This window comes from Phascolarctos cinereus, unplaced genomic scaffold, assembly GCF_003287225.1.
Source record: "Phascolarctos cinereus isolate Bilbo 61053 unplaced genomic scaffold, phaCin_HiC Scaffold_8;HRSCAF=390, whole genome shotgun sequence".
NCBI lineage: Eukaryota > Metazoa > Chordata > Mammalia > Diprotodontia > Phascolarctidae > Phascolarctos > Phascolarctos cinereus.
Window position 1 is genome coordinate 28381320 of NW_027556291.1, and position 144179 is coordinate 28525498.

General features: G+C 44.5%; 1 protein-coding gene across 1 annotated transcript; it reads left to right on the forward strand.

Annotated features, from left to right (window-relative positions):
- Nucleotides 1–6815: 6815 nt before the first annotated feature.
- GABRE (gamma-aminobutyric acid type A receptor subunit epsilon) lies at nt 6816–72439 on the forward strand. Its single transcript, XM_078147799.1, has 9 exons — nt 6816–6934; nt 12081–12229; nt 12844–12911; nt 53716–53936; nt 54503–54585; nt 56753–56890; nt 62065–62217; nt 67585–67790; nt 69120–72439. Exons 1-9 carry the CDS (start codon nt 6879–6881, stop codon nt 69813–69815), a joined length of 1770 nt encoding a protein of 589 aa, XP_078003925.1. The 5' UTR covers nt 6816–6878; the 3' UTR covers nt 69816–72439.
- The last annotated feature ends 71740 nt before the right edge of the window (nt 72440–144179 follow it).

The window sequence follows — 144179 nt, forward strand, 5'->3', positions numbered from 1 at the left end:
TTCTCCAGAAGCTCACATACTCAGTATATGCCAACAATGTACAAGATGAATACAAGCCAGAAAGGGTCCTTTGAGATCTTCTAGCTGCCAGGAGGCCTTTCTTTATTGCCCTAGCAGGGCCATCCCTCTCCAAGCTCCCTGGCACGTTCATGCTCATTGTTTATATTCTACATCTACTGAGGTTTGTATATGCTGTCTCCCCCATCCTAAACTCCATGATTGCTAACACAGGAGGCCAAAGGAAACCCTTTCTAGGAAACAACTTAGCCTATCAGAAAACAGCAGCCCTACCTCCAGGGAAGGCCATGATTTTCTCCTGAGAGTTCTTGAGCCAAGTATTAACTTCAGATCGTGAGGCTTCTGACATCCCTGAGGCCCAATCTCATCCCCCACACTGAGGCCGAGGCCTCCTTTTGGCCCTTGGTAAGAATGGAGTCTCGAGACACCGGAACTGAGGGCCATTGAGTCTAGAAGGCGTTAGTAGGGAATGAGAGGCTGGGCTCAAATAAAGATTCCCCCACCCCCAAATGCCTTCATGCTCTAGTAGTCTTTTCCCACCATCTGGCTGCCTTCCTTGCCCCATGCCTGGGTTCTGCGCTGCTGCTACTGCCTATATCCTTCCATGAAGAGTTTGGGCAAGGCACACAGAGAAGAGGCTGGTGAGAAACTCAACCAACTTCCCAGTTTAACTGAGGGGCAGTTTAACTGGCCCTGACTTCCCCCAACGTGTTTGCCTGAGGCTTGCTTGTGGATGGGCCAATGGGGATGTGGCAGCATTTCCAGCCGCCTTTGCCATGCTGAGGGTGGCTCTGGCCTAGAGTTTTTATGATTCATTCCATCACCTGCCATTTTGCATCAACTCCCAGGTAGCAGAGAATTATAAGGAGGGGATACTTAGGAAGAAGGTTTTCCCAGGCCAGGGATCTTCAGAATGTTCTTATCAAGCCCCAAACAACCATCTGATAACAACAATTGTCTTCCCTTCCATTCTGCAAACCTAAGCCCCTACTTTAGACCAAGTGCTCACTGTTTTAGATTCTGGAAATGCTAAGATAAAAATGAGCTAGCTCCTGCCCCAAGGAAGTTACCTTCTATTGAGGAGACATGATAAGGTAAGTAGGCACCAGATTATGGAGGCTCTTGAATGACACACTGAAGAATTTTAATTTTATCTGCTAGGAAGTCGGGAGACACTGACATTTTTGGAGCAGGGGAATGACATTGGTCCAACTTGTACCACAGGAAGATTATTTTGGCCACTATGTGGACCCTGGAGTAGACAGGCAAAAAGGCCAACCAGGAGGCTATCACAATAATGTGAGCCAAAATTGCTGAAGTTTTGAACTAAGGTGTTAGCCATGTGGGTGTAGAGAGAAAGGAATGGATGTGGAGGTAGAATGGACAAGATTTGACAACTGAATGAATATGGGGTATGAGGGAGGTGGGCAAGTCCAACACCAATGGCGGTATATGGCATGTGGAGGGAAGCCGGGCAGTAAGTGACAGAGGGACTGCAACTCAGGGCTTATGACTGCATTGCTGACACCCCACCCCACTATTTCCCACTGCTGCTCTTCTCAAAGGGGGTTCTTGGCCATTGTTTGCTTAATTATGGTCTAGCAGTGGTTCAAGTCAAGTTTTTGGTTCTGAATTGAAAGAACCGGATTTGAGAACTGGCCTATGATCTTCATTTCATACTTACATTTACACTTTAGGTGACCCTGGGCAAGTCACTCCACCCCTCTGAGCCTCAGTTTACTCATCTGTAAAATGTGGATAATAACAGCCAGCATTTATATAGTGCTTTAAAGTTGGCGATGTGCTTCACATTTATTACTCTATTTGATCCTCATAAAAACCCTGCAAAATAAATCCTATTATTATTATTCTCATTTTACAGTCTGAAGCAGACTGAGGTTAAGTGACTTGCTCAAGGTCACCCAGCTATTAAGTGTTCGGCAGAATTTGCACTCCAGTCTTCATGGCCCCAAAGCTAATACTGCATCCCCTGTGAGCACTTAGGTAGCAGGATAACACTGCCTATATCTACCTCATAGCACCCCTGTGAGGATTAAATATAGGTGAAGTGCTTTGTAAACCTCCAATTGCTATGACAGCAGCTACCAGCAGCAGCAGCAGCAGCAGCATTCCTTCCAATGATGAGGCATTGCAAGAGCGTGGCTGGTCAGAGCTCCCAGCCCCTCTAGCACCGAGGACACAGTGACCTTCAGCCAAAGAACCATTTTCCCCCTTGTCGGCTAAGCTGACATGGCAATGCAGCTTTCAACACTTATTGTGGCTGGCCTGCTCCCTGGGCAACGTAAGTACAGCTGGGGAGGACTCGGCCCAGCCCGATGGATCTTTGTACACATCCCTTGCCTACCTAACCTTCATACCTGGCCCCCGTGGTCACCATGCCCAGAGGGGAGGGCCATCTGAGGAAGACCTTAATGTAGGGATATACACACAGACAGGTACACACAGGCACACACACTTGTAGACATCCCCTGGAAACAGACACTTGCTGGACCAGGAGTCCTAATAGTCCCAGGTGAAATGCCAAATTTCATTCTTTAGTTACCAGAGAGAGGGGACACGAGCGCTTCTTTGCACACACATCCTCGTAAATACGTGTGCACACATGTATGATACATGGCATTCTGAGGGAGAAAATAAAGGGCCAAGTGTTCTCACAGCTGGCACCCATCTCTTATTTAAAACACTCTGCTGTATAAAAAAAAACCCTATGGTGGTTGATTGGGGTTCTGGGGGTTGGAGCCTCAGAGTTTACATGCATTACGTGCAAGGTCCTGACTCACTTAGAATCCTTCCTCCCTGGGAAGGGCCAGGGGGATGTCTGAAGCCAATGCAGGCAGCTCTAATAATCACTCTTCCAGGATAGGTGGAGAGAAGTGAAGAACTAAGCACCCTGGGAGGTCTCAGAGGATACGAGAAGTGGGGGTATGGAAGAGAGGAGGAAGGTGTCCTTGAGGGGTATCATTTGAGTGAGCTTTAAAGGATGGGCTGGAGTTCACCAGGGGAAGAAAGGGAAGAAGGGTGTTCAAGGCATAGGATGTATATGGGGGCTAAGAATTGTACAGGCTGATTGGGCTATACGGCACGTGGAGGGAAGCTGGGGTAAGAGAAACTAAACTTGGAAAGGATAGCTGGCATTAGGTTTCAAAGAACTGAACAGAGTTCGCTCATCACTCCTGTGCTCAGAAATCAGCAATGTGTCCCTATTGCCAAGCAAGGAAAGTTCATCAAACATTTATTATGAATGCCTAGGAAAGAGTAGTTTGACTATGGCGTGAAAGATGGACTGGGAGGGGGGAGAGTGGAATTATAAAAATCTACAGGGAAGTTATTGCAATAATCTAGGCAGGTATAAATGAAGGCCTTAACTAGAATGGGGACAGAAGGAAGAGAGAAGAGGGAATGGCTACAAGAGATGGGGGCGGGGGGCTGAAATGGATAAGACAGTACTGATTGACTGTTCAAGGGGAGAGAGGAAGAAGGCCAAAGTTCCAAGCACTGGAGGGTGAGCAGTAGGACCACACAGAAAGAGGAAAGGTGGAAGGGATGATCAGGCTGGAGGGGAAAAATAGATAGTGAGCTCAGCTTGGGATGTCTTGAGGGCATCAAGTTTCAGATGTCCTGCAGGAAGTGGTGCCTAGATGCATGCCTAGGCCTCTGATGCCCACCTGAGAATAGAACCACTGGGAAACCTTGGTGGGCCTGTCCCTGTTGTTAGTGGGTTGAATTCCCAGAATCCTCCCTTTAGTTCTCATCATCTGCACTTGTGTTTGCTAGACAAATATCTGCCTCGTTTGCTGCCTGCTTACAAACAGATCTAGGTTCTTTGCCAAGATGTTAACAAGTGTTTAGCACAGTCTTTAGACAAGATAATTATTAGGATAAGGTTAGGGGCTGGACCTGAGATTTCACTGGGATAGGGAACTCCCAGGAGAGAGGAAACTTCCTCTTCCAATGCAATTGGGCCCTTTCTCTGTAGTTTAGTCATACAGAGTTGACTAGAGCACTAAAAGATTAAGTGACTTGCCCAGGGTCTCACACACACACACACACACACACACACACACAGAGCCAGTGTAAACTGCCTGCCCACAGCAGGTCAGAAATAGGAGCTGGGCACAATAATCTCCTATTCTGCAGTGAAACCATTTTTTATGTCTAAGCTTCCAAACTCTGATTAAACTAATTTGCAGGCCAGGTTTAGGGATTTATAATAGAGACAGAAAGGTGATACAGTGGATGGGGCACTGGGCCTAGAGCCAGGAAGACCTGGGTTCAAATCTGGCCTTAGATACTTAATAGCTGTGTGACTCTGGGCAAGTCACCTAACCATGGGGGGGGGGGAGCACGCTATAAATGTGGATAATTACAGCACTTGTCGCTCAGAGATATTGGGAGGATCAAATGAGATATTTATAAATCACTCAGCACAGTGCCTTCCCCTTCCCTTATTCCAAAGGCCACAGGGAGCCATGAAAGATTTGTGAGTGAGGATGGGATTTCATAGTCAGATCAGTATCCCTACACCTGGTCACCTCTTTGCTTAGTGCTTACGATTGCTTTTTTTTTTTTATCAGTGTTAACATTAAATTTTGACATGCATTGGCCAGATGACTGTCACCATCCTTCAGTTTACATTGACCCATAATTCACATTTCTCAGTTCCAGGAAGCACGTCAAAGAGGGTCTTGGGACATAACTACCTCAACACAGGAGCCTTGGTACCGTGGGAAGTAGCGCTTTCTGCTGTGCAGACAGATCTTCCTCATGGGGCCATGAGCAAGGTGCCCCCACCCCTGTGAAACAAGGGTGTTGGATTCAGGAGTAGGGAATTTGTGGCCTTCTAGGTCCTTGGGTCCTGCCTTTTGATGGAGTCCAAGTTTGACAGAACAAATCCTTTTATGAAGAGGATTTGTTCTGGGAAGTTTGGATTCAGTCAAAGGGCCGCACTAGAGGACCTATAGGGCCTCAAGGACACAGGTTCCCCACCCCTGGATTAGATCAAGGATTCCTAAGCTATTGTGTACCCCTTTTTCGCTCTGTCCCTCTGGCAGTTTGCTGAAGCCTATGGACTCCTGCTCAAAATCCTGTTTTTAAATGAGGAAATTAAACGCATGAGATTACTAAGGGAAACAATTATATTGAAATCTAATTACCAAAATACGTATTTTTTAAAAACCCTAGTTTATGAAGCCCAGGTTAAGATCTCCTACCCTAGAGGATTTCACAGGTCTCTTCCAACTCCCAATCTCTGAACCTGTCTGATTTCAGGCGTAGGCGGCTATCAGTGTAGACACACGCTTGATGGCACGCGCACACACACACACACACACACACACACACACACACACACACACACACACAACACACACCCCAAGCCCCATCATGAGTGCAGGGAGAGATGTGAAACATAGTCACGCTAAGGAGGTGAGCCTGGTGTGGGCCCAGATGTTCTCAGCACCCAGTCCGAGCACAGGCACCAAGGCTGGTCCCTCCCAGCCCCCTGTTTCCTTGGGCTCTCTGACCCTGACGCAGCCTAAGGACGGTTCAGTTCACCCTGCAATGCCAAGCAGTATTACTGGGAGCAGGAGGGATGGAGCCCTTCACACGCGTTCAGAAATTTTCCCCGGCTTAGTGTGGACACGTATATCCTCTCGGTGGGAGAATGGGGGGTGGGTGTCGACACATCTCTGTCCATTAGTGGTGACTTTAACCCTTTAGCAAATGCCTCTGAGGGAAAAGGGGGGGACCCCGGGGCTATTTAACTCCTTTATCGTCTCAGAAATGCAAAGACTTCCAAAAAACTACTGGAAAAAAGGAGGGACTTAGGACCCTGGGAAGAAGCCTTGTAGCATCACTTTCTCCCTCTCCCGTGTGAGTGTGTGTGAGTGTATGCGCGCGCGCTCGCGTGCCAGTGTGTGTGTGTGTGTGTGTGTGTGTGTGTGTGTGTGTGTGTGTGTGTGTGTGTTACCCTGCTCCTTTTCTGCCAAGGAGTAGGTTAAGAAATGCCCAACTTTTGTTTTTGTCTCTAGATAGATGTCAAAGGGGGGCTGGCCAGGGCTCGGGAGGGAGGAGGGAGGACTTGCGAGTGTGGGGAGGAGCGCAGGCAGAAACAAGCGCTGAGGGGCAGGCAGAAGGGAGGAGGGACACGCGCCTGGACCGGGCACTGCCTCAGCAACCGGTGGGGCTGCTGGTGGGAGCAGCTCTGTCTGCCCGCACCTGTGTGCGTTGGGGGCCGCAGGGACCCAACTGCTGCTTGCCAGTGCGGAGAGCACACAGAGGGAGGATCAGACACCCGGGCCTCGGGCTGGGGGCTTTCCTGCCAGGAGAAACTTGGCCACTGGTGAGTGCTGCCACCCCGCGCCCCTCCCGACCCCGGCTCCAGCCCCGGCCCGGGGGTGGGGGGTGGGAGCAGCGCCTAGGGAAGAAGAGGGCTGCGGAACGGCGTGGGAGCCCTTGCCCAGCTCAGAGTCTCCCAGTGGCTATGTTCCCTTCTGAAGTTGGAGTCGCCTTTTGGGGGCTGCTGCCCTTTGGGGAAAAGGCCACTTCCTTAGGCTTTCTGCCTCCTCCTTCCCTTAACTCAGTGGGCTCCCTCCCTATCTCCAACCTGACTCCCACTCCCCCCCTCCCCCCAGCCGCAGCTCCCTTGGACGCTAGTGATTTCCATTGGGTGAAGGAGACGGGGGGAGGGAAGGAGGCGGGAAGGAGGAGGAGGAGGAGAGGGGAGGGGAGAGGAGGTGGGGGGAGAGTTGGGATCCTTTCAAAACCCAAACCTCACGCTGAGCCTCTCTCTCTCTGTGGACATTCTGCCTCAGAGACAGGGTCTGCCTCTGGTCTCTAAGATGTCTGGCAAACTTCTCCTGATATACCTGGCCATCTACCCGGCCCTCCAAATCAGGTGAGAGGATTGACTTTCACATTCAGACCCCAGCATCCCATCTCATCCCACCCCATCCTACCCCTTTCATCAAGGAGAGAAATTGATAAAAACTAATCATTCTCTCCTGTCACCCCCTCTACTCCCATCTCCCCTATTCTGACCCTGTTTGTCTGTCCCGAGTCCTTCTCCATTTCTCATAACACCCTAGTCCTGGGAGAGCCCTTAAAAATAATTTTACCTCTCATTTTTACCAGTGGGGAAACTGAGTCCAGCCTCCCAGTTGATGGCTTCCTTGTTTTCCTAATGAAGGGTCTGCCTGATGCCTTGGTGGGGGATTAAGGATGGGGGGCGAAAACGTCCTCTCAAGTCAGGGAGAGCAACGACAGGGAAGCCCTGTGAAGCCCAATCCGGCTGGCCCCAAGTGGCCTGCCCCTCTTGGCCTCCCCAGCTTAAGGCAGGGGATTCGGATAACGGGAGAGCTGGGGAAACAGGGGAGAGTTGTCCTGGGGCCAAGCGGGGGGGACTCCAGAGGTCCAGTCTCCCAGCTACCAAGAAGTCCGAAGCTGAGTTGGGGAGGGAATGAGAAAGGAGGAAGGGGAATAGCTTCCAAACAGTGCGGTAATGTCACTGGGCGACAGCTCCTTCTCTGTGGCCGCGTTGCTTTTTTTCCTGCCTGCGTGGCGGGGGGCCTCACCAGCCCGCCGCCCAGCCCCGTGCCCGGCCGTGCCTGCCCCCATACCCACCAGCGCGCCTATGCCCCAGGTTTCGCTCATCTCTCCCTCCCATCCCATCCCAACCCATCCTCATAGAGACTTTCTCCCAAGCCTCTGGCTGGGAGGGCAGGCGGGGAGGGGGCGGGAATGTGCATCCTTTCTGCTTCCTCCAGCCACAAACGGCGGCGCCTAGAATTCATTTCCACATTCTCCAAGTGGGTGCAGTGGCGGAGCTGCCTTCGGATTGTTAGTCTCCCCTCGGTTCTTCCCCTGGCCCTCTGAGTTTGCAGGGGGAGCACAGATTGACCCTGCCGGCCTTTGCCTTGCTCCCTCCCTTTAAAAAGGGAGGCTTTGGATGCATGTGCCCAGCCAAACTCCCCACCAGACGAGCCTTAGTCTTGTCTCCTCCTGTGTGCCCATTTAGTTGTTCAAAGCACCAATCTCTCTGGCTGGGACCCGCAAACTGCTTAGGTACAACCCGCACACCACCCCCCACACCCACAATGTTGGGTGAAGGACAGGCTGGGGGGATGTGGGTCACCAGGTCTCGGCACCTCCTCTGGTTCACCTGAGTGTCTCTGAGGGAGAGTGGACTAGGAGGTTTTGCCTGCCCTGGGCTCACCTGCCCTCCCACAGGGAGAGGCCTGTAGCTAGCTGGACCCCAAGTTCAGTAGTGGGGGAGTAAGACTTTACTAAGACGTCTATCATGGGACTTTAAGATCCTGAAAGGGAGGCTAGGGTGCTCCCTGCTCTGCCAGAGGTACCTGGCTGGCCATCGGCCTGTTGCTCTCTAGCCTCTCTCCCTCCCACTTCCCCAGTAGGGCCCCCTTGCCTCTCCCCCCTCCCCTTGACGTTCTTAGGGTGGGGTTGGCAGGTGCAGATGCCAGCTCTGTACTGAGGCCAGCCTTTGCTGTCAACAGCTCCTAGAGTCCAGAGCACACGGATTTTCAAGTTTTTTACTATTCCTAGCCCTGCTAGTGAGCTTAATGGCTGGATCGGGAAAGAACATGTTGTCAGCAGATCATTACCCTCAGGGCTCCAGGGAAGTGGGATTTTACTGGCTGGAGCTAATTGGCAGAATAAGGCAACTTAATGCCCATCAAATCCCATTACCAATGCAGGCAAAGACTGGGACAGGGACGGGACTGGGATAGGGATGGGAAGGCTAGGGGCTCCTCTGGGTGTGACTGTTGCACCAGGCTAGGCTGTGGCCTGGCATCCTGAGCTGGATGGGTCTGGAGCTCAAGAGGGCCCTCCAGAGGCTGGGCAGGTTGCTGTTCCAGGGCATAGGCTGCCCGCTAAGAATCTTCCTGAGCTCTGGGCTTGCAAACCCCCTCCCTCCCCTGTCCTTGTCCCACCCTCTGCAGTGCCTTTGCTCTGATTGATTTTTATCCTGTCTGGCCCTGGGCTAGGACTGTTTGCTCCTCTAAGGCCCTGATCACCATCATTTTAGACAGCTCTGGAATGGCAGGCTTCAAAACCCTGGGGAGACCCTTCCAGGTAGGGTGTGGAGAGTGGGAAGGACTTTACCTTCCTTATTGCCGGTGCCATCTCTAGTTTGACACTCTAGCAATGGTCCAGCCATCCGTTAGTCCACCAATGGAGCAGATCAAGCGTTGCCAAAGAGCTTCAGAGCTTTGCTGCCCAAGCTGTTGTGGATAACCCTGGCCCTGGGCACCCACCTGCTCCTGCACTCACCCTCTTCCTAGGAGGGAGACGTTTACACTTGGCCTTCCTGCTGGGGTATCTGAGTGGGTCCCCACATATATACTCACCCTTCTGGGCCAGTGATTTGAACTGGAAGGCTTCCTCTTGGCCATCCCATGAATTCTGGCTGATAGCCATTTGGTGAGGGAGTGAGACCCTATTTTCTCCTAGAACATGCTGTACCACCAGTGGTGCCCTCCAAGGTGGCAAAGGAGAAGCCCGGGGATAGAGCAAAGCCTGGTTTGAGATCTGGTTCTGCACACCTTAGGTATTCTCATACATCTGATCTCAAAACACCCTAGGCCAATTTAGATTGGCATCTCTACCCTACTTCCTTCCCCCTGCCAGGGATGAGGAAACAGGTACTTTGAGCTCCACTCAGTTTTCCATCCCTGAAATAGGTTCGGTTTGCACAGTGGTTACCCCCAGCAGCTGCTAATTTCCTCCTGCCAGTCTAGGCCCACAGTGCTGTTATCTGCCACCAAATGAGTAGACCTACACCAGTGACTGATAGCTCCAAGATAATGTACACGAGCTGGCTAATTACTGCTTTTTACTAATAAAAGAACAGGACGGCTGAGAGAGCAGATCCCTCCAAAGAGATGAGTGACATATACTTCAAAAGAGCCATAATTTATCAGTGAGGGCACCCTTCTAGCAATGTAGATCCAAAGTCTTGCAATGCCTTGGGAGATGGTGCTTGTGAGTGGCTCTGACCCCAACCCTTTATCCCCTGGTAACTGACCTGCTACTGAGCCACCCTCACATTTCACCAGGCTGCTGGGTAAGTTTTTCGAGGCCTTCATTGTGATGGATTAGCCTTCCTTTACCCAGGCTTACTTCCAAGCCATGATGACGTATTGGAGAAGGCCTTTAGTATCATAAAGGTGAAGATTTCAAATAAAAAACTGAAAATTTAAGAATTGTCTGCTCTTTCTATATGAGGTTCTCCACAGCAGCTGTTCCAACCCTCTTCATCTTCCATCAAGCCCCCTAGGCTCCCTCTCAACAAGGGGCCTCTTCTTCTTTGCTGATAGACTAGAGCAGTGGTCTCCAAAATAGGGCTATCCTACCAGGGGTTGTGGTATGACCCCAAGGCATATATAGTTAATCAATCATGGGATGGGAAGATGGGTCACAACCCCACTCTCCTGTGAAAGCCAACCACACCTACCCTCATCCCTGAACACTTCTCCCCTCCTCCCCCTCCTTTTGCTATTAAAGTTCCCACCCTGCCCGGCTCCTGAGCTGGACATTGGCCCCTCGGGATAGTTATAATCGAATCTTTACCCAGGTGCCCACTATACCAGCTGTGAAGGTACCATGAGAAAATCCTTCCCCCAGCATCCCCACCCTCTCTTCCCAGATCACATTGCTGCCACAGGCACCCCATGGGGGCTCTGGGTCATTGACCCACAGTGAGTAAGAGCCCCCTCTTTTCATTTTGGGTAGGACAGAGTGAGTTATACAATATGAGCAGGCATGTACAGGGTGTGATCTGCAAAGATTTCTCTATGTCCCCTGCCCCCATCCCTCTTCCAGACTCATCATCTCTATCCTGGACTATTGCTGCAGCCTCTTAATGAGACTCCCAATCTCTCTCACTCTCTTCTAATCCATCTCCACACAGCTGCTAAAATAATCTCCCTACAATCCAAGTCTGACCACTGTCACTCTCCTGCTAAAAGACCTTCTATAGCTCCCTCTTGCTTCTAGGATAATATATAATGTTCTTAGTTTGACAAACTGGTTTCAGTACTATATACGTTTCGTTTCCAGGTTTCTTTCCCATTATAGTCTATGCTCCAGGCAAACTGCTGCCTTGGGAACTTGCCATTCCGTACCTTGCCTTTGTTCCATTATGTATGGAGGGCTCTCCCTTCCCACCTCTGCCACTTAGAAACCCTGGCTGGTGACAAGGCTTTCTACAAGTGCCAGTTCCTGTGGGAAGATTGCTGTGGTTTACTTTATATGCTAAATTCCCCCTTGAGGGTAGGGAATAATATCTAGCCAGTTCCTTGAACGTAGTAGGCATCTACTGAATGCTTTTTGGATCTTATCAATTATCAACGAACTAAATTTTGTTTTACTCTGACTCTTCCTAGAGGCCTGAGAAGGTTGTGCTCACCTGGGGCTGCTGCCTGAATATCTGCCTTTGCCTTGTTCCTTTTTCTCCTGACTCCCTTTGCGGGCTTCCAAAGCCCTTAGAGGTGGTCCTTTAGCTAGCTTCCTAGTCTTGTCAGAGGGAGGCATGGCCTTGGCCTCCCAATGAGGCCCAGTGAATCTCCAAGGTGTCTGCTCTTTCAGCAGCTGGAGCAGAGTCAATAATGCCAAAGCCTAGCTGGTCTTGGTCCCTGGTCTGGTGTAGTGGAAAGTGTGAGAGAACCTCATGGTTCAAACTGTAGAAGACAGCCAAGAAAAGTAAGGTGCTGTATGTCTAGGATCACCTTCTGGTCATTTGGGTTTTTTTTTTAAATTTTGCAAAGTAGGCTAATGCTTGCTCTTGCTGCTATAGCAACGGCTACCAGTGAGGGCCCTAACTTTGAAAGCCACTTACTAGTGTGAAAGTTATTTTGCATACAATTGCTAGAAGATACCTTTGGAGAGCAGGGAGGGTGATCGTGGACTTAAACTGAGAGATTTGGGGATAAAGAAAGGCAGATCTTTATGGGGAAGAGGATTTGAGAGAGAGAGAGAAATCTTAGGGAGCAGCCCTTGTCTCACCCTGTGTTTCTTGACCCTAGCACTGACAGTGCGGAGGAATACGACTATGATTACCTTGGTGTCAACAAGACCTGGGTCTTGACTCCCAGGGCGCAAGAGACTGATGCCACCCAGATCTTGAATACTCTTCTGAGGGACTATGACAGCAAGCTGAGGCCTGACATTGGAAGTAAGTATCAGAGAAGAACCTGTCCTTTTTCCTTAGACCAGAGTGGAGGGAAGGAGTGGGGAGAGAAAGAGAAACTTCCCAAATGGCTGTGGGACTGGATTAGAGCAGCCCTGGAGAGTGAAAGATAGAACCGGGCCTGAGTGGTGGGGACTTAGCACTAGCAGGCAGAAGTCACCAAGCAGCAGACTGGGACCTAAGGTAGATCTTCTAGACCAAAAGGACAGGTTCAAATCCAGGCCAAGCACCACCTTCTACATGAAGCCCATCATGATTTCCATCCTCACCCCCACCTGCTGCCCCCAGCTGCTGGTGCCTACCCTTCCCAAATCCCTCCCCATTCATCTTGCATTTGCTGTATAGTCACAAATGGACTTTTCTATTACAATGCAAGTTGCTTGAGAGCAGAGAGGTTGCTTTGTTTTTTGCTTTTGTATTCACAGTGTCTTACACATAGTAGGTGCTTACATTCAAGCCAGTATGTTTTACAACTTGAATATTTGATGGACCAGTATGGTGATTGAAGCACACTTATGTGGTCTTCCTTCCCCACCATCTCCCTTTCTGACTGTGACATTGCTGGCCTTTTACCTTCTCTTGTCTTGCTTCCCCTGCAGTCAAACCTACCAACATCGATGTTGATATCTACGTGAACAGCATTGGGCCCGTTTCTGTCATCCAGATGGTGAGTACCAAAGGCGCCAGCTGGGGACTCCCTGGCCCGCTGAAGCCCTGTTTGTAGAGCTCCCAAGCTTGGGAACAAGCTTTGGGACTACTTTTGTTCTGCTCTTTGTATCTAGAACCATACCAGAAGTTTACTGGGGTGTGTGTGTGAATTTTAGCTGGCTTCCACCACATAACAATACCACAAAAAGCAAAGCTAGTGATTGTCAGTAGCCACCCCATAAATAAATTTAAGGGTCTTTTCCAAGAGTGTGCTGGTAAATGTTTAACAACCAGCAGTCCAAAACTCCCCAAAGTGTACTCTAAGAAACACTTTTATGTTTATTCTGAATTATTAACATTTTCTCCATCACTTTCTTAGTGGTCAGAAATCAAGAAAACAAATAAATCAAGTCTTAATTTGTAACATTTGCCGATTCTGAGGTGTTAATATTCACACTGAAAATTTAACAGTTGGCTCTTGGGAACCTATGGGAGCTGGTTCCAGAACACTACTACTCCATTTGTATTGCCCATCTCAAAAACCAGAGCAAAATCTATTTAGACCCTCCACTTAAAACAATTCAATTCAATTCAATTCAGCACCTAATTATACCAATTACAGGGTGAAGTACCTGAGATACAAAGAGAAGACCAGATGTAGCTCCCAATGAGTCTTCTTCTGAAATCAACCTGGAAATTATACCTCTGTTTACATGGAGAAATTCTCTTAGTTTCTTCGGATTTTTCTTTCTTATATTTTATTTTATTTTTATTGTTATTTTATGTTTTTGCATCACCAGCATTTCTGAATATATTCCTCTCCCTCTCCTACCCAGTGAGCCATCCCTTATAACAAAGAAAATGGGAAAAATCCGTTCAGTGAAACTAATCAACATAGTAGCAACACCTAACAGCATATGCAATGTTGGATATCCTCAGTCCTCTACCTGGGCAAAGAAAGGTGGGAGGGAGGTATATATTCTCTTTTCAATCTAAGGCCAAGCGTGGTCATTGTAATTACACAACATTCGATTCCTGGATTTTATTGTTTTTTTTCTGTTTTGTTTAGTTTACATTGTTGTAGTCATTGTGTATATTGTTTTCCTGGTTCTTACTTCACTTGCATTATTTCTTATGTCTTCCCATGCTTCTCTGAATTTTTCATTTTTCGTCGTTTCTTATGACATGATGATATTCCATTACATTCATGTACCACAACTGGCTTAGCTATTCCTATTTAATGGGTACTTATGTTCTTTCTAGTTCTTTGCTACCATAAAAAGGGCTGACATGAACATTTTGGTATATAGGGGATCTTTGTTTTGGTCTTTGACCTCCCTGGTGTATATACTCAGCAGTGGAATCTCTGGACCAAAGGGTACGGACATTTTTGTCACTTTCTAGGATGGTTGGACTAATTTGCAGCTCTCCCAATGTTGTATTGGTGTGCTTGTCTTTTCATAGTCCCTCTAAGATTGGTTAATCTTTTCTTTTGTCATCTTTGCCCATTTACTTGATGTTAGGTGAAACCTCTGAGTTGTTCTGATTTGCATTTTTATTGTAATTAGTGATTTGGAGCCATCTTTCATGTGATTGTTTAGAGTTAACAATTATTTTGAGAAATATTTGTTTGTATCCTTTGACCACTTTTGCATTGGGGAATGGTTTTTTGGCATATGTGTATTTACGCATTTGATTTTACATGTATATGATTATATATAAACTAGTATGTATATATAATTATATATCTGTTAAGTGGTTTTATATCCTGGCTACCAAACCTTTATCAGAAAATTCAATGCAAAGAATTGCTCCCCAGTCACCAACTTTCCTTCTTGTACTAGCTGCCGTGGTTTTATTTGTATTAGAACATTTCAATGTCAAATCATTAAAATTATCTATTTTATTTTGGCCATGACTTCTATCCTTTGTTTGGTTAAGAATGCTTTCTCTAGCCGTGGCTTTGAGATGTACTTGCTCTCTTCAATTTTTCTTTTTTTTAACGATGTCAAGTCAACAAGCATTTATTAAGCACTTATTTTGTTCCAGGCACTGTACTAGGCACTGGGGATACAAAGAAAGGCAATTAATATTCAGGTTGTACATTCATTTTGAGCTCATTGTGGCATAATTTGAGCTCATTGTGGTAAGATGCTGGTCTAAACCTAATTTTTGCCAAATTGCTTTCCAGTTTTCCCAGCAGGTTTTGTCAAATGGAGAGTGTTTTTTCAAGTAATTTATGTTTGGGGGGTTATTGAACAGTGAGTTATTGATTTTGATTGTTTCTAGTTCTTCCTTATGTAGTCCATTCTATTGATTTGCTTTTCTATTTTTAACTATAACAAAATAGTTTTGATTATTATTGCTTTATAGTATAATTTAAGGTCCCCTTTTATTCCTACTTTTTGCCATTATTTCTTGTGAGATTCTAGAATATATGTTCCTCCTGATGAATTTTGCTATTATTTTGTCTAGTTTCATAAAATATCCTCCTCTGCAGTTTGATTGGTATGACATTAAACCTATAAGTCAATTTATTACACTGGCACAGCCCAACCATGAGCAATTGTTATACTTTCAATTATTCAAGTTATTATTTAAATCATGTTGCCTAATTATATTTATACCCATCTTAAATGTATCTTGGTAGACTGACTTTTTGGTAGATTGATATTTTATGCTTTTTGTAACTATTTGAATGAGACTTCCCTTTTTATTATCCTTTCTTATATTTTAAGAATATATACTCACTCCTTGCACTGTAAGTCTTACAAAGTCCTTTCACCAAAAGCAAAGCCATTCTGACCTGATCAGTCATGAGGCTGTTAGTAAGGGGAGAAAAGAAGGGCCTTGGAAAGAGAGATCATGGAACATATTAGAGCTACAAAGGCCCTTAGAAGTTATCTAGTAACAGACACTTATCTGACAAGCAAAGAAAATGAGACCCAGAAAGGTTAGGGGATTTGCCTAGTGTCACTCAGGTAGTAAATGGCAGAGCCAGGATTTGAACCCAGATCCTCAGACTTCCAATCGCTCACTCTTTCCACAGGGGGCCAAGGCCAGCCAGGCTTTGGGGTTATTGACTATGCACAAGAATTTATTCTAGGAACTCCTTGAGATTAATAGTTCCTCTCAGCTAGATGGTTCAGTGGATAGAGTGTCAGGCCTAGAGTCAGCAAGACTTGAGTTCAAATCCACTCTCAGACACTTACTAGCTGTGTGACCTAGGGCAAGTCACTTAGCCTGTTGACCTCAGTTTCCTCATCTGTAAAATGGGGATCATAATAGCACCTACCTCCCAGAGTTGTTGTGAGGATCAAAATGACATTAATAATTGTAAGAGCAATTAGCACAGTTCCTGGTGCATGGTAAGCACTATATAAATGTTAGCTATTATTATTATTATTATTATTATTATTATTATTATTATTATTATTATTATTATTATTATTATTATTGGAAGGACCCTTAGAGATGATCAATCCAAACCTCTCATTTTAAGCAGAACAAAACAGAAACCCCGAGAAGGGAAAGGACTTGATTTAGGGCATTAGTAGTAGAACCAGGAACTACAATCCAAATCTCCTGGCTCCCAGGACTAGGCACCCTCCCTTAAGCTGGGGCCAGGGGGCAGGAGTGAATGTTAAAGAGAGAGGCACCTGGGCTACGCCAGAGCCACACAAGGCTGGAGTAAGGAGCAGGACAGGAACCTGGTATTCTGTAGGGCCTTCCATTGCCATTTTTCCATACTAATAATGTCATGTGCTGATAATTTTTCAGGGCCTAGTGCTCACGATACAGCGTCAGAGCTAGAAGGGACCTTAGAGACTGAATCCAGTCCCCCCCCCCATTTTACATGAGCTGTTGTTTGTCCACATTTCTTCTATCTTGTATCTTCTATCTTATTCTATCCTTCTATCTTACTCTATTCTTCTGTCTTCTATCCTATTCTATCCTTGTGTAACTGATGTTTTGAACCCAAGTGTAGAATTTTACATTTGTCCATATTACATTTCATCTTCTTAGATTAAGAGAAGAGGCTTGCCTGCAATCACACAGTGGGTTCATGGCCAAGCCAGTAGCAGGTCCCAGAGCTGCTGACTCAGAGTTCAGGGCTCTTTCCACCACCCAACAGGTATGGTGACTGCTGTACTCAGCCCAGTCAAAGGGAAGAAGTGCCTTCTGAGTTTCTAGGGGGACATTTTCCGATTCTGTACTTAAGAGGTCCATTTAACTCCTCTAATATCTTAAGACTTTTGAGATATGTCAAATGCAGTAAAAAGAATGATAGGCATGGAGTCAGAGGACCTGAGTTTGCAGAGGGGCTCACTAGCTGAGTGCACTTAGCGTGAATCACAGACTCTTTCCGGACCTCAGTTTCCTCATTTGTCAAATGAAGAGGTTCGACTAGATGTCTTCAAAGGTCTAATCTAGCTCTAAACCAATGATCCTATCAATCAATTAATAAACATTTATTTAATAATAATAAATAATATTATAAATAAATAAAATAATACTAAACATAATAATGTGCCAGGCACCTTGCTAAGCACTGGGGATACAAAAAGAGGCAAAAGACAATCCTTACCCTCAAAGAGCTTACTATCCAATGGGGGAGATAACATGCAAACATGTGTAAAGCAATCTATCCTATGACCCCTGCCACCAACCATTTTGTATGCTGCCCTGCTCTCTAGGCCCCCTGGGGAGAAGTAAATAGTTCTAGACATAGTACTTCTTTCTCTATCCCCTCTTAGGCTGAGATTCTGGCCCAACTTGGGGGATGGGTGTGAGAGGAAGCAAATGTTGAGGAGAGAGGGACCTGGGCTAGGCTAGGGCCACACAAGGCTAGGGTAAGGAGCATGGCAGGAACTTGGTATTCTATAGGCCCTCCCATTGCACTCCCTATCCAGTGAACATCAAGGCAGAGGGGACAATAAGGAAATAAGCATTTGTATAGCACCTACTATGTGTCAGGCACTTTGCTAAGTGTCTAGTAAGTGTCTGGAGCCAGATTTGAACTTGAGTCTTTCTGACTCTAGGCCCAGCACTCTATTCACTCTGCCTCCTAAGTGCCTCTTGGACAGGTAGGGGATATGGGGAGCAGGCATCATGGGGTGATGGGACTGCACGTCCTCTAAATCTTGGGGGACACACAAGATATATCCTTATGTGTATGTATGTGGAGAGGATGAGTCTTAAGAAACACTAAGAATCCGGAAGGGGAATGACTCAAAGGCCTATTTTCCTGCCCTCTCATGTTATTTGACAGTGGTTCTACTCATGTATCATATCTGGGGCTACCACAGTGCCTAGCACAGGGTGTTGCCTATAGCAAGCGTTTAGCAAATATTTGTTGGATGGGTAGATGTGTGGATGATTTATTAAAAGGCATGTTTTATGAACACAAAGAAGGAAAAGTGGTGATTACATAAAGTCAACATGGCGGCTTCGTCAAGAGGAGGTCCTGTCAGACTAACCTCATTTCTTTTTTTGATAAAGTGACTAGATTGGGATCAGGAGAATGGCATAGACGTAATACGCCTCAATTTCAGCATGGCATTTGATGAAGTCTCCTGTGATATCCTTGTAGACAAGAGGGAGAAAACATATGATAATATAGAATTTAAAGCTGGATGACCTTAATGAACATCTGGTCAAACTACTACTGTGTTTTACAGATGAGGCTCAGAGGTGAAATAATTTGCTGAAGGTTATACAGGTATTAAGTAGCAGAGTTAGAATTCAAGCTAAGGTCCTCTGATGTCAGATACAATGCTTTTTCTGCTATACTGCTATACTGGCTGATGGTGTAGTTAGGTGTTTGCAGAACCCACTGGACAGCTGGAACTAAAAAGCAGTGATCAGTCTTAACCTGGAGGGACATCTTCCTGTGGCCCTGTACTGCTAACCATTTTTAGTCAATGATTTGGATGAAGGCATAAGTGACACCCTTATCACATTCTCAGATGATGGGAAGCTGGGATGGATTGTTAATGCATTGAACAGCAAGACTGTACCCAAATAGATCTTGACTGGCTAGAACGATGGGCCAGGTCTAATAAGATGAAATTTGATAGGCATAAATGTAAAATCCTATATGGGCTCAAAGCATTAATTTCACAAGTGTAGGATGGAATAGATGTGAATAGATAGTAATTTATATTGAGAAGCAGAATGGCACAGTGGTAAAAAATATTGGATATGGATTTAGAAGACTTGGATTCAAATCACAGCTCTGCCACTTACCACCTTTGGGACCCTGGGCAATTTTCTTCAAGTCTCTGGACTTAGTTACCTTATCTGTAAAATGAGACGATTTGAACCGGATGACCTCTATGGTCCCTTCCAACACTAAGTCTGGGATCCTACCAAGATGCCCCCTTGCCACCCTCCCCCAGTCACATATATCCAGAAACAGGCCCACCTCAAGCTTCCATGTAGTTGCTGAATTAGCGTGTTCCATGGTGGCGGGGAGGGATGAGATGGGGATAGGTATTTTATAATACTAACTAACACTTATTACTATGTGCCTCCTGTGTGCTACACACCATATTCAACACTTTGCAATTATTATCTCATCTGATCCTCACAGCAACCCTGGGAGGTAGGTGCCACTGTAATTAATGCATATCCAAATGACCAGATGTTTTACAGATGGTAAGGATGAAAAGGCAGCCCCAAACCCAAATACAGATTTAGGCTGTAGCAAAAGATACAGTGTCAGAATGAGGATGGTTATAATCCCCTTGTCCTCTACCCTAAGCTGACCACATCTAGAGAATTATGTCTAGTTCTGGGAGCCATGCTTTAGGAAAGAAATGGACAAGTTGGAGCATGTCCAGATAAGAACGTCAGAATTACTCGGGCTGGAAACCATATCACAAGATGATAAGTTAAAGGAATTGGGGATGTTCAGCCTGGAAAAGATGAGATTGGGTGGTGGGGGGTGGGGAAACAGCAGGGAAGGACATGTTTGCTGTCTTCCAGGATTCTAGGGGCTATTGTCATGTGATGTTGGCAGAGTAGACGGAACCAGAATTGGATAGAAGCTTCAGGGAGGCAGATTTCAGCTTCACATAAGGAAGAACATCTTTAATTGAGCTCTATGAAAGCCAAATGAGCTGCCCTGGAAAGTAGTGAGTTCCCCATCACTGAAGGTCTTCAAGCAAAGGCTAGCTGACCATCTCTGAGGTTCTGTGGTAAGGATTGTTTTGCAGATATGGATTGGTCTAGATCAGAGGCGCCAAACTCACAGTCTGGGACGATACTTTGCCTACTAGGCCTGCAGAACTCCTGTGGCGGAAACCAGATTAAAATGTAATTGGGAAATGTTTAACAAAATAAATCAAAATGCAACACAACATAGATAATGCTCATTTATGGTTTTCCAAGTCAATATGCAATCCCCAGGGATATGTTTCTATTTGAGCATGATCCCACAGTTCTAGATGGCCTCGGAGGTCCCTCTGGTGTTCTCCAGTTCTGTGACTGAATGAATTGATGACCTTTTCATTCCCCATGCTCCTTGGAGATTAGGACATGCTAGTCTCCCCAGTATGTATTCACTATTATTGTCACCTGGCTGGAGAGAGTCTCCAAGCCTGGGTTAGTACAAAGGTAGAGTGGGGGAAAATTTTGTGTTCATCTATAGATTCCTGCCTCTGGCATTTTGATATGGTTGGCAATTATTTGATGACATCATAGACATTTAGAACTAGAAGGTTACTCAGAGATGATCTGGCCCAACTCTCTCCTTTTATAAAGGAGTGGCTTGAGGCCCAGAGAAAGGAAGGGGATTTAGACTCAAGATCATGCTGCTGGTTAGTGAGCGAGCTGGCTATCCTAACCCCATCCATAACAGGAGTGCTGAGGGCAGGGGAGTGCTTAAGTGAGGTGCTGGTCCCTTCAAACTGGAGAGGCTGTGGTCACTTGGTTATGCCAACCCTGCTATCTCTACCCCTCCTGACTTGGAAGAGCCCCACCAGCTTCCCAGCAAAGCATACTGGCTGGCGTGAACACCACCCAATCATAGGCTTTCAGATACAGGAATTAGGGCCAGAGAGCCATACAGACAGCTCTCCGGCTGGACCTTCAGGTGATAAATCATGCCAAGATGGGAAACTCATTTCGCTCCCTTTAAAAAATGAAAAGAAGATGTGATTTAAAATCTCCTTCTTAGGAGCTAGGAACTGGATCCCTATCATCCATCATCCAAATTGAACTATATTAGTTAAGAGCTGTTTGAAGGGAGGCGAGCTGCAAATGCGGGTTGTTACACAAAACCAGAACAATTGCTGCCTGAGTGGCTCATTTTTTCCATACTTGCCCTGTTAATTGTGTGTTGTCCTTTGGGTTGTTTTCCGGAGTAACGTAGAGCTCCTCCAGATACAACTCCAAAGTTGAGATCCCTCTCCAGAAACCATCTCTCTTGCCAGATTCATGGAGGCAAGCCAGTTGAGCTGAGGGAGCAAAATAACCCCCCCAAAATCCAGCCATTTCTGCCAGTAGACCTAATGGGCCTGTCAGCTTCTCTCTCATGTTGAGGCTTCCTGCAGGCGTCAGGTAGAAGCAGGGAGAACCCAGGCCTCTGAACCTTTATATTGTGGTTGCAAAGCGGAGTGTGTCAACAAGAGGGAGAACAAGAGAGCTGGGGGAGATTTCTGTAGAGTTTCTAGTTAGCTAGGGAATGCATGTGCATTCCTGTTCCTCTGTGTTATGTGCCTGTGCTGTGCTGTAAGTTGACTGAGGTCTTGGGCACCAGATTCACCAAAGGATTAGGCCATGAGATAAGACTGTATCATAGGCCCAGAGCTAGATTCATCCTTAGTAGTACCTTCTGAGTCCTTCCCTTGTGTTAAAGGTCTTGGCAGCCAGACAGCTCAAGTTAATGCTATCCCCCTTCCTTAGGCTAACTTCCATTTAGCAAGAAGTAACGTGATAACCACTTCAGCCCATCTCACCTACAGGAACCTCTTTCTCAAGGTCATGTCCAGTTGGCTTTAGAGGGACACTCAGATACTCTGCTCCTTTCAGCCCTGTTCATCCCACTAGTTTGATCATAGAATGCCGCTTTGGGATAGATGCCTATTCTCAATATCTTCTGGGACAGCAAATGTTAGGAATACATAAGAATGGCTCCTTTTCCCCCCCAGAAAGCCTTAAGGTTCAAAGGGACTTTAAGCTGTCATCTAGGGCCATCCTCTTGCCTCCAGGTAGGAATAATCCTTAACTACCCCCAGAAAAAAAAAGAAAGACAGTGACACCATGGGAAAGCAAAGTGGAAAAGGCATCAGAAAACCTCTGACACTTTTTATCCATGTAAATATGGTCAAGTCCATGTACTTCTCTGAGTCTCATTTCCTCATCTATGAAATGGGGCCAATGACACTTGTACTAACTACTTGACAGGGTTGTTAAGAGAAAAATACCTTGTAGTTCCTGACCTCGAGTCAGGAAGACCCGAATTCAAATTTGCCCTTAGACACTTCCAAGCTGTGTGACCCTGGGCAAGTCATTGAATCTTGTCTGCCTTAATCCTCTCATCTCTAAAATGAGGATGATAATAGCATCTATTTCCAATGGTTGTTGTGAAGATAATATGAGAGAATGTTTGTAATGTTCTTTGCAAACCTTAAAAAGTGCTATAGAAATACTAGATAATATTGTTGTTTCATTGCAGAGTGCCATAAGAATATGAGCTAGAATTAACTCTTCTCTTTATGAAGACTCCCAGAGAGGGAGATTCTATCTTCTCTATCAGTTCTCTTGGGACTAGGGAGGGGGGCAAGTATTTTGCTCTCCCATGGGTGTTTTTCTGTAATCTCTAAGATGCTCTGAAGTGACTACTCATCCTAAAGCTGCCATAGGTCATTGGGTCCCAGTGGCAGGATCCTCTTGGGCCCTTCTGCTCTAGAAAGGCAGTGAGGCTGCAGAATCCCCAAGTGAGGCAGCCTTAGGGAGGAATCTTTCCAGACAGTCTCATGTTCAGATGCCTTTCACTAGATTTCACTGGAAATGCCTCTGATATAGTTGCATCATGTTTAATCAAGGGCTTGTGTGCCATTTTAAATGAGGTACCTGCATCTGGGACTTATATCTCAGTGAGTCAGCAAGGTGATGCCAGAAGAGGAAGCTTTGAAATATGCAGACTTTTGTTCAGTTGGGCACAGGTAGAAACTGTCTTGGCACAGACCTCAGAAAGGGAGCTGCTACCCCAATGAAGGATGCAGAAGAGTTGAGCTGTGAGAACAGAAGACAGCAGCTGCTGCCAGTAGCCATAACTAGGGCACCAGTATCTTCCTTTTTCAGGCTGCCTAGAGGCTGCACAGCAAATCAGCCCAAGCCTCTGGGTTGGGGTATCATAGACATACTCTGGTTTTAAGCCGATTGGATAACAAATTTGTTCTGTAAAATTTGGGTTTAGTCAAAAGGCCACACTTAAGGATTTAGAAGGCCCTAAATTCCCCACCCCTGGCCTAGAGGCTGCACAGCAAATCAGCCCAAGCCTCTGGGTTGGGGTATCATAGACATACTTTGGTTTTAAGCCGATTGGATAACAAATTTGTTCTGTAAAATTTGGGTTCAGTCAAAAGGCCACACTTAAGGATTTAGAAGGCCGTAAGTTTCCCACCCCTGGCCTAGAGGCTGCACAGCAAATCAGCCCAAGCCTCTGGGTTGGGGTATCATAGACATACTTTGGTTTTTGAGCTGATTGGGTTGCTTTAGAGGAAGTGAAGATAAGACTCAGCTGTCTTGGCACAGGGCAGAGTAGAATACACCAAAGGGCCAGACCCAGATGGCCACCAATAGTTCAGTCTTTGGGAGTCTGACTCTATTCTCAGCTTTGTCTGTGGGGGAGGGGGCACAGGACCATAAAAGTGGCAGTAGGCTCAAGAGGCTGGTTCTCTGTCATTACTATGTATGCCTAACAGGGGCCACTGAGAACATTCCTCAGGGGCATTTTGTCAGGCCTTTCTTTGTCCCTCCAGTGCTCAGTACCCGGGTGCTTAATAAATGATTGCTTACTTGAATTCATTTTTCTTTCTTTTTTTAAAATAGTATTTTTTTTCCAATTACATGTAAAGAGAATTTTTAATGTTTTGGCTTTCTTTTACAAAATTTTGAGTTCCACATTTTCTCCCTCCTTCCCAAACTCTACCCCCTCCCTAAGACAGTAAGCAATCTGATATAGGTTATATATGTGAATTCACTTTTCTAGAGCAGCCTTTCCATTAGTTTCAAATCCATCTAATGGTACTATCATGTAGCTTTCACTTCTCCATCTTTTCTACAAGATAACAGAAGGTGCTTTATCAAATGTTTTGACATCAAGGACCTTTAATCAGAAGGAGCCAAAGCACATCATGTTGAGAAATCCTATCTTATTTTCCTGGATTGGAATAGGTACCATCAAGTAAAAGGAGGGACGTTGTGAACCCCCATAAATGCCTACAGAAATAGGGAAATAAACAGAAAGTTACAGAGGTCCAGAGAGAACAAAAATCTAGCCCGGAGGCAACCCCAAAACTCTATTTTCCGGGCCCAGGAAGGCAGGATCTGAACTCCACACCGGGGTTTACTTTTGAAAAGCCCAAATTTGTTTTTTTTTTCCTTTTCACCAGCACAGCTCACCTATTTATGAATCCTAACATTTGAATGAAGGGATGTCCCCAGGGACCTATCCTCCCCTGATGATTTTGGCCACAAGTTATTAGCAAGTAGGATTTGCCAGGGGGTCTCTGACTGATGGTAGGAGTGTGGTGTGTTAAAAAGAGTACTGAATTTGGAGGCAGAAAAACTTAGGCTCAAATCCTGATCTGCTACTTCCTACCTGTGGGACCCTCAACAAGTGGTTTCACCGTTCTGGGCCTCAGTTTCCTCATCTGTAAAATTAAGCAAGTGGGAAGTAAATAATTTTTAAGATCCCATACAAGTTTTTAATCTATAACCCCATGTTTTTTATGCCTTTCACCAAGTACTGAATTCCCCAGTTGATTTTCAGGGGTTGACCCCTTAGAGCCAGAAACTTAATCATTAGTTGTCCAGCCCACGAGAAACAATCCTCCCCTCCACAGCTATACCAGTTTGGGTTTTAGTGATCTGTTTTAAACAGCAACATGTGAGTATGTCTAAAACAATCAGTATTTCCTTAGCAAGCAATTATCATCCTAGGAATTGCTGACAGTCCCGGCATGTCCAGTCGTGATAAGTCTGTAATGCTGCATCTAGCTGCACTAATTATTGTAGGGTGTACTCATTAAGCCAGTTCTTTAAAACAGAATTCCCAGGATTTCAGCTGCTTCCAAATAGACGTACATTCAGGGTCCCCTTGTCGAACCCATGGGGGAAAAATCGATCCATTCATTATCAGTTGATGTGTAATTAACTTACAATTGTTATCTTGTTAAATAGAAATTAAATCCTTGTTTGAAACACTTTATAATTTAGAATCTAAACACAGCACGAATGTAGAAAATGCCCTGCTAGTTGCCTTAATAGTTCAAATAACTAGGGAAAAAGGTTTTTGGTTTCCAAGTTGGAGCTGACAGCAGTAGTTCAGTTCTGCCAGGCCCCTTCAGGAGTCCCCTGATCCTGCAGGGAGAGCTCCTATAGTAAGGAGGGGCAGAGGCCAATGGGCTCCTTTTGTCTGTTTCTACTAGCTATTACAGTCCCAGGGTCCCACCTACTAGCACCGGAGGAGGCTTTCTACAGCTCCATTCCTCTCCTCAATCTTTCTCTCCTGCCCACATCAATTTGTCTGCTTAATTCACCACTGAATTATCTCTGAGTGAGAGGCAGCCAAGTTTCCTCCCCTTTCAGGACTCTTCTGGCCACATAGGGAGTGGATGTTAGCATGGTGCTTTTGTTGTGCTCAGATTAGCTCTGGGATTTTGCAGAGGACAATGGGATTTGGCTTCTAAAAGGGATGTTGGTACACATGTGGGTGGGTTGACATTTGCATCCAAATAAAATTTTTCATTATATATTATTATATATATGTTTAACTTCTTAGACCTGCTATAAATTCACATGTAAATAGTTCTCTAAGATTTGCAACGTTCTTTCCTCACAGAAACTCTGAATTAAACAATGCAAGTATTATTAACCCCATAATACACATAGCAAACTAATAATAATAATAGGTTGTAGTTATATAGAATTTTTAAAATTTTTATTGTCTTTTTTTTTTACTATGACATCAATTTACAAACAGGTCCCTTTCCTCTCCCTTACCTAGCAGTCCTTCCCTTATAAGAAAGATTTTTTAAAAGTACAGAAAAACCTATTGCTAGGTCCACAGCATCTGACAGCATCTGCAACTTTTGATATGCATACCCCACCCCTACCCCTTCATCTGTCCTCAAGGCCAAGATGAAGTATTCAGTATCATTTTAATGTTCTTTCAGTTAACATTGTCAATGTATTGTATGTTGTTTTCTTGGTTCTACTTCATTCTGCATTAGTTATTATAAGTCTTCCTATGTTTCTCTGCATTATTTATATTTGTCATTTCTTATGGTACCACAATTTGTTTAGTCATTCTCCAATCTGTGGGCATTTGCTGCATTTCCCATTATTTGTTCACACACAGTTGCTATGATTAATGTGGTGTAAATAGAATCATTCTTTCTGTTTCTTGCCTCCTTGGGGTATATTCCTAGCATTGGGATATCTGGGTAAAAGGCTATGGACGTTTCAGTCATTTCCTTAACATAATTTGAAATTGCTTTCCAGAATGATTGGACCGATCCACAGTTCCATCAACAATATATTGTTTTGCCTCTCTCTCTCTAACCCTTCCAACACTGGCTCTACCTCTCTTTTGTAATATTTGTTGATTTGCTAGGTGTCCAATGAAACATCAAGATTGTTTTGATTTGTATTTCTCCTATTAGTGATTTGGAATAATTTTTCATATGGCTGTCAAAGGTTTGCAAGTCTTTTGCTAACTGTTTATTCATATCCTCTGACCATTTATCCATTGAAGGAGTGGCTCTTGGGCTTATATATTTATGTTAATTCCTTAATTATCTTACATATCAGACTTTTAGCAGACATCGTTGATGTATAGATTTGCCTTAATCAAAAGCTGCATTGCTTTTGTTTGTGTAAAAGTGTTACAATGTCTAGTAGTAGGAATTGTCTAACTCATTTTTTAATCATCTTCTCTATCTTTTGTTTGTTTGGGAATTCTCCCCCTAGCCATAGTTATGAAAGAAAGGCACCTCCACCCATTTGTCTTAGTTTTTGAAAAAAATGATGTGGCTATATTAATATAACATAACATAATATAATATACATGTGCTGTGTACACTTGGGACAATATGGTGTATAATGTATAGGGTATATGATGCAGATCAGAACCTATTTTTTGCCCAACTGCTTTCTAATTTTCCCAAATTGTTCACATCAGATAGGAAATCCTTACCCAAGAAGTTGATTTGCCTAGGGTTGTAGAACCACAGGGTTCCATACAATTTGATTGTTTCTGATTCTTGCTTATCTAGTCTGTTCCACTCAAAGCAGCTCCGTGGTTTTACTGGGACTGGAGTCAGGTGAGGATCAAATAAATTAACAGATACAACGCACTTTGCAAACCTTAGCTATAGAAATGTTATTTGTATTCTCTATGTTACTATTATTTGGCCAGGATTAACAGTTTTTAGCATTACCACTTTATAATTTTTATAGTTTGTGGTCTAAAAGTGCTATTCGCCCTTCATTCCTACTGTTTTTCTCATTCTTTCCTTTGAAATTCTAGCCTTTTTTTCCCCTTTGGATGAATTTGGATATTCTTTTGTCAAGCTTTATGAATGTAGAACTTCTTAAAAAGCTTTCAATTCACTTATAATTCATCCTTAAAATAATCCTGTGAAATAGGTGCTATTATTATCATCCACATTTTACAGGGGAGGAAGTTGAGGCTCATAAAAAGGGTAAGGGACTTTCCCAGATGCCTGAGGCCTCATCTCAATTCAGATCTTGCTTATTCCAAGTTCAGCCCTCCATCTACTACAACAAAAGGTCATGGATTAGTAAGTATGAGAGTCTGGGCTGGAACTCAGATCTTCTTGACTCTCAGACTTTAGGGACCTAATTGGACTCACAAGGAAACCTGGGTTCTAGTTCAGTCTCTGTCACAGTTGGCCTTGGATAAGTCAGCTTTTCCACTCTGGGCCTACATGGCTTAGGGGGTGAGGTGGGGAAGAGTCTAGCTCCTCTCAAAGGGCCAGCCTAGCCTCTGACAGTCTTGGAGTCAGGTTTTAGGGGTTTAGGCATTTACTCCTCAAATTGCTTCCTGGGCTTAGGGCACCTGCTGTTTGTTTTATCTTTCCTTGTTATTGGTGGAATAAATCATCCCTTTCTCCTACTTCCTCCAGTTAAGCTTTCTTGTCAAGATCTTTATAGGCCATTTATGGGGGTAGGATGCATCCCTATAATCTAAGGTTTGTCTATGCATGCATGCATGCACACATTCAGAGAACAGCTGCCCTAGGTAAAAAAAAAAATCCCCTTGTAAAATGAAAGCTAAAGAAACCAGGAATTTATCTTGTGGCTACAAGTACTTCACTTCACACTCTAGTTCTGGAGAACTGAAGGTCTGAGGTTAATTAACATCTGTGCTCCCCAATCAAAAGCTGAAAGGGAAACCTTGGTGCATTCAATCATGGGGGTGGTTTTTAATTATTTGGAATTGGGTGGGGTTTTTCCTCATCGCTGCTGGAATGAGGCCATGACAAGAGGGAAGCAACCTGGCTCATGTTCCATAAGTGTCTGACATGGGCCTGGGGACCAGGGCAACCTGGGGAAGGGGGTCAAGGCAATGCCAAACAAGTGATGCCAAGCAAGTGCCACTTAGACATATCTATGTAAATGGTGTGTCCCAGCCCATGGGGGATTGTACCTTTCCTTTCAGGGATGATTGAGGGCTGAATTAATTTGGGGTCTGGATGTCAGAGGCTTCCACTTGCAGTGAAAATGGAATCTCATGGTCCACAGAGCCCTAGGCAATAAGTAGAATTTACTTTGGATGTACAGAGGCCCTGACTATTCAGCTCCTATGCTGTTCCCCCACTTTGCCACTTATTTGATGTGTGACCTTGGACAAGTCACTTCTATATCACATCTAGGATCATAGGTGCTTACATATTTCAAGTTATATAGGACCTTAGAGGATATCCAGTCCATCCTCTCATTTCTCCCTCTGTAGGCCTCAGTTTCCTCATCAGACTTAAACTTTTGAATTCAGAAAACCAGAGTTCAAGTCCTGGCCCACTACTTACGGACTTTGGACAAGTCATTTTCTATCTCTGTGCCTAGATTTTATTACCTAGAAAACGAAAGAGCAGGGCTCCATGAGCTCTGTCTGTCTTGATGATTCTTTATGTGATTAGAGGGTTGGATTCGATGATCTCTCAGCTCCTTGCCCACTCTAAAGCCTGAGGATCCTATAAGCAAGGGTCTCCCCTCTATGACAGGTCTATACCCTTAGATATTGATGAAATCAGCCCCTATGGTATTCTTCTCCATGGTAAGAAGGCAGAAAGGAGAGCCTCGCCCCTTATCCCATTACGGAGTGGCCCGTCCTTCTGTCTGGAGACAACACTGTCATGAATCTTCTGAAGTCACCGGGGAGAAACAGCTGGGTAGCCCTTGTTCTACATTGTGTAATTCTCTGGACGTTAGCTCCCTGATTTGTCTCCCTATCTCCAGTCCTTCCCTTCTCTAGTCCTTCCCTTCTCCAGTCCATCCTCCACATAGCTGCCAAGTTGATATTCCTAAGGCATATTCTGACCATGCCACTTCCACGTTCAAAAGTCTTCAGTGGCTCCCTACTGTCTCTAGAACAAAATAGAAAGTGCTTATTTGACATTCAAGTCCTTCACAATCTGGCTCCCGCCTATTCTTCCAGGCTTCCAAACAAACCAGCCAACTTGCTGTTCTTTGTATGTACCATTTGCTGCCCTACCTTGGCACCTTGGCACCTTGGCACAACTTGGCCCCTAAACCTAGAAAGCTCACTCTGCTCTCATCTGTCTCTCAGAATCCCTAGGTCCTTTCAAAGCTCAATTTAGGTACCCCTTCCCACACAAGGAACCACTTGATCCACCCCAGTGATCCATCCCCAATTACTTTGTGTAAGTTTCCCATTTGCTTCTATGTGTATGTGATATTTTGTCCAATAGAATATAAACTCCTTAAGGGCAGGAATTATTTTGAGGTTGGTTTTTTTTTGTCTCTGTATCTCCAGCACCTGCTTAATAAATGATTATGGAATGCTTGCTCATTTAATACCCCAGGGTACCTTCTTCCCCAGATCCCCACCAATATTGGCTTTGCTCACTTTCCCTTTTCTATTCTTTTTTTTTTTTAATGAGAACACCTAACATTTCTACAGCATTTACTATGTGCTGAGCACTTTATGATAATTATCTCATTATATGATATGATTATTAACTCACAATAGCCCTGTGAGTTAGGGGCAATTGTTATCCCCTTTATACAGATGAGGAAACTGAGGCCAATGGGGATTAAGCAACTTGCCCAGGGTGTCTGAGGCCAGGTTTGAATTCAGGTCTTCCTGACTCCAGGCCTGGCACTCTATCCACTGTAGCACCATCTAATTTAATAGGCAGATGAAAGTCCCCTAAAAATATTTTAATGTGCATTCACAGATATCTAAAGAAACTCATCAATTCCATAACAGGCCCAGGAATAGGTCCTAGGGAAAGCTTGGCACAGAGAAAAGAGCATAAGTCTTAGATTCAGAAGTTGGGAACCACAGTTCTCTTACAACCATGGGCAAATCCCTTCCCCTCTCTGGACCTCATGTGTGTCATCTGTAAAATGAGGCATTTGGGCAAGATGATCTCTAAGGACAGAGTCCCAGGCGCAATGTATTGAGAAGAGCATCAAAAGAGGACCAGTAATTCACACAAACTAATAGCCAAGCCAGAAATTTAAAAAAACCCACATCATCTCAGATGTTGATATAAGAATGTGCCAAGTATGGGCAATAGAGATATTGAACTAGAAATCTTAATGCAAGGAAGTGAATTCACCATCACAGATATCATTGAAACTTGGTGGGATGTGTGATACATGACTAGAATATGATATTTGAATGGTATACCATTTTCAGAAGGAACCAAACAAATTAAAGAGGTGGCAAAGTAGTATTATACATTAAGAAGATATATGAAGAGACCCAGGAATCAAGTGGAAAATATTTGGGTGAAGATTAATGGAGGGAGAAAGGAAAGTGATAGTGCAGGAGTACACTACAGACCATTTGTACAGAAGGAGGAAATAGATGAGGCATTCAGAAACTATCACAAACCTAGTATGGAGGCATGATACAGTACTTATTGAGGAGTTTGGCTATTTGAAGACCTGCTATAGCATTCTCTCTCTCTCTCTCTCTCTCTCTCTCTCTCTCTCTCTCTCTCTCTCTCTCTCTCTCTCTCTCTCTCTCTCTCTCTCTCTCTCTCTCTCTCTCTCTCTCTCTCTCCCCTAAAAGCAGAGCAGCTGCTACATTTTTTTAAATGTAAATTTATTTATTTTTAGTTTTCAACATTCACTTCCACAAGTTTTTGAGTTCCAAATTTTCACCCCATCTCCCCCCTCCCCCCACCCCAAGATATCATGCATTCTGAATATCCCTTCCCCTACTCTGTCTTCTCTTCTCTCTCCCCTTCTCTTATCCCCTTCCCCTTCTATTTTCCTGTAGGGCAGGACAGACTTCTGTACCCCATTTCTTATAATTCTTATTTCCCAGTAGCATGTGAAAACATTTTTTTTAAAACATATATTTTTAAAACTTTAGGTTTCAAATTTTGTCTTCCTCCCTCCCCACCCACCCTCGTTAAAAAGGCAAGCAACTCAATATAGGTTGTACATGTGCAGTTATGCAAAACACGTTCATAGTAGACATGTTGTGAAAAACTAACTCTATTTCCCTTAATCCTATCCTGCCCTCCCATTTATTTTATTCTTTCTTTTGACCCTGTCCCTCCTCAGAAGTATTTACTTCTGATTATCCCCTTTCCCAATCTGCCCTCCTCTCTCTTTTTTTTTTTTAAATTTTTTGCTAGGCAATGGGGTTAAGTGACTTGCCCAGGGTCACACAGCTAGTAAGTGTTATGTGTCTGAGGCCACATCTGAACTCAGGTCCTCCTGACTTCAGGGCCGGTGCTCGATCCACTGCACCATCTAGCTGCCCCTGCCCTCCTCTCTATCATCCCTCTGTTCTCTTGTCCCCTTCTCCCCTTATTTTCCTGTAGGGTAAGACAGATTTCCATACCCAATTGAATGTGTATGTTATTCCCTCCTTAAGCCAAATCCTATGAGAATAAGATTCACTCATTCCCTCTCACCTTACCCCATTTCTCTTCCATTGTAAGATCCTTTTCTTTTCTGTTTTCTTTTTTTTTGTGAGATAATTTACCCCCTTCTACCTTTCCCTTTCTTCTTCTCCGAGTATAATCCCTCACCCCTTTTAATTTTATTCTCCAGATATGACCCTTAATCTTCAACTCACCCTGTGCCCTCTATCTATCTATCTATCTATCTATCTATCTATCTATCTATCTATCTATACATACATATAATTTTTTTCCCTCTAACTACCCTAATACTGACAAAGGTCTCATGAGTTATAAATATCATCTTTCCATGCAGGAATGTAAACAGTTCAATCTTAATAAGTCTCTTATGATTTCTCTTTCCTGTTTACCTCTTCATGTTCCACTTGAGTCCTGTATTTGAAAGTCAAATTTTCTATTCAGCTCTGGTCTTTTCATCAGGAATGCTTGAAAGTCCTCTATTTCACTGAATGACCATTTTTTCCCCTGAAGGATTATACTCAGTTTTGCTGGGTAGGTGATTCTTGGTTGTAATCCTATCTCCTTTGCCCTCCGGAATATTATATTCCATGCCCTGCGGTCCTTTAATGTAGAAGCTGCTAAATCTTGTGTTATCCTGATTGTGTTTCCACAGTACTTGAATTGTTTCCTTCTGGCAGCTTGTAATATTTTCTCCTTGACCTGGGAACTCTGGAATTTGGCTACAATATTCCTAGGAGTTTTCCTTTGGGGATCTCTTTCAGGAGGACATCTGTGGATTCTTTCAATTTCTATTTTGCCCTCTGGTTCTACTATATCAGGGCAGTTTTCCTTGATAATTTCTTGAAAGATGATGTCTAGGCTCTTTTTTTGATCATGGCTTTCAGATAGTCCAATAATTTTTAAATTCTCTCTCCTGGATCTATTTTCCAGGTCAGTTGTTTTTCCAATGAGATATTTCACATTGTTTTCTAATTTTTCATTCTTTTGGATTTGTTCTACTGTGTCTGATTTCTCATAAAGTCACTTCCAATTGCTCTATTCTAATTTTTAAGGAAGTATTTTCTTCAGTAATCTTTTGGACTTCCATTTCCATTTGGCCAATTCTTCTTTTTAGGGCATTTTTCTCCTCATTGGCTTTTTGGACCTCTTTTGCCATTTGGGTTAGGCTATTTTTTAAGGTGTTATTTTCTTCAGTATTTTTTTGGGTCTCCTTTAGCAAGCTGTTGACTTGTTTTTCATGATTTTCTTGCATCACTCTCATTTCTCTTCCCAGTTTTTCCTCTACTTCCTTACTTGCTTCTCAAAATCCCTTTTGAGCTCTTCCAAGGCCTGGGACTGATTCATATTTTTCTTGGAGGCTTTGGATGTAGGAGCTTTGACTTTGTTGTCTTCTTCTGGTTGTATATTTTGATCTTCTTTATCACCAAAGTAAGATAATATAGTCTGACTCTTTTTGTGCTGCTTGCTCATGATCCCGACCAATTACTTGAGTTTTAAACTCTTTGTTAAGGTAAGAGTCTGCTTCCAATGTGGAGAGTGTACTGTCCCAAGCTTCAGGGGTTTGTATAGCTGTTTTCAGAGATACTTGTAGGGCCCTGTAAATTTTCAGTTCTTCCAAGGTGGTATGATAAGGGGCGAGGTGTTTACTCCTTTCCTGGCCTGCGACTACAAGTACTCCTTTCTGTCCTGTAACTGTGAGGAGGGGCTCTTCTCCACAATCACTATAAGCTCCACCATGGCAGCGCTCCTCCTCACCCCAGCACCGCCCACCCAGAACTGTGGCCCAGATCCAAACACGGGCAAAGCAAGAGATTCCTGCCTCAGCACTGGCAAAGAGATCCCTGTGATCACTCTCTGATCATCCACTGGATTCCCCCTCAGTCTGTGGGCTGGAAGCTCAGGAAGCAGCTGCCCCCTCCCTGGACCACACTCTTGGGGAATGGAGCTGAAACCCTGCCTTCCTTTCTCAGCACTGACAGAAACAGACTTTTCCCACTGACCTTCTAAGTTGTCTTTGGCATTGGTGGATTGAGGAGTCTGGAAACCTCCACAGCTGCCCGTGATTCCGTCCTCTGAGGCCTGCTCCACGTTCGAGGCAGCCTGTGTGCCCACCCTGCGCTGTGATCCCCGCCCAGCGCGATATACCTTTCTGATCAATCATCCAGGTTGTTTTTGGCTGGAAATTTGTTTCACTCCATCTTTTTGTGGGTTCTGCTGCTTCAGAATTTGTTTAGAGCCATTTTTTACAAGTATTTGCAGGGATTTGGAGGAGACCTCAAGCAAGGCACTGCTTTCATTCCACCATCTTGTCTCCCGCAGCTGCTACATTTTGACTTACCATAATGATCATTTTATTCTTCTAAAGATGAAGGAAGTAATGGGGGGAGATGTTATTTTGGAACAAGATGGAACTGATTGCTGAAGTTGAAATAATGGGAATCTTAGGATAAAGTGACCCCTGCATCTTGGGATTTTTCATAGAAAAGGTAGAGGAAGACAGGCATAATATGATGTGTACCCTAGGAAGAGAAATCTCAAAGGGTTTGGACTTCTTGCCACCAAAATAGTGTCAGAAAGCCCTTTTTCTTGTCCTTGGTATGTATTCTTGGCCTTGGCTGGTTCTCGGCTTTAGTGTTCCTGATGCCATTCTCATAAAATGGTGTCAATTTTTTACATGCCCTCCATTACTTGGCCATGCTTTCATCTTCTGTATATGTCTTTATAAAATCTGAACTGGTCAGTGAGGTCCTTGTGTATCTGCATACCAGTCTGTTAGGCATCTCCCCTTTTACATCATGATTGTAATTTTTTATGTTCATGGCATCAGAATTTCATTCTTGAGAGCTTTCCATCCCTGTTGGTCAATTTTCCCTGTAGAGTTTTAGGTCATGAGCTAGATTCCTTCTAACTGAGAGTTCGTACCTTCAGGTTCTAATACATTGTTCTGCGAACCTGAATCCTGGCCCTGTGATACATCTTCTCAACCAAAATCACTTTTGGTCAGTTCTGCCCTGATGTCTCTGCTCCTTCTGTGGCCATCTCTTCCGAAAGATCCCAATGTGACTGAACTCATTGACTAGGATTTCCTGGTCAATGGGAGACCCACCTGGGAAGAAGAATGGATTGAGAAGTGTTTGCCTGTAGCAGTGGGTCCTCACCTTTGCTTTGAGTCTCCAGGGTGCATAGTGTTTTGGCTAGCACATCAAACCTAGAACTTTGAAAGCCTGTTCTTGAGACCTTCCACATTTCTCCTTGGTAGGGAAATCCGATGAGAGCAAAGTGAGAGAAGGCCTTTTAGGATTATGTTCTCTGCCGTCAATAGACCAGGAAGGAGGTGGCCAGGAGTACTGTCTCAACTCTAAGGACAAGATGGGGTGGGAAAAGGCCCAGGGGCAGTCTTTTACCAGACCTCCAGGTTCTAAAGCATACAAGACTCCTTGTTTCCCTAACTCCCCAGGGATGACTGGCTGGGGATCCTTATGGAGTACAGTTATTGGTAAAGGCCATCCAGGTTCCAAAGAAGGAAAGGAGGCTGCAGAACCACAAATACCAACTCTGTCTGCCCCAACCAGCACCACTACAAATCAACTTTTTCAAAGAAATTCATTTTGATGGGAAGAGAAACCCCTAAGGCCACTGCTGTGAAGTCTACTGTGGGTGAGGCTAGGGAAGAGCTCCCCTGGGAAGGAAGGGCATTCCTTAGCAAGGTACTATTTTGAGGCATTTAGGTGTCACTTGCTGTGTGACCCTGGGCAAGTCAATGAACCTTTCTGTGTCTCAGTTTACTTATCTGTAAAATATGAATAATAGCTCCCAGAGTTGTCGTGAGGATTAAATGAATTAACATATGTAAAAGGCTCTGCAAACCTTAAAGAGTATCTAAATTCTAACTATTACTATTATTTTTACTTTAACTATTCATGGCAACTAAGGGCTCAGCTCAGTTGTTTCTATGCTGTTGAAGGATTGTAAGTATTGTCAACGTTCTATAATGTCAGCACCTTAGGCAGCTCCACCCTAGTTATAGCTCTCTGATGCAAGCAAGAGATTCTCAAGGATTTCTTTCTGTGTCTCAGAGGGAGGCTGATCATTTAGTCACCTTTGCTGTGTATTACTGATCTCCCTTGGGCAGTTAGGCTGGTGAAGCCTATGTATTCCTCAGAATTCTATTTTTAAATGCAGAAAATGAAATCCATAAAATTATAAAGGAAGTCAATTATGCTGAAATACATTTAGGAAAATAGTATAAAAAAATAAATGAATTTATGGACCCAAAGTTAGAGACCCTGATCTTCCCCCATAAATTCAATGGGGAATGGGGGCAGTCATTACTTAGGAGAGACAGACACAAGGACAGGGTTGGGGTAGAGACTCGACAGGTATCTCCTGCTGGCTCTCTACCTTGTACATTACAGCATTAGCCACTCTCCTGTTCCCCTTCCCCAGATGCCCCCCCTCCAACACCACCAAGGGAATTTCTTGATTCTTGAAATCAAAGACTCTTAGCTATGCTCCCTTTGCTGTCTACAGAAATTATGAAAGCTAATATATACTTAGGTACCTAGGACCTAAAAGATATTGGAGTGGGCCCAGGGGAAATCAGGCAGCAGAAGCAAAGGAAAGGGATTTGAAGAGATCATTTGGTCCAGTGTCTCACCTTCAGCCAGACCCAGCATCAAAGCAGTGCCATTTACAGTCCTGGCTGTTTCCATTGGACCTGAGGCCCAGAGAGATGTGGGGCTTCTCCAGGGGAGGAATGGCATAGAGTCTATCTGTTGCAAGCAGATGCTCAAGGCCTCTTTAGGCTAAGCATAGGAGATATAGTAAAGGCAATGAGGATTAACAGCAGGACCACCAGCCAGGGCCAATGCCCAGGGGTAGGGCCAGCCAATGTTTGGTGCATCTAATGACTTTGTGACAATATTCTGGAGAGCAAAACATAATGCCTCTTATAGAATAAGAGGCTGGAGGGGGAGAGGATATATAAGTGAGATCTCTAAAGCCATGAAGAGCATGGATTAGGGACATTTCAGCTTGTTGCAAGAAAAACCTCTAAATGATAGCTAGCACTATGGAGCTTTAAGATTCACAAAACACCTTCCATATATTATCTCATCTGACCCTCGCACAAGCCTGGGAAGTAAGTTCTATTATTATTCCCATTTTATGGATGGAGAAACTGAGGCAAAGTTAAGTGACTTGCCCAGGGTCACACAGAGGACTGAGGCAGGATTCAATTGCTGATCTTCCTGACTCCAAGTCCAGTGCCCTTCCCTCTTGCACCATGAGAGACAGTGGGAAAAGTGCTGGGTGGTTCCTTAGTTATGTCTCTTCTACTTTCCCCAATCTTTCAATCACTCAATCACTCAATCAATATTTATGAGGCACCTACTATGTGCCAGGCACTGTGCTAAGCTCTGGAGATTCAGAAAGAGGCAAAAGAAAGTCCCTGCCTTCAATGTGCTTATGATCTAAAGTTAGGGGGTTGGACTAGATGACCTTCAGGGACTTTTCCAGCTCTGGCTTTATGGATTTGTGACCTGCAATGTCCTTTTCTGTGTGACTGGTCACTGTGGAAAATCCTTGTCTCAAAATGGCTCAAAGAAGTCCACACAAGATTGTTGTTCGGCCTAAGTGACCCAAATCTCCCATCCCACAACCTCCGCTTTCATTCTACTGAGCTTTTTGTTGGAGAGCAATGGCTTTGCACACCATAGGTGATCTTGGAAAGAAATGGATCTGTACAGGTACTTGCTTAAGTGTTTTTTAACGCTGATGATGGAGAAGGGAGTGCACTAAATGTACAACTGAGCCTTTTGAAACTGAATTTTCAGAATAACATGAAATGTGATTGTGTATGTAAAGCCCTTTGCAAACCTTAAAGTGCTACATAAATGCTAGTTATTGTTATTATTAACATAATAATGCTTGTTCTTGTGGACATGGGGTAAGAAAGAACAGATTCACTACATAATACAGGCATACCCTCCAATCAATGCCATGCCCCACTAATGCCATGAATACATTATAACCAAACCCCATCAGGAAGTTCCTGTAACATCATTCAGCTGGTTGCCTATTTAGCACACTGTTCCTACAGCCCCCTGCGATGTTATTTTACCTAATGCCATGTTTCCTTGGAACCAATTAAGAATATTAAGTGGGGTATACTTATAGGTATCTCAGACAAATTCAAGTGGAATGCATTGAATAAACAGAATGAACCTGTGTGCATATTAAAAACCAAATTCCATCATCATTATAGCCAAGGTGATCATGAATGTAAAGTGTTTTGCAAAGACAGATGGATGGATGGATATAAATATGCAGGTAGACATAAATGATAGATAAGTGGATAGATAGATGGACAGATAGATGGTAGGTAGATGGATGGGTAGACAGACATAAATGACAGCTCAGTGAATAGATAGATGGGCAGATAGATGATATATGGGTGGATTGATAGATAGATATGTAGGGAAGTAGGTAGACAGTAGATATATGGATAGATATGTAGGTAGGTAGGTAGATATAGAGATGATAGACTGATGGTTAGATAGACGAATGAATAGACAGATAAAGCATTTATTAAATTCTTGCTCTGTTCCAAGCCTTTTCTAAAGGAGCTTACATTCTAATCGGGGAAGACAAAGCACCAGAAAGGAGAGGGGAGAGGGTACCACCATGGGAGTAGGACAACTGGTTTGGAGGGAGTGCATATCAGAGAGTGAACAGGAAATAGAGTGACTAGCATGGCTTAGCACTCCTCCAGAAAAGGTGGTCCCGTGCAGAGACTTAGCCATGAGTGAAGATCTCCCAGGGTGGAGTCACCCAAGTTGGAACCAATGAGGAACTGAGCAGGAAGTAAAGTGGTATATATGTATTAGTCGTTCTGAATATTGTTTCATTTTTCCACATATGTCAAAATCAAACGAGATTCCTTAAAACATGCAGCAAGAGAAAACTCTGAACCACAATCCTGATTATGAATACCAAGTGAGGCATAAAGTAGGGAGATGTATGCTTGCCACCACTGTCCCAGACGATGTCCAACAAAATGTCCAGACAGAAGAGGGATTGTCTATAGATGCTGAGGTTTCGCAGATGTTTCTGTTTGCAAATGACAATGTATTGATTGTATCAAGTCCCAGGACACTGCAGAGCTTCCAAAGCAAGATCCGTAATTACTCAAAAAGGTTCAGCTTAACTATCTCCACAAGAAAAGCCAAGCAGATGAAAAATCTCTTTTGTCCAGACTAGGATTTGCAGTTGTGTCAACAACCCATACAACTGCCCTAGCTCTAGCTTTATCTTTGTCTCCAGCTCTCTCTAGCTCTGTCTCTAGCTCTGTCTCTGGCTCAAGTGTTAGCAATGGAAGTTCATCAGTTTTGTAATTTTCCAGAATCCCAGAATGTTAAAGTTGGAAGGGACCTCAGCATTTTATCCAAAAAAGGAATCCCCATGGAGGCCAGCTGTCCTTTCTTTAGGAAGAAACTGTTCTTACCTGACGTAGTGAAATCCTGATTGGGCCTGCCTCCTGTCCTTGCTCTCTTGGGATATTTATTGAAAGTGACGAATGAGGTACAAGGTAGAGCCTGGGGATTTGGTGCTTAGATGCTTCTTCAAGGTCATCCACACTACTCCGGGCTTTCATTTTAGAGAGAGGAAGACTGAGGCCAGAGAGTTTATGTTTTGCTTAAGTGGATGTGAAAATAAGTTTATGTAGTGTCTGAGAAATAGCATGGCAAAGTGGATAGGGGGCCTCTCTGGGAGTCGGGAAGACCCAGGTCTAAGTACTGCCTTTGACACATACAAGCTGAGTGACCCTGTGCAAGTCACTTTACCTGTTACTGCCCCAAGCAGCTCTCTGAGATGGTAAGTTACAGACAAGTTTTTCATCTGCAATAGCGATTAGAATTTCCACACAGGGAGTTCCTCCATGAAGAGGAAATCAGAAGTCCAGACCGTAACATTTTGTTTTAAATAAAAAGATGCTTTGAGCACATATCAACTGGTGCAAAGTAAACTAAAGCCACCCAAAATTATTTGGGAGAAGTCTCTGTGGAATTCAGATTTCATCCCATTAAATAACATAGAGAATACCTAGGCCATCAGGAGAATGCAAACCAGATGGAATGATAATTGGGTGTTTGCTGGAAAAATCAGAGCTTCCCTAGAGATCAAGTGAAGAAGCAGTTTTGAGAAGGGAAGCACCATCTTCCCATTCCTCCTCTCTTCTGTCTGATTGTCATTCCCTGGAGGCTCCATTCACTGGAACAAAGCAAAGAGAGCTTGTCCAAGCCCAGGGAGCCAAGCCTTTGCCTTTCAAACTGTTTAGCCAGTGTCCATTCCTATATCTGTTGCTGTCTTCCTGGGAGTCAGATAGCACAGGGCAGTATATTAGAAATGAACTTCAGTGGTGGCTCTCTTGGACCCTGACCGTGGGCTAGCTGCTGAAATGCTGGGCACTAGGGAATCATAGGCCAAACACAGATCCAAATATTGCTGAAATGGTAAAACCAGTTGGAAAAGGATCAATTATGTTTATGTGTGTAATAGCAATCATAGATATTTGTACAGCTTTTACAACTTAAAAAGCACCTCCTAACAATCTTGGGAGGTGAGTGTTGCAGTTCTCATTATCCCCATTTTGCAGATGAGGAAACTGAGGCTCAGAAAGGCTAAGTGATATGTCCACAGCCACAGGAAGTGTTAGAGGAGAGATTTGTTCCCAAGTCTCTTCTGACTTCCAAGATCAGTCCTCTTCCTATGACACCATAAGACTGTCATTATTGACTTTCTACCTCTTCTGTACAAGAGTATCCCAAGTGCCTGCCTGCATGGCACCTTAGCAAGCCTTGTTTTTCAATGAAGAGATCCCACGTCTCTCTCCCATACAGGTGTGCAAAGCACAGCTCAGATGCTATCTCCTACAGAAGACCTTTCTCAATTCCTCTCCCTTCCACCCTTCTTAGTACTCTCTCCCTCTTCAAATGACTTTGTATTATTTCTATCTGTTTCACATCCACTTATGAATACATTCTATCTTCCTAGTTGACTGAAAGGTCCTTGAGGACAAGGCCGGTTTAGCTTTTGCCTCTGTGTTCTCAGCACAAAGCACGGTGTCTGGTACATATAATTGTTTATTGGGTTGAGTGGATTCCTCCTCCAAGGTCCATCAAACTTTAGGAGGGTGGGGCATGGAATGTGGTTCCCTATTTAGGAACTGAGAAAACCAAGCTCCCCATCCCCATCCTTTCCTCTATCCCTATTCCCTTTTTCATCCTCAGCCCCATTCCCATTGTCCCTTTGTATGACTTTGAGACACAAAGACCATTTGTCTTTTTTCCTTGCCCAATTACGGACTTTTAGGAGTTGGCAGATGGGAATTTGGCACGAGCAGGAGCTTGGAACAAGCAAGACTAGGGGGAGGGGAGGGAGGTTTCTGAGAACGTCAGGCATGCCAAGTGCTGAAGGACGACCAGAGTTCGTATGTGGCAGTTTGAAGAACGCAATTACCACCTTCTCACACCATCAATCCATCAATCAACGAGGTGTCGGGGGTGCCCACTCAGCACGCCATGCTTGGCAGTGTCAAAGGAGAGGGCTGAGAAGGGAGGTCACCCTGGGCTTGTCTAGCCATCCCCACCCCCACTCAACCAAGCCACTCCTGGGGCAGCACCCAAGTGACACCTGGAAGGGCAGCCTTTCTCTGCCTTAGAGACTTGGGAATGACTCTTGCCCTTCCTCACTAATGACAGCTAATCACTCCCTTTCTGGAGAGGATTTGGTATCTCAGAGGGGCCTTAGAGATCACATGTACTTCCTAGACAGCCAAAGGGGTCCATAATGAAACAAACCAAAAAGGTTAAAAGCCCCTCTCCTAGAATAATAGGATCCCCTCCTAGAATCATAAAACCCCCTCCTAGAATCACAGAACCCCCAGCCCAGATCATCTTTTCCAATTCCTTATTTTTTCCAGATCAGGACACTGAGTCCCAAGGAAAGGAAATGACTTGCCCAAGGGTCCCAGAGCTAATTAGTGGCAGAGGGAGCATTAGAGCCCTGGGTAACTGTCGGGCAAGAGTGTCCTTATTTTGCCAAGGCAGAGGCAGCAGCTTGGACTCTCTAAAAAGTCAGAACCAATGACCCTTTGCAGGAAACTGTGAGCTCCATGGGAGCAGGTATGGAATCTGAGTACATGTGGTACACCTCGTTCTTTCCTAACGTGTGTACTCAAAGGCATAGTGGCCCAAGCAGGCTGACACTGTGGATCTGTGTGGCTTTCCAGTGGGGTGGACACATTAGCCTAAAAGCAGCCTAAAAGGGGCTCATTCCCAGGCCTCCAGTGAATTTCTGAGCCTTCCCTCCTAAGGCATGGCTGAACAAGAGGTTGATACTTTGCCTGTTAAAATGGACAAGTAGCAAGGTCAGCTGATAGACTGGGCTAAAATGAACAGTACTCAAGCACCAGCCTTGGCAAAGCTCATCAGGTGGAATGGCCATCTTCTTCAGAGCTAGGAGAGGGCCAGGAAAGCCTTAAATTCTTGGACTGTCACCTTTGCCTGGAAAGGAGCTGTGAGCATTTGGATTCCAAAGTTTCTGTTCCTATGTACTGAGTTACCAGGGGTGAGCCTCACACGGGACAGGGACAGAAAGCACAGGGACTTGTCTGTGTGTCAGGATATAAGTGTAGGAGACAGACCAGAGTAGTCAATAGTGTGTGGGGCTTGATGTCCACAAGGCCTAGGTTCAAATCTTGCCTTAGATACTGTGTGACCCTAAGCAAGTCACTTCATCTCTCTGTCTCAGTTTTCTTATTTGTAACATGGGGATACTAATGGCCACAGTATTTGCCTGACAGGGTTGTTGTAAAGATCAAAGAGAATGATGGACATTGAGAACCCTGCAAACCTTCAAATTTGTTGGCTGTGATAACGATGGTCATGTTAGTTAGTGATACAGCAAAGTATCCAGAAGGAAGGAAGGAGCCACTCCTCTCTTGTCTTACTGTGTGCCTTTGGCCACAGGATACCGCTTCTTCAGACCCAGAACTAACATGGGAGAAGTAGGCCTTTGTTCTAGGGTGCTGACATGGGGAAGGGGATGCCTCTGTCCTACAGCATCCACCACTCTGGTGCCTTACCTCAGTATTCTGGAGGCAGAAGGTGCAATCACCTCCAGAACTCTCCAGGGATAGGTCCTCCCTCCCTCCCTCTTGGCATGACTGCACTCATGATGGGATGGTCCCTCGGTAGCACCAGGCCTTGGCCTGTACTGTCCTCTGCACCATGACAACCCTTCCCACCGACTTGTGCAAGGTTTGGGCTAGTTTATGACTTTGCTTTTCTCTGATTGTCAAGTGAATAGAGTATCAGTGCTGGAAGGGCCCTTAGAGATAAAACATTCTAACCCTTTCATTTTCTAGAGGAGGAGACTCTAGAAAGGAGGAGTTACTTGGCCAAGGTCACACAGCTAGTTGTTAATAGAGCCAAGGAGGGAAGCCCAAGTTTTCTGACTCATAATTTTATGCCTATACCGCTGTCCCCATACTCCCTTTCTACAGAAACCATTACAAATGAACTCCCCGCAAAAAGCAAAGTGTCCTTCCCCTTGAGTTCCCTAGTGGCCCAAGGAGTAAGGCAACTGCCAAGGGGCTGTTCCAAGTGGGTCCCATTCTAATGCAGGGTTGACTTGGACCTTGGCGAAAGGCCTTGTAGAGGTCATCATCACCACCTCAAGTCCTTGCTGGCTTTCTAAGGCTACTTACGCTCTGGCTTCTTCTCAGCCTGGCACCTGATAGTGACAGAAATAACAAACCCCGACAATGGGAGGGGAAGAGAACAGAATAACAGCAGGCCCTGTCCTGCAGGGCCTCGCGAGCTCTGGCCCCAAGGTGTCCAGAACTCTCCTCCTCCATTCTGGCACTCCACCTGCCTTCTTAGCATCCTATGGCCACAGCTTTGCTGTTTTAATAACAACCTCGTCAGCGAGTGCAGACAGATGGGTCTGCCGGCCACCAGTTGCTTGCAGTCTGTCTGATGTCATGTCTAAACTCAAGGACTCTCCGAATTCCCTGGCCACCACTGCTGCTAAGCAGAAGCTAAAAGCTTCAGAACTAGGTCATTGGGCTTGTATGCAAAAGCCAAGAGCTCAATGACTTCCTGACTCTGGCAAGAAGGGACACAGAGGGGTAAGGACCAAGCCCGGGGCCCAGTATGCAAGGAGGAAATGACCCCTCTGCTGAAGTCTCCTATAGGCAGCTAAAGGGACAAGCTCTTAGGAGGCACCCCTTGTGACCTCCTGCTGCATTTAGGAATCTCCTGGAGAGTCTCCCCTAACAGATAGGGATATAAGCCTCCACTTGAATACCTCTAGGCATGGGTACCTCATTATTTCATGAGGAGCGACTCATTCCCATCTTAGATAGCTTATCATGGACACTTTCTCCTAAAACCAATCCCAAGTCAGCTTCCCTAGAGATTCCACCCATTGGCCCTCATTCTGCCCTCTGAAGCCATAGAGATAAGTCTAATCCTTCTTTTCCAAGAGGGCCCTTCAGATACTTGAAGTTAACTTTCTCATCCTTCAAAGGCTTATCTTTGCCAGACTACACAGCTCTACTTCCTCCAACTCTTTCTCCCATGCCTTGCTTCTCAGAGCCGCTTTTCTCTGAACATGCTCTAGCTTGTCAGTGCCCCTCTTGATGTATGATGGCCAGAACTGTAGCCCATAAAGGACTTTGGGTCTGGGGGCTGAAAGGGACATCTTCCTGGGCCCCATGATGCCCTGAGATATGGCGACTCTTCGAGCAAGGTTTGCCTTCATCTGATCCTAGATCACGTACAAAGGTATATCTGAACAGATGTTGTATTACAGAGGTAGCTACTCTGAGCATGTATAATAAATCTTGCCTTGCCCATGAAATGAGGCATGGAGGACAGAGCCTGGTGTCATGAACTCCTACCTTCTTCTAGATTGCTGAAAGAATTCAAAACACTCTGTGGAGCTCAACTGTTGTTTTGCCTTAATCTCATCTCATCTCTACTGGCCCAAATTCTATTTATGAGAAAACCTGGCTTCCCATATCCCCCCTACAGAGGTTAGAAAAGGAACATGAAGTCTTGAAGAGACTGTGTCTACTCTGGATTCTAAAGGGCCTAGGCTCCATGAATGTATGTTAACATCAACTTTAAATATTATCCCTTAGATATATGAGTCAATTATTAATGCATTTCTAATATGGGAAAAATACAATTTTGGCTTCAAAACCTTCCACAGGCAAGAACATTGTGAGAAATATTACAGTATTCATTGGAAGCTGTGGACCCCAGCAAGATGATGAGCAGGTGGAAATGGTGACTCATTCAGGTGCTTGGGAAGTGAGTGACAACACAAGCTGGTCCTCTTTTCAGTGCTCATAGCTTCCATGGGCAGTCCTTAATGACTGGGTGTTGAGATCTCCTTTGAACATATGGCCTTAGCTCTCCAAGACCTCTGCGAGCATCTTAAATGAGAAGCTGGTGTGGGCCTCACTGGGCTTTCTGTAAAATGTCCCCGATCCCTAAAGTATTTTCTGGTCATTTTCGTTACTAGTGACCAGCTCAAAGCCTGGACCTTAATTCCAAGCTATGGTCTCAGGCCAGAGCCATTGGAGTCGGTGCTTTTGAATACTCATGTTTGGGGAGTACTGGAGTTGGAAGGGCTGTAAGTGATCTTCTGGTCCAACTACTTCCTGCAGGTATAGATTTGGGGAAATTGGGCAAGTCTCTCCTTCTCTGTGCTTCAAAGTCACTCAATGAGTTAGTGGCAGAAAAGGGACCGAGACTCTGGACTCCACACTCCCAGGCCAGCACCTCTTGTTATTTGGATCTTGGACCACCCACCATTAACAGTGGCCTAAGAACATCTGGGTCCTTCCCTTATTCTTCTGCTCTCTTCTAAGCCAAACTTTCCCCCATTGACTTTTCTTCCTTCCCCCAAGAAGGCTCTTGAGCACAAACTAATAAATGTGCTCGTTGAGTAGGTGACATAACAGGGAACAAGCTTAGCCATTCAATTTTAATAGGTTTCAATTCGACTGCTGTGTTTCAAATTGTACTCTGAGCTTGTGTCTTCAAGGCATCAAAACAACCGATGGAAAAATAACCTATTCAGGGAGACGACTGATTGTCTATCTACATGATGCCAAATGGACCTGACAGAATCTCTGAACAGTTTCTCTATCTTTATAACTTATTGCACGAACATGATAAGGTTAGGTTCCAACCAGTCCTGCTCCCCAGCTTGCCACACGGCCATGAACTTCAGACTATGTATCAGTCTTTCAGGAATAGGGCTACTTCTGTTTGCTTGACCTGTGCAAGATGAGAACTGCCACATGGCCACATGAGATTCCCAATATGTCAGTTCTCCAGAAATGTGACCTACTTGGAAGAGAGTCCACTCAATATGGTTGAATGAGACTGCTCATATGTCATGAATCGAGATTTGTAAGATACTAAAGAGAATTTTCTGTGGCTAGCTTGGTGGTGTGAGATATGCCAATGGCCATCCCATTACATGATACAAAAATTCATAAAAGGATGGAAAGGTGGTCTGCCCTCAGTCATGGGAAATGATAGTGATAAGACGTTCTATACACAACAGACTTCAGAGCAGTCTAGGAGGTAGACTACATCATATGCAAAACCAAAGCAAAAACAGTACTCATGGGGCAGCTAGGTGGTGCAGTGGATAGAGCATTGACCCTGAAGTCAGGAGGACCTGAGTTCAAATCCGGCCTCAGACCAAACACTTGACACTAGCTATGTGACCCTGGGCAAGTCACTTAACCCCAATTGCCTCAAAAAAAAAAAACAACAAAAAAACAAAAACAGTGCTCACATCACACATGTTTGACACTTGTAAGACTTAGCAACCTGGGGATTCCCATACTAGACCCGACTCAATTAAGGGGGGAAAAGAGGAATTACTCTGAAATGAGGGTTTCAATCAAATGGTGACTTATAGGTAATTGATGAGACAGTCTGTGGACAATCAAATCAAATAGTCTTGGTCATGAGTGTGGCATAACCCCCGACAATGTTATGGGGCAATTCCTGGACCTCTGAAGGACTGAGCAGAGTGCAAAGGCCTAGGAGGAATTTGAATAGACTTTAGCATTTATAGTATTTTTGTCTCTTTTAGGCCCACTGCTCTTTTATTTGAAGATGTATATATTTCATCGATGGCTTTTGTCTTTATATCAATCCTTTCTAGAAGAACAAAAACAAATCCTCAAACCTCCCTAAACTGCATTGACTCAACCCTTAGAACAAAGAAAAGTTTAGCAAACACACGGAGTGCAATGACCACATCTGAAATGTATACACTCTTACACCCCTGCCATCCCACCAGGAGTAGGGAAATGCTCTGTTATTTGTTGTGTAGGGTCATCATGGGATTTTCAGGGACTTAGTTTGCTTTTAGTTTTCTTTTCATTTACATTGTTGAGGTCAGTCAGTCAATGAGCATGCATTAATAATTAAATAAGTGCCTGTAATGGGCCAGCCTAAGCTATAGAGCAGGTTGAAACCTTGGGATACAAAGAAAGGAGACAGTTTTTGCTCCTAAGGAGCTCACAGTCTAGTGGTTCAGCTTATTTTTACTCTTTCTTAATTAATTCAAATCTTCTCATATTTCTGTGAATTAATTCAATTTGTCCTTTCTTTCTGCACAATAACATTCCATTATATTCAATGCAATATAATAGTTTCTTTGGCCATGTCTGAAATGATGAGCACCTGTTTTGTTTCATGTCATGAAGAGTGCTGCTAGTAGTATCTTGGCATATATTGGACCTTTGTGTGTCATTGACTTTCTTGGGGTAAAGGCTCAATAGTGACTTTGCATGGGCACTTTTCTTGCATATTTCCAAACTGATATTCAGAATCATTGTAGCAATTCACAGCTCTCCCATCAGGGTTTTTGGGTACCTGTCTTCCCACAGCCCTTCCAATATTGACTATTTCAGTTTTGGGGGGGTGATCTTTGCCAATTTAAATGATGTGAGGTAAAAACATCAGAGTTGTTTAAATGTATACTTCTCTTACTATTAGTGATTCAGAGTATGTTTTCAAAAGGACAGTTATAGTTTGCATTTCTTCTTTTGAAAAGTGTTCATATCCTTTGTCCACTTATCTATTGAGGGAATTATTCTTGGTAATATATGCTTGGGTCCATTTTCTGTATATCTTTTTTATCAGACATTTATTAATGATATTTGATGCAAAACCTTTTACTCATTTTTACCCATTTATCTTCATTGATTTTATTCATGCAAAAGCTTTTTAGATTTTTCATACAATTGAAACTGGTTGTTTTGTCTTTGTGTTCTCATAATTCTCTTGTTTGGTTAAGATTTCTCTCCCTGATTATAGCTGTGAAAGGTACTGAATATAAATCTGTTATAATTTTTTTTCCCTTATGATGCGACCTTTTATATCCAGGTTATTTGCCCATTTTGAGCTTATTGTAGCATATGGTGAAAGATGCTGACCTAGACCCAATTTGTGACAAACTTTTTTTTCCCAGTTTTGCCCAGTATTCTTGTCAAAAAGGGATTCCTCCCCTGCTGCTCTTAGGTTTATCAAACACTGGGCTACTGATTTCAGTTGCCTTTGTTTCTTGTTTATCTAATTTATTCCACTGATCAACTTTTCTGTTATTTTAACCAACACCATATAGTTTTGATGGCTACTGTTTTTTTTTTAATATAGTTTGAGATGTAGTAAAGCCATGTCCCTTTCATTTGCACTCTCTCATTATTTTCCCTGAGATTCTGAGCCTTTTGCTTCTCCTCCAAGTAAATTTTGTTATGGTTTCATGTAGTTCTCTAAACTGTCCACTTGGCAATTCAATTGGAATGGAACTAAATCTCTAAATTAATTTAGGAAGTATCGTAATTTTTATTATATTAGCTTATTCTCATGATTAGGCCATGCCATCTATTTAATTATTTGCCACACTTTAATTCTGTAAGCAGAATGTTATGGTTGCATTTGTATAAATCTTGCTTGTAGCTTGGTAAGTTAAGTCCCATATACTTTATGGATATTGTCATTATTTTGAATGGAATTTCTTGTATGATTGTTTCTTCTTTGTCTTTCTCATTACTGAATAGAAATGCTGATAATTTCTGTGGATTTACTTGGTATCCTGCTACTTTATTGCATTTATTAATCATCTCAATTAATTTCTTTACTGATTCTCCAAGGTTTTCTAAGTACATTGTGTCTTCAGCAATTAGAAATAATTTTTCTTATTTTCTGATTTTTATGCCTTTAATTTTGTTTTCTTATCTTTTTTCTGTATCTACTTCTAGAACTATTTCAAAACCTGAGTCAAATGGATTTACAAGTGAATGCTAATAAACATTTAAAGATCAGTTATTACTTATACTACCATTATTATTCTTAAAAATATACAGAGAAGATAGTCTGCCAAACTTATTCTATGAGAAAAATACGGTTCTGGTATCCAAACCAGGATGAGACAAAGCAGAGGAAAAGACCAAACACCAGGTTCACTAATGATAATTCTGAATAAAATCATTGCAAGGAAAACACAACAATATAGTCAGAGAATAATTCACTATGACCAAATTGGATTCATACCAATAATGCAAGAATGGTTCAATATTAGGAAACAATTAGCATAATAACCTATAACACAAAATCTAATTATTTTAATGGATGCAAGGGAAAGCCATTGGCCAAATACAGTACCAATTTATGTGACAAACACTAAAAAGCATAAGCATGGGAAAGCATCTTTTCCATGTGACCAAAGACATATATATTTAAGACCAAGAGGTAGAAGGTACATTCCATCATCAGTCTTTGAAAGTTCTGATAGGTCACAGCTTTGGGCAGAGTTCTGAGGTCTTTCAAAATTGTTTCTCCCTCACATTATTGTGGTGGCCTTGCTTAAGCTGTTGAAACCATAGGCTGAACCCAGGGGACCGATTATAAAGGGATGGGAGGAGGGTCCTCAAGCACACTGCTGGAAATGAGGGTGACTCCAAGAAGCCCTTGCAATTGAGTCTCTTCTCCCCTTTTCTCTCCTTCCAGCTGCCTACTTCCTCCATGTGGCACATTCTTTCAATTTCCTTCTTGTAATTACTGATCTTGCTGCATTGGAGGACTCTTTCCTTGTTTATTGGGTTGATGAAGGGAGACCCTTTACCCAGGATTCCCACAACCCCAACAATTAGACATCTACTATATGCCAGGCATCATTTTGGATTCTGGAGATATAGAAATTAAATTAATAGAATCATAGAACAAAGGGTCTTGGAGGCCATTCCCCTTATTTTACAGTTGAAAAACTGAGACTAGAAAGGCTAAATAAATTGTCTATAGTCACAGTAATTCTCTAGATATGTGAGCTTTGTGTTGGCGTAGGATTTGAGCTCAGGTCTTCCTGACTCCAAGTCCAGTGTTCTATCCACCATTCCAAGCTACTCAAGGACTTCACATTCTCCTAAAAGAACCTGTGTTCAATTGCATGAAACTGAGACCCATAGATGTGAAGAGACTTGTGCAAGGTCATACAGGTAGAGCTGGGATTTGAACCCAGGTCTCCTGACTTCAAATATAGCAGGTGGCCAACCTCAATATTTTTCTTAGCAAAAATTTAGTTTTGGGTTGAGTCTAATGTAAGAATAATGCAGATCACTGTAATCTTTTGTTTACCATAGTGTCTCTGAGAGATTGTTCTCTCACCACAGGTAAAACTCATGGGTTTGTCTGAGCCTCAGACTGTCCTTTCCTAGGTTCTTGTCACATGCAGCCTCCTTGCTTTTTCCTTGTTTATATAATAAACAAGAAAAGAAAAACAGAGCTCATGATATCGGGCACAGATTTTTCTCATAAAATACAGCATTCATTTATGTTTAAAAATTAGAATAGTAGGAGCTTTCTTTAACATGATGAAGAATAGATTTGAAACTACAAGCTAAAATCTCATGCAATGGAGAATTTTGAAATGAAAAGCATTCCCATTAAATAATAGGGATGTCCACCCTTGCCTCTATTATTTGTAAGATTTATAAGATTTTTAAAATATTACAATTTTATGTGTGTGTGTGAGTGTGAGACAGACAGAGAGATGGAGCAGAAAAGGAAAGTCAGAGAGGAGGGGTCAGAGAGACAGAGAGATAGGGAAAGAGAGAGAGGAGGAGGGGTGAGAGAAAGAAAGACAGAGAGAGGAGTGAGAGTGAAGGGGAGAGAGATACATTAAATGGTGAAGAGAGAGAGAGTGAGAAATGGAAAGAGAGATGGAGAGGGAGAAGGAGATGGAGAGGCAGAGGAGAGAAGGGGAGAGGGAGAGACAGAGAGAGAAGGAGCAGAGAGAGAGAGAGGAAGAATATTATATATGGAATATTATTCTCTACCTTCATGATTTGTATGTTGAGTATGTCAGAAATGCTGAAGATGAAATTGGTCACCAGGCTCAATTAGCATTTCATACATATGCAAGACAATGCATTCTGTATGGCAGGGAGACAGTGAATGCAGCCCAGAGTCCGCTCACTAACAGGGAAATGCCTCTTCATCCAACTGGCCTTCGCCTGCTCCTTCCTCACCTTCCTCTGCTCTTTCCCAAGACCACTTTCTCCTCTAGTCTCACCAAAGACTACTTGAAAAGCAGCCTACCCATACTCCCCTTCACTCCTAGGCCAGCCATCCTCCCCAGTATCTAATGCTCACATGTATAGAGATAAAGGAGATAAAGACAGAGACTAAGAGAGAAGGTGAGTCTCTCTCAATCTCCCTCCCTCTTTTTCAGTCTCTGTCTCTGTCTCTCTCTCTGTCTGTCTCTCTCTTTCTCCCATTCCTCTCCACCCCATACACCCACAGACAAATGAACAAGAAATAGGACCATAGGAATTCAAGCTGAAAAGGACTTTAGAGATTAGCCCAACCTCCTGATTTTGCAGGGTAAGAAACTGAGGCTCAGAAGTTTAATCACTTGCCCAGGTTCACAGAGGTAGTAAAGAGCAGAGTAAAGATTGGCATTCAATGCTCTTTTTAGCCTCCAGTGTCTTCAGCAATGCAACGAGGTGAGAGGTAAAACCTTTAAGAGAGGGGGAGCTGAGCCAGTGTTGTGGCATGGCCACTAAGAAAGCTCATGCAGGAGGCAGCTAGGTGGTGCAGTGGATAGAGCACTGGCCCTAAAGTCAAGAGGACCTGAGTTCAAATCCATCCTCAGACCAAACATTTGACACTTACTAGCTGTGTGACCCTGGGCAAGTCACTTAACCCCAATTGCAAAAAAAAAAAAAAAAGCTCATGCCGTCTCAGGCTACATGAAGAAAGCTGAGAGGCCAGTGATGGGCATGGAGCATCACCATTTGAGAAGGCTATTGGAGTACACCAGGTGAATGTTGCTGAGAGACAGATTTAGATTTGCTATAACGGGAGTGGGACTTCTTCAGTATGAGAGCTGCTCTCGAGTGGAGTAAATTGCTTTGGGAGGTCTCCTCTCACTGGACATTTACAAGTCAAGGCTAGGTGACCACTTCTCAGAGATGTTGTAAAGGAGATTCCTGATAGGGATGTAGGGTATTGCACGTCCTCTTGGGTTTTTTTCTGGCTCTCAGCTCTGGTGATTCTGATCCTAAAGAATGTCTGTATCTGGAGTGAGCTGAACCACTGAACTCCTCTCTTACGTGAGTTAGGAACTGCTTCAAAGTAAGGTCCTCCAAGGCTGAAGATGACATGTTATATATCTTGGCCAGGCCTTGTGCCCCCTGACTAGGCCCTTGAGGTCAAGGGCAGACTGACCCTGGAACTTCCTGCCACATTCAATCTTGGACTGAGGGATAGAACCCAGGTTTCCTGGAAACAACTGGGACTGGGCTCAGAGTCAAGAAAATCTGTGCTCAAATCCTAGCTCAGACATTGATTAGGCTATAACCCTGGTCAAGTCACTTCACCTTTCTGTGCCTCAGTTTCCTTACCTGTAAAATGAGGGAATTGGGCTTATTGACTTCTGATATCTCTTCCGTCTCTAAATCTATAGTACTGTGATCTTCTGTGCTGTCTGAAGCCAACTTCCTCATTTTACAGAGGAAGAAACTGAGGCACAGAGATGAAGTGTCTTCTCAAGTCACAAAAATGAATAAATGACAGAAAAAAGACTAGGATCATAGGCTGTGGCATTTAAAGGGACTACAGAGCTTATCGAGGTCACCCCACTCCTGAGAGGATGAAATCACCTTCCCAAGGTGCCACAGGTGACCATAAGTATCAGACTCAGGAGCCAAGCCTCCTGGGCTACTGTCCAGGACTCTTTCTACTCTATTGCTCTGCCTCCTAGGTCCCTATGGCGAAGCAGCCCATCTTTCTGTCTTGGCCTTCTCTCCTCATCCCGCCTGCTCTGCCATTCAGGGGAATCTAATGAGCTTTTTCCCTTCCTTTGTGCTAGGAATATACCATTGACATCTTCTTTGCCCAGAGCTGGTATGACCGCCGCCTCCGCTTCAACAGCACCCTGAAAGCCCTAACTCTAAACAGCAACATGGTAAGCCGCATCTGGATCCCTGACACTTTTTTCCGGAACTCTAAGAGGGCTGACTCACACTGGATCACCACCCCCAACCAGCTGTTACGCATCTGGAATGACGGGAAGGTCCTCTACACCCTTAGGTACGTGGCACATTGGAGAATTCAGGGATCAGGACCTGCCAGCAGACAACAGTTCAGAGTACTTGGTTTGCCCACCTGACCTGGCCCCATTTTGTCAATGTGCAGGGAGACCTGGCCTTGGCATTCTTTCCTAGAGGGAGTGGGGCCAAGGAGCTGGCCAGCCCAGGGTCATCACCCCCGAGTGGGGCCTCTGGCTCTGGTGGTCAGGGAGGGCCCTAGAAGTACGGAGTGGGGGAAATAATAGAATCTGGGGGGAAGGAATCTTAGAGACATTTAGCTCAATCCTCTCCCATTATAGAGGAGGAAATTGGTGTCTAGACAAGGGAAATCACCAGCCTAAATGACCTTACACAGGTTTAAAGTGGCCAAACCTGGATCTGGATCTTGTTTCTCTGCCTCCTAATCTAGTCAGAGCTCTAAGCCACTGTGTGGATGACAAGGGGCACTGGCTGATTGCTGAGATCCTTTCCAGCTAGAAGCCTATGAGGCCATGATGCTGGCTAGAGAGAGGGATGAATCCTCAGGCTCACAAGGCATCTCTCTCTCTCTCTCTCTCCCCTTTCCAGGCTGACCATAGAGGCTGAATGTCTCCTCCAGCTCCAGAACTTCCCAATGGACACTCACTCCTGCCCTCTCATCTTCTCTAGCTGTAAGTATCTGCTGTGGAGGTTCCCATATCCTTTTTCTCATCCTCCCCTTCCCCCCTCACCTAGCTTGGCTCTCCTTCCCTCTTACTGATTCCTGGGTCCCTAGGTCCCTGGGCTTGAGAGCTTTCCCATTAATTAGAATTCCTGTTGAGTCATTCTGTCAGCACCGGCCTCCTCCCCCTGTGCGGAGCACACCACCAGGACCCTTCTTTCCAAGCCCTTTGGCGTTTCATCGTGTAGACTGAGCAGACCTCAATGGCGGAAGACCAGCAATTCCCCCTCAGTGATCCTGTCTGTCTCAGCTACTGGGGGCTAATGCCTCTAGACAACCAGTTCCAAAGTATTGGTGGTCAGGGGGGCGGTCTCAGAGGTGGGATAAGCTCACTTGGCAGGCCACAGATTCAGTGATGATGATGATGGGGCATTTCTCAGGCCTTCAGTGATTTTCTAATGAGGCCTGTTTCACATCCGGCAATCGATCTTTGTGTATTTGATACCCATCACTTTAGGGTGATGGCAGGCCCATTGAACTCAAACTTCAGAGAACTGAACAGCTAGAGATAGGCAACAAATATTGCTTGGGTACCTACTCAGTTATTAGGCCCTGTGCTCACTGCTGTGGGGACTCCTCAGACGAGAAAGATATGCTATCTGCCCTTGGGGAATGGGCATTTAGCTGAGAAGACGGAGGTTAACGCATAGGAAAAATTGAATAAACACAAAATATGAGAGAGAGGAGAGGGGGGGAGGGGAGGGGAGAAGAGAGGAGGAGAGGGGAGGGGAGGAGAGGGTATCAGAGCTGGATATGACCTTCGAGGTCATCTAGTCCAACTCTACAATTTTACAGAGGAGGAAACAAATGCCCAGAGAAGTTCAGTTTCTCTCCCAACGTCCCATGGGTGGTAAGTAGCAGTGTCAAGCTTCAAACTCAGGTCCTTGGCCTCCACATCAGGCACTCTCACATAGCACAAGAGAAGGAAGCAGGGAGCAGCGTATGCTGGGTGCCAAGGAAATGGTACAGCTAGCGAATATAAGAGGAGCTAGGGAGAGGGAGAGAACACTGGAGACTGGCTGGGGAAGGCTTCATGGATAGGTTGAGACTTCTCCATTAGGTTGAAAAGGATGGTTTGAAAAATGACCAGACCAGTGGGGTTTCCAGATGCCCAGTTTAGAAGTGGGCATGGGGGAGTTGGGGATAGGCTTCTATGTCTTTTCACAAATTGGTTGTTACCCAGTGATAGGAGTACCTGTAGTATACACTTCTATGACAATCCTGGGTCTGGGCCTGGGACCAATCCAATCTGTTTGGGAGGGGAGGGGAGGGGAGGAAAAATGGCAGGACTCCAAAACTGAGCCCTTGGGGCTTGATCAGGATGACGACTGTTACAGCAGGTTGGCCCTTTGTGAGGCCGGGACCTAGGGAAGGAGTAGCCAAACTTGACTGTTCCTACTACCATGGTTTATCTTGAAGTCGTTGTAGTGACCGCCCCCCCCCCCACACATTGTCCAGAGTTCCCCTGGGGTGTTTTGGATGAAAGTTACCAAAAGGAAAGCATAGTGAGAGTAACCAAGAGAGTTCACTAGGCAGAGAAGGTCCAGCAGCAGGATAATAGAGGGCAAATCCCAACGACAGAGAGAAACCCTGGGCCACCTATTGAATTTGAAGGATAACCTGAATTTTACTGGGTTCAGCTCTTCCACTTCACTCTTGGTTAAATGATCTTAAAAATCCAACTTCCAAGTTGGGGGGTTAGGGAGCAGTGCCCTAATTTTAAGCCAAAAGAGTTGTAGAATCATGCAAAGGGCAATGATGTGCAGTTAGAGGACCTCAGTTCAAGTCCTAACTCAGCCCCAGGGTGAGAAGGTGAGTAAGTGGCAGTCACTTAACCATGTGGGGCTTGGTTTCCTTTTCTGTAAAATGGAGCCTTGGCTACTTGCATGTACTGTAAAATGCTCTACAAGCAGAGGCCAGTGCCATGACTTATTCTCAAGACAATGGCAGAAAGCCTCTGGGATGTTTGGAAAATGGAGAGTCTCTCCTGGGCCGTGCCAGGTGTCTCAAATACACATGACAGCTCTAACTTGGGTCACTAGACTGGGCAGGCTTCATTCAAGCAAGCCTCTCAGGGGTATGGCCTTAGCATGTCTCCGGGCTCTCCCATTTTCCAGATGGTTATCCAGCCGAAGAGATTGTTTACCGTTGGAGGCGCTACTCCATTGAAGTATCTGACCAGCGCTCCTGGAGGCTCTACCAGTTTGACTTTACAGGACTGCGGAACACATCCGAAGTCCTTCGGACTGGCGCTGGTAAGGCCATTTTGTAGATCAAGGTACAGTTAATAGTGGAGAAGAACAAAGCAAGTCATGGCTAAGAAAGAGGACAAAGCTGGGCAGCACCACCCACCAATGCCCCCCAGAAGTGAATTGTAGGGCCTCAGACTAAAAAGCACTTTGATTAAATGAGGGTGGGGGTGGAGGAAAAGGGCAGCTTGGGGCACAGTGTGACCTTGAAACAGGAGACCAAGGACCTACAAGATTGTCTTCTATCAGTAGCTCTACACAGACAACTCCCAAGTCTATAGTAGACATCCAACCCTAATTCCTCTTGAGCTCCCATCCTCCATTACCAACTAATTGCCTACTGGACATCTCTACCCAGAGTAGTCACATCCTATAGGTGTCTTAAACTCAGCATCGAAAATAGAATTCTTTATCTTTTCCTGAAACTCCTCTACTCAAGAGTCATTAGTGGCTCTCTATTGCCTCTAGGAGAAAATGTAAGACCTTCATATTTGAGGTTTAACATCCTCTCCAATCCTACCCCACTTTTCCAGTCTAATTTCAAATTACTACCCTTCATTCACTTTCCATTCTAGGCCAACTAGCCAGCCGCCTGTTCCCCATATGTAACATTCTATTTCCTGCCTCTGTGTGTTTGGACAAGTGGTCCCTCATGTTGCTCAAGTGTACTCCCTCTTCAGCTCTGCCTGGTATAATTCCTAGCTTCCTTTTAGATCATAGCTTGGGTGCTCATGTCTTACATGAGACGATTCTCTCCGATCACTAGCACTCTCCCCCTCTTGGAATTACTTAGTTATATGCTCTGTATCAACTCAATTATGAATGAATATGAAGTACCCCTCTAGTAAAATGCAAACTCCTCGAGGGCAGGCACTATTTCCTTTACGGTTTTGTATCTTCAGGGCCAGCACAATTCTTTGCACATAAATATTTGTTGAATTGAATGCAAAGTGATTCAAAGGCATAAGTGAAAAACATTCCTAGCCCTCAAGTTTTCATTTTACTGAGGATGAAAATAATAACAACCCCCACTCTTCTCACTGTTAGCACATATCAAATATTATGTCTTCTGAGCTTCTTAGCAGCCCTGGGAAGGCACAAGGGCAGCTACCATATAGATTAGGGAACTGATCATTGGAGAAACATTGCCCAAGTCACTGGGGTTTGCCCTCTAGCAAGTGGTTGAGTTAGAATAAGGAAGCAAGCCTCTCGACTCAGTCTAGTGGTAGAGGATAAGGTTGCCTCAGAATCACTTGCAAATAAAGTCAAATAATGAGACTGCTAATTCATTTAGATGCCTCACGTGGTCAATTGGAGCTGGGACCCAATCCCTCAACTCGACTACATATTTCACTAAAGCCAAAGGTTTCAGCAAGGCCCAGCTTGAGCATGTTTTTCTCTGACTTTGACTCTCACACCACCCAATTGACTCCTAGACAGATCAATTGGCAGGTGCAATTGTGTGAATGTGCATTCCAGTCAAAGAAGTGGCCAGGTCAGCTCTTTGGGAAGGCTTCTGTCTTAGGAAATGCTGAGCACTAGGCTTTTTTCAGAGCTGGGATGAGCTGGGACCACTTGCAAAGGCCCTGTGCGGTGGGCTATGACCAGGGTCATAGACATCTGCCCACTGAACTCCCCCAACTCTCTGATGAATTCTCCATTGAACTGGGTAAAGTTGAATTCTCTATAGCCAAAAAAAGCAAATCCATTCCCCTTTTTCTTTAATACAGTGGAGGAAAGGAGATTCCTAGGTTCCTAGGTCTGTACTCCCAGGTGGGCGAATACCTTATTACTTGAAGCCAAGACCATCAATGGATCCTGATATCTCTGTGGGTTGATCCCCAAGGTCTAACTCCAAGTCTGACTCTTTAGTGCCTATCTATTAGGAAAAACAATGTTTTCAGGAGCAGATGGATGGTTCAAGAAAAGCCTGTGGAAATTACATGGGTGATGGTGCATGGTGATGGGAGTTGTGAGGAACAGTAAAAAGGCAACCGTGACTAGACCATGGAGTGTGTGGCAAGGACTACAGTATGATAAGTCTGGAAAGATAGGATGGGGCAAAGTTGTTAAGAACTTTAAATGACAAACAAAGGTGGTTCTATTTGATCCTAGAGGCAATAGTGAGCCACTGCAGTTTATTGAGTAAGGGTGTGACATGGTCAGACCTGCATATTAGGAAAATTACTCTGGAAGCCATGTAAAAGATGGATTGAAGTGGGATCAGGAGGGACTTGAAGCAGAGAGACAAAATAGGAAGCTCTTATGGTATGAAAACCTGAATTAGGGCAATGGCAGTGTCAATAGACAGAAGGGGTTGTCAAAGAGAGATGTAATGATAGAAACAAAAATTAACTAATTGGATGAGCTGGGAAAATGAGCTGATTGGATGTGTGGGGTGAGTGTGAGGAGTCAAGAATGGCACTGAGGCTGTGAACCTAGGTGATTGGAAGGGTGGTGGGCTCCAGATAAAGGAAATTACTTACCCAAGGTTACAGAGTAGCAGACTAGGGATTTGAACCCAGGTATTCTAACTCCAAATCCAATGTTCCTTACTCTTGGAGAAACATTGGCTGAGGAAAGCAAAGATACAAGGATATCTACCATCAGCAGAAGCCAAGTCTATAGTCAGTGTCTGCTAAAAGTCTTAAGGCTGGTTCCTTAATCCAAACTATGGCTGATGAACTATGGTCTCCAAGCTTCCAGTCAGAACCCTGGTCTGGCAGGAAAGTTTAACATGCTACACATCAGTTCCCAGGAAGCAAGACCAGTGACGCTTCCTGCTGTCATCACCATTTATGACTTGTTCATAGTCACTTGGCTTTTCTGGCCACCCAGGAAGCATAGAGTATGTGTACTGAGTTGGCTTCCTTCCCCAGTCCCCAAAGAAGGATTTCCATCTCTCAGCTTTTCTTAGCAAAGGAAAAAAAGATTCCTCTCTGGCCCCAGAAGAAATTAAGTATAAATAGAAAAGGTCAATGGGGTAATAAATCTATCTGTAGCAAGAAAATATTAACTTGGCAAAGAAACAGCCATTGCTCCTGGTTATGCCCTCTAGAACCAAGCAGAACCTAGCCAATCTCTCTTTCACATGACGATCTTTCAAGTTCTTGAGGTCAGATGTGATGCTCCAGCAGCAGCAGCTGCAGCAGCCTTCTTTTCACCAAATTCAGCACCCCCATTTCCTTCAAATGATCCCTTGGTTACCCTCCTCAACATATTCTCTGGCTTATCAATGCCTGTACTCACATAGCCCCAAATTGAATATCATACTTCAGGTGTAGTTTGACCATGGCAGAGGACCATGAGACTATTGCCTCTTATTCCTGGATGCTCTGCCTTGCTTACTATAGCTCAAAATCTCATTGGCCTTCTTGGTCTCCATGTCATATTGGATGTCAGGGGTGCAGTTGTCATGTATCTCTTCCAATCAAAGTGTAGTCCCAATGTGGTGAGGTGGGGGTTGGAGAGACATTCTGGTAAGTACCAACATCCACGTGCTCTGTGTACTTCTTTACACGATTGGCCTGGCTCTGGCGCCCCTTGGAAGCTCAGACAGGGACAGTTTTCTGGTAATGAGATTATATTCACCCAAGGAGAAGTGGACTGATTCTTCAGGATAAAGGTGGAGGAACTGGAGGTAACTGATGAAGATCCTCCAAATTTCTCCCTGAGGTTGAGTGAATTTGGTTCTTTTTCTGTCCTTGATAATGCACAGACAATTGGAAATCCTTTGAGAGGACCAAGTCCAAACTCTCCAAGCTATGGGCAGGAAACTCTCCTCTCCAGAACAGCCTTCCCCTGCTCCCAGTCCCTTTCCCTCCTCTGGGCCTCAACACCCTTCTCTGTAAAAATAAGGAAGCGGGAGTAGATGCTCTTTTGGGTCCCCTCCAGCTCTGAAATTCTAGGGATCTGCGAAACTATGGATCTAGATTCTGTGGAATCAATGGTGACTGAAGTCAAGGATCAAGCTAGATTCAGAGCTGCAACTAGAAAACTAGGCATCTGGGACAAATCCTCTTGGAAAAGCGAGGTCTGGTGGCCAGATTTGGCCACAGGTTCAATTGTCCTGGTAGAGCAGGTAACCCCTACTGCTGAACCGCAACTCCACTCATTTGTCCTCCAGTAGGGCCCACCTTCCCCTTCAAACCATTGCATGAAGATAGTGGTCTCCAGATAACTTCAGGAAGCAAAGAAGCATAGCCCCCTTCAGATGCTGGTACCTGGGAGAAAGCTCCAGCTTTCATAGCCTGGTTCTGACTCTGATTGCACTGTCTTGAAACCTGCATATTTAAATGAACTAGATAGATCCAGGCGTCTCTAAACAGTGAGCAGACCTAAATGACAGCCTGAATCTTCTACCTTTCATTCTGCTGTTCTGATGTTACACAAATACAGCCTTGGAGTTTTCAGGCTCCGTTTCTCAGCTCAGACTCTAGAACCAGCCTATTATACCATCCACTTTGCCTGGAGACCAGCTGGCTAGGGTGTCTTAAGCATATGCTCAAACATCAGTAAACAGAGAATTCTGCCAACAGTTGGAGAGAGAGAGACAGAGAGAGACAGAGAAGGAGGAGGAAGAGGAAAAAAAGGAAGAGGAAGAAGAAATAGAAAAAAGAGGTGGAGGAGAAGCTGTCCAAGTTATCAGCTTAATCCAGAGGACAAAGTAACGGAAAGCAAACAATGAACAGTGGGATAGCTGGGATAGCCTTGAGGACAAATAAACAGACCAAGACTGAGATAGAGCCTAGTCCTACTGGAGAAAGAGCCAGGTCCTTCTAGCAGGGAAGCCTTGAGTGCCAAGGAGGGCTGAGATTGAAGGAGACAATGTGGGGGCTGGGGAGGTTATGGAAAGGACTCAGGACTTGGAGTTAGGAGACCCAGATGACACATCTGGCTGTGGGATATTGGGCAATCCCCCTCCCCTTTCTGATCCCAGGAAAAGGAGATGATGATGATGATGATGGTTATGGTGGTGGAGGAGATAGAGGAGGAAGAGAAAATAGTCTTTAATTCCTTTTCCTTTTTACCCTTCTATGAGTCTGAATACTCTGCTGGAAGTTATATGTTCAGCTAAGAACATTTAGAGGCTCAGGAGACAAGCCATTTCCCAAATGATGGACAAGACTAAAGGTTAGACCAATATTTTAGCACTTTAACAAACTCTTTGTGTCTTCCAGGAGATTACATGGTCATGACTGTTTCTTTTGACCTAAGCCGGCGGATGGGCTACTTTGCCATTCAGACCTATATCCCTTGCATATTGACTGTGGTGCTCTCCTGGGTTTCCTTTTGGATCAAGAGAGACTCCACCCCAGCTAGGACATCCTTGGGTAAGTTGGATTCCCTTGAGCATCCAGTGCAGCATAGGCACATGACTACAGTCTAGCTTCTTCATGGGGGAAAGAATAGCCATCTAATTGGGGTGTTGCTGGGGAGTGAGAAGAGCAGCTTAGGAGTCTGAGTTCTAGACCCAGCCCTGCCACCTGCTGTATGACCTTACCCACCACGAGCCTCAGCTTCCCCATTTGTGAAATTAAGTAGCTGGACTAGATGCTTTGTAAGGGCCTTTCCATCTAGAACATTCAAGGATTCCATAATTGACTCATAGGAATCCCACTTGAACTACTATAGATAGAATACAGTTTACTATGAAGGTACCTTCTGGAGCTGAAGAGCCCAGGGTGGTAGTGGTAGGGGAGGGTGTGGTACAGGGAAGAAGCAGCATCCATCATGATATTTTCTTGTCATTTGATAATTGTTTCATGTGGCAATTTCGAATCCAAATTCTGGGTATTTTGGGAGTATTTCTGCATTTCCATTATTCATTCTATGACTATTCACTATTTACATAATTAAAAATTATTTGAACTGTTAATTGAGCTCATATGGTTACAACATGGTGTTGCTGAAGTCAAAGATGGTATTGATGAATCCTTACATAGGCCAGTTAGGTATAAACTCATCCTTACTCCAGACAGTTTGCATTAGCAAATGCATACATTATATGAAGGTCCTTTGTTTAAACTATCTCTTTTAATTTGGGGTATTTTTGCTCCGTGGGGTATGGAGCAGTTATTGGGTAAGAGAACTGAGTGTGGATTGGGTACCGAGCAGGAGGTAAATATGGGAGAATGAGTGTCCAGGCACCAATCCCTGAAACTAATTCCCTGGAATAGACCTTTGCTAATTAAGGTGTTGGAGTGTGGACCCTCAGAATGATTCTGTTTTCAAAGTGAGTGAGTCAGTCTTTGAACTGTGGGTCCAGGGGGACAGTGTGCTTTGGGACCAGGCAGAGACAAGCCTCCTCAGCTCCTCGTATAGCCTGTTAGAGAAGATGTGCAGCCATGGGTCCTAGTGTTGACCTGGAGAGCGGTGCAAACATTTGGGAAGCAGTGACAAGAGAGCCTTTCTGGATGTTGAACATCTGAACGGCCCAATTCTGAGCCCTCAGCAGTTTCTGCAGAAGAAGAAAGAGTGCACAGGGGAGAAGCTCATAGGCCAGAGCCCTTAAGTGAGAATGAGTCATGGCAAGAGGTAAAATGCTTAGCGGGTGGGACAGTCACAGAAGGAGAAATGGATAAAGTGCTATCTCCACCTATTGTCAATCAATTAACAAACAGTTATTAAGCACCTACTGTGTGCTAGGAACTGTTAGGCTCTGGAATTACAAATACAAAGAATAAAACAATTCCAGTTCTCAGAGAGCTTACATTCTAGTGTGTCTCAAAATTCTTCCAAGCCATTCAAATAATCACAGATGTATAGACCAATCTCTCTCTCTCTCTCTCTCTCTCTCTCTCTCTCTCTCTCTCTCTCTCTCTCTCTCTCTTTCTCTCTGTCACACACACACACACACACACACACACACACACACACACACACACACACACAGAGCCAGTCTGGACTTGTAACTAAGTGGTAGGATGCTCACCCCTTCTCCCCACCCAGACCCATTTTCTGGGATGAATCACTAGGTTTGCCAGCTTAGAACATGTCATGTGGCCCTGTGCCATATGTATGGTATTTCTGCCCTCACATGGATCTTTTCTTCCACCCCAACAGCAGCCCTTCTTTCTTGATTGGTGCAGCAATATCAGACATATACACCCTTGTTACTGCCATTATCCACAATCATCACACTTGACTAACTGGCTGCTCCACATTTTTTCCAGGAACCTACTGCTTCCTCCCTCCCCCCATTGCCATGATGATCACCTGAAAGCCTGGGCCTGGTGGGTAGGGGTGACAGAATAATTCTCCTACAGGTGTCATTTGAGAGCAGGAATTTGGGCAGAGGCCCAAGGTGTCAGGGATAGAGGGGTGATGGGTGAGAGGGTAGAGGTTGGGGTAGCTTTGTGGAAATGAGGCACAATGGGGCCTTCTCCGGAGGGGCCCATCAAAAATCTATATCCCTGTAGAGCATCTGAGGATGGGAAAGCTCTGAGCCCATTTCCTCTTTGGGGGCACCAACCTTCTCACCCATCCCCAGCTCCCAACAAGGACCAAGACCTCCAGACTCCTGACCAAGGCCACCTGGATCTTCCCTCTCCAGTCAGTCAGCAGGGAAGTTCTAGGGATTGAAAGAGGGATGATAAGCTGGGAGCTCAATATGAGCTGGGACTGGGGTCAGGGCAGGCTGGAGAGCTGGAAGATGAGGCCCAAGGCCAGAACAATGAGACCATTTCATGGGAACAGAGCAAGGAGAGGGAGGGAACATGGAAACCAGGAGGGGAACAGACAGGGAAGCAGGTCAAGAGGAGTGAGGCCAAGGTGGTAGAGGGAGTACTCACTTCTCCCCACACCAGCAGCCTCTGAGCCCCTCACTGAGGACCTTGAGCAAGGTTATTCCATTTCTGGGTCTCATTTCCCTCCTCTGAAAAATAATGGGAAGAACAGATTCAGGAGACTTCTGAGATGTGCAGGAGAAAAAATACTGCACATGGAATCAGGGGTCCTTAGTTGGAATCCTGGGTCTACTACTGACTGCCTTGAGACCTTGGGCAATCACTCTGTATTTGCATACCTTGTTTAACTCATCTATAATTATTATATCGACATTAATAACAATGGTTATTTCTCTAGCCTTTTAAGGCTCACTAAGCACTTTAATATGCTATCACATTAGCTCCTTGCAACAATCCTGTTAGTTGCTATTACTACCCCCATTTCAAGATGAAGTGAGGCTCAGAGAAGTTGTGCATCTTGCCTGAAGGTGCACAGTAGAGCTGCAACTAGAAGCATTCATTTGGTGCCAGGAGCAACATTCTCTTTTCAGCTCACTCTGCCTCATCTATTCCATGCCCTTTCCTCTATCTTCGGTTCAAGTCATGCAGTAGCTTCCCTTTATGTCTAGGTGGGATAGAAAACTTGGGCCCTGCTTTCCAGATTCTCTGCCAGTTGCCCCCACACTAGGATTCCATCTGTATCTCTTGGCACCCTAGCATGCATCTCCCAGTTTAGCCTGACAAGGTCGAGGGTCACAGAATCATAGACTTAGACTTAGCTACCCATCCCAGCTCCCCCACTTTACAGATGAGGAAAGTGAGGCCCAAAGAGATGAATCAGCTTCCTCACAGTCATACAACGTGAACATCAGAAGGGAGATTCACACCCACTCTCCTCTGACCCCAAGGCTGGAGCATTTTGGTACAAGCCACCACTCGGTGTCTCCAAATAGGCAGGTTCTGCTTGGCTCCAGAGGGCAGGCTTGTCAGGGATGTTATAAAGAGGACCCCTGCCAGGGTACAAATTGGACTAATTCATCACCGAGGTCTCCTCTAACTCTGGGATTCTGTGGTAAACCTTAAAGCACTGTATACACATCAGCCATTGGGATTATGCTAGCCAACCCTTCAGGTGGAAGGAGACAGAGTACAGCTGAATCCAAGGAAGGCCTTTGTGCCAAGGCTGGGTAACCAGGGGGATTCTTACACACACACAGCACAAGTCGGGACCAGAAAACTTCTGAGCTCCGACTGTCTAGGATTCTGTGACCTCTGCAAACCACTTGTCTACTGCTGAAAGTCATTTCTGGGGCAAGTCCACTGCATTATCATACCACTGATACTGATCTGGCCATTCCCCAGAGACAATATTGCTGGCTCCAGAGGATCTCTGCCCTCTGTGAAAAGGAGAGGGGTCCAGAGAATGCGTTGCTGTGAGGACTTCTCCACAGGGGCCTTCCATGTCTGCACTGCACTGTCACACATCCCCTGCCTCAGGTGCTGGGAGAGCAGAACCGTGGACATCCCTCATCTCATCAGCAGTGAGATGGCTAAGAGTTCTGCATTCCCTCCAAACACTTGGCACTGATGTTCTCCCAGGTGAACTACATTGGTTTGAGTGATTGTAGTAGAAAAAGCACTAGTTGTGGAGACAGAGTACCTGGGTTCAAATCCCACCCCTGATACTTAGTAGCCAGGTGAGCCTAAATAAGTGGTTTTGCCCCCTTGGGCCTCATCTGGAAAATGGAGAGACTACTACCTACCTACCTCACAGTGGAAGTACTTTGTAAACCTGAAAGCTCTATAGACATATGACCTGCTCTCAGTTACGTTGGCTTTTTCCATGGCACAAACTGAGTAATGCTACTAAGATGGGGTTGGGAAACTGTGTCCACTGAAGTGTGCCCATGGTGTGGTGTTAAGCAAAAGAAGCCTTCAAAAAAATCAACCTCAAAATACAAGATGGGAGAGGCATGGCCAGACTGAAGTTTATCTCACAAAGATCTGGGGGTTTTAGTAGACCACAAGCTCTCTATAAGTCAATGGAGTAACATGGCAGCCAAAAAAATTCATGTGATCCTAGGTTACACTAAGAGAGGCAGAGTTTTCAGGACAAAGGACACAGGAGAAGGCCTCAGCTCATTAAGTGGAATACGTTATCTTGGAAAGTATCTAGTTCCTCCTTACTGTATATCTTCAAGATCCACTCAGGGTTGCTAGTGAAGGTATTCTGGTTCAGATATGAGTTGGCCTACATAGTTTCTGAGGTCCCTTACATCTCTGCCATTCTAGGATTTTGTGACTCAATGTGTCTGTACTCTGAGAGTGATAGAGGAACATAGACTGTTAGGGAAGGAAGAACCTCCCTGGCAGGTGGTAACAAAGGCCTTCCTTGGATCCAGCTATACTCTGGCTCCTTGGAAACCCCTGTTCTGCCCTCTAGAGCCAAGCAGAACCTGCCTATACAGACAGACAGGGTGGCTGATTGTTTGAAAATGCTCCAGCCTTGGCGTCAGAGGAGAACCTCTGTTGTTCACTGTGTGAATGTGGACAAGACACCCCAGTTTCCCCATCTGTAAAATGAGTCCTCTCTCTGATTCGATACTCTTATTTTAAGGAGGGGCAAACTGAGGTCCAGATTTCCTTAAGGCCACACTGGTGGTAGCAGAGCCAGGATTCGAACCTATGTCTCCAGACTCCCAGTGTTTGTCTATCCATCACACCATTCTTCCCCTCTCTCTTTGGAAGCACAAAGTCATCCCCTTACCTCTGTTGACCTGAGAGCACTAGTGGACTACATAGTCACCTTTCTTAAGGACTGCCCCACCCCTGAACTTGGCATTGGATGGGGTGGGGGAAGGACAGGCTTCTTCCCCATTGAAGAACTTGCTTTCCATTCGCTCACTATGCCCTGATGGGGGGCATGTCCCTTCCCATGAATGGCCACTGACACCATTCCTCCTGGCCTTTCAGGGATCACCACTGTGCTTACCATGACCACCCTAAGCACCATTTCCCGAAAACACCTCCCCCGTGTCTCCTACGTCACCGCAATGGACCTCTTTGTCTCTGTGTGCTTCATCTTTGTCTTTGCCGCCTTGATAGAGTATGCCACACTCAACTACTTGGTGGGCAACAGGAGGCTGCTGGCAGGTAGCAGCACCCGAAGATCCCGGCAGGTAAGTCAGGTGCTGGGGGTGAGGGGAGAGGGCATCACTGTCAGGGTCATGAAAGGATGAGAGGTTGAGTGAGTCAGCTCTTCCCTACCTATCTCAGAGGTCTGGCCCACTCTAAGGGAGTTCCCCCAATACCCCCACCCACCCCATGACCATCCCCCTGGATAATGGCCACAACCTGAAAGCAAGAGAAAAAGAGGGTGGTGGCAGTCCCATCTTCTGGTTGGGGATACTAGAGGGAGACTGAATTCATTGCCTCTGGAATAGGTGGTAGGGTGGAGAGGGGAGAAGTAGAGAGCTGCCCCAACATAGAAAAGGCTACATATGCCTTGTGAGGTGATGGGTTGGCCCTCACTGGAGGCCTGGAAGCAGAGGCTGCTGGGGAGGCCACTTTTAAGGTTATGTTGGGGTGGGAATTCCCTTTTCAGTTAAGCAATCTGCCTCCCGAGGTCCTCTCAACAATGCCATTTTGGGAGAATGAGGGAGTGGGTTATAGGTCTTCTCAACTATGCCATTTTGGGAGAATGAGAGAACGGGTTATCAAGTTTCTGGCTCTGAGCCTCAGTTTTCCTGGGATTCCAGCTCCTCCTTGGAACTAATCCAATACAGCAGGACTTTGGCCCCAGGGGTTTCTCCTCTTCTCAAATGTTGATCTCTTAACCCATGAAGAACCCTGGCTCTTGCTTTTAGGCCTTGCCAGGGTCCTCTACAGGAGAGCCCTTTCCAGGCCTCCTTGTCTTTTTTGAAAGCTGAGCAAACTGAATGTAGACATTAAATAATTTGCCCAAAGTTTGGTAAAAACTAGTTTTTCTAGCTCCTAGGGAAATTCAGCTCCAACAAATCCCATCCCATCAAACAGCCCTGTATTAACAAAAACCTTTCCAAGCCCTAAGTAATGATCTCTTAATTCCAAGCAATTCCAAATGCATTGCCATCAGAATGGGAGGGACTCCTTAGAGCTCCTGTTAATGGGAGCTGGCCTGTTCTGGGCCCTGGAGAGAATGTGGATTCTAGATTTGTGTGTCTATTGCTCTGGCCCCCCAAGAACAGAATAAAAAAACTGTTCTTTTGCTGCTAGCTCAGAGATATAGCCAACAGCAGCCTCAGAACACAGAGGAGAAGGGATGCCTAGTTTAACCCCTTTCTCACCCCTTTTCCTGGAGATTTCCTCCCCACCCACCACCATTTGACAGAGAATCTGAAACCCAGAGGAGAGAAAGGACTCACTCCAGGTCACACAGCTAATCAGTGGTGGCAAGGGAGCTAGGGAAGTCCAAGACTTAGGAAGCATTAACTCATTCCTTCTTTCCTCTGCCATCTGCTTGGTTTCAGCGTCCTGTCAGCACCATGGCCAGTGCTGGTGCCATTGCCAGTGCCAGGGCCAGCCCCAGGGCCAGCCCCATTGCCACCACCAGTCTTGGTGCCACTCTTGGTACCAGTCTCAGTGCCAGCCCTGGCCCCAGTCTTTGTGTCAGTGCTGGTGCCAGTCTTGGGGCCAGTGCCACTTTTGGTGCTGGTCCTGGCACCGCTTTCGGTGCTGGTCCTGGCGCCGCTTTCGGTGCTGGTCCTGGCGCCGCTTTTGGTGCTGGTCCTGGAGCCTCCTTTGGTGCTGGTCCTGGAGCCGCTTTTGGTGCTGGTCCTGGTGCTGCTTTCGGTGCTGGTCCTGGAGCCTCCTTTGGTGCTGGTCCTGGAGCCGCCTTTGGTGCTGGCACTGGTGCTAGTGTCAGTGGCATGCCCGCCTTCACTGCCATCACCATCACTAGCAGCATGCCCTGGGTCCCCGATAGAGTGGAGGAAGAAGACGATGATGATGACGATGAAGAGGAAGAGCAGGAGGAGACCACTTGCTGCCCGGGGAAGGAGTGCCAGCAGTTCTTCTGCTGCATTGAAGATTGCCAGAGAGGCACCTGGAGAGAAGGCCGTGTCCGCATCCACATCTCCCGCCTGGATACCTACTCTCGCGTCTTCTTTCCCACTGCGTTCCTGCTGTTCAACATTGTGTATTGGATCGCCTATCTGTACCTCTGAATGCCCTGTTTCCGTTGGGAGAGGCCACCGATGAGGATCTGGAGGGGCCCCCCGATCATGGCTAAGGGGAAAAAGAAGCAGCTGGAAATGTTGTCGGGTAACTTTTTTGCTGTTCCCCTTCCCAGATCTTGCTTTTGCTTGATCTTAACTGCCTCCTTGTCCCCTGGGGTGACCCAGACACCTGCAAAGAAGGCTCCTTGCCCCCCGTGTGCCCTCTTCCCTCTAGCTTGTTGTATCTTGATCTTGGTTGATAGAACCTTGGACAAGTCCCAAGCATCTCATCTGATTTGGAATGAGGACCTGGATTTGAATTTTAGCTCTCCCATTCAGTACCTCTGTGACCTTGGGCAAGTTATTTCACCTCTCTGCCTCAGTTTCCTCTTCTGTTAAATTAGGGAATGGGATTAGATAACCTTTGATCTTTGAATCTGTCAAATGAGTGCCTTGGTCTAGGCCACTGGACCGTAGATTTGGAGATAGAAGAAACCTCAGAGGCCATCCAGTCCAATTCCCTCATCCTACAGAGGAGAAAATGAAGGGCCAAAGAGGAGAATGGGCTGCCCAAAGGTACGCAAGTAGCAAGCTGCAGAGACTCGGACCTTGGTGCTCCAACTTCAAATTCATCACTGTCCCTGCTGCCCCCGCCCAACATCCTTGAGAGAGCCTCAGAGTCCCTTCCTGCTCAGACAGTCTGGAGGTTGTAGGTGACCAGAAGCAGAAAGAAGCCCAGAGAAGGGCCTCCAGAGAATTCAGAAGCGAGGAAGCCAGGAGAAGCTGCATTCACAGCTGCTTTGAGGTGATCACATTGTTTACTTCTATGGCCAAAAGGCAAGAAGGTATGGGGTCATTGACACGTTACTGAGGCAAGCCATGGGGCACTTTGCTCTTAGCACTGCCTGGGTCCCACTGAAAGTTAAGCTGAAGGGTTCCACACTCACCTATGACTTTCCAAAATAACCATTTGTTCCCTGAGTTATGTTTATAAAACAAACCATATACTGTAGTCTTGAGGATTTGAGGTTCTCAGAGCCCAGTTACCCACAATTCTCCCCAGAATTAGAGAGTAGGGCCCTCCTATCCTGCCAAAATTGGTTCTGCTAGGTCCACAGCAGCTGGCTCAGCCATTAAGGCACATACCTCCCCCAAAAGGACCTTCATTCCCGGCTCAGTCTGAAAGGTCCAAGTAGGCCTAACCCTATAGCCTATTAAGTAGCTGGTTTTCCTGGTCCCATACAGAGGGCCATCTGACCAAGTTGAGGGGAGGCTACCTGCCACACGGCTAAGAGTAAAATTAGAGACCTCAGACATCATCTTGCCCAACTCCAAAATTTTCCAGATAAGGGAACTAAAGCTCAGAGAGGTCCTGTGATTTGCCCAATGCCACGCAGCTGGTTAGTGGCAGATCTGAGTTGGTTCATGTACTGTCAATGCTGTGGCTATTCCTGCTACCAATCCTCCCCTCCCCTGTCCTGCCTACCATCCCAAGTTCCTGAGGCAGGAAGGCCTCTGCAAATGTGAGCCTCCCCAGAATCCCTTGCAGAGGAATAGGGTCAATATCTGGCCCTTATTGGACAGCTCCCATACCCTGTATTCTCAGTATTCTCTCTGCCCCACCCACTAGCCCAGGTCAGCAGCTAATAGTTTGGTCGCTATAAGCTATGACTGAAATTTCCTCAATTTTTCCTTCTCATTCAACTTCTGGGTAGCTTCTTATCCCCTCCCTCTCCAGGGACGGGGGTACAAAAGCTTTCTCAGGTCCTGGATATGATATAGCTGTATAGTTTCAGGTCACTTGGACCATTTTGGTTGCATCCCTTAAACAGCCCACTTTGTAGTGCCAATCCTTGGCCCATAGCCAAGCACAGCACATAATCTGGCCTCCAGCACCACATACCACTCAGCTTTCTCTTCAGGGGCAGAATAACATGGACACCTCAGATCCTTTCCATCCATGGAGGTCATCCTATTTTCCTAGATGCCTCCACCCATATGATCTCCTTTGAGCTTCTCTCTCTCTCTGAGAGAGGCAGGGTAAGGGTCATTCTCCCATTTGCTAGACAAAGAGACTGAGGCCAGATAAAAGGAAGCCACATAGTTGAGCCAATGGCTCCTGAAGCCAATAGCATTGTGGGGCATGCAAGCATCTGCCATCATTTGCAATGCCTTAGGATGGTGTGGATACCACGGGGGCCTGCTGTCACCTTCTGAGATAGGCAACAGGGCCAGGCATCTGGAGAGTTCATGAGTCCAGTCAGCAGCTACTTCAGCCCCTGGACTGGGGCAGCTGCCCCAAACCACCAATGTGTCTACTCTGGCACAACGAGATTCCCACTGCAGCATTAGCCAGGACACAGCCCAAGTCCAACCCTTGCATAATGCCTCTGCCAAGTCAGGGACACTGTGATTGACAAGCAGGACCTCATCAAGTTTTACGAGGGTCCAAATTAAAGCTATGTGTCCAGCCTCCTCTGGCTCTGGGTCCCCCCAGCAGTGACCTTGGATGTTCCCTATTGCTTATAAGCTGTAAAAGAAACGTATTGGTGTATTTATGTTGTTGTAATGGGGTAGGGGGTGGGGGGTGGGCAAAGAGACCAGTCTGCTTTCTTGCAACTAAATGTCAGGGCAAAATATTAAATCTGTTATTGAAGAGTGCACTAAAGGTGTCTGTTGTGTTTGCTTCTGTGATGCAGGGGCCATGTTTGTGTTTGAAATCTGAGGAAAATAGCCTGGGTCACTCTGGACTAATCCTGGCACTATTGTGCCCTCTCCCCATGTCTGGAAGGCACATTCCCAGTGGCCTGCGCTCATTGGAGAGTAGGGAATCTCTAAGGGGAGAAGCCAAGGACGCACCATCCCTCACACTCCCCTCCTCCCCACACACAATGGGCTTCTCTCTCTCCCTCAGCAGTTCCCCAGGTCTTTAGGCTTTGGCCAGCATCCTGAAGGCTCCCCTGTTCTCCCAGCACTCCTCTCCTCTGACCTATTGGGAACTGGAGATGTGAGGTCTGTGGTGTTCAAAGCAGGATCCCCACAGAGCCAGCATACGCTGTCCCACAGTCTGGAAAAGGGAGTTGTCGGAATGAGACAAGATGGGAGGGGGAGCAAATAGGGAGAAGAAACTACATAAAAGAATAAAACAAGGCATCTGGAACGTTCCAAACTTTGCTGAGCTTGGCTCAGTCCACTCTATTTCCTGCCAAAAGAAAAGAGCCACTTAGGAACATAATACAGATGGTGTTGTGGGGAATTCCATGTGGAAAACCATTGGGCCTGGAGCTGATGCTCTATAGCGCCACCTCAGTTATCCAGAGGCCATGCATCTGCCAGTCTCATCCAGCTAGAACTTTGCCAAGAACCTAGAAAGAAGTGGAAAAAAAGGCCTCTGAGGAGCTAGGACAGAAAGTCGAAAGTCCACACACTGGAGTTCAGACACTTTACTCAGAGGGGGAGACGCCTCCAGCCTCTCCCTCAGAACCGAATTATTTTTATTTTGCACACAATTCTAAAACACAACTTTGTTATCTGGTAACCCCTTCATAGAAGAATGAAAGCATTGTATTAGAAGGGGAAGAAGGCTACCCCACTGAAAATGGACAGAAAAGGACAGTCTGACTGAAAGCAAACAGGAAAACTACAAAGAGCCCTCACAACCATTCACCAAATCCAATGCTCTAAGGCTTGTATTGCAGAGGAGAAAATGCCTTCCCATTCCTCACTAGGCCTTGATGACATCACTCAGGACAGTGCTTACAACTCACCAAGAAAAGCTTTAGTTCTGTTCAGTGTCCTCTGTTTAAAACCTGTAATCAGACACTTTTATCAAGATTTCAATCCCCAGTGGTTAAAATGTAAAATAAAAATAAAATAATAATAATAATAAAAAAGAACAATATCTTTATGCAGAGTCTTAAGACATATAGTCAGAAATTCAAGTGTGCAATCCTTTCCCATTGATAGCCAGTAAATGAGTGGTCATCATGTAGAGAAATGCTGCATGGATTCACACAGGATCTGTGACTCCATCAACAAGGCTCTCTTGGTCCTGGGCTCAAAAAATTCTTGGGTTCTCACACAAGGGAGCATACTCTTAGCTGAGGGATCCACCGAGATAGAGAGAAGTTCATAGTCTCTAAGTGGTCAAAAATGTTTTCTCATAGGTCCCTCATCCCCCATGGCAGTCAGATCTGAACCCTGGAAAGTGTGTTCACCATAGATAAGTACTTCTCTTTGGGCCGAGGGATCCATCCTCTGGAAGGATGGAAGGGTGAGGTGGGAAGAGGATGGCTGAAACATGGCCTTTAAGGCAAAGGATAATGGGAAAGGGGACTCGATTGCATTCACCCTGACCTAGGTGGTATTTATGCTGCCAAGTGTCTTATCTACCCTAGGGTCAATGCCAGCCATATTGCCAGCCTCAGCTGATATGTGCAGGTCCTAGGAAGTTGCAATGGCTCCTGGCACAGGCCAATTTTAACAACAGTAAGAAACTTCTGGTGTGGGAACACATAAACAACACAGATCAGATTGCAGTGTGTCTTTGACTTGGCAGATAAATCCTTGGGAGTCCTAGAGACCCTCTCAAAGGCCAATAAATCCTGGGCAGGTAGGCAATTCAGGCAACACTTGATATCCATTTTAATAAGACTCAGGGAGACGCAGGTGCATTTGATTCTCAGAGAATTCCCAGACCTTCTTTTATTGATTTTGCCTCCTTCCCCACAAGCTTTTCATGGGGCCAGAGCTGCTCCTGGGGAATCAAGCTGATTGGTTTTTGGATCAGTGGTGCTGATGAGCAATGAATTTGCTGATGGCTTGTGAAGTGGTCAAAGAGCTCAATAAGAGGAAGGAGGGAGAATTCCTTCCCCTCTCTGTGCCTCAGTTTCCTTCTCTGCAAAATGATCCCTTCCAGCTCTACATCCTCTATGTAAAATAAGAGAGATGATATTCTGTAGGGTAAATAGAAAATCTGATAAGGAAAGGAGCTGTGATTTCATCGTTATCTGAAGACTCCCACTGCGGACATCGTTAGACTTGCAATTAAGTGACTAATGGTAGCTAGGCAGCACAGTAGCTAGAACAATGGACACAGGAGTCACAAAGACCTGAGTTTGAATCCTGACCACAGACACTGGCTAGTTGTGCAACCTTGGGAAAGTCACTTAACCTTTCTGTGCCTCAGTTTCCTCACCTGTAAAAGGAAGGAGTTGGACTTGGTAGCTTCCAAGGTCCCTTCCAGCTCTTACAATCCTCTGAGGTGCCCATGGTCATACAACTATCAGTAGAACCTAGGTCTCCTTGAGTCTGAGGTCAACAATCTCTCTTTCACACTCAAAGATTCTTGACAAAGATCTGTTGACAGATTCAAAACTTCACCCACACAATTACAGGATGGGTGAAAAGTAGCTAGGTGACAGTCCATATCAAAAATGCCTCAGTGGATTGTAAGCCCAATATAAGTCAACAGTGTGATAGAGAGGCCAAATATAATTCATGTGGACTTGCCAGAAAGGAGAAGTGATAATCCAATTGGACTTTAGGGTTTTGTACCTAGGTCTGGGCTCCATGTTTTAAAAGGGACTTTGGCAACTTAGAGTTCAACCTAGGAAGAGTGTGGCCAAGATGACTAGGTGGCACAGTGGCTAGAGTCAGTACTTGGAGTTAGGAAGACCTGAGTTCAAATTCAGCCTCAGACATACACTAGCTGTGTGACCCTGGACAAGCCATTGGACCTCTGCCTCAGTTTCTTCATCTATAAAATGGAGATAACACCTACCTCCCATGATAAAATGAGATAATATTTGTAAAGCACTTTGTAAACCTTAAAGTGCTACGTAAATGTTAGCTGTCACCATCATCAACATCACTATCATTATTACTTCATTAAATACAATTTCTGGTGGAAGAAACTAGAGACGTTTCACCTGGAAAAGGGGAGGCTTAGGAGGAGCCATCTTGAATTCTTTGAAGGGCTGTCTTGTGGCAGAAGGATTAGCTTTATCCTGCTTAGCCCCAGAGGGCAGAACCAGGACCAAGGGCTGGGAGTTACAAAGAGGCAGGCTTAGGCCGGATGGCAGGAAAGACTTCCTATCAACCTCAGCTGCCTTGAAGCAGACTTGCCTGCCTGCCTTGATGATATACTCAGCCTTTAAGTGTTTAACCAAAGGCTGAATGCCCATTTGCCCAGAATGTGGCAGAGGGGTTTCCTACTGCCTTTGGACCAGCTGGTCCCCGAGGTCTCTTCAGATTGAGATACTGTTACTCCTGTGAAGGCTGAATAGAGAAAAACTCCCCTTAGTAAATATGCTCTGGGTCTCCAGCGAGCCCAGGATGTAGGAGCCCATGGAGGTGACCTTTACGTTTCATAAGGTCCAGTTTGACTGCCTTCACATGTGGGGTGGGTGAAGCAGGAGAGGAGCACTAGTTTGTTCTCTTGGGAGGCCAGCTGCACCCATCTTACATGTCAACAAAGGCTTGGGGGGATTCTCCTCTATTCTCTGTCATAGGGAGGCCTGAGAATCTTTAAGACTTGTTGAATGGTCTTTTTCTCCCTATCCATCATTGCCCATTATGGACCTGAACTGGGTTCATCAACATTGAACCAGCCCCTTAGGCCGTGGTATGCCAAGAAGAGTGAGATTTGACTCCTTCCATCAGAGTATTCATTAGTGTCCTGATTTGATGATGATTCATGGCAGGAAGAAAGGGGGCACAAACAGTCAGTTTCATGACATCATAGGTTTAGAGCTGGAAGGGACCTTGGAGATCAATGAGTCTAACCCCATTAGTTTGCAGGTGAAGACAGTGAGGCTCTGAGAAATGACGCCACTTTCTCAGGGTTACAAGGACAGGAAGGCATAAAGCTGGGATCTGAACCCAGGTACTCTGACTTCAAGCCCAGTTTTCTTTCTGCTGCCTGATGATTCCTCAGAAAAGAGAGAAAGAAGAGTTGGGGAGACTTCCTAGAGGCTAGCCTGAGCTGACCCCTGAACAAAGGAAAATGTAGAGTATCACAGGATCCTAGATTTTGAGATGGAAGACACCTTAGAAATCGTGTATTCACTTGCCTTCTCAATGGGTGAGGGAGGGCCTGGAGGGAGGGGGAGAATTTGGAACTCGAATTTTTAAAAAATTAATGTTAAAAACAAATACATTTTTTTAAAAGAAGCCATCTATTCCCAATTCTTCTACTGCATAGGTGAATGTTAGGGCCTAAGGAAGGGTAAGGGAATCTATTAACATAGTGCAGCTTAGAAGCAGACAAGTCTGTATTTATGCTTGGGCCCTTTGATTCCAAACCCGGCCCTGATGTGGGTAATCTAAAAAGAAGGAGGGAATTCCAGGGGGAGGGGCTAATTATCAGGAACAAATGCACAGAGTTAAGAGTGTGCTTGCTATATTTAGGGACCCATGTGGTTACAGCCTCAGTGGTCAGAAGTCTTTGGGAAAGCTGGATATGTAAGGAGGGTGCTCACTGTGAAGAGCTGAAATGATGCCATTCTCTGGTTCACATAACTAAAAGGAGAGCCAGTGTGGAAAAGTGAGAAGAGATCCGAGCTCAAAGTTTGCGTTCATTTCAGAACCATGGATAAGTCACCTCTCAGAGACTGTTTCCATAAAGTATGGAGGTAAGAATTGCACTGCCTACCTCCTAGGGTAGGGCCTGGCAAATTAACCAATCAACATGCATTTATCGAACATTTACTCTGTGCCAGGCACCATGCCAAATGATAAGGATGCAGGGGAAAAGTTAAAACAACGGTTGCCCTCAAAGAGCTTATATTCTAATGGAAGAGATGTACCTAAATAGGTATGTACCTAAATAAATAGGTACATAAAATACACATACAGAGGAAATGGCCAGGAATCTGAGAGCAGAAGGCACTAGTGCCTGTGGGAGGGGAGCCAGGAAAGGCAGAAAGGGGCACTTGAGTGGTGTCTTAACAGAAGCCAGGGATTCTAAAAGGTGAAGACGAGGAGTAAGAGCATTCCAAGTATGAGGGATGACCAGTACAAAGGTATAAAGATAGGAGATGGAGTGTATTTGAAAATCTGAAAGAAGAGTAGAATTAATGAAGACTGGAAAGTCAAGTTAACAAGCATTTATTAGGCAGCTACTATGTACCAGGCACTGTGCTAAGTTCTGGGGATACAAAGAAAGGTGAAAACAGTACCTGTCCTCAAGGAAATCGAATTCTAGTGGGAGAGACCCCATACAAACAAATAGGTGCAGACAAGCTACACATACAAGATCATTGGGAAGTAATCTCAGAGAGGAGACACTAGCATAAGTGGGACCAGGAAAGGTTTCTTACAAAAGACTATATTTTAGTTGGGACTTGAAAGAAGCCAGGAAACAGCAATAAGGAGGGAGGGCATTCCAGGCATGGAGTCAGGAGATGGATTATCATGTGTAAGAAATAGCATTGGATACATAGGCATACAAGGAGGGGAATAAGGTACAAGAAGACTGGAAAGGAAGGAAGGGGCCAAGTTATGAAGGGCATTAAAAGGTAGGAAAGGACTAGGTTGTGAAGAGCTTTAAATGCCAAACAAAGGACATCATATTTAACCTTGGAGACAATAAGGAGCCATTGGAGTTTGAGTAGGGGAGTGATATGGTCAGACATAATTTTAGGAAACTCACTTGGGCCACTGAGTGGAGCTGGCTGGAGTGAGAAGGAATTTTAAACAAAGAGACCAATTAGAAGGCTATTTCAATGGTCTCAGAGAGCCTGAACTAGAATAGTGGTTATATGGATGAAGAGAAGGAGAAGTATGTGAAATTTATTGTAGAGAAAGAAATCATATTTGGCAACTGATTGGCTATGTGGGATAAATGAAACAAAAAAGTCAAGGATGATGCTGAGTTTGTGAAACTTGATGCCTAGAAGGATGGTGGTACCCTTGACTTCTGTCATAGTTAAGAATCAGGAGAGGGATGGGTTTGGGGAAAAAGATAGCGAACTCTGTTTGGGGCATGTTGAATTGGAGGTGCCCATGGGACATAACTTGAGGTATCTTTTGAATGGCCAAAAGGAAATTAATGATGCAGCACCATAGCTCAGAAGAGAAACTAAGGCTGAATAAACATATATGTTAGTCATTTGTGTAGAGATGGTCACTGAACCCTTGGGAACTCATAAGATCATCATAGAGAGATAAGATAAGAGAGTGTAAGCAAGAGCCTTGAGGAATATTCGGTTAGCAGTTAGGACATGAATGAATATCCAGGAAAAGAGATTGATAAGGAGGGATCAGACAGGTAGGACAACCAAGTGAAAGTAGTGGCATAAAAACTCAGAGAGGAGAAATTAGGAGGAGGAGGTGGTGGTCAATAGTGTCAAATGCTGCAGTCTGGCTGAAGAGGGTGAGAATAGAGAAGAGACCATTAGATTTGGCAATTAAGAGATCATTGCTAATTTTGGAAAGAACAATTTCAGTTGAATGATCAACTCAGAGGATAAGAGGGTTAAAAAGAGTGAGAAGAAAGTGATGCCTGTGGTAGATGGCTTTCTCAAGGAGTTTGGCTGAGAAAAGGAAAAGAGATATAGAATGGTAGGTAATGGGGATGGTAGGACCAAGTGATGGGGTGTGATTAGCTAGCATAAATTTGTAGTTGACTGTAAGCATGGCTTTGTGATTTTCTCCAGAACTGTTCAGCAGCACATGCATAGGAATGAAGGAGGCAGATGCTAGAAGCAATCCAGGTTTGGGAGTTAGCAAAGTATGATCTCCAATAGGGCAAGGGAATGAAGGTCTCAGTGTAGAATCGATTCATCGGGAAGTCAAGTTTGGGAAGGAAGGAAGGAAGGAAGGAAGGAGAGTAGTCATAGTTGGGGTGATGGCTTGGGATAGTACCGAAGGATGGAGGTATAAGAGATCACCATGAGGATTTTTTTTCCTGTTTTTCACCATGAAAATAAAGCTGACTTAGGAGGAGTACAGCATAGGGAAAGGCAGAAAGATAAAAGATCATGATCAGATAAAGGAAATTCTGAATTCTTGAGTATGGAAGCAGAACACTTGTGGATAATGGCAACATCTTTTGATCTCATCATCTGTGTGTGTGGCTGAGGTAGAGTGGAGTAGGTAATGGGAGCTGAGTAGATTAAGGGACTGGGGAGTTAGGATATTTCAGAAAACATCAAAATGCACGTTGAAATCCCCTAAAATAATGGAAGGAATTAAACTGAAGAGGAAAACTGTGAGCCAGGCACTGAGCTCATTGACAAAGGAGGTTGGTAGATAACAGCTACCAGAATTTGGACCAGGTGATAAATTGAGAAAACCTCAAAGGAGGAGAGGCTGCTGAGTGATGAAGGTACAGTGAGTGGAAGTGGCGATGGGAGCAAGGAGTTTGCAGACTCCCCCACCACAGGCATCCAGTTGAGGAGGTTGAGTAAACATGCAATGAGCACTGGAAAGGTTGACCAGGGATAGAACTGGACACTGGAGTGAGGGAGAAGGGTTGAGGTAGATAGGAATGAGGGATCATAAAGCTGAAGGTTGGGAGGAAGGTATGTTATTTGGTGGCTAGGAGGGAGGTTAATATCACAGGGATGGAGAGAATAATCTAGGTAGAGGAACAATGAGGTCTGATGATGATGATAGGTGATTAAAAGGTTCAAGATTAATGTCTAGGTGTCAACATAACCTGCAACTATCAACCCTGGTAGGTTGCATTGACCTATGAGGTACCTCATTTTGAACCTAGATTAGATCTTCCAGGGGCTATTGTCCTCTCCAGGGAGTGTTGACACCTAGAACAGAATGACAATAACTGACCTAATAGTGTGAGGAAGGTATGACAAGTATCCCTATTTTTCAGATGAAGAAACTGAGGCTTAGAAAGACAAAGTGACTTACTCATTGCCATATAACTAGTAAATGTTAATGGTAGATTTTGAATCCAGGCCTTCTTGACCTCAGTCCAACAACATTATCTCCCCCAATTGCTCTATAGGAAACCTCTGATCTAATCAAAATGGTCAACTCGCTACCTGCCAAACAAGCCTAGAAAACTGCAATCTCTCCACCCTTCCATTTCTCCTTCTTCCTATCAAAACTGAACCCTCACTTTGAACCCAACTCAATCCCAAGTATGCCTTCTGTCCCCATCTCCTCTCCTAGAATTGGAGGTCCAGGAGGGCATGATCACATCTTCGTCATCTCTGTACCTGTCTCTCTCATCACTTGGCACCCTGAACTGGTGCTCAGGCACTCTCTGACTGCATTTAAGTTTGCATATTCCTCTTGTGAGAGTCTTGTGAGAATCTGGCTATTGTGGCCATGAGCCCCAAGGAGTTTTGTTGTTGAAACACTTTGGCTCCAGGCCTTGATTGCCTTGGAGACACCCTGGAGAACGCTCCAAATCATCAAGAATCAGACAGTGAAAAGACAGGGAAAGGATCTTCCCTCTTAGACATGACCTAGTTGTTAATGAGCTTCCTCCTGTGGACTAATGATTCTTTTACACACATTCAAAGAGTAGCATGAACCTGGGATCTGGCCTACTGCAATGACCTCCGAATTGGTCTCTCTGCATCCAGACTCTTCACTCTACAGTTCATCCTCCATAAAGCTTCTAAAAAGAGAATCCTAAAACACAGATCTAACTATGTCCTGACTTGTAGCATTTGCTGATTTCTAACATGCAAATGTTCGTGCTGAAAATTTAACAAACGGCTCTCACTAGCCAGTCAGGTGGCACTACACTGGATAGAGCGCCAGGCCTGACGTCAGAAAGACTCAAATACACTTCAGACACTAGCTGTTTGACCCTGGGCGAGACACTTAACCCTGTTTGCCTCAGTTTCCTCAACTGCAAAATGAGCTGGAGAAGGCAATGGCAAACCACTCCAGTATCTTTGCCAAGAAAACCTCAAATGGGGTCACAGAGACTTGGACATGACTGAAGATTGACTGAACAATAACAAAGATTCAGTGGATCTGATCTCCAAACTTGACAAGCCGCCTCCCACTTTGTGTTCATGCAGACAATACCCCATCACCCTTTCTCTTCCTTCAAGGCTTAACTCAAAGGCCTCTCCTTCTTCCTTCTAGCTCTTCAAATTTCCCTGTGGAGAGCACTTTCTCTGGATCTCTCCTTTACCCCATTCACATACTTTATTTGGTATCGTATGTATCTATGTACATGCCATGCCCAGGACAGCTAGGTGGTACAGTGGATCAAGTACCAGGCCTCAAGTCAGGAAGACCTGAGTTCAAATCTGGCCTCAGACATTTACTGGCTGTGTGACCCTGGATGTGTCATTTCACCCTGTTTGCCTCAGTTTCCTAATCTGTAAAATACACTGGAGAAGGAAATGGCAAACCACTCTAGTATCTTTGCCAAGAAATCCCCAAATGGGGTCAAGGAGAATCAGACACAACTGGACAACAACATCAAAAGCCAGTTTGAGCTGGTTCTAGTGTCCAACATATTGGATATATTCCCAAGAATATACGGACAGGAATCTGTACTGTTGTAGGGGGCTCCTGCATCAGTGAAATCACAGATCCTTCAAAGTGCTAGGCCACAGAGCCATCAGAGTAACAAAGGACATTGCCCTAATCAGGGATTCCTTTAGGTGAACAAACTTCTCTTCTAAAACAAGACAGCAGAGAATGGCTGAACAAAACTGTGGCAGGTGAATGAAGTGGAATCCTGCCAAGCTGAAGGTGTAATGTGAGGAATTCAGAGAAGCATAGGAAGACTTGGGTCACCTGAGCAGATCCAGGAGAAAAAGAGTCCCAGAGACCACAGAAATATATAAGAAAAGTCAGCACTTCATGTTTGATCTGGACCCAGAGAAGAAATGAAGAAATGTACCATTGGTACAGAATGCAGCATATGCTAGTGTATCTGTCTGCTTTGCTGCAAGGGAAGGATCATGGGGGAAGGGAGGCTATCATTAGAAATGAATGGTATAAAAACAAAAGATACCAATGACATTTTTTTTTTAGGTATTAAAAAGAAACTTACAAAGGTGTATTCCCTTGGCAGAGTCATTGTGACTTACTTCAGTTGGTTTTCTTTCCCTGTCCGTATTGGAGGTCATCGGCAGAGGCAGCACAAGGGGGCACACTGGGCAGAGTGCCTGGTAGGAGTTGGAATACTGTCCCTGACACTCACTCTGGGGTGGAGAGGCCTTCAGGTAAATCATTTCAACCTTCTGGCTTCAAATTCCTCATGGGTAAAAGGGGAATTCCTTGCACCTACTATAGGGTCATTGTGAGAATCTACCAAGGGAAGGTATATCAAGCCCTTTGTAAGTCCTAGGGTTCTTTACCAATGCCATTCGTTTTTTTAGAAGAATAATTTCTGGAGAGAGGCAGTGGTTACAATCCATGCTCAAGAAATGGGCATTTGGGTTGAGAAGCAACTTGGAATGGAGGTTGGCACACATTTGGGTGGGGCTCCAGGCAGGACAGGGAGACATTGGGAGCCTAGAGTGGGCAGGTGGGAGGCTCAGTTCACTTTGTAGTTTCATGCCCCAACCTCCCTGGCACCCTGCCTGGGCTAGACATCTGGTGGCTTGTGGGATCATAAGCCTGGACAAACTGCCCACAGCATAGAGCAGGGGCTCTTCACAGGCTGTATGACAGGGCTGCCAACCCACTTGCTCACATCCAATTTTTACATGGCCTGCTAACAAGTTCTCTGACAATCATGGCATTAAGGTTCAGAATAGGAGTCAGTCAGTCAAGGAGACAGACAGGCCTGGAGTTCCGAGGGTGCATATTTACAGGCTAATTAGAAGTCTCCTGGAGGCTTCTGGTTGCTCCTGCCATGCAAATGGAGGAAAAGAGGCGATGAGCTCCATGCCCACAGTGTAAGTCATGCTCCGGGAAAGCAGAGTTGCCTTCCTCCCATCAGCCTATCAGGCAGCCAGCCTGCCCGCCTGCCTCCTTCCTCGCCTCTCCCCCTGGTTCTGTGGCTCATTACATTCAGCCTGCCACCAGCTTTCCTGCCGAAACCTGTGATTAGGGTCTGCAAAGCCCTCTCCTGCAGGCAGCCTGGCAGATGGCCTCCGCCCAAGCTTGTCCTGGCCTTCCTCCTGGTGTGAGCTCATTCCCTCCAGCGGGCCAATGTCGGATTATTCTCTCCAGCTCCTCTTCGATAAGAGGGAACTTTGGAAGAGACACACAGAGGCCTGCAAGAGTGGTTTGGGTTTGTAGGCATCCCCAATGTGGTTTTTACAACAACAAAGTCTGCCGATGCATACCCCTCTCCCATCCCCCCCACGAAAATGACTGACATCTCTGGCTGAATTAACCGGTTGTTTTGGCATCTAGGAGACACAGACTGGCAGCTTGGCAGTGGGCAGACCAAAACAAGCAGCAGGCCCGGTCGGCTGGCTGGCTGGCTTTCTCACGTCCCAACTTGCTATTTTGGCAGACTTGAGACCCAGGGCCAGTTAGCTAAAAAAGCTCTGTCCACACTCCCCTCCACATCGCTGATGTTTTAATGCCAAAGTCTGAAGTGTCAATGTGGGAGGGAGCTTTAATACCCCCTCTGTGGCATTAAAACATGGCTCGCTGAAAAGTTGGCCATGGAAAGTTTCCCAAGGTAGCATTAACTCAGCTATAAGAAAAGTCAGGGGAACCTCCAGGATCTATTTTGGGGACTACTGGATTCTGTCTGTGCCAACAACTTTCCTTCTCCTCTGTGTAGATAGCCACAAATAACAGAGGTGAAACTAGGGTGAGGTGACTGGAGTCTTGTCCCAGTTGTCACCATATGGAAGGACACACTTCCTTTCTGACTGTGCTTCCTCCCGCCTAAGTCTGGAGACCTGCTATCTCTACGCCTCCTAGTCCTCCATGAGTCCTCACTCCTACGGGGATTGGAGGAGGGTTTGTCGCTTTGTCAGAGGCCAGGGGAGGAATGGAAGGGGGAGCAGCTCTCCTCTGTCCCTGTGCTCAGATTAAGCTGGCTGTTCCATATGCCCCACTGACACAACTAACTTTGCCTTAGGGGCCAGGATTCCTTGTCACAATTCTAATGGATAATAAACAACACAATCATGTCCAAGTTTCTCCAAGGCTGGCAGCCCAAGACTTCACACTGGAAGGATTCGGGTCATGACAGGATAAGTGCTTCGGTGGTGCCTTTCAGTCCAAGATCTCAAAGTGTTTTTAGACCATGATATCTCTAAGGCAATGGGGAGGAGGCAGTGAAGGGAGGGGACTCATGGGAGCAGATAGTACTATTAGGAGAGAGGAGGCTTATCAGTGAACTAGAAACCAGGTGTGAATTCTAGTTCTGTCTAGGGCCAGGCCATACCACCCTGAAACACACCTGATCTGATCTCCTAAGCTAAGCAGGGTTAGGCTTGATTATTACTTGGATGAATCGGAAATCACCTGGGCATACCAGGTGCTACGGGCTTTAAATTTGGGCAGCTAGGTGGATAGAGCCCTGGGTTGGGTCTGGAGTCAGGAAGACCCGAGTTCATATTCAGCCTCAGACACTTACTAGCTGTGTGACCCTGGGCAAGTCACTTAACCTCTGTTTGCTTTAATCCACTGGAGAAGAAAATGGCAAACCATTCAAGTATCCTTGCCAAGAAAACCCCATGGACAGTTTTGACACGATACGGTACATGGGGTCATGAAGAGTCAGACGTGACCGAACACCTTGTCGCTTTGTCAGAGGCCTCCCTCACCCCTTCTAGGTCCCTTTTATGTGTCCTCCCCCCAATTAGTATATAAACTTCCTGAGGGCAGGGCCTGTCTTCTTCACTCATATTGTATCTCCAGTGCCGGGATAGTAAGCCCTTAATGCGCCATCCATTTTCTATCCATTTACTTTCTGAGTCCTAATGAATAAGAAGCAGAGTTGCATAGTGGTAGAGCTGGTTTACAAGCCAGAAAGGCCTGAGTTCAAGTCTCACCTCTGATTGGCTGGCCACTCTCAGTGCCTCAGGCAACTCTCCAGGGCAGGGGTGGGGAACCTATGGCCTCGGGGCCACATGTGGCCCTCTCATTCCTGGAGCGCAGCCCTTTGACTGAATCCAGCTGTCCTAGAGGACCACATGTAGCCTCAAGGCCACAGGTTCCCCACCCCTGCTCTAGCCCTAAAAGGTATCAGCTCTGGTGAGGGGGTTCCTTCATCCAGGGAGTCCCCAATATCATGAAATCACAGGTCTGTTCTCTCTCCCTATCTCTAGTGGCCCCATCCCAAACCCTAACAACACTAATGAGTCCTAGAATTTCAGAGCTGAAAGGGACCCTTTGGGATAAATAGTCTTGTTTTTCTAGCACCTTACATCTTAGGGAAAACTCTGACACTCACAAGCCCACTGTGAGATAGGGAGAACAAGGAGAATCATACCTAATGTACAGTTGAAGAAACTGAGGGAAGGGAATAAGCATTTATATAGCACCTGCTATGTGCCAGGTACTGTGCTATGTGCTTTTACAAATATTATCTCATCTTATCCTCACAACAACCCTGGGAAGTAAGTGTTATTATTATCCCCCATTTTACAGATGAGGAAACTGAAGCAGAGGTTAAGTGACTTGTCCAGGGTCACACAGCTAGTAAGTATCTGAGGCCAAGTTTGAACTTAGGACTTTCTAACTCCAGGCTGAGGGTTCCATCCACTGAGTCACCTAGCTGCCTGACTCCCAAGTCCTCAGCTAGCAACAGAAGTAGGATTTGAACTCATGTCTCGTACCTCCAAGTTCAGAACCCTTGCACTGGGCAGCCAAGACTCTAATCACAAATAGACCCTGGCATTTTCCACTGTGTATTTTTTTTCTTTCAGCCACAAAATCTCTTTTGCACTCCTGAAATAGCCCTGGCATTGCCCTGAGGTGACTCAGTACTGAAAAGAAAGCCAAAGGCCTGAATCTGGACTATAGAGAACACATACTTAAGTATCCCCAAGATAAGATCGTCAAAACACAAAATGCTGCAGCCAATGGTGGCAGGTTAATTTGCACCTCCATGAGCCTCTACCTCCAATTCACCCAGAAGCTGTGGGTGGTCTCCTTTCACCAGCCTTCTCAGCAGAGAGCTGCTGTGAAGCCTCACACTCTGCTTCATTACTCTCAGGCACAGTGCTGTAGGATGAGCTCACTGAGCTTATCAAGAGTGACCAGGAGCTCTCTTCACGTTGAGTAAATGGACACAGAGTGACTCTGAGCTATGTTACTGGTGCTGGCAGCCATTCCCCCAGACTCTGATTTCATCCTTCTTACAGCCTATCTGTGGACTGTCAGGAGGGGGACATGACAAGTCTTCATCATCATCATCACTATAGCCTTGTAAGGTTTTCAAAGCACCTTACAAATCTTCACAACAATTCTGTGAGGTAGAGACTAGTATTATCCCCATTTTACAGATGAGGAAACTGAGGCACACAGAGGCTAAGTGACTTGTCCAGGGTCACACAGCTAGTAATGCTTGAGGCTGGATTTGAACTCAGACCTTCCTGATATGGTAACACATTTATGTTTAAAAACATTTTGGGATAATCTTTGGCTTTTGTATTACCTGCCCCCTCCCCCTCCCCCCCCCAGAATCATTACTTATGCCAAAAGGGGGGAAATTTTTTCAGCAAAATTAGCACATTAAACAAATCCAACATTATGGGCAGTGCTGCACACCCATAGTCCCCCATCTCTGCAAAGAAGGGAGGGGAATGCATTCTCATATCTATTCTTTGGGGCCAAGCTTGTCATCATTTTACAGCATTCAATTGCAAATCTGTTTCCATGCTGTTTCAAAATTTATATGATGTTTTTCCCTCACAAATAATCCTGGGAAGCAGAGAATGCCTGTATTATCCTCATTTTATAGATGAAGAGACTGAGGTTCAGAGAGGGGCAGTGACTTTGTCCAGGGTCATCAAGTTAGAGGCAGATTTTGAATACAGGGTTCCTACCTTCTAGTCCAATACTCTTTCCTACATCATTTCTCCTCTTTCCCCACATTCTGGGGCCTTTCCCTCGAGATATCTCCCCAGGCCAGGTTTATGACACCCTGTCTAGCAACTTTGTATTGGATACCTCTGTGGGTCTTCCCCTAAATCTATACCCTTATACCATGGCCTGTTCCCCTGTGTGTGTGGTGGGGGTATTGTTAATTAACTCAAGTCCTCCAGGTTCTGCCCTTTAGGTCCTACGATGTGCCAGGTTTATGGCCTTTATGGACCATCTTAAGCCCCACACTCTCTGTGAAGCTATCCTTGACTACCCTCTTCTTTCCTCCCTTCCCTACTCACATCCACTTTGTATATATTGCCTGGTATTGTTTACAAAGTGTTTACTATGTGTAAGCGCCAGACTGTAAGTACCTTGAGGACAGGGCTAGTATCCTAATAATGCTTGGCATTTTACATAGTGCTTTCAGGTGTGCAAAGCACCCCACAGACGTCATTGAATTTAAGATGCTCAACAGCCCTGAGATGTTGATATTGTCAGTATTATAATCTTTATCTTACAGTGGCCGTGAGAAAACAGACTGAGAGAGATGTATATATCAGGACACAGTCTCATAATAAGTGACAGAGATGAGATTCAAAAAGAGATCTGCTTGATTCCAGGACAAGCACTGTATAATAATAATAATAATAATAATAATAATAATAATAATAATAATAATAATAATAATAATAATAATCACCATGTATATTGCTCCTACTACATGTCAGGCACTGAGCTAAGCCCTTTACAGATACCTCCTTATTTTATCTTTACAACAACCCCGGGAGGTAGGTGCTATTACTATTTCCATTTTACAGCTGAGGAAGTTGAGGCAAACAGATTAAGTGATTTGACCAAGGTCTGGTAAGTGTCTGAGGCCAGATTTGAATTCAGGTCTTCCTGACTCCAGGCCTAGCACTCTATGTATTAAGCCACCTAGGTAGCTATATCTGTTCCATCAGAGTATCTTTTTGTATCCCCCTCCCCCATTCCCATGAGATCCTGCTCATACAAGAGTCTTTTATTTCTCTTTGCATTCTCAGTACTTAGCACAGTTCCTGGCATTCAGTAGGTGTTTAATAAATGCTTATTGATTGGCTGATATTCTGAGTGAGTGTACATAGTAAAATGTTCTGGCCAGAAACTCCTCCCCTACCAGACTGATTCCGTTTTTTGCCTTAATTCTTACCTAGCCTTTGATTACTGAATGAGCGTCGCCTCAGGCAAATGGAGACCTGGGAAAGCCAAGGTCTCCCACTGCATCTGGGACCACTGCCAGTTATCTGGACCTACGTCCTACCACTGGACTCCGATGGCTCTGGAGGAGAGAGTGAGGCTGACGACTTTGTGCAGCTCTGCCTCACTTCAATCCAGTTCACGAGCAAGTCGAGACATCAGCCCAGGATCTCATTGGTCCTCTTTGAGAATGAGGAAGAAACAACAACCGGATAGTTTGTTGATGACAATGACAAATAGAAGTGTGTCTAAAGGAGAATGATGAGAACAGGGATGTGTGACTTTGGACTAGTAACTTAACTTCTCAGTGTTCTGGAAGTTGCAGAGAATGTGCCATTGGTACAGCTAGTGTCCTCAGCTGGGAGTACACTGCAATAGTAAAATCATAGGTCCAGTCCCTATCCACACAACAGGCTGTATGCCTGTTTCCCCAAATAAAATGTAAGCTTCTCCAAGACAGAAACTCTTTCACTTTTACCTTTGTCTCTTCAGTACATAGTACAGTGGCTGGTACACAGTAGGTGTTTTTTTTTTAATTAAACTTGACAATTACTTGAGTATAAGAATAAAATTAAATAATCGTTTAGTTGGAATTTCTGTCAGATCACTAAGAGGTTTTTTTCATGGTTGATGCTATTTATTTCAATATATCCTGTCCCCAAAAATTAATTAGAAGAACTATTTTGCCATCTATACATCTATGAAGTGAGACCCTAGAGCCAACCCAATGATAAGTCTCAGTCCTAGCCAAAGAGGACATTGTCAGGGTTTCTCTTGCCCACCGATTGCTTCCAATCCAGATATTCAAAGAGTCTTTCATCCCCAAAGCAAGCTTAAAACAGTTGGTTCAGGCATTCTGGGATCTGCACCTCTCCTAAATCCCATGTAGAGCGAGAAAAGGATGAAGCCCCCGCAGATGGGGAACTGACCACCCCAGAAGAGCTAGTATCACCTAAATGGTACAAAGAAGGGCCACTTTAGATGATTGCTAGATAAAGACAAGAATCACACAGAATGAGATGATGTGAAGGCAGTTGAGTCTCTACTGGTGGACATATTGCCCACATCAGTGAGATTGCTGAGCCTTCACATCACTGAGGAAAACACTGGCTTTCAATTAGAGCCATACCAATGTGGGATGGGCTGTCTCGGGGACTAGTGGCATGCTGATAAATGCTTAACAACCGGCTCTCTGAAAATGCACATCACACTTCTGAGGTTTCATTTGCATTGCTAACATTTTCTCCATCACTTTCTCAAGTCTAGACTGGCAACAAAACAGTGCATCAAGCCCTAGTTTGCCACACTTGATGCTTTCTGAGGTATGCTATATTGACAACTTCACAACTGTTTCTCTGGATTATAAAAGTTGAGCAGGCTCTAGCTTACCTCCGATGTTAGACCCATCAAGTGAAGGCTGAACTTGTCGGGGACGTTAAAGAAGAAATTGTTCATGTTTTGGACTAAATAACTTCTGGGGTCCCTTCTGGTGCTGAGATTCTGGGATTCTGGGTAGAACCAAATGTTAAGATAAGCATCAATGGATTCTTGAGCCCATTGGATGCTAGAAGAGGAAGAAAGATCAGGGATCATAGGCTCCCAGGTTTTGAGCTGGAAGGGAACTTTGAGATCATTCTAATCCATTTTCCCTCATTGGTTTTGAATCCAGATCTCTTGATTCAAAAGCTAGTGCACTTTCCATGGTACTTAGAACATGGTAAGAGGAGAAGAAAAGAAGAGAAAGCTACTAGAAGTCAAGTCAAATCAACAATAATTGATTAACCACTTACTTTGTACCAGGCACTGTGCTAAGCACTAAAGGTGAAAATAAAGTTAAAAAAACCATTGTCCCTGACCTCATGTAATTTGCATTCTAATTTTAACTGAGACTTGGAGGAAGCCAGAAAATCCAGAGGCAGAGATAAGGAGGGAGAGCATTCCAGGCATGGAGAGCAGCCAGAGAAAATGCCCAGAGTCAGGAGATGGAGTGTCTTGTGTGGAGAAACAGTGAAGAAGCCAGGGTCACTGGATTGTGGAGTATATGGGCGGGGGGAGTCAAGCACAAAGGTAAGAAAAGAACAAGGTACAAGGGGCATTAAAAGCTGAATATTTTATTTTTGATTCTAGAGGTAATAGGGAGCAACTAAAGCTTATTGAGTGGAGAGTGACATGACCAGTCCTGCACTTTAGGAAGATCACTTTGGCAGCTGGATGGAGGATGGGTTGGTGTGGGGAGAGACTTGAGGCAGGCACACCCACCAGCAGCTATTGCAATATGCCAGGTGTGAAGTGATGAGGGTCTGCACCAAAGTGATGGCAGTGCCAGAGGAGAGAAGGGAACAGGTATGAGTGATATTATAAAGGTAGAATTGACAGGATTTAGCAATTGGTTGGATATGGCAGGTGAGAGAGAATAAAGAGTCAACAATAACACCTAGGTTCTCCACCTTGGTAACTGGTAGGACCGTGGTACCCTTGATAGCTATAGGAAACCTCAGAAGAGGAGAAGGTTTTGAAGGGGGAAAGATAAGGAATTCTGTTTTGGGCTCATTGAAACAAAGAAAGCCAATCCCACAATAGAGAGGGGTCAAGAGAGGAACCCTACCAATAGTAAATAGCCTCTAGGCCCCTCAAAGGGCAACTAGGTAGTGCAGTGTATCCAGTGCTGGGCCTGGAGTCAAGAGGACCTGAGTTCAATTCCAGCCTCAGACACTTACTAGCTGTGTGATCCTGGGCTGTGTGAACCCTTAACCCTATTTGCCTCAGTTTCCTTATCTGTAAAATGAGCTGAAAAAGGAAATGGCAAACTAGTAAATTTGCCAAGAAAACCCCAAATGAGATCATGAAGAGTCAGCCATGACTGAAACAACTCAACATCAAAAGGGCCCCTCAAAGACTACCCTCCTCCCCATTTCACCACCTCCCTATCTTCAGGCCATTCTTTCAAAAGCCACTATCTGAGACCTTGCCATACACCAAAGGAGACTTCCAATCTGTTTCTGATAACACTGAAAGTTCTCAGGTATGTGCCCCGCCCCCCACCATGTCCTTTCCCTAGAACTGGCTGGTTTTGGAGGAGGTGATGACTTACATTCTAATTATGTTAGAAAAAGCTGTCAGTCAGCTTTCCAATCCATGGCTGCAGCTGTCAACACCTTGGGAAAATACCCTGTCTCCACAATGCATAGTAAAGGGAGGGAGGATTTGTGCACAAATCCTCCATGCATTGTCTAAAGGTGTGAAAGACCTCTGCTAACTTTTCAGGCCTGCTCCCTAATCTTGTGGTCAGGGTCTGTGAATTTGCTCTCCATACACCAACCAGCTAAAAAGTCTCCTTTGTCACACATTGCTAATCATCAGGCCCACTCAATTAGAGCCAAACTGACCTTTCTTATATTCCCTGGACACAACATTCCCTCTCCCACCTCCAGGACTTTGCACAGGTTGGTTGTCCTACACACCTGGCACACACTCTTTCCTCACTTAGAATTCTTAGCTTCCTTCAAGGCTCAGGTCAAATGCCACTGTCTACACAAGACATGTCCTTTAACCCTAATGCCCCCAGCTACTAGTTTCTCACCTCCAAATCACTTTGTATCTGCCTATCTTTGTATGTGCCGATTCCTCACCTCACTAAAGGGGCAAGAGAATCCTACCACCCCCAATAGACTGAGCTTCTGGAGGAAAGAGACCATTCTAGCTTTGTATTTCCAAGTCCTGCTCTTCAGTGGCAGACATTCATAAATGCTTGATGAAGGAATGGTCTTTACCTTCTGCATCCAGTCAGTGATGCCACCCTGAAAATGGGCCCACTGAGATCTTTGCAAGAGAACACCTATTAAGCACCTACTGTGTGCCAGGTACTATGGTAAGAGCTTTACAAATATGATCTTGCTTGATCCTCACAACAATGCTGGGAGGGAGGTGCTATTATTATTGAAGAAACTGAGGCTGATAGAAGTCAGATGTCTTGCCTGGGTTCATATGACTACGAAGTGTCTGAGATTGGATTTGAACTCAGGTCTTTCAAACTCCAAGCCCAGCACTCTATCCACTGTGCCATTTTATAACATGTCTTCCTCCTTGGTCTGATGCCCTGGAGAGAGGAGAGTTTGCATTGTCATTCCTGAACCCTCAGAACAAAACATTTCTAGCACCACTATCCCAGGGAGACCCAGAAGTACAGAAATGATCCTGAAGAGGAAAAGAAGGGGACCCATCCCCAAAAGCTTTTCCCATCTCCAAATAGCACCACAGAGTGCTGCCTATCTCATTTCCCAAAGATGTTGGGAATACAGAAAAGGCTACCATGGTGTGCTGGGAAGGATACAGGACCAGGGATCAGGATACTTGGGCTCAATCACTGGCCCTGCCAGCATGGATAATCCTGCCACTTATCCTACCTGTAGGCAGTGAGAATCTACCAGCAGGGGAGATTGAGGGTCAACAAAGTTCCCTGTTCCTCTCAGGGCAGCTTGTCACTCACTTAGTTGTACCTCCTGCATGCACTATCTGGGTTCTGGTAGCTGTGTCTAGGAGTATGTCCCATCAAGTCCCTTGGCTTTGCTCTACCCCACCCCCACTAGCCATTCCCTCTTCCATCCTCTCCTGTGGCAAGTCTCCTTGCTGAGATCATCACTACCTTATGAGACATTTAATCAAAGGGGCAAGAGAATCCTATACATGATGATACCCAAGCACCCACACATCAGTCTCTGCTGTGACTTCCTGGACAGCCCCAGAGCCTCAGTTCTCAGGTGTTCCTGGCTGGGAGTTGAGTAAACTGGTTTTCACTCCCAAGATGGGCAGTCATTCGTGCTGACAGCAGGAACTGCAGGACACCGAGACAGCTTTTATCCATTGTGCCTCCCCCAGCTCCAAGTCAACCTTCTCCCTCACTTGAGACTGGGTGCATACATTGATCTATGCCTCTTTCCCTCGTGTGGGCCAAAGTCGGTTGGGTTTCTTGGTTATTGTTCAGCCTCTAATGGCAAATTGGATGGAGGAGATGAATGGGCTGGTTCAGAGTAGACCACAGCTATGTAAGAGTTCACTCTTCCCAATGCCCTGGCCCAAGCTATCACAACACAGGTGCACTCTAAGCCTGAGTAATTAACGTGTAAAATGAGGCACTTGGACTAGATGGCCTTGAAGGTCCCCTGCAGCTCGAACTGTATATCTATAGTCACAGACTCTAGACCCACAATTTGTCTTCTAATTATAATTAATACATTGAACAGCCCACATTCAGAAACGAACACAGGACTTTAGGTATGAATTTTGAAGTGATTTTTAAAGAAAATGTACTAGGATAGAGCCATGACAGGTCAGCAAATCCTATCAAGGAGAGTAATCATCCTACTTTTTGTTAAGATTGACAACATAGTAGGGCTCCTTAATAGAATGATCCCAGAATCCAATGCCAAGAAAGCCTCGTGTTTTAAAAACCTAAATTAGTTGCTGCATTCCCTGAATAGACATACCTGTCTCCTTAGTTAATTTTCCCTTTCCCTCCTTATCAGAATTATTTCTGTGTCTTCAGAATTATTTCTCCCCTAAGGTAAGGAAAGTTGTTCTCCCCCATTATCCCCTAGCTACATGGTGGAATTCCACTACCATCCTTTCCTGAGGTGTCATTAGAGCTTCCAGGGGAGGGCCAATACGGAAAGGTCCTACCAGGGTAGGCTTCCAGACCGAGCCCAACAATAGCTGAGTCCAAGGACCAGTCTAGTGAAGGGCAGTGGAGCTTGGTGCTAGGTTGGCCACAGGGTAACAGATTTCCTGGCCATAGTAATTCATCCAAGAAGGCTAGTGAGATATACCCTACATCAACAGAAGGGAGGCCCGAATGGACAAGGCCACGAATGCTTGGAATATTGAACTAACCCATCTTGCGGTCTAACTTCAGCTTCTCATTCAATTGGCTCCATGCCACCAAACAGAAGTCATACTTCCCCCTCAGTTTGCCATAGACTGTCAAGACAGGTCAGCCAGGGTTCTCTCTTTACTCCCTCCCTCTCACAGGAGCTCTGGGATTGGTCCATTTCTGTTTGACAGGCAGCCACTAATGATCTCTTGCCACTTTTTCATTTGTTTGGCTCTGGTTTTGTTTGGCTTTTCCATCCCAGGGGCCTGACTGCTCCAACAGCGTTCAGGTCTGGCTGCTTTGGCTTTGAAGTTGGGACTTCAGAAGTGACTGGTTCTTCCATGCCTGAAGCCCATCGATGGGGCCCCCTGTGGGACTGTTTGTATTTCTTCAAACCCATCTGTCTGTTTGCGGCCCCCGAGCTGGCTGAGAAGCTCTCCACTGGGATAGAAAAGACTGTCCTGCTTGTTGATAAGGGGCTTTCTTTACTTGAAAACTTTTGTTTTAATTTCCATTGGAGGGCAGAAATAAAAGGAATTCAGCTTGGCAGTGATGCTCATCCTCCTGCAAGAAATGCAATGACTAGCCTGCCTCCCTCCTCATTGCTCACCATCTCTGAGACTCTTTCTCCTCTTCCGTAAAATTGGAAATAATAATACCTGTAATACCTATCTCATAAGAGGTGACAATCAAATGACATTATGTACACAAAAGTAAACCTTTAAAGCACTCTGTGTTATTCTCATTTTGCATTATGAATATTGGCCACCACTGAATCCTGACCCAGTCCTGTCCAAGGTCCTGGACCAAGGTGGGACTCTGTTAAGCAAGAGAGATACAACTCTTATTGGATCCAGAATTCAGGGGTTCAGCATCACCAGCCTGGCTGTTGATCCCACGCTGATCATAGCGTTACCATAATAAAATGGTTTCTAGAAATCAGTTAATCTCACCTCCTCATTTTCCAGTGGAAGAAATTGAGGCTCAGAGGAGAGAGAGAGACTTTCCCAAGACTTACACAGTCAATTGCTAAGCCAGATTGCAAACTCTGGTTTTCTTACTCCAAATCCAGCACTTCTCTTCCCCCTCCCCCCAACATTACACTTCTGTGGTAAGACCAGAGTTCTTTCATTTCCCATAATAGGGATTATTTCCCCTAAAAGGCAACAAAGTGGTCCCTAGTGCTTTATTGACCTCCGCCTCCCTTGATACAGATTCCTGGTCACCTAAAGGCATTACAAATCCCATCAATGTGCAGTAAGGGTCCTTCTGACTTTGTGTATTTCTGAAGACCATAAGAGTTACCATATCTCTCACCATATCCTGCCCAGATGGTCATAAGCATTTCCATATGGAGATGAGCCCCAGCCCTTTCCAAATAAGCCAAGTGCCATGGTATCCTTGTTGGATATTTTTGCTGTGTTAGGGCAAAGTAAATGCCCTCTTGTTAACTGGTCAATGATTTGTGAGCATCTCATTTCATCCCAACATTCAACCTGAAGAATGTTGGTGTTAGAGACACTTCCAACAGCTTCCCTTGTATGCCAGCTCCAGCAACCAGGCCTCTATCTTGCATGCCCATATCCCCTGCCTGGCACTCCTGTTCCTCTATGCCCAGGGTCCAACCTTTCTTTTCCTGGTTTTTCTGTGCACTAGAGACCTGTTCCTAAACCCAAGACCCTGTGACTGAACCCCAACCGATATAAAACTCCACTTATACCCAATGCCTGGCTTCCTGCTAGGTCCCACAATGTCATTCAATACCCATCTAGGGCTCAGTTCAGGGAGGTGAAGTTGCTCACCCATGGCCACACAGCTACTAAGTAGCAGAGGCAGAGTTTGAAGCCAACTCTGCACCACCCCCTGCCTGTCTGGAACCTGCCCTGTTTCTTGCTCTCACCCCAGCAGTAATAGTTGACAGTTATACAGCACTTTACATATACCAACTCTCACTTGAGCTTCACAACAAGCCTGTGAAGTAGATTCTACAGGTATTACTCCCATTTCTCAGATGAGGAAATTGAGGTTTAGGGAGGTGAAGTGGCTAATAAGTATCAGAGGCAGGGTTCAGAAGTCACCTTGGCAAGTCTGCCATGTCATGCACTGGCTACATCATTCTGCCTCCAGCCTGTAGCCCTACCCTTGGTCTGGTCTATCCCACCACCAGCCAAGTCCCAGTTCTGACAAGAAACACAAAAATATAGGTGTTGCAGTGCAGAGAATCCTCTGGGTTTTCAGCCTAGTCTTTCTTTGTCTGTGCTCCCTTCCTACTTGGTACCTCCTCCTTTCTATCCTGTTACTTCTTTGGAATGTCTCATATCTAGAATCTTCTCTCCCAAGCCAGATACTTCCAGCTTCCTGGATGATTGCTGTCTCCTTGCCTGTAGCTAAGAGCGGGGAAAATCAAGTCAAACCTTAATTGAATACCTTCCCTTCCTAAAAGACATGTGAACTGCTCAGTTCCTGGTGAATGGACCCAGGAGTCCCAACAAGAGCTTGATGTGGTCATGTGCAAAGCTCTGGGGAAATCCTCTTGAAAGACTACCATGAGTTTGCCTGTCCCTTCCAGAGCTCAAAGATCATCATGCCCAGTGTTCTATTGGACCATCATTACAGCTTGAATCCCTCCTGCTTTAGACAGTTCAGTCTTGGTGTCAGTGTGGGAATGTTGGAAGGCAATCCTTGTTTAGTGATTTAAGTCTTGCTTTTTGGCTCCCCTCACATTCTCCCTGCTTGTTGCCCTGTCTCCATCTAAGCCATGTGGCTTTCCTTTCCACCTACCAAATGCAAAGGACCCATTGCTTTCAGCACTGATTGCCCCCTCTAATTCTTCTGCCATCCATCACTTATAAACAGGTGACTTTTTAGAGGAGGGGATAAAAAGAGGGAGAAGGAAGAAAGCCAAGAGAAAGCTCCTGAATGGAACATTTGAAATGAAAAGGAATTAATGAGAGCTTAATTAAATAGGAAGCCTCTTCTTCAATAGGAGGAATTGAGAAATGTGCATGATTGGTGCAGCTTCATCAGGAAGGGGTAGCTCACCACATGGCTCTACCTATCTTCAGCTGTTTTCATTGGGTTAAATTTGGCTCTATGGCCTAAAACTGCAAACTGCACAAACTCATAAAAAACCTTAGGGTTCTATGGGAGCAGCACTGACTTTGAGTGGAGTAGAGCAGAGTTGGAGAAGCCAACCAAAGGAGCTCTCCCAGAGGGGCAGTTGTGGACCGCAAGCCTTTCTGGCAAAGAGGATGAGAGAGCTGACTTGGGGTCATGAATTTGTCAGTCTGGGGCCTGGGCCTGAGGGAGCTCAGGCTTGCATATATGCAATCCACTGCCAAAGTCAGTCGGAACCATCAGGCCATTGGCTGCACAGAGATGAAGTTTTCAACTCTGGCAATTCATAAAAAACCAGCCCCTGGGATGGAGACTTCGGGACCTGCACTAACAGAGGGAGGGAGTCCTGGATCCCTCAAACAGTAAAGCACATTTATATCCAGCTTTATTGTCAGAAAATGTTTTCCACATCTTACCTTGTTGAGCCACATTGTAGCCCTGAAAGGTTGAAAGTGTAAGAATTGTAATCCCTATTTTATAGATAAAAACTGAAACCTAGAGGGGATAAATGACTTTCCCAGAGCCACACATTGTGGTGAAAGTGGTGTGGGTCAGAAACCTTTTCAGCTTCCTCCAACCCACATATGGCCCAACTCTGGGAATATGCCTGATACATGACCCCACAGGGTTTCTTCACCCTAAGGTTAACATTATCTGGACCAAGTTGAGTTCAAGCCAAGTCCCCTTTATATCTGATCCTTATATAGCCACAAATCCTTCCAAAAGGATAGGTTCCTCTACTCTCTGTGAAGCACACATCACCATATCACCAAGGGCTGAAACATTACAGGGTTAGGAAGAGGCTTCCAGAGCAGCTAAGACTACTTAGGGTCTTCTAGAGTTGCCTTCAATAGGCAATTGCCTCATGCAAACAAATCAGCAAGAGTTTCACTTCCAGCTTGACTCCTTCTCTGTACTGCTCTATTTCCTTACCTGTAGTCGTATCTTCCTCACAAAACCTCCTCCCTGGAGCCTGCTCTCTGTATTGGCAAGCCCCTGGATAGGAATACCATTTCATGAGGACTTCCAGCAATGCTCACTTCACTCCCAGCTCAATTCATTCTCTGCAGTTCACTCTCCACCTCCTCAGCAGCAGCCTAGCCCTTGCATTATTACCGTCCTCTCCACTTTCCAGCTCTCCTTTATGTTTTGTCTCCCCATTGGTATGTAAGTCATCTTATTTTCTTGTGTTTGCCTCCCCAGAGATTAGCACAGTGCTTGCCACATAGTAAGTGCTTAATAAATACTCTTTCTATCATTGATCTATCATCTCTCTCTCAATTGATCTATTCCATTTGTCAGGCTGTGGGCATCATTTGAGCCTGATAGCTCAGACCAAGATATATGGCTAGCAAGAGACAGAAATAACACCTGATCTTAGCTCGTCTGACTCTTAAGCCTCTTCTCCACTGGACCGCACTGCCTCTAAATCAATGACCCCAAGTATTTGACAGGTCATCATGTGGAAATGGGATTAGGCTTGTGATGGTTGGCCTCATATGGCAGAGAGTAGAGGAATGGGTAGAGGAAGCAGAGCAGAAGACTTGAGCATTATATAAGATGGAAAGTGCCTTTCTAACAGAATTTTTAAAACAATTGGAATTGTCCAAAAGTGGAATAGGTTTGCTAAGTCAAATAGGTCCAAAGGTTTGCTACTAAGAGCAAACTTAAAACCCTTTAAGGTGGAGTGACTACAACATTTTCATAAATTCTTGTAGGCAACCTCTTCCTAGATCAACAGAGCTGAGGGCATGTGGGCAGACACTATCTTGTATATCTGTCATCCCCCCTCCACCCAACCCCCGGTCATAGGGATTGGGCAAAGCTGCTCTCGAGGATAGCCAATTATGTGGGATTCTGTCATGGGACAACACTGAGATTCCTCACTGGTCTTTGTCTGGTGATGTTTTTTTAAGCCTCAGAGTCCCTGAATAAGAATCCCCTCTCCAACATACCTGGCAAGTAATCATTCAGCATACCTCCAGTGAAGGGGAGCTCACGCCTCCCAAGGTAGCCTATTCCACCTTTGGACGACTCCAGTTGTTTTTTTCAATCTGTTAGCAAGACCTTTTCTCCCTTAGATCAAGTCCAAGTCTTCTGCCCTGCCTCTTCTAGGTATTGCTTTTCTCTGCCTTCTGAGGGCAACTAACACTAATCCCTCTTATCTTAATCTTTCTAATATTCAGTGTAACTGATTTAGAGCTAGATGGGAACATAGAGATCATACCCTTTGATAGATGAAGAAATGCAAGTCTACCCAGTGAAGGTATGATCTGGACAAAGTCATACAGCAAGGTAGCAAGTTGCAGAGCTAGAATTCGAACTCAGATCCTCTGTCTCCTGATATAAGGGCTCTTTATACTTCCCTGTGAAGCTTTTGTGCCCCTCCACAAGTCTTCTCTTCCCCACTGTCAACATTCCACTCATTCACCCAAATTTTATGTGGTAGGACCTTGAGGCACTATGGTTGCATACGTCTGGATGCTCTCAAGCTCCTAAATGTCCCTCCTATAATGTGGTACCCAGAAGTGAGCACAATATTCTATATGTGGTTTTGCCAAGGCAGAGGGTATTGAGACTCTTATCACCCTAATCCTGAGATACTCCATCTCTCTGTATATGCAACCTAAGGTCATTTTACCTTTCTTGGTTGTCAGATCACAATGTTGATTCATATGGATCTTGAGGTCTACTAAAACCCCAGATCTTTTCCAGATGGCATGCCTTCCCGAGCTTGGACATGTGGCATTGATTTTTCGAGCAGAAGACTACTTAGATCCCTATTAAACTTCATCTTGTGTTTGAACCAGTGAGTTGGATCAGTTTGTGAGGGACACAAATGAAAGATTAACCGTGCAATGAAGCCCATGGTGGTGAGTGAGAAATTCTGGGAGAATAGAGGGCTAGAGAAGGCAAATTCAGGAGAAAACTAAGAGATGAGAGATGGGAATGCCTTCCTCAGGACCCAGCCAACATCATTCAGGACGACTGGAGACAGTAGCAACAGGAAAAAAAAAGTCCTCACTTTGCCCTTCCCTCAATTTCCCCAGCTTGGAATGAGAGCCAAAGGGCAGGAGTGGGGGTCAAAGGCTAATAGCCAATTAGCAGCTGGCAGCAGTTCAGTACAAGAAAAGCCTCTGGCATCAGGCAGGGTCAGGCAGGGATTGAGGTGGCATTACTGGCAGCCAGCCGACACCAAGGAAGGAGCTGACTTTCTGAAGCTTGGAGATGTGAGGATACTCTTCATTTCAGAGGGATGCCATGACAGCCATTAACTTCATGTGTCATTCCTGGCATCATTCAGTTTCCACGGCAACTGGATTAACAGGGTGGCCGGGGGAGGATGCATTCCCCATCCATCATCAGGAATGGTTCTTGCCTTTCATGTGGCCTTTCCAACTGTCCTTAATATGAATGTGTGGCTGTCTGCTCCCCTGACGCCTTCGATCCTGTTATGGCCTGTGTATATGTTGGAGCCTCGCAGGGAGCTGGGCAGGAATGAAGAAGGGCGCTGGACTGTCTTCTCAGAACTTATAGAAGCACTGAACTTTCCTTAATGGAAAATATTAACACTACTCCTCTAGTTGATCTGCAGACACCTCTACCCCCAGTGGGATATCAATGAATGTCATAGCTCATCTGTCTAGCAGCCCTCTGCTCCCTGCCATTCCAGAGATGAGAGAAACCTAACAGGTCAAGAACATTGCTCACCAGTGGCTACTTATCAGACCCTCCTCAAGTACACAGGGGGATGTAAACTCAGGGCATTCCATTTAATCCTCTCCATCAGATTCTTCTGAGTACAGATGCAGCAGAAGGCCCAAGGACCCGAGTCTGAATCCTGGTTCAGCCACTTCCTATTTGGGTGGTCTTGGGCAAGCACCTTGCCCTCCTCCAGGTTTCAGTTTCCTCCTCTAGAAAATGAAAGGGTTAAAGTAGATGAGCTCCAAGGTACTTTCCAGCCCAAGACTGATGATTCTATGTAGGACTTTGGGCTGCACTTCCATGGGCTTCAGTTTCTTCATCTGCAAATTAGGTAGTCAGATTCAATGGCCTCTGAGGTCCCTTCCAATTCTCAATCTAAGATCCTGTGAGACACTTGCCCTCTCTAAATTCCTGTGTGACCTTGGACAAGTCACTTAACCTCCATCGGCTTTGGTTTCCTCATCTTTAAAATGGGGGAGTTGGACTAGATATGTCCAGATACAGATGCCAAAGTTTAGGCAACAAATTAGAGTCTCTAATGTGAAGAGACAAATTAGACTTCATCAATATCACTGACTTGGCAGGATGAAGTCCACACTTGGGCAATGGCTCCAGATGGGTATATATTATTCAAAAGAAATAAGTGTGGATGGGAGTGGAAGTATCACTGTATATTAAAAAGGTGTATTCATATCAGTAAATTCATGAACCCAGGGATTGGTGGGTGAAGCATGACAGAGATTATTTGGGTGAAGGTTAAGAGAGAGAAATAAAAGCCATTCTGTCACCAGAGTATGCTACAGACCATCTAGGGAAGATGAGGAAATAGATAGGGAGTATGGGAACCAGATCACAAGCCTGAGATGTAGGTATGATATAGAGTGTTGGGGAACTCCAATTATCCAAATATTTACTGGAGCATGAGCTACTGTTCATGTTCTCTCTCTCCCTCTTTCTCTCTTCCTTCCCCTCTTTTCTTTCTATCTCTGTTTCTCTGTCTCTATCTCTCTCTCCCTCCTCTCTGTGTCTTTCTGTCTCTCTCCCTCCCCTCCTCTTTTTCTGGCTGTCTCTGTGTCTGTCTCTGTGGGTATGTCTCTGTGTGACTCTGTGTGTGTGTGTGTGTGTGTGTGTGTGTGTCTGTCTGTCTCTGTTCCTCTGCCTCTCTGTGTCTCTGTCTCTGTCTCTCTCTCTCTCTCTCTCTCTCTCTCTCTCTCTATATATATATATATATATATATATATAGAGAGAGAGAGAGAGAGAGATCTATATCTATATCTATATCTATATCTATCTATCTATATATATATATATATATCTGTCTCTCTCTCCTTCCTTTCATCCCTCCTTATCTTTCTCTCTCCCCAAAACAGAGCAGCTAATGATTTCTTGGCGTCTGTCACTATAGTAACTACATGGTAAGATACAGCTATTAGCCTATCACACAGAAGTAAGTAGAGCCTGCCTTCTCCTTGACCCTTCTTATACTGCCAAGTAGCTTGGTTAAAGATTTCAAGGGAGGCAGAGTGGGCCTAGCCAGGGCACACCCCCAGCAGAGCCAGAATAAATCATGGGTGTGCTCTTGGTGAGGTTTTAAAAATTTTACCCTCATAGGCATTATTATCCAGAAGGCTTTGAACCTTCACAGTTACACACGGAACTTTGCTTACCACAAAACAAATCCCTACAGGACAAGAAAAAATGGATTTTCTTTGCCACGAAAAACATGTGTAGCCAGACAGAGTAATATGATAAATAATCCTTCGTTTCTCCCTCAGCCCTTGCTGCTGTCTGTACCTTGGACAGCTGCCTACCTTGCCTATCTCCCACTCCCCTGTTCACCAGCACCTTTGTGGTCCCAATCATATTATGGCACTGGATACAGTATCCAGAGATTTAGAACAAAGTTGTTTCTCACATCCTGGACAAGTACAAGAAAAGTGGACACAAGGTGCCAGATCCCAAGGCGGTAAGAAAGTTAATGGGGTTAAACAGAGATCAATACAGTAGGCAGGCTCCAACTCTCCATCAAAAGGAGTCTAGGGTCCTACCCTGAGGAGAGGAATCATTTAGACAAGGACATTGTTCCAGTATTGGTCAAAGGGAGGGAGAAAGCTATTGGCCGTAAATCTTAGGAGTAGCAAAGCCAGGATAGAAGGAAGGAAATAAGTATTTATTAAGCACCTACTGTGTGCCAGAAACTATGCTAAGCACTCGACAAATATTGTTTCCTTTGAACCAGAAAACTGAGAGGGGTAAGCAAAGGTTCTTAGGAGAGGAAGACTTGCTGGAAGAAGGGCCTAAAAGTAGAGGTCACTGACCTTTGAAAAAGTCCAAGAGATGGAGGGCATGAGGAATAATCAAACACTGCCCATCATGTGCCACTCAGTCAGAATGGGAGCCACAGCCTGATGAGACGAATCTCTGAACTTTGGCAGTTATGAACATATCCAAATCCTTCTGTCATACCGGAGGTCACATAACTCATGAAAGATTATGTCCTCATGTTCTTCAGGAAACATTTCCCTTCTCCTCTGGAATAGGAGTCATGCCCCAAGCTACCAATGGCTTAGACGGATTTTTAATGTTCTTATTTATTTATTTGTTTGTTTGTTTGTTTTTTGCTGAAGGCAGCTCAGCTATCATCTTCTGTCCCAACACTCAGTATGTGTGAGATTACAACATAGATCCTCAGAGTTAGATGAGACCCTGGAGAACGAGAGCAACCACTCAACCTCCATTTCATAGAGAAACAAAATGAGGATAAGAGGGGAAAGTTGACTTAACCATGGTCACATGGCAAGTGAGTCATTCAGTAGAAATTCAATTCAACTTATTGAATTGTATGCTGATAACAATATTAATAACTAGCATTTATGTAGCATGTTAAAATTTACAAAGCATTTTACACATTCATTATATACATAATTACACTAATTATACATCTAATTATAGCTTCATAATAACACTGGGATGTAGTTGATATTATCTAGATGAGGAAACTGAGTCAAACAGAAGTTTGAGTGACTTGAACAAGATTGCACAGCTAGAAAGTCTCTAAGGATGGATTTGAACTCAGGTCTTTGTAACTCAAAGTCCAGTGCTCCATTTACCACACCCTGTAGCTGCCTCATTTATTAATGGTTACTATGCTGTGCTAGGTATGATGGCTATAAAGACAACCACAAAACAGTACCTGCCCTAAAGGGGGTGTATATTCTACAACATGGATGCCGATGGGTGGATGCAAAGTAACACAAAGTCATTTGTGAAGGGCAGAGCACTTAACAGGGGGTGGTGAGGATCCCAAAAGCCTTTGGATGGATTTTAAGTCTCCTAACCATCTAGTACCTTCTAAATGGACTTCGTTCCACCATTGTGGTCAGTTCCTTCTAGATAGACTCTACTTTGTCAATGTCCTTCCTAAAACATGGCACCTAGACCCAGACATCATTCTCTAATGTGCTCTGACTAAAGCAAAGGGCAGTGAGACCAGTATCTCCCTTATTCTAGAGGCCACTTCAGTGCTTCAGAGCTGTTGTGGGTAATCAGTGAACAGTGCTTCAACTATGCAGGTTGAAATTTTTCTTTAAAACCCAATCGATAATCTTTGAGAGTTACTATAGCCAAAATATTCATTTCCCCCCCACACCTGTGACCAACCTGGTGCCATATCACTTAGAGCCTCTCCAAGTATGTGGTGCTGATCCTGGGACAAAAGACACATTCTATCTCACCCTTGAGGTTTTTTCAGTTTAGTGGGACCTGCTCAAGCTTGTGTTCCATTGGCATACCCTTCAAGAACCCAGGATCACTTCCATACCAAGATGAAGCACATTGTAAAATGGAAGGCTAGAAGCTATGCTTATGTTAACCCAGTCCAATAGGTAGTGAGGCATAGCAGACAGAGCAGCAGCCTTGGAGGCAGGAAGACACGGGTTCAAATGCAGCCTTTGACACATACTGATGATGTAATCATGGGTAAGTCACTTAACCACCCAATGCTGTAGGCAACTCTATGACTACAAGTTACAGGTAAGTTGCCTGCCTGCATTGGTAGAGAGTTTCCTCATTTGGGAGTTCCCTATACCAGTGAAATCAAATGTCTACTCCTCCCCTTGAGATGGCATTAGCCTACTTAAAAGCCATGTCAAAGTATTGGACATGCTGTCCAGTAAAGTTTCTAGTTCTTTCTCAGACGAACTGCTGCCCACACCCACATGCTCTACTTCTGTGGCAGAATTTTTAATCCAAGTATACACCTTCATCAGGGACTCTCAGGGGTCCCAAAAGGCCCAATCGACTCTAGGCTGTTAAGGCTCTGAGTCATAACAGTAAAGAAAATGGAAAACAAAATAGGGCACCAAAAATGAAGTGGTACCTCATTTTAATTTCTTTCACAGATATGTTTTTTGCTTTTCCAGCCTCTTTCTGGATAAATGCATTATTTTATTTAAATTACTGTTGTATTGACATGTTTTCTATTTACCTCACAGTCATTTCCAGATATACTATAACCCAATTACGTGCACGCATGCACAAGGGCAAACACACACACACACACACACACACACACACACACACACACATCTTGTAACAAAGAAATGCACATCTTGAGCTTTTGCTTGTAAACAAAGAAAAGCTAAACAAAAACAGTTAACACAGCAACCACCTATGCAACATTTTGCATCCCTAGCAGCTCCCTCCATACACACACACACACACAGACACACATGCATATACACACACATACCCCTCTATAAGGAAAGAAAGGCATTAATTACTGGAGGAAAATCTTGATTTAGAGCAATGTCATAGCTGATGTTGATCCTTATCTGATAAATTGGAGGTCTCCTTTGAGCTAATAAGGTCCAGGAAAGGTGACTTTCCTGGGCAGCTCCTCTGATTGGCACTAGATTGAATATTTCTTCTCGACTACTTTAATGCAGTTTTGATGTCATCAATGTGGGTGCTACTTACAGTGATGCAAATTACAGCCCATACTGCACAACTCTTGTCCATGGCCTCCCTTGAATCCAATCCAGGGTCATTCAGGAGTTAGTTTGTACTACCACATGAGAACCAATTGTTAAAATTTCAGTGTGAATCTCTCTGTTTCAGGAATTGGTAAATACTATAAATCAGGACTTGAATTACTGTTGTGTTGATTGTCTAGACTTAAGAAATGGATTGGGGAAAATGTTAATAATGCAAATCAAATTTAAAAGTATGTTGAATGTACATTTTTTTCTACCAGAGAGCTGGTTCTTAAACATCTGCCATCACATCCCTACTTAAACATCTCCTACAAGGTCCACCCAATGTGCTAGTAGCCTTCCTTACATCATTTTGATATTGGAGAAACCCAAATGGAGGCAATGGGTTATCCACTGGTTATCTTTCACTCTTAATATATGACTAATCCAAGAGAGACAAAGCCAAGATGGTAGAGTACAAGCAGTGACTTGCTTGAGCTCTCCCCCAAACCCCTCCAAATACCTGTGAAAATGACTCTAAACAAATTCTAGAGCAGTGAACCCACAAAAAGACAGAATGAAACAAATCACCAGCCCAAGACAACCTGGATGGTTGATGGGAAAGATCTATTGCACTGGGCTGGGAGAGGAGCACAGTTCAGCATGGGCCTCACAGGCAAAGAGGAGCCCCAGCAAACTGGGAACAGGCCTCAGGGGACAGCTATGGCAGTTTCCAGACTTCTCAACCCCATAAATGCCAAAGACAACTCGGAAGGTCAATGGGAAAGGTCTGTCTGACCTGGGTGAGAGAAGAGTGCGATCCAGCCCTAGCCGTAGCACAGCCTCAGGGCAATAGCCACAGTGGCAGCAGCTGCTTCCAGAGCTCTCAGCCCACAGATAATGGGGGGATTAAGCAGCTGAACAGAGGGTCATTTCAGGGATCTTTTTGCTGGTGCTGAGGCAGGATTCTCTTGCTTTGCCCATGATTGGATCTGGATCACAGTCCTGGGAGGCAGCCCTGGTGTGAGGAGGAACGCTGGCATGGTAGAGCTTGTGGCAGGGCTGGGGGGGGGTGGGCAGGAAGAGGGAATCCTCCTCACAGTTCCGAGGCAGAAAAGAGTGCTGAGTGCTTGTAGTCACTTGTAGACCAGAGCACAGGCCAGGAAAGGAGTAAACACCTCTCCTTTGATCATACATTTACAGGTCCCTAGAAGTATCTCTGAAAACAGCTGCACAAAACTCCTGAAGCTTGGGACAGTATATTCTCTGCATTGGAAGCAGACTCCTACCTTAACAAAGAGTTATAAAGACAAGTGATTGGCTGATAATGAGCAAACAGCAGAAAAAAATTCAGACTATAGAATCTCACTTTGGTGACAAAGAAGATCAAAACATACAACCAGAAGGAGACAACAAAGTCAAAGCTCCTACATCCAAAGCCTCCAAGAAAAATATGAATTGCCCTCAGGCCATGGAAGGGCTTAAAAAGGATTTTGAAAAGCAAAGTAAGAGAAGTAGAGGAAAAATTGGGAAGAGAAATGAGAGAAGCAAGAAAATCATGAAAAATGAGTCAACAGCTTGCTAAAGGAGACCCAAAAAATACTGAAGAAAATAACACCTTAAAAAATAGACTAACCCAAATGGCAAAAGAGGTCCAAAAAGCCAAGAGGAGAAGAATACCCTGAAAAGTAGAATTGGCCAAATGAAAAAGGAGGTCCAAAAGCTCACTGAAGAAAATAATTCCTTAAAAATTATAATGGAGCAAATGTAAGCTAATGACTCTATGAGAAATCAAGAAATTATAAAACAAAACCAAAAGAATGAAAAAATAGAAGACAATGTGAAATATCTCACTGGGAAAGCAGCTGACCTAGAAAATAGATCCAGGAGAGATAATTTAAAAATTATTGGACTACTTGAAAACCATGATAAAAAAAAGAGCCTAGACATCATCTTTCAGGAAATTATCAAGGAAAACTGCCCTGACATTCTAGAACCAGAGGGTAAAATAGAAATTGAAAGAATCCACCAATCACCTCCTGAAAGAGATCCCCCCCCAAAAAAAAAACTCCTAGGAATATTACAGTGAGTTCCTAGGTCAAGGAAAAAATACTGCAAGCAGCCAGAAACAATTCAAGTATTATGGAAACACAATCAGGATAACACAAGATTTAGCAGCTTCTACATTGAGGAATCAGAGGGCTTGAGATATGATATTCTGGAGGTCAAAGAAGCTAGGCTTAAAACAAAAAATCACCTACCCAGCAAAACTGGGTATAATCCTTCAGAGGAAAAAATAGACATTGAGTGAAATAGAGGAATTTCAAGCATTCTTCATGAAAAGACCAGAGTTGAATAGAAAATTTGACTTTTAAATACAAGACAAGAAAAGCATGAAAAGGTAAACAGGAAAGAGAAATCATAAGTATGGAAATCTAACTTACCTTACAGGAAAATAGTGGAGAATGGGATAAGAGGGGCGAATGATAGAAGGCAGGGCAGATTGAGGGAGGCGGTAATTAGAAGCAAACACTTTTGAGGAGGGACAGGGTCAAAGGAGAGAACAGAATAAATGGCAGGGCGGGGTAAGATAGAGGGAAATATAATTAGTCTTTCACAACATGACTACTATGGAAGTGTTTTGCATGACTACAAACATATAACCTATATCGAATTGCTTGCCTTTGCAATGAGGGTGGATGGGGAGCTAGGAAGGGAGAGAATTTGGAACTCAAAGTTTTAAAACCAAATGTCAAAAATTGTTTTTACATGCAACTGGGAAATAAGATATACAGGCAAAGGGGCATAGAAATCTATCTTGCCCTACAGGAAAATAGAAGGAAGGGGGGATCAGAGGCAAGGTATTGATAGAAGGGAGAGCAGATTGAGGAACGGGGTATTCAGAATGCACACCATCTTGGGGTGGGGGGAGGGGAGAGATGGGGAGAAAATTTGGAACTCAAAATCTTATGGAAGTGAATGTTGAAAACTAAAACTTAATAAAAAAAAAGAAAAGAAAGTGTTATAAGAAGTTCAAATAATCAGGCATTTAGACTAGCGATTCTTTACCTGGGGCCTATGAGCTTTAAAAAAATTGATAACTGAATTTCAATGCAATTGGTTTTCTTTTAAAAAATATATGACAAATCCATCTTTGTGCTTGATCAAACATGTCCCTGATGCCATCTTTTGCACCACTTCTCCCATATAATTACTTCTTTGTAATGTGTTACAGCCTGCTCATGCCCACCATGGGCCTTTCCATTCCCTTTATGTGACCCTCAATTTCAATTCTTTAGAAAATCTAGTGTTCCAGGGCTCAGAGAAATATAGCATCACAAGAAGAATGTTGGCATTGAAAAAGATGGGCTTTTGTTTCCAGGAGAAACTTGGGTTATCAAAAGCACTAGACAATTTCTAAAAGATGCATTCCAATTATCTCTAATCTAATAAATTTTATTTTATTGGACATTACTCAACATTCAATCCTATGGAGACTTTTTTTTTAATTCCCACTGTCATCCAGTATGTTAGTGATCATTCCCAAATTTTAGCTGTAAAGTTGATTTTTTTGTCCCCAAACATGAGACTTTACATTCATCCCTACTGAATTTCATCTTCTTAGATTCAACCCAATGGTCTACTGCCTGTCAAGAACCTTTTGGATCCTGACTCCATTATCCAGTGTGTTAACCATCATTTCCAGCTTGGCCCCAAGCACAGATTCCTGGGGCACTCTACTAGAGACTTCCTTCCAAACTGATATTGAATTCTTAGTTATTATTCTTTTGATCTGGCCATTTAATCAGTTCAAAAGTCACTTACTTAACTGTGGTATTGGTCCAGTCATCTGTCCATCTTGTGCCCAAGGATATCATGAGAGACTTTGTCAAATGCCTTACTAAAATCCAGGCATATTATACCTATGGAATACTCTTAATCTTCCCATTGAGGAACCCTATCAAAAAGGAAAAACAACAAACTGCTAAGACAGATTCTTAACGAAGTCCACCTGACCCTTAATAGTCACTTTTCCGCAATGTAGTTTTTAAAAGAATCCCTTCTTCTTGTCCTTTACACATTCTGGACTCAAGCAGTCTTGATACTGTTCCTATGAGACCATCTCAGTCATTTGTATTGATCTAATGGACCTACCTTTGCTTTGGTATTCTCTACATGAATCATTTAAATCTGAAATGGTCAATGAGTTCCCTGTGTAGCAATCTCAGTCCTTTTTAACTGGGAGTTCTTAAAGTTTTTGTGCATCATGGCCCCCCTTTGGCAGGCTGGTGAAGCCTATGGACTCCTTTTCAGAATCATGTTTCTAAATGCAGACAAATACAGAAGATTAGAAAGGAAACCAATTATGTTGAAATAAAGATGTAATTTTTTCCCATCCAAGTTCATGGATTCCCCGAAATCTATCTATCTACAGACTCCTCAGGGGTCCATCGAACCAAAGTTAAGAAGCTTGACTTTGAATAGCCTCCATTTTTTCCTCATGAGAATTATGCCTGTGTCATAAGAATTTTGTTCTTCAGAACCTCTGATCCCTTTTGACTGGACTTCCCCTGTACAACTTTAGTCCATGGAATCCTACCTTGCCTTTCTTTGAGTATACATGTCACACTATGCCCAATTTTCCCCTTACTTATCAACTAAGAAGGAATGTTGGACAGCTAAGCGGCACTTCAGTGGATCAAGCACTGGCTTTGGAATCGGGAGCAATGGAGTCCAAATTCAGCCTCAGATTCTTACTAGTTGTATGACCCTGGATGAGTCAATTAACCCTGATTACCTCAAAAGAGAAAAAAGGGGAAAAAAAGAATGAATGTTTGCCTTGTCCCAAGGTCTCTGACACTTAAATTTTAAATGTAACTAAGATTCTCCTCAATGATTCTAGGTAAATGATCCCTCTAATCTCAGTTTCCCAGACCCCAGCCCTTCTTCCATGCTTGGGAAGTTCTTTGTTCAGGGTGGGGGAGGTCATTCTTTTCCAAGCCTGGCAAAGACTGATCCCATAGCCTTTTGGAATCACTGTAGCTAGAGAACTGGGGGGCTTCTAGGAGCCAGGGATGTATGGGGTGGAGAGCCATGGCCAAACAGCACAGTTATAACCAGGATCTGTCTCAAGGCCCCAAATTTAGAGGGTGCTGATGGTGCTGGCAGCCCTTTAGCTTTGGCTAGAATTAACTGAAATAGAAAGACCTTCCTCCTCAGCAGTACTGATGTGCTAGCACCCTAGGGTCTCTGCCCCACCCTATTCCACAGCTTGGCCACCTTGGAAAGTCCTTTCAATAGACTCATAGAGGAGATCTGAAAGAACCCACTTGCAATCTATTCAGAGATGTTAAACTACCTATGTATAAACTCATCACACTAGATGTGCTAGTAAAAACCAATCAATGAAATGAATTTTAAACACCAAGGAGAACAAGGCAGAGAATAAAATAAAATAAATTGTCGAATAAACACGCAGTGTCTTGGTTTGAACTAGTCACTCAATGTAACATACTAGACAGAGTACTGGTCCTCAAACAAGGATGGTTCAAATCTGAGCCCTGACATTCACTAGCTCTGTTTTGCTGGGCAAATCACTGCAAGGCTCTGGGTTCCATTTCCTCCCCTGTTTCATGGGAATAGATATGTTCCCTACTTCCCAGGAATGACATGGGAAAAGTACTTTGTAAACCACAAAATCCTAATGGAAGAGGAGTTTCTAAGTAGCTAGGAATGTGCTAATGTGATAGAGAGGCATTTCTTGGCTATACAAACACCTCTCTTGCAATCAGATACTAGAAAGGGCTGAGGAGAAGAAACTCTGCCCAAAACACCTGCTGGGGATGGAAGAAGGAACTTGGAGAGCTCTAAACATGAGGAATGGCCTCACATTAGAATGGATCCAACTTCTAGGACCTGCACAGCTGTAATGAAGGCCAGTGGAGTGAGTGTTCTTATCAGGGCCAGACCTCGGCTGGTTCTGTGACTGCCTCTAAGCCTCAGTGTCCTCCTTTGTTGAATGAGCATTGTTGTGGCTCAGTCTCACTGCTAGAGTCCTCCTTCTGAGATTAGCTTTCATTTTCACTGTATAGATATTTTGGTGGTGCTGTTGTTCAGTCATTTTTCATTTGTGTCCAACTCTTTGGGACCCTATTTGGGGTTTACTTGGCAAAGATATTGGACTGGTTTGTCATTTCCTTCTCCAGCTCATTTTACACATGAGGAAACTGAGGCAAACAGCATCACAAGGCTTGTAAGTATCTGACACCGGATTTAAACTCAGGAAGATGAGTCTTCCTGACTCCAGGCCTAGCATTCTATCCACTGCACCACCATAGTTATTTCTATGTTGTCTTCCCTATTAGAATGTGAGCTACTTGAGGGCAAGCACGGTGTTTTTCTTTTCTTTGTTTCAGCAACACTTGGCACAGTACTTGGAACACATAAGATTGCATAAATGTTTGTTGACTGGCTGGCTGGCTTAAGCACTTTTTAAACCTTGGTTCCTCTTAGAAACGTGGGCTGATGGAAAATGAAATGTTGACTAGGAGAGGCCCCCAGTATTAGGCTTGGGGGCAGGGGGCATGAATAAGGCAGTCCCTGGCTTTAAGGAATTGCTGGTCTTGTGGATTGTAGCCAGTTCAATTATATTCAACAAGCATTTATTGAATGCTGGAAATATAAAGACAAAAATGAAATCGTCCTTGGCCTAACTGGCAGGTGGGGTACAGAGTGGATGCAAATAAGTAAATGCAATGTGACATGGAGAAGATGGAAAAAATCAAGTCCTTAAAATGATTAGAGAAGTGTTGGGTGCGTGCTAGAGCGGGGGGGGGGGGCCTTAGAGGTCACAATGGAGTCAAAGCCATCATCTGACCTCCACATCTGGACACATGGGGCCCAGAAGAGCCTGCTGTGGCTAGGCGGGTAAGATGCTGAGCTGGTCCCGGGGTGGAGTTGGACTTACTGAGGGCAGCTAGGTAGTTCAATGATCTCAGTATGTGCTGGAATCACAGGCACCTAGAGAGGGAAATGTATGTTCAAGAAAGAAAGAGAGTGGGGGCAGCTAGGTGGCGTGGTGGATAAAGCACCAGCCCTGTATTCAGGAGGATCTGAGTTCAAATCCAGCCTCAGACACATAACACTTACTAGCTGTGTGACCCCGGAGAAGTCACTTAACCCCATTGCCTAACCAAAAAAAAAAAAAAATAAAGGAGAGAGAGTGCCAGGCATCTGCCCTCAATTACTCCCTATCCTGTCCACATATTTAGTGTTCAAATCAGGCTGGAAAGGAAAAAGAATGAGAAAATCTGCTCTGCTGCATGCCATAGGGAGAGCTGATATCTTTAACTAGGGTTGGGCAATTGGGGTTTTGTCCCAGGGCTCCAACATCTGGGGAAATGCTTCCTTCACTAAACCTCTGTGAGGCTGCCCCATGGAGGGCAACCCTGCTTCCTTGTCTTGACCCAGGCCACAGCCCTACCTCAAGATCCTGTTGCAGCAGCACTCCTTTCCTGGGGCCTAATATGACACAACCACAGCAAAAGTATAGACTGGACTGTGGCCTAAGGCATTGGGGGGGCTGCCCTTCTCACAGTACAATCGAACCGGTGGTCAAAATTGCCTCTGTGTTGCCACCACCCCCCCGACCAGGTGAAAGAATTCTCAATTCTGGCTCTGAGAGAATCTTCCATTTCCCTCCCTGGAACTGACAGCTTATTGAATGAAATCATGTGCATGAAACATTTTGCATCTCTAATGTATGACAAACATATACACATGCTGTTATGATTATGGGAACCCTCAGAGGGGAGCAGAAATCAATGAAGAGAGGGACTGGTTGGGAGAGAGTCTGAGGTGGAGGAAAGAATGAGGAGAATAATGAATAATGAAGGATGGTTGGCCTAGAAGACACGGAGTGATTCAGGCAGATGGGGGTAAAGCTAATTTCTGAGGACTAAGCTCCCCCTGAACCTGAGCTAAACAGCTGAGAGCAGCTGAAGCTCTAGCCTCTCACCAACACAAGCAGCTGCAACCCCACCAGAGCTCACCCGTCCATTGCCTTCCAATGGCTCAAACCCCAAGGAAAAGCCTGACACTATCAAGTCAATGGTCTGCCCTTCCAGTACCATGTAAGCTCCTCCAGAAAAGGGACTATTTCATTTTGTCTTTGGAGCCTCAGTGCCTGGCACAGTGCCTGGCACACAGAGATGCTTAATAAAACCTTCTTGAATGCAATTAATTGAATTTGTTGAATTAAATTAGGGGCAAAGGTTGGGGGTAGCAATATCTCATAGCACTAAATGCCAACTGACAGAGTCATCCCTGGGTCTGGGAATTATCTGCCAGGAAATCCAGCACCCCAGATTGTGGAGTGAGCCCATGCTAGCCTCAGAGCTAGGATATCAGTCACAACTGAGGTCCTGCTGGGGACCCAGATAGTGCCTAAGACCTTAAGAGGCAAACCGGTAGGCTCCAGTGTGTTCTTTCCCTTCTGAACCTGGGGAGAAAGCACTCATCCAGTTCACTGGTGGAAGACGATTGCCTGGTAAAATAAGAGCCAAAAACTTGTCAAGAACCTGACAATTCTCTATAAAGACAAGGGAAGGATGGAATGGGAGAGCAGCAACGTAGGGTGCCTCTGCAGGACCTGCTTCCGGCCACTAAAGAGGAACTGGTTGCCAAAGTAGAAGCAATTGGGATTTTAGGAGGAGGTGGCAAACCCTTCTAAAACTTTGTGATGGAGAAGAAGACGTTCTGCCATCATCTGACGTGCTTCACCAAAGGCTTCAGAGAAAGGACAGTTGAGATCTGACGGTCTCAAGTTTGGAAGAAGTTGGCTTAAGAGAGATGGGAAATTTTCAGGAATGAAATCCAGGTGACACAAGCACAAATTATTTTAATGAGGAAAGGGACTGATGTGGATGCACAGAGAACTCATCGACCAATTCAGAGAAGACATTTGCAAAAGATGGATGAGAAGGCAAGCAGCTGGGGGCGCATATCAAAGAGGCACCAGTTCTGGAAGAAGAATGTCGGGAGCACCAAAGTTCACAACAACCTGAAGCTTAGGATGAATACTAAAAAGAGCACTGAGCTTTGGAACTTGCTGCAGCTATGTCTGGGTAAAAGGGAGCTCGAGGGAGGGATAAGACTGCTGATCTGGGGATGGCATGATACTAATGGCCTACAGAGACAAGATAAAATGGCTCAACTTCATTTTGGTTTATTTTCTCCAAAGATAATGATCTTCAAATTAAAATGAATAGAACCAAAAATGACAGTGAGTTGAAATCCAAGATAAGCGAGGAGATAAGAAGAGAACATGTAATTGTTTTCTATGAGTTCCAGTCACCAGGCCCAGAGGAGCTACATTCCAGAGCACTGAAGAGCTAGTGAAAGTGATTGCTAAGCCAGTGTCCCCAAACATTAAGTAGAATGACCCACAGAACTAGAGATGGACAAACAGCATTTTTATTTTCAAAAGAGGAAAGAAAATGTATTTTTTAAACTCTAGGCCAATGACCTTGACTTAGATCTCTGACAAAAATTCCCATTTAAGTTATTAGAGAGGTGGTTTGTCAGCATTTAGAAAGGGAAGTGGTAAAGACTGAGGACAGTCCATGTTAGATCTCAAGACCAAGTCTTCTCACACTAACTTCATCTTTTTTTAACCAGATTACTAGACAGGCAAACCAGGGGAGCTCTGCTGATAGAGGAAATCTTAGATTTCACTAAAAAAAATTTGACAGAGTCTCTAGGGATGCTCTTGTGGGTAAATTGGAGAGATGATGGGGAAAGATAATGGCTTAATCTGGTGAACTTAGAATTGGTTGGATAAATGAAGTCACTCCAAAGAATAGTGACTACAGTGTCCAAACAGAAAAAGTGAGATAGTGAGAACAATTGAGTGAGCAGGAGATTTCCAGTGATGCTTGGCCCCGTCTCATTTCTCTTTGACTTAAAGGAAAAGAAGGCATGCTTATTAAAACTGCAGGTGACATGAATTTGGTAGAGTTAAGTACCCCTTTGGATGATCCAAAAATACTTAAGTTATCATGGTAGTCCAAATCTAACAAAAAATGAAATTTGATGAGGATAAAATGACAATCTTATATTTAGGTTTTTAAAAAATCAGTTATACCTTACAGCATGAGAAGGGTAAGGCTAGACAATTGTTCATGTGAAAAAATTCTGGGGGTTATAGTGAAGAGGTCTAGAGGTTTGGGGGTGCTGCTGGGGGAACCCCTGGGATTGAGATGCTGGGCCCTGCCTGAAAGAATTCAACTCAAATCTTCTTCCAGCCAGAGAAAAAGTTTATTAGTGATAAAACACATAGGCCTCATGATGCCCATAAGGATGAGTGGACATGAGAAAAGCTCAGCCTTTGGGGAATGGGAGATTCTCAGCATCTGAATGGGGGCAAGGGTGGATTTTTTATACACTGAAGTAACTTGGGGGGGGGCCAGAGAAGGAGGCTGGGAAAAGAGTCTAGGTGAGAATTCAGATTGGAAGGTCTGAAAGATTGAATAGACAATGGGAACAGATAATGAAGGGGACTGGAAGGAAGAGGTTTGAAAGGCATCTGCATAAGATCAAAAGGTGAGGCTAGGGCTTTCAAAGGGGAGATAAAGGGAGTAGATAAGGAACCTAACAGTTTAAGGGTTTTCTGGGGCCTGTAGACAAATGGGAATAGATAATGAGAGGAACTAGAAGGAAGAAGTTTGAAAGGCTTAAGATCAAAAGGTAGAGCTAGGGCTTTCAAAGGGAGATAAGGAGCTGGGGTCTGTAGACAAATGGGAGACAGATTCCCTTTGGGACAAAGGGTGAAGATCTCAGTTTGAGCTTACACCCCATCAATAGTGGACCCAAAGCTCAGTATGATTCAATACTTCCATGTGGCAGTCAGAAAATGCTATTTAGGCCTTCAGCATTAATATAAGCATAGGGCTCAGAACAAAGGAGATGATAGTTCTTGTATACTCTCCCCTAGTCTGACCACATCAGAAATGTTGTGTTCAGTTCTGGGGATCACATTTTACAAAGTGCACAGATAAACTGGAGAGCCTACTAGGCAGGTAAGAAGATAAGAGATTATGCCAAATGAAGATCAGTTGAAAAACTAGTAATGTTCAGCCTAATTAAGAGAAGGCCTAACAAAGAGGGACTTGCTATCCAACTTCCAGCATTGAATAGGCTGTTATGTGGAGGAAAGATGAGAAGTTCTCTGCTCGACCCCAGAGGGCAGACCTAAACCCAATGCTCTATGCAAAAGAATTGATGGAAATTGCAAAGAGGCACATTTAGGCTTGATATAAGGAAACAATTTCCTAACAAAGCTACCCCAAAGTAGAATGGGTCATCTTGTGGGGTGGTAGGTACTTCCTTATTGGAAAGGCTGAAGCCAAAGCTGGAAGACCAAATGGGGGAGGTGTGGTAGAGGTGTGGTAGAGGTGATTACTTTTTAGATAGGAGTCAGAGTAAATAAGCTCTGAAGTGTCATATAGAGGGAGTCACATCCTTTCTCAGAGCCTCAGTTTCTTCATCTGTTAGATGAGAGACTTCGGTCCCTGGGTGCCTTCCAGATCTACCAACCTATGAGTCCATTTCAATGTCATGATCCTATTCTATCAGCTGCACAAAGCACTCCAGGCTTCCTTCCTCTAGTAAAAACTCACCCTAGCTCAAGACCTCATTGCTTCTCACTTGGATTATTATGATTGCCTCCTATGTGGCCTTCCCAGCCCTGGGCTTTGCAAATAGAAGGTGCTTAATAAATATTCAGTCAATCAAATAGAATATCAAGAGGTATTGAAAGTCTTGTGAAAAACATCAACTGGAAAAAATGGAAATGGAAAAAAAATAGGAGATGATGAGCTCAGAGGATGGAAGAGCTCAAAATGTGTCACAAAGAAGGTTTCTATCAAATGTCCATGGCAGTTAATAAATGATCTGCATCTCACCAAGTCAGAATCAGTAGAAATTGCTCTGGCCCCAGACTATTCTCAGAGCAGGAAGAAGAAGACAAGGGGTGAAGAACAGCAGTTCCTCATCTGATTCCAGGATCCCTTTCCAGGCTGATCACACATTACTCCCATATCATGTGCCTTCTATATTCTTGTCAACCCAGCTCACCTGTTAGTCTCCTCCATATATGGAAATCTCTGCCCTCCCTCCATGACTTTGCATAGGCTGCTTCCTACCTGGAATGTTCACCTTCCTAACCTCTGCCTCTTGGGCTCCCGAGTTCCATTCCAGGTTCAGCTCCTACTAGGAGTCTGCTGATTTGAGACATCTTTCCTACCATCAAAATTACCGTGGCCTTATTTGGTACTTATTTCTCTGTGAACATGTCATTTCCTCCAAGTAGAATGCACATTCTTTGAGGGTAGGGATGGTTTCATTTCTGTCCCCCTTAGTTCACTCTTCATAAACATTGATCGAATTGGGTGTTAGGGGCTATAGGCTCCCAGTCATAGAAGAATTCATTCACTAAATTCAATCATAGAATTCATTCACTTAACAACTGGTCATCCTCCAAGACAAAGCCAGGTACATTTTCTGGACCAGGATAGACTGAGGAAGGACTTAGCCAGGCAAAATATTTCCCAGACTCCTTTATCCACTGCTGTCCAAATAACCATCCCACCCGACCTACGGCCTTGGGCTCTTAAAGAGAGGCAACCCAGAAGAGGGATGACACCTGGAAACAGCTTCCCTTAGCACACCTTCAACTAATTGACTGTTCCAAGTGGCCTGATGAGAAGGCACTTAATCCTCAGGAACAGGATTTGATCTGTGTATTACTGAGCCCTGGTAATTGCCTCTGAAACAGCAGCTGAAGGCTGTAGCAATCATCCCATTACCTTGGTGTGTTTTGCCAACGAGTTAAAGGGAAAACAAAACGGCAGCTCTTCCCTTCCCTCACCCCTGGCTGTTTAAGCCCTGGGCCCCAATTCCATTTTGAAGGAGGTCCAGGGGCAGGGGAGGGGTGCAGTCAATGTGGATGCGCCCTTGTGGAGAGCAGCTGCATAAAGGCAAATACTGAAAAGGACCTCGATTTTCTAAAGGTGCTGACGACATGACGTAGTGATGAGTCACAGAACCAAAATCACCAATACTCTGGCTTGGGAGGGACCCCAGAGGCTATCTGATCCCATCCGTCCTGAAGGAGAATCTCTCCTGACAAATGAGCAGCCAGACTTGCTCAAAGACCTCTAATGGTGGGAAACTCATTCCTCCCCCTCAGCTGTCCAGTCCACTTCGGGACAGCTCCAGTTATTAGGAAATCTTTCCAAGACAAAATCTGCCTTTCTCCATCTTCCCCCTCCCCACCCCCATTTCTCCTAGTTCCGCCCTCTGGAGCCAAGCAAAACAAATCTAATCCTTCTTCTAACAAATCTAATTTCTCTTCATTGGGAAGCAGCCACGGTGTACTGGAAAGAGTGCCCAGCTTGGAGTCAAGAGAGACATAGTTTCAAATCCTACCCTAATAGCTACTGTGTGGTCATGGGAAAGTCCCATCACCTCTCTGGTCCTTGATTTTCCCAAGCATAAAAGATATATAATACCTGTAGCCTCACCCACACAGGGCACCCATTATTCCCAGTTCTTCTCCCTGGGGACAAGCAGAACAAATCTAATCTGTCTTCTACGTGACAACCCTGAAAATACAGCTATCAGTTCTTCCCTGCCCCCAAGTCTTCTCTTCTCCATTCTAAAGTTCCCCAGTTTCTTTGACCAATCCTCCAGTGCCAGGATATGCAGTCAGTCTCCTCTGCTTTGCATGCCAGGTTTTCAAGGTCCCTTCTAAAATGTGGTGCCCACAGTGAGCACATTACTCCAGCTGTGGTCAGACTAGAGGAAAGGATGATGAGCCATTTTGGACATTCTGCTTCTGAATACAGCCTGAGATTGCATCTGATTTTATAGCTGCCATATGGCACTACCTACCGCACCAGGTTATTATGAGCAAAAAGCTTTGTAAACTGGAAAGCACCATATAAATGTGAGCTATTACAAAATCACAGAATGTCACAGCTGAAAGAGACCTCTGAGGCCATCTAGTCCAAACTGTACCTGACCAGGAATCCACTCTATGAAATTCCTAACAAGTGGTTAGCCAGCTTTTGCTTAAACACCTCCAACAAGGGTGAACTCCTTACCCTCCAAGGGCATTCCATTCCACTTGTAAGAGCTGTGGTTTCTTACCAGGTTCATCCTGACACCAAGTCAAAATCCAACCACCACCCCCTCATTGTTCCTCGTTAAACCCTCTATGGCCAAGCTGAATACACCAAGCCAAAATCTGCCTCTCTGCACCCCACCCCCCATTGTTCCTCATTCTGCCCTCTGTGGCCAAGCTGAATACATCTGATCTTTTTTCCCCATGGGACAGCTCTTCAAATACTAGAAAGCAGTTACTGCATCCCCACCTAAGTCTTCTCTGAACCTTTAAGCATCTCCTATTCCTGCAACCAATTCTTGTACCAAGGAGTCCATGCATCAGAAACCGATAACAAGGAGCACCACCACAGATGTTAGTTTATGATCCATTTTGAGCGGCTTGGCAGAGCTTACGGACTCCGTTATTTACAACATCTACTTTGACCCTTCAGGATCAGCAGTTTTATCAGTGTAAGCCCTCCTCCTGCCAATGATCTAGATCATGACTTTTCTATGATTTGGTAGATGCTTTTCAAGAGCCGCTGTGATCTCCCCATCCCTCACCCCACTGCCAAAAAAGTCATTCCCTTGCATTCAGATTGGTGATGTGGTTCTCCAAAATGACTTAGATTGGTCTTTGAACAACAGATAAACAGTCCACCCTTGGGTCCACATATAAATTATTTCTGGCTCGCTGGGACCTGTCTGGGCTTGTGCTCCACTGGCATAGCCTTCTCAGTCAATAAACATTTATTAAACACCTGCAATGTACCAGATACTGTGCTATTTGCTAGGGAGTCAAATAGAAATAAAAACCAAGATGTTCCCTGCCCTCAAGGAGCTTGCAATCTAATGGGGAAGACAACATACAAAAAGGAACCTGAAAAGTGGAAGGGGAGGAAGGTACTGGGTTGGGGGGAATGTGCAGGGGGCAGTATGGGGTGTGGTAGAGAAGTCCAAAAGGCAGTGTAGCTGGTGGGAAATGGGGAGAAGAATGTGTTGAGTTCCCTTCTTATATAGAAACCCTGGAGCTTATGGTCCTGTTCTCCAGTCAGAGGGTCCAATCAAAGGGTCAGAGGGTACTGATGAGATGTACTAGGAAGATTCAATCTTGGTGGATATTAATATTTAGCAATGATTAATTTCTTGGGGAAGGAAGGTATGATGAAGAGGCCAAAGAAGTCCACAAGCAGTGAAGCTGGTGGTCTTGAACCCAAGGGCCCCTCCTTGATCCATGAGGAGGCCTTGGATGAGGACAGCAGTGGAGGTTGGGCCTTCATTCAAGATTCCATATCACAAGCCCCTTCACTGGGGGTTAAAACTGTTTCTTGGGGTTTTTATTTCATTGAAACTTTCTATTTTGATAGGGAAAAACATTCAGCTTGGCAAACAACCAGTACCATTTGCCTATCCTGAGGCTGATTCAGCTCTGGGCCAGCCTCCAGAGCGTAGGAGTGGCTTGGGGAACAGGCTTGGGCATTTTAATCTCACATGAAATGAAGTCAGGAGACTAGACTGGCCCAAGTAGGCCTCAGGTCCAAGGACTCCAGAAAGGTCAGAATAAATCTTGGGCTGCCAGTCTCCAGATCCCAGACCTAAACTAGCTGAGTGACAAGGGCCTAAATTAGGCCTGGAGGGAACCAAGGTCTCTTTCCAGGCTTGTCCCCTAGTCCAACCTGGTACCCTACCCTCCCTCCCTCAGGAGCTGGGCAGGAACTGAACTGGCTGCTGTAAGGGAGATGGTAGGGTTGTTTTGTTTCCCCCTAGAAAAAAGAACTTTGGCCTAGAAGTCAGAAAGCTTCTATTCTAGATTTAGCTCTACCACTGATTCCCTGGGTGACCTAGGACAAGTCATTTCCTCTCTATGAACCTCAGTTTTTTCATCTGTGAAATGGGGAGCTTGAACTCAATGACCTCCGTGGCCCCTTTCAGCTCTAAAATGTTATGATTCTGGGCCTGTTCATTTATGTGGCTAATAATTCACCCCTTTGGGTCAAGGCTGCAAGTCTGGGCAGCCAACCAATCCTCACCCATTTGAGCCACAGCCTGCTGCATCCTTCCCAAGCCCAAGCTTTGCCTGGAAGAGGAACAAATAGCTGCCCGTTTCCTGATCTTGAATGACTCGGCCTGGGTGATAATTCAGGCCTGCAGCACAGTGACTGTGGAGCCCTCCATAAAGCTCCAAGCTTTATGTGCAGGGGGAGACCTGTACAGCAGCATCAAAATCCATTCCTCTGAGCTCCAGACGGTGGGTTCTGATGGATCGCATAAACCCAGGGATGCCTCCAGCAAACAAGCTACAAGAGATAAGAGACATAGCCCTTGCTTTACTCTCACAGCATTCCCCAACAGATCCCTGTGCTTCTACTGCTGCCCATATTAAGGGTGAAATTTCCATCGACCTCATTAGAGGGGGGAATCTTGGAGAAGGCTGGAGACCTAAAGGCTGTGTGTCCTTAGAATCAGAGTTTAGAGCTAGAAGAGGTATCTAGTCTAACCATGAAAAATACAGAGGTGAAAACTGAAACCCAGAGAGGGGATGTAATTAAATGTTTGGGACAGGATATAGATCCACTTCCTTCACCGGTGATTTTCCCTCTATACTCTGCTTGTCTCCTTACCTCATCTATAAAATGAGGGATTTGGACTTGGTGGCCCTTCTAGCTCAAAATTTATGATGCTATGATCCTAAGATGAGTAGGCTGGAATAGATGATTCCCAAGGGTTACTGAAGCTCCGACATTACGGATTCTGTGGTTTGGCCAGAGCAATTTTTTGTTTGTTTAAGCAAGTCCTGTCCTTGGTGCTGAAACAGGGTATGACAGATAAGAAAAGAGTTTTCCTTACCAACACTGTGTGCACAAAAGTAGACTCTACAGGTAAACGGTAAACAAGGGGGAATTACAGAAGGATATTGCTCAGAGAAACACAGAATCCAAGAATGTCTGAGCTTGGAGTCTGTTTAATCCACCTCCCTCCTTTTACAGTGGAGGAAAGGAGGCAAGAAATCCCTCTGCGTAATTCCCAACGAGGGGTCCACCATAGCCTTTACTGGAAGACCTTCAGTGGAGGAGAACCCACCACTTCCGGAGGCAGCCCATTTCACTTGAAAATCATGTTCATGGCTGGGAAGTTTTTCCTTCCATTGAACCTAAATCTTCCTCTTTGCAACTCCAATCTATTCTTCACTGTTGTGTTTTCTGGGGACAAGCAGAGCAAGCCAATTCTCTCTTCCAAAGGAAACCTTTCAAAAAAACTAAAGGCAGCTATGATCATGCCCCCCACCTTGAGTCCTCTCCTGTAAATATCCTTACTTCTTTCAAATGATCCACATATGGCATGATCTCAAGACCCTTCACTATCCTGTCCGGCCTTCTCTGACCACTTTCTGGATTAAATATTTTCTTCCTAAAATTTAGCTGCCATAAATGAAACAATTCTTCATATGTGGTCTGACTATGGCAAAATACAACTGAATGATCATTCTTCTAGTCCTGTATGTATCGCTTAACACAGCCTCAAATCAGATCAACTTTTTTTGCTATCATACCACACTATTGACATGAGTTTGCAGTTCACTAAAACCTCCAGATATTTTTCAGACTAATGGCTATTTAACCATGCCTCCCTCATCTTCTACTTGTACACATGAAGTTGATTTTTTTTAGCCTAAGTATAAGACTTTACCTTTGTCTCTATTAAATCTTATCTTATTGTAATTAGTTCAATGTTCTAGATTATTCTATATTCTAGACCTTTTTGGATCCTGACTTTTTGTCATCCTAAGGGTCAGCTATCTCTCCCAGTTTTGTGTCATCTCTAAGGGTGATAAGCATGTCACCAATCATATTGTCCAAGTCAGTGATGAAAATGTTAAACAGCCCAAGGCCAATCATGTCAGTCCACTACAGACCCTCCTCCAGGTTTACATCAAACCATTAATGACTCTTTGGGTCTGGCCATTCAACCTGTTCCCAACACTATTCATTAGTCTACATTTCTCTATCTTGCCCACAAGAATAGCACAAGAGACTTGGCTAAATGATATAGATACAAATAAATGACATCAATGGCTTTTCCCTTATTTATCAGCCTAGTGACCTCAGAAAAATGAAATAATGTTCATTTGGCATGATATCTTCTTAATGAAGCCCTACTGGCTCTTTGTGGTCACAGCTTCCTTTTCTAGATGTTCATTCGTCATTCCTTTAACAACAAATACCTTCTAGGAGTTTGCCAGGAATCAAAGTCAAACTCAACTGACCTGTAGTCTAAAGGTTCCAATCTCTTCTATTTTTGGAAGATCAGGGCCATGTTTACCCTTGTTCAGTCTTGCCACACCTCTGCTAATTTCCCTGGTTTTTCAAAGATCAGAAGTAGTGGCTCAGAAATCACAACTGCCAGTTCTTTCAGCACTTTGGAATGTAGTTCACCCAGAGGCAGCTAGGTGGCTCAATGGATAGAGAGGTGGTGGGCCTACAGTCACAAAGTAGCTGTTATTCAGTCATTTTTCAGTCATATCTGGCTCTTTGTGACCCCATTCAGGGTTTTCTTGGCAAAGATACTGGAATGGTTCACCATTTCCTTCTCCAGCTCGTTTTACAGAAGAGGAAACTGAGGAAAACAGAGTGAAGTGACTTGCCCAGGGTCACACAGCTAGTAAGTGTCTGAGGCCAGATTTGAACTCATGAAGATGAGGCCCAGAACTCTGCACTTGTACCACCTATGTGCTCTTGGGGTCAGGAAGACCTGAGTTCAAGTTCTACTTCAGATGCTTACTAGTTCTGTAACTTTGGGCAAGGCACTTAACCTCAGTTTCCTCAACTGTAAAGTGGGGATAATAATAGAATTTACCTCCTACAGTTGTTGTAAGGACCAAATGACATGACAGTTGTAAAGTGTGCTCAGCACAGTGCTTGGAACATAATAGGCATTACAGAAATTATTATTATCATTATTGTGTCTGGTGACTTGAAATCATCAAGGGCAGGTAGAGTCTCTTTTCCAATTTCCCAACTAGCCATTTTTATCCCATCCATTCTCTTTCAAAGATCATTCTCCTCAGCAGAGAAAATAAAAGAGCATTTTTGACTTTTTTCAATGTTTGTTGCCAAGAGCCCATCTCCAAGCAACAATCCTATTCCTCCTTTGATTCTCTTCTTTTCTCCAAAGGAACCACACCCTTTTTGTTATTCTTAGTTTTTTTCACTGACCTCAGTTCATTCTGGGCTTAGCACTCTTCACTATTTTTACAGGACTATGCCACTGTTTTTCATTCATCCTTCATTCATCATAACCCTTGCTTTCATCTTCTATACATGCCATTAAAAATTTGTAAGGGATAGATCAAGGAAACTGAATCGACTTGATTTTACAGAGAAATGCCACTGAGGTTTTGATTGTGTCTTCCTGTGGAGTGTGTGGGCATACCATTGGCACCTCACTGAAGACATCTTTTGGACTTCAGAAACTGTCTACTCCTTCACACCACAATGAGGGTGGGTGATTACTTAGCTCTCAGCTCTTGGGGATAAATTGATTGGCTCCAGCTTTTGTGGGTTAAAGTTACTTTGTGCTGAGTCAAAAAAGGGATACAACAGAGATGCGGTAACTTTTTTTCCAAAGTTATCCAATGAGAACTGGGAAGCCAAAGACCTAAGAGCAGAACTGAATCCCACAGGGGCAAGCCTGTGCAGCTGCACACATTCCATACCTCTCAGTGTATGTGCACATGCGCACACGTGCGCACACACACACACACGACCTCCCAGGATCTGCTAATGGCAGTCTTGAAACAGAGACACTTTGCAGTTGCTCTCACTCACGCCACCTGAAACATAGTAGGGAGCTGCAGTGGTGGGGCTTCTCAACCATGTGGCCCCAGGGGAGTTTCTGGACTCAGCCATGGAGAAGCAATGGTGTAACCTCTCAGCCTGAGATCTGGCAGCCTTGGAGGTGGGAACCATATGGTGAAGTAGCAGGAGTTCCTGAAGCCCAGCCTTCTGGAGCAGTGTCAAGAATTCCTTGACTGAAGATCTAGCATGTGGCCTTGGAGCTAGAGAAGAAGTAAGGAGCTATGGTGCATATGCTATAATTCAGCAAGATTTCTATGAGTCCAATATCCAAAAGAGATCAATGAAAGATGGGAAAAACTCATAGGTACAAACATATTTACAGCAGCTCTTTTTGTGGTGGTAAAGAGCTGGAAACTAAGGGGGTGCCTAGCTGTAGAGGAATGATTCAACAAACCACAGTATGTGAGTGTCATGGGATACTATTGTGCTGTAAGAAATTATGGAAGAGATCATTTCAGAGAAACCTGGGAAGACTTGTATGAACTGATGAAGAGTGAAGTGAGCGGAGAGAATAATTTATACAACAACACGGTAAAGAAAACTTTGAAAGGCTTAAGAACTTGGATCTTGACTAACCTCTATTTTTGACCCCATATGTGGTCTCAACCCACAGTTTAAGAAGTGCTAAAGGGGTCACGAGCAGAAAAAGTTTAAGAAGCCTCATTTTAGAGGGCCAGTGATGAAATATGCTACCTGACAGAGGTGATGGGCTCAATTTGAAGACTGAGACATACATTTTTGGATATGGCCAATGCAGGAATTTCTTTTACTTGACTATGCATATTTGTTACAAGGATAGAAATGGGAGGAGGGTTGGTATATGCCACAACCCTCACAGTTAAAAAGGGTAGAGAACCAAAGGAAGAGTAGAAGGAATCACACACATGCCAGACAACTTTGAGACTTAATGGTGGATTTACTGTATACTTTAAAAGAAAGGTGAGTTTACAAAATAGAGCCCTGCAGTTCCATGTGCAAACGCTTTCCTTCTGTTCTACAACGCATATGGAAATATTGTTTCATCTGCTGCTTGTTAAATCTAAAAGAAGAACTGAATGGAAATTGTTTTTAAAAGAGAGAATCAAAGGTCTCTCCCACAACAGAAAAGAGCAAAATCCTAGACTTTTCCCTCAACTACTCTATGCGAGTACCATGACTTATTTGGAAGGTTTTTATGAGAAAAGGGATTGCCTCTCTACCTCTACAATTTTGACTCCCTTCCAGGGGAAGTAAAATCTTTTAGAAAATACTGTAAGCCTGGCGGCCTGTATAGGCACCTGGCATGAAGATGAGATTCATCAGAAAGGGGTGGAGAATTATACTGATTGTTTATGTGTTACTATGGGTCTTTTGGGCGGTTTTGGGTTTTCTGTATCATAAAAGCTGCCCTATGTCAAATATTCACTATTATCTTAAAGACCTGTATTAGAACTGGGGACCTTTTTATTGACAACTGTAAAACCTAAACTTGAGCTATAGTCTCTTCTTTAAGGAAATTCTAGGTGGGGACAAAATGAGCTAGATATCTGATTTTTTAAAAAATAATTTCCAATGATGACCCCAATCCATGTAAAGTCAGATACATTGGGCCACAAGTTATACCCGAATTGGTTGATGAGTTCTCCATGCATCCACATGGATGCATGCTAACTCCAACCTTTACTCCTCACTGGAATCATTTCTCTTTGCATCTTCCAAATTTTATTTATGAGTTTCCAATTCCTCCTAAACTAACTTCTCTGGATTTTTTTTCTTTGAACATTTGCCCTCCCAAAATCTAGAGTCCATGTCAAACTATTTCAAGATTTCCTCTTCTTCTTTATCACAAATTCGAAGATAGGACTGCCATTTCCTCTCAATCTGATCAAGAACGGCACTTCCCATCATTGGGTCATTTGCCTTTGGGAAGATGACATTATCAACAATAGGTTAAAAAGCTATTACCTGATCTTCTTTTAGCAGAGAGAGGGAGCTCTAGTAGATGTCTGGATGATTGAAATCCTCCATCCCTATCACATAATGTTTCTGTACTGGGCTTACAATCTGCTTCCCAAACTCCTTTCTGTTTAGATAGTCTGTAGTATATTCCAGTGACACAATCACTTGTTTCTTCCTCCATTCCTTTATTTTCACCTAAAAGCTCTCCACCATACTTGCCCTCTGGCCCAAAGATTTGCCCAAATGAGTAACTTTCTAAATATTCTATCTCCTCCCCAAGCTCCACCTCCCACATATTTTCTTAATCTGTCCTGTTACTTTTGCATAAAATAATCTCTTCCAAAATTATATTTCAGTCACAGGTCCCACCCCATCAATCTCCGCGATGCTTATGAGGTCTAATTTGCCCCCTCCTTGCACTAGCATATCAAATTCACTTTGGCTTTTTTTTTTTTTACCCATACTTAGCACATTCGTTAACACACCATGAATTTTATCTGTGGCTTCTACTTTGGATGTTGTCTCCTGTGGCAAAAAGAGGCACACACATGTCTCTAAAGAGAGGCTATAGAAACTGAGATTTGGTTGCCTGGAGAAGAGAAAGTGACTGCAGAAAGGGCTTCCAGGTATCTTAAGGGTTACTCTATTGACGATAGCAACCTGTCATTCCCATCTCCTCAAGGGCAGATCTAGTGAAAATGGCTCTGCAGATGCAGCACCAGGGAGTGAGGGCTGGCATAAGAAAGCATTCCCTGAGAGGGAGGGAGGTTTCTGAAGGACTTTAAACCCCTTATAGCCCCAGTGTCTTATCTAGGACACCTAATAAATGTTGTCTTAGGAATATAATACTATGGAAAGCAAATGATGCTGGGGCCTCATTATAGCAGACATGCCTTGAATTCATTCAGCTGTGTCCTTCATCCCTTAGTACCGGGAAGCTGTATGCTCTTTTACTTAGAAATTGGAGAATTGTCTAGTTTAGTTTTCCAGATAGGAATTAGATGACTTTATCTAAAAGCTGTATTGATAATGTTTGCCTGTTTGTATTATCTACAGAATATGCTATTTACTGTTCCTGCTGAAAGAGAACAAAATCAGCTCTTTAACTACTAATTCAACCACCAATTATGCCACCCAACATGTAGGACACAGGTAATGATACTGGCTTTGTGCCAACAATAATGGACAAATGTCTGTCATCTGGACAAACTGATGTCCAGCAAGAGACCTGCACCATGATGAGTTGTCATTTATTAAGATAATAGTGGGTATTTAAAACATGCAAAACCACAGGTAATAAGAGAGGGAGTTTGGGGTAAAATAATGGCTTCTGGTGAGTGTGAAAAGTGTTCCTAACACTCTAATTCTAGGGCATGAGGCATGGAGCACAGCTGTCCCAAAGGCCTTGGGATAACACCAAAGTGACTCCCAACTTACCACGATCATCCTAGGGATTGAACCCAAAGAAGGGAATCAGATGGCAGAAGGGAAAGGACAGTACAATGGGAAGAACCCTGGACTGGGAGTCAGCAATCTTGTCAGCCCTGTCAGTGCCACATAGTATCAATAGTGCTTGAAGCTGATAGCGCCCCATGGCCAAGGGGACAGTTGGAGATGGTGGAATGGTGGGAGTGGGGGTGGGACATTCCACTGAATCTATGGTCTCATCAATGTGGATATTCCTTCTAATGGTGCAGTTCTCAACACATCCCATCAATATTGTCTCTACTCCCATCTGGCCATTACCATTCAGTGGGGGATATCCATTAGAAAAGACAACTCCCAGTCACTTGGGAAAAGTTAAGATAGATTTCTGCTTTGAGACCAAAGGCTTAGAAAGACATTCCTTCTTACCTTGGGGTTCTCATTCCCATCCTATCAATCTCAAACAGCAAGTATTTATTAAGCACTTGCTGTATGCCAGGCACTAAACAAAACCATTTTACATGGGATACAAAGACAGGAGTACAATAGGCCCTGCCCTCAAGGAGCTTATGTTCTATGAGGAGTGATGACATGTACATATGGAAGCACATGCATATATATATATATATATATATATATATACACACATATATATACACACACACACAAACATACATACATATATATATATATGTGAACATAATATATTGTATTCAATATATACAAATTACATTGTATGAAGATAGATAGATAATCAATGTGGGAGAATAAAGAAAGGTTCCATGTAGAAAAAGGCACTTGATCCAAGCCTTGAAAGACATTAAGAAAATTAAGAGATAGAGGCAAAGGGGGAGAGCACAATCAAGCATCAGGGACAGCAGTTGCAAAGGAATGGAGGTGAGAGATGGAGCATCCTGGTAAGGAATAGCAAATAGGCCAGTGTAGCTAGATTACAGAGTTCATGGAAGGGAGTTAAGTGTAAGAAGGTAGGAAGGGGCCAGGTTGTGAAGGGCTTTAAATGTCAGAAAGGAGAGTTTATATTTGATCTGAGAAGTCACTGGATTTTCTTGAACAGAGAGCTGACATGATTAGGAAAATCATTTTGGTGGTAAAAAAAAAAAATGAAACAAACCCTTTGCCATATGAAAGCCTGTGCCATTGCTTCTCCACTGTGGAGCACCTATTAATTTTCCTCGGGCCACTAAAGAGGAGAAACCCCTTGTTGTCATCAGTGAATAACAACAACGGCAAACAGCAGCCATGATGACAGTGACCATGATGACGATGACCATAAGAACATGACATTCATATCACATTTTACATTCTCAGCTGAACCTCATAACAACTCTGTGAAGTAGGCACTATTATTATCCCCACTTTACAGATGAGGAAACTGAGGCTGAGAAAGGTTGTGTGACTTGCCCAATGTCCCAGTTAGTGCCTGAGGCAGGATTCTGAACTCAGGTCTTCTTAACTCCAAATCCCCCACATTGGCCATTTTCTTCATTATTCCTTGGAGGACTTCATTCATGGTGTCTTACCAATATTTCTGTTTAAGGAATAATATGCTCACTATTTCCTGACCTTGGGGACAACCCAGCCTTGACTGGGGTCAGGGGAAAGGGTCTGGATCCTCCTGAGAGTTTTAAGGGAAGGCAAAGTGTTTGCTTCCTTCCCAGGTAGTACTCAAGGAGGTAGAGGTCGGGAGTCTCCCTTTGTGTACTGAGGCCAGCCTTCATCAGCATTCAGAGGAGAGAGCACAGAGGGATGATGGAGTTTGAACACAATAGGAAGTGACAGATTTCCTTCAGGAGAATTTTGTGCTTATACAGTGACGCTTTAATAATAATAACTTGATTTTAAATGTATGTGGAGACATCTGTAAACTCATTGCTTTATAACACACACACCCCCAGTCCAAACCCAGAGTTTTTGCTAAGCCATGTTCTCGAGGGAAGACTGTCTACAGGTTCGACTCCAGGTATCACAGTGGGGCTGGAGGCCCACCAGAAATCAAACATTGACTTTGGAGCCAACTCTTCACTCGAACTCTTGTAGCACGACTGGGGAGGAAGGCAGCCAAGTGTGGGGCAGCAAGTGCTACCCAAGGCCCTCATAAGGACACTGGCTTCTCTTCCACTCAGAAAGCCTCCATGGGCATTATATAAAAGCAGGGAAAGCCTAGGCTTCTGGACTGGTTCTCTAAACTAGACACTGCATTGTGATGGTAGAAATAAGTTACATTGCCAGAGAGAAGAACAAGAAAGTTGAGTGAACCTTTTCTTTGGCAGAGGAGTGAGCACGGCTAGGGGAAGTCTGGTTACCTAGCTGCCCTTTTTTGAGTGCCTCTGTTGGGGAGGGACCTTTTGGTGGACGTGGCCCTGGTCAAAAGCTCAGGCATTGGTCTGTGGTACAAGCTGCTGAAGGTCTTCAGACACAGCAGATGGCAAAGGATTAGTCAGCGATGATGCTGTGTCCCAAGGTCAATTGCTTTCATCCTTGACATCACTTTGCCTGGTCTCTCAGCTGGGCCTGTGCCAGAGATCAAAGGGTCCTTGTAGTCAGAGGATATGGGAGCCTGACAAACACTTTACAAAGATGGGTTATGAGTTCATAGGTCAACAAGCCACACTAGAAGCTCAAAGTGGAATGGGCCGCCTCAGGAAGTACATATGTTCCCCCTCCTTGAAGGTTTGCCAGCAGAGAACAGAGAACCACGTGGAGGGAACGTTGTTAGGAGGATACTTGTTCAAGTACAGGATGACCAGGATGGGCTTCTGAGGTTCCTCCCAATGCTGAGATCCTGAGATACTTTGTCTAGACTTGGCGTCCTCTCACTTGGTCCATAGGCTTTTCCAATAGCCTTCATGGCCAACCTTCTCCAAAGACAGTTTACCAAAGTCTCCCAAGGGAGTAGATTGAGTTCTGTAACCCAGAAGCCCATGTCTGTTGGACTGCCAGGGGGAAAATAATGAACCCAAACCAACAAACAATGAGCAGGCCCTTGCCCAGTACCACTCAGGGAGGGAGGGAGATTGCTGGGGCTGGAGTAAATGGCAGCTCCTCTGCCATAGTCTAGGACACCTGTTTAGCAGGAGACCTAGTTCTGCTCTAAATTTAAAGTTGAGGAAATCTTACTGAGCACAGACATTATTTCTCTCTCTGTCAAGAGCCAGCTGCAGTGCAGAGCCCAGGCTAAACCAAGCCCCATTTCTTGGTGGACTCCCCTCCAATAACAGTTCTTATTTCTCAGGCACTCTCCTCCCAAACCACTCGGGACTGGGCTGGGTAGGAAAAGCAGAAAGGAGGGCTCTGAGATCTGAGGTGTCCTGGCCATTATCACAAGGGTCAGGAATGGAGCTGGACTTTTCTCTTGTCTAACTGATCTCTAGGCCTGGAATTCTCTGCTCCACAGGATGGTGCCTCTCATCATGTATATGGTGATAAGCCAAGGTGAATAGGACATAATTCCTGCCTTTGAGAGACAGTAGTATGGAGTGGATAAAGAGCTGGCTTTGGATGCAGGAAGGCATGTGCACAAGTCCTTCCTCTGACATATCCTGGCTGGGTGATCCTGGGAAAGTCACTGAACCTCTGAGTCCCCCAGGCAACTGCATTGTAGACAGAGAAGTTGCCTGCCTGTATTGGGAGAGAGAGTTCCCTCATCTGGGAGTTCTCTATGTTAATGAAATCACAGATACAATCCCTATCCTTGCCCTTATCTCCTGACCTCTGGGAGGTCACTTAGGGCCCAGAAGGAGATATGGGACATAGACAAGAGAAAAACGACAACAATATGAGTTTGAAATAATAGTTCAATACAATAGAAGGCAGAGATATCACTCAGCAATATGGAGAAAAGGCTGAATGAATGGGACAGACAGGTATTGCTATCAAAGGTCAAAGGAGGGAGAGACCATTTCAAACTTGGAGGAAGAGGGTAGATTATAGACTATAAAACAAAAGAAACCACAGAGCTATAGCCCAGCTACCCCTCCATGAAAGTTTTAGGGATAATAATAATGATATCAGGGGTAATAGTATATATAAATCCAGAATGTTATATTTATAATCAAGAAGACCTGGGTTCCTGAAGAACTTCTGCATAGACCAAAATAATGTACCTAGGATAAGAAGGGAAACAGTCAAACTGGCGGAAAAATCTTTATATCAAATTTCTCTGAAAGGGTTTATTATCCAAGATATAGAAACAATATGTGTGTATAGCCATTCCTCAGCAGATAAGAGATCACAGCATATGAACAAACAGTTCTCTAAAGAAGAATTGCAAAGTTTTCACAACAACATGAAAAAATGCTTCAAATCACTAACAATAAGAGGAACGCAAAGCAAAACAACCCTGAGATTTCACCCGGCACCCTGCAGATTGGCAAAGAAGATGAAAAAGTCAACAGGCAATGCTGGAAGTATAATAGGATGATAGGCACACTCGCTGTTGTGGTTGCTGATTCTTCCTTTTCAAAGAGGACCGATGACATCACAGATGATGTCTTGACTTGCAGGAGAATTGGATTTAAGTGAGACAGAGTCTCGCAAAGTCGGCAGCTTCACTCTCTCTGAGTCACCAAAGTCCAGTGGCATGACAAAAGCCAACACGAATGGCAATGGTCCAGAATGCAATGGATGACCTTGGTGTCTTCCATGTCTGCAAGTTCTAAGTACTCCTCAGTGCCTGCTTCAGCCACCTTCATAGCAGTTGGAACAAATTGTTTTCATTCACCATTCTGCCAGGGAAAGTCTTCACATGCCTGGGGTAGACATCCCTGCAACTCACTGATGCATTTGAGACTTGGCTTAGCCCATCTGCAGAGACAGTTTTCTGGGGTGTGGCCACTGAGCATGCTCCAGCTTCATGGAGCCACAGTGAGAGTTGAATGAAGGTGGACACCAAAGGTGGATGAGCAGCCCTGAAAAGGGCTCAGCAGCCCTCACAGCAGAGGTGCTAGGCCTCCCTGAACACCCCATAGGCACACTAATGCATTGATAAAGCTACAAAATGGTATAACTACTTTGGAAAGCAATTTAGAATTATGCAAATAAAGTGACAAAAGTGCCCATACCTTTCGAACCAGAGACTCCATTCCTGAGCTTATACTCTAAGAAAGTCACTAAAAGAAGAAAGTCCCTATATATCCCAAACTACTGATAGCAGCACTTTTTGTGGTAGCCAAGAAATGGAAACAAAGTAGATGTCATTCAGTTGGGGAATGGCTACACAAACTGTGGTACATGAAAGTAATGGAATACTAGTGTGCTGCAGAAAATTATGGGTGTGATGGATACAGAGAAGCGTCTCTATGAACTGATGCAGAGTGAAGCTTATTTCAAGAAACAATATACACAGTTTACAACAATGTAAACAAAGAGCAACTGCACACAAGAAAGTAAAAGCGAATGCAACAAAATCATAAAGATCAAGTACGCCTATAATGAAGAGATATGGGAGGACACCCCCCCAACCCACCACTTTGTGGCAGTGGAAGGTTGCACATTGCACATGTTTGGGGACTTTTTCAATGTATTCATCAGTTGTACTGACTTTTTTCCTCTTCCTTTTCTTTTTATTCGTCTTTTAAAAATGCTATTTGTTGGGGAGGCAGAGCCAAGATGGCAGAGTGACTTGCTTGAGTGACAAGCAATGACTTGCTTGAGCTCTCCCCCAAACCCCTCCAAATACCTGTAAAAATGGCTCTAAACAAATTCTAAAGCAGCAGAACCCACAAAAAGACAGAGTGAACTAAATTTCCAGCCAAAGACAATCTGGATGACTGATTGGAAAGGTATATCGCGCAAAGCTGGGAGCAGAGAGCAGGCCTCAGAGGACTGAATCCCGGGCAGCTGTAGAGGTTTCCAGACCTCTCAACCCACAAACACCAAAGAAAACTTAGAAGGTCAGTGGGAAAAGTCTGTTTTGTGGTGAGAGAGAAGCTAGGTCTCAGAGCCATTTCCAGAGCACAGAGTGCAGGCGCCGGAGCGGTGGCTGTGTCCTGAGCTTGTGGCTCACAGACTGAGGGGGAATCGAGTGGCTGATCAAAGGGGGATTGCAGGGATCTCTTTGCCAGTGCTGAGGCAGGAATCTCTTGCTTTGCCCGTGCTTGGATCTGGGTCACAGTTCTGGGCAGCAATGCTGGGGCGAGAAGGAGTGCTGGCATGGTGGAGCTTGTAGTGGCAGTGTAGAGAGAACCCTCCTCACAGTTCCAGGACAGAAAGGAGTGCTTGTAGTCACTAATAGACCAGAGCACAGGCCAGGGAAGGAGTAAACACCTCGCCCCTTATCATACCACCTTGGGAGAACTGAAAATTTACAGTTCCCTACAAGTATCTCTGAAAACCCAAAAGCTTGGGACAGTACATTCTCCACATTGGAAGCAGACTCTTTAAACACAAAGTGTTTAAAACTCAAGTAATTGGCCGGGATCATGAGCAAGAAGTACAAAAAGAGTCGGATTATATTATCTTACTTTGGTGACAAAGAAGATCAAAACATACAACCAGAAGAAGACAACAAAGTCAAAGCTCCTACATCCAAAGCCTCCAAGAAAAATATGAATCAGTCCCAGGCCTTGGAAGAGCTCAAAAGGGATTTTGAGAAGCAAGTAAGAGAAGTAGAGGAAAAACTGGGAAGAGAAATGAGAGTGATGCAAGAAAATCATGAAAAACAAGTCAACAGCTTGCTAAAGGAGACCCAAAAAAATACTGAAGAAAATAACACCTTAAAAAATAGCCTAACCCAAATGGCAAAAGAGGCCCAAAAAGCCAATGAGGAGAAGAATGCCCTAAAAAGTAAAATTGGACAAATGGAAAAGGAAGTCCAAAAGCTTACTGAAGAAAATACTTCCTTAAAAATTAGAATAGAGCAATTGGAAGCTAGTGACTTTATGAGAAATCAAGACACTGTAAAACAAATCCAAAAGAATGAAAAATTAGAAAACAATGTGAAATATCTCATTGGAAAAACAACTGACCTAAATAGATCCAGGAGAGAGAATTTAAAAATTATTGGACTATCTGAAAGCCATGATCAAAAAAAGAGCCTAGACATCATCTTTCAAGAAATTATCAAGGAAAACTGCCCTGATATTTTAGAACCACAGGGCAAAATAGAAATTGAAAGAATCCACAATCTCCTCCTGAAAGAGATCCCCAAAGGAAAACTCCTAGGAATATTGTAGCCAAATTCCAGAGTTCCCAGGTCAAGGAGAAAATATTACAAGCTGCCAGAAAGAAACAATTCAAGTATTGTGGAAACACAATCAGGATAACACAAGATTTAGCAGCTTCTACATTAAAGGACTGCAGGGCATGGAATATAATATTCCGGAGGGCAAAGGAGATAGGATTACAACCAAGAATCACCTACCCAGCAAAACTGAGTATAATCCTTCAGGGGAAAAAATGGTCATTCAGTGAAATAGAGGACTTTCAAGCATTCTTGATGAAAAGACCAGAGCTGAATAGAAAATTTGACTTTCAAATACAAGACTCAAGTGGAACATGAAGAGGTAAACAGGAAAGAGAAATCATAAGAGACTTATTAAGGTTGAACTGTTTACATTCCTGCATGGAAAGATGATATTTATAACTCATGAGACCTTTGTCAGTATTAGGGTAGTTGGAAGGGGAAAAATTATAGGTATGTATAGACAGACAGATAGATAGATAGATAGATAGATAGATAGATAGATAGATAGATAGATAGATAGATAGAGGGCACAGGGTGAGTTGAAGATTAAGGGATCATATCTGGAGAATAAAATTAAGGTATGAGAGAGGATTATACTAGGAGAAGAAGAAAGGGAGAGGTAGAATTGGGTAAATTATCTCACAAAAAAAAACAGAAAAGAAAAGGCTCTTACAGTGGAGGGTAAATGGAGGAAGGGGAGAGGGAATGAGTGAATTTTATTCTCATAGGGATCTGGCTTAAGGAGGGAATAATATACACATTCAATTGGGTATGGAAATCTGTTTTACCCTACAGGAAAATAGCAGGGGAAGGGGACAGAGACAGGGGATGATAAAGGAGGGCAGATTGGGAAAGGGGTAATCAGAAGCAAATACTTCTGAGGAGGGACAGGGTCAAAAGAAAGAATAGAATAAATGGGGGGCAGGATAGGATTAAGGGAAATAGAGTTAGTTTTTCACAACATGTCTACTATGGAAATGTTTTGTATAACTGCACATGTTGTACTATATTGAGTTGCTTGCCTTTTCAATGAGGGTGGGTGGGGAGGGAGGAAGGGAGAAAATTTGGAACCTAAAGTTTTAAAAACACATGTTTAAAAAAATGTTTTCACATGCAACTGGGAAATAAGAAATACAGGAAACGGGGTATAGAAGTCTATCCTGCCCTACAGGAAAATAGAAGGGGAAGGGGATAAGAGAAGTGGGTGGGGGGAGAGATAGAAGACAGGGCAGACTAGGGGAAGGGATATTCAGAATGCATGCCATCTTGGGGTGGGGGAGGGGCGAGATGGGGTGAAAATTTGGAACTCAATCTTGTGGAAGTAAATGTTGAAAACTAATAATAAATAAATTCATACCAAAAAAATATAAAAACAAAAAAAATACTATTTGTTGTATAGGCAGGCTCTCTGGAAGAGGGGGAGAGATACTGGGGAAAGTATGAGGATGCTCAAAACAGAAGACATCAAGAAAAAAATAATTTAAAGGCCTGGGTTCAAAGCTTACCTCTGTTAGCCATGTGATTTTGAGCAAGTTACTCAACCCATGCAAAACCCGAGGCCTTCTCTTCCAAGTCATGGTTGGTGTAAGTCTGGGGTATGGTAGAGAAAAGGAGCTCCCACACTTGGCAATCTGGCACTGAGAGTTTCATAGTCATGAGATCATACATATATAGGGTAATCAAGTGATCTGTTCACTTGATTGTTCCCAAAGTTACTTAATGGCAGAACTGGGTCCTAACTCTATATCTAGGGAATGGGGCGGGGGGACGTGGAAAGGAAGCAATTAATCCTGCATTCAAGTTGAGAGGCAGCATGGTGTAGTCAATGGATAAAACACTGGAGTTGGAATCAAGAAGACCTGGGTTCAAAAAACAAACACATTAACAGCTGTGTGACCCTGGGAAAGTCACAATCTCTACACTTTGGTGTCTTCATCTGTAATCTATGAAGGGGAGGATTATAATCAATGTCCTTTGACATCACCTGTGGCTCTGACTCTATAATTTTACGATACCACCCCCAATGCCTCATTATGGGATGGACGTAATTCTGGGTTCTCAAAGGGGCCAGGATCTAGTAAGTCAAACCAGGCTGGAAAGGCTTTGAGATCAGGCCCAGGGATGAGCTCTTCATACTGTCCAAGGATCAGCCTGGCAAAGTGCAGAGAGGCTCAGCACCAGAAAGGAGTTTTGTGGAATTACAAAGAACAAGCATAGACCTAAAGAAGAAATGTGCAAAGATACCTTCTCCCATTGCCTTGCAGATTTGAGGAGCCCACATATATGGAACGTTGCATTTATTGTGAGATTTTTGGATGTATTGTTTGGTTTTGTTTCTCTTCTTTCTCTTTTTGTTTTTACTTGAAAAATCTTTGTTCTAAGAGATGGCTCTCCATTCAGGAAAACAATTCGCACCATGCCCAAAAAGTTACTACACTGTGTATACCCTTTGATCCAAAGGTAACACTACTAGGCCTATACCCTGAAGCGATCAAAGAAAGAAGAAAAGGATCCATAGGGACAAAAATATTTATAGTAACTCTATTTGTGGCAGCAAAGAATTACAAACTGAGGGGATGCCCATCAATTGGGGAATGACTGAGAAAGTTATGGTATGTGAATGTAAAAGAACATTATTGTGCTGTAAAGAAAATTAGGAAGGGGATGATTTCAAAAAACCTGGGAAGTTTTGTATGAACTGATGCAGACTGAGAGGAGCCTCTAGAGCCAGAAGAACAATTTTTACAAGGACAACTTTGTAAAGACAAGCAACCTTAAAACTCTGAGCAATCCAATGACCAACCGTGATTCTAGGGGACAAATGATGCTACCAACCTTCTGACAGGAGAAGGGGGGTAGGAAAGGGGGCAGGAAGTGAGCAAGCATTTATGAAGTACCTACTGTGTGCCAGATATTGTGCTAAGTGCTTTACAAACACCATCTCATTTGAGAAATGATGGACACGATATGCAGAATAAGACACATTTTTGAATATGGTTATTGTGGGAATTTGGTTTGCTTACTTATGCATATTTGATGCAAGGGTTTTGTATGCCTCATTTTCACTTTGAAGTGAGTAGAGATAGGGTTTCCCAGAAGAGGGAAAAAGTCAAGGAGAGGAGAGGAAAAGACAGAGAAAAGGAGAGTCATTGCAGAATTTTTCTTTAAATGCACAGGAGAGAATATAAGGAGTCACAGACACACAGGCTAGCTTGAAAAGTCACATTAGGAATTTGTAATATACTTGAAAAGTGAGTGCTACATAACAGAGAGTAGCAGTTTCACATGCTGTCATTTTTGTTCATCTTCTTGGTGTTTGTTAAGTACAGAGTGTTTAAAAATGTAAAGGGCTTTCAAACAAAAGGTGGGGGAGGGAGAGAGCTGTCTGCCTATATCAATCAAGCTAGATGCCACCTGGTTAGCTACAATGAAGGCAAAGTAATGGTATTCAAGATCCCCAGACATTCACAGGAAACAAAATCCAAGGAAAGAGCCAGTAGTACCCCTCCCCCACCCCAGCCTCCAACGTCTATACATAAAGCACCAAAATTTAGAAAACAAGAGACAGGAAACAGAAGTCCTAAGTCAAGGAAGCCAAGTTGACCCCCTCAATATCTATGATACTTGGTAGGATGAAACCCATGAGTTGGATATGGCTCTAGGCAGCTCTAAATTTAGCTAACACTTATATATACAAGATATATCTCTTATTCAAAATAAACAAGATATGTGAAAAATGAGGAAGGTGAAGGAATTGTATATTAGGAAAGGACACTTGTATTAAGAATAGCCAGGAACCAGAGTGGGAGCTGTTCATAAACTGGATGGGCTGCTGCCTGGGAAGGTAGCAAGCTTCTTTGTCCTGAGGGTTTCCAAGCAAAGTCTGGATGGCCACTTCTCATGGTTTTATAGAGGGCATTCCTTTTGGATTAGTTTGGGTTGGGTTGCATGACTGCTAAGGTCCTTACACCTCTCCCTTGTTGTAGGGATGATAATTCGTAAGAGTTCCTAGTGTCTCCACCCTTAGGCTGAAAACTCCCCAAAGGCAGTGGGTCCTGAGCCTCCCCCCACCTCAGCCTAGGAGCTCTTAAAGGGCAGGAGCCAGGTCTCTTCCTTCAGAACCCCCTTATTACACTATCTAATTTTTCTTCTAATATTTGAGGAGAAGATGAACCATGTGATGTGAGAACTGGAAGGGATCTTGGATATTCCTTAGTCCAAGCCTATCTCCTCTATTCTTCCTCCTCCATTGCCACTTAACAGCAGAGGAAACTGAGGCCTCCTGGAAAAGTGAAGGGACTTCTCAAAGGACCTACCACTAACAGCTAGAATTCTGGTCTCCTGACTCCCAGTCTAAGCATCATGGGATAGAGTTATGTCCCCGGAGTCAGAAAGACCTGTGTTTGAATCTCATGCCAGTCACTTCCTAGGAGGGTCACTCAAACTCTGACAGCCTCAGTTTCTACATCTATAAACTAAAGATAATAATAGTATATACTTCCCAGGGTGATGGTGAAGACCAAATGAGCTAATGTTCATAAAGTCCTTTGTAAACTTTGAAAGGTTATAGAAATGTCAGCTATTATCTATGTCATTCCTACTATATGACAGTGTTTCTAGTTAATCAATGAGGAGTTGCAGCACATGAGCCCTGATGGTCACAGAAATACCTTTTCCTACAAAACTGAAGGAGAGTTTCCTAACACAAGGACATACATCTGGCACTGAAAACCCCTTGGGAATGAGAAACATGGCAAAGAGGGAATTGGGACTTTAGTGGCTCAGTTTGGAGGGGTCCTATCCTGGCACCCAGAGGACAGGGGAGAAAGGGAGGGAGGTAGGCAGCATCAGCCAGACGACTAAAGCTCAGCATCAGCTCTAATGGTTCTTATCTTACCCTGTTCCCCGTTGTTCCTTCCTCATCAAGCCCGAGAACAGGAATTTTTTGCAGAGCATGGGCAAAAATGGCTATAAATACATAAAGTGAACACTTAAGCATCCCAGAGGGCATCGTGTCCCTGCATAAGCAGTACAAGACATCATCATAGAATTTAAATTCCCATTGAGTGGCTGCCAGAGGAGCCAGGGTGACTGAGCCATCACAATGCTGAGGACTAGCTGGCCATGGCCTCAAACTTGGGGCCAAGCACAGTTGTGCCCCAGTGGCCAGCTCTGGTTCAGCGGCTTCCCAAGACCAAGGCATGGCCAGAAGAAGAAGGGAAAAAAGCCTGTTTCTTTCCCTGACCCAGCTGCAGGTGGCATTGTATGTATCTGTTCCTCTTGAATAGCAGCCTTTCCTTGTCCTTTGTGGGGTTGCATCCATCTTATTTTTAAACCTCACCAAGGGTAAATCGTTCCCTCAGCCTGGGGACGCCACAGCTACCAGCCTGGGAACATAAACAGAGCCATTTCGGTCTAGGGCCAGAACATGCTGGCAAGCTAACACTCAACACTCCATTAACTCAGTCATCAGCATTCTGGTAGGAGGCAAGAGATTCCTCCTTGATTTGAAAAGTTCGAGACAGTTGTGATTTCTGGAAGCAAGCCACAGTCAGAAGAGACACTACCTACCTCCCATAAAAAATGTTCCTCCCCAATTTCCTCAGCCTCTTTGCTGTCCAAGTCCTATCTGCCAAGACAAAGTAGAGATAATCAAATCACATGCTTGGAAGGGTAAGCCCACTCATCACTTGCTGTGGGCTCTGAAGAAATCCAGCAGGCAACCCCCCCCCACACACACACACACACATGACAGCTTCAAAGCTGCATTCTGGGGGTTCACCTGGGTCTCAGTTGGCCCACAGAGAGCAATGGCCAGTGGCTCTGTTAGAGGTTGGTGGTCTCCCTTAGAACCCTGGCCCTAGAACAAGATGGGAATCTGGAAACTGGAATCAGAGGCAGGTCCTAGCACAGGACCCAGGTGGCATGTTGACAGACTCTGCTGATCCTTTTGCCACCTGACTGACAGTGAAACCAAGACAGCTTAGCTTGGCCTTCAGTTTCTATCAATTGGTGCCAGCTGAGGTCCTGAATGAATTTCCAGTTCTATAATAGCAAGAGTTTGGAGAGGGGTGGAGTGATGCAAGCCTTCCTCCAAAGGGCAGATCTCTCAAGGACATCACAACCAAATACTGTTGTTGATGATAGGCCCAATCCTAAAGACGCTCTTCTCCACTCCCACTGCCCCTGACACAACCCACCATTTTTTCTTCCATGTGTTAATTAGAAAACACAAAACCTGTTTCATGGCTAATCACTGCCAGCGTTCCAATCACAGCATTCCAGATACAAATTCTTTGTGTGGGTGATACTTGACAAGTGCCCAAACTTAGCTGGTCCTGAACCACCCCATGAGAAGAAGGGCCTAGAGGTACTAGAGACAAAAGTCAGGACATCAGCCATCTAAACCATCCCACTGCTGCCCCAGGCCAGGAAAATGCCAGAGACCCAGCAGCTGCTCCTAAGAAACACTGGTCATGGGCATGTTCCTGAGGTGGGAGGTTTCAATCCTTCAATGCCCCAGGACAAGAGGAAGTGTCACCAGCCCTCTTATAGGCACTCACAAGATGGCATGATGAACATATTTCCCACGAAGGGCCCAGGTCCTATTAAGAACCAGTTCTTCTCTTCTCCAGGTTCCTCTCCATAAAGACTGCATGCCTCGATAGAATGTCTCTGGCTGGCAGATGCCACAACTCAATTCAACAAACATTTAGTAATCACAAGCTGTGGCAAGCAGGAGCAGGGAATAGCTAGACAAAATGGAAACACTCCCTACCCCCAGGGATTCTAGCAGGACTTCTTAACCTGTTTTGAGTAATGGACCCCTTTGGCAATCTGGTGAAGCCTACCCCTTCTCAGAATAATGTCTTTAAATGCATAAAACAAAACATGTAGGATTACAAAGGACACTATTACGATGAAATGCAGTTTTCAAAATAT

Bases quoted from the DNA above. Each gene is read 5' to 3' on its own strand.
- GABRE (XM_078147799.1), top strand. From the start codon at position 6,879: ATGTCTGGCAAACTTCTCCTGATATACCTGGCCATCTACCCGGCCCTC. The intron at 6,935-12,080 runs GTGAGAGGATTG...TCTTGACCCTAG, and splicing joins TACCCGGCCCTCCAAATCAG to CACTGACAGTGCGGAGGAAT. The intron at 67,791-69,119 runs GTAAGTCAGGTG...GCTTGGTTTCAG, and splicing joins GCACCCGAAGATCCCGGCAG to CGTCCTGTCAGCACCATGGC.